The sequence below is a fragment of the Dermochelys coriacea genome, chromosome 1 (assembly GCF_009764565.3).
Source record: "Dermochelys coriacea isolate rDerCor1 chromosome 1, rDerCor1.pri.v4, whole genome shotgun sequence".
NCBI lineage: Eukaryota > Metazoa > Chordata > Testudines > Dermochelyidae > Dermochelys > Dermochelys coriacea.
Window position 1 is genome coordinate 124,978,144 of NC_050068.2, and position 144,179 is coordinate 125,122,322.

Below are 144,179 nucleotides of genomic sequence, written 5' to 3' on the forward strand. Positions count from 1 at the left end.
AAATAAATTAACAGAGTCAAGTTTCCTAGAACTCCAGGTAAAGGGGCAGTAAGTGCCTTTATATTGCTCTTAAGCAAGTTTCTCTGTTTGACTCAGCACCATGGTAAACATCTTTCACAGGGAGATATGACTAGATCTCCTTAACCTGGGGGATGAGAACAAGACAGACTCCCCCCAGCACACATACACACGTAGCCAGACAAAAGAGAATGAATAAGTGAAAAATTCACTTAATATATAATCATGTGACTTCACTATCCACATGAGTACAATAGCTAGAAACTCCCTGGGTTTCCCGGCCTTTCTGAAGTATACGTGAAACTAACAATTCTGAAGAAACAGATTCCTTTCTACTCCAAGCGTCATCTGCATACTGTTGATTAATAGCTAAAATCCTCCTTTCTAATTCAGTGGAGAAATGATCATAATGAAAGCAGTTTGAATATTCTAAAAATGCCAAATTAGCATAAGACCACCATTTAGCACAGCAATGGGACATGACAAGACAGGGAGAAAGTCAAATTCAAATGCCTTCAAGAGCAAACAAAATAAATAAAATAAAAAAGGACATTGAAAGAGGATATTCTCAGAGTATTAAAAACACTGGTTAGACTTAAATCTACCATTCTAAAGGAGAGAGATTAAACTGCTTCCATGCTGATGACGGGTTCTGCTCAATAATGATCTAAAGCAATGTGAACAGACATGTTCATTTTCATCATCTAAGTCAGATGCCACCAGCAGAAGGTTGATTTTCTTTTTTGGTGGTTCTGTACTTTCGGAAAGTTGTTTTTTTAAAACTTCTGATAGCATGTTCCACACCTCGTCTCTCTCGGATTTTGGAAGGCTCTTCAGATTATTAAACTTGGGTTGAGTCCTGTAGCTAGCTTTAGAAATCTCGCATTGGTACGTTCTTTGCATTTTGTCAAATCTGCAGTGAAAGTGTTCTTAAATCGAACAACATATGCTGGCTTGTCATCCGAGACTGCCATAACATGAAATATATGGCACAATGCAGGTAAAACTATGGAGCAGGAGACATACAATTCTTTTCCAAGGAGTTCTGTCACAAATTTAATTAACACATTTTTTAATGAGCATCATCAGCACTGAAGAATGTCCTCTGGAATGGTGGTCAAAGCATGAAGGGGCATACGAATGTTTAGCATATCTGGCACATAAATACCTTGCAACACTGGCTACCACAGTGCCATGTGAATACCTGCTCTCACTTTCAGGTGCCATTGTAAATAAGAGGTGGGCAGCATTATCTCCCATAAATGTAAACAAAGTTGTTTGTCTTAGCGAGTGGCTAAACAAGAAGTAGGACTGAGTGGCCTTGTAGGCTTTAAAGTTTTACATTGTTTTGCTTTTGAGTGCAGTAATGTAATCAAATGAAAATTCACATTTTGAACGTTGCGCTTTCACAATAAAGAGATTGCACTACAGAGGTGAATTGAAAAATATTTATTTTGTTTATCTTTTTTACAGTGCAGATATTTGTAATAAAAATCATATAAAGTGAGCACTATACCCTTTGCATTCTGTTGTAATTGAAATCAACATATCTGAAAATGTAGAAAACATCCAAAAATATTTAAATGAATGGTATTCTATTAACAGTGCTATTAAACACAATTAATTAATTAATCGCAATTATATTTTTTATCTTGCAATTAATCATAATTAATTTTTTAATCATTTGGCAACCCTAATTCTTATAATTCTAATATGTATTTTAACAATAGTAACACACAGGTGAGCCAGACTGAATCCAGCTATGTATTTGTCAGCATTCTGTTGAGGCTTGTGGATCTTGCCATGAGCTCGCACCTGGTCTGCCAGTGTCACATTTGCCTCCCCCAATTCTGGGACTGGCCAGGGACTGAACTGCTCCCCAGGGCTGCTCTAACTTGCATTGGCTGGAACTATCTCCCTAGTGGCCATGTCACCTGTCCAGAATTGCTAGAATATAGCATGTTATAGCTCTGACCCCTCCCATGCTGGCACGCCCTGCCCCTTGGCCCTCAACATCAAGCAGGGTAGAACAATAGTAATAAAACCAGCATAGCAGGATCAGGGAGAGAACCTTTAGCCCTGAGAAATTTGACAAAATAAGAATTATTGGGTGGCTGGCTAATTCATCTCTCCTTTTTCCCTCCAAATGTAAGTGTCATTCCCTTGTTGTAATAATAACAACAAATTAATACGGCACTCTCCCCATTTTATAGGTGGGGAAACTGAGGCACAGAGATGGGCACTGACTTGCCCAAGTTAACCCACCAGATTAGGGGCAGAGCCAGGCAGACAACCCAGGTCTCCTGAGTCCCACTCTAGTGCTCTTTTCACTAGATCACATTGCCTTCCATTGTCAATTTTCATGACAGCAGGAACTAGTCACGACTAGAGGCACGGGTATTGTATTTCCATGAAATTCTATTGCTGGAAGCAGTCCTTTCATTTCCATATCTTTTTATATGCCAAGTACAGGGACACATTATATGGGGCAGATCCTTAATTGGATTAAAGCAGCAGAGCTCGATTCAAGTCAATTGAGCTATGCTGATTTACTACAAGGGAGGTGCTGGCCTGATATCTTTCCTATATGGCTTATTTAGACTTTTCTCCTTTTGTGACTGCCCACTTATGATGTTCTTCTTACATCCTGGATGCTTTTCTAAAAAAGATATGCTCTACAAAATAGTTTGGGGAAATTCTATGGCTGGGCTTATATGGGAGGTTAGACTAGATGATCACAGTGGTCCCTACTGGCCTTGGAATCTATTAATCTGTGATCAAATTTGCCAAGTCTGCCACAGTTCCCACTCATTAACATTCTCAACTTCACCTGCACTTTGTCTGCATACGAGCTATAAAGCATTTGGGGCTGGAAGTTTAGGTCATTTGTTTTTGTCCTAATAGACAACTCTGAGTGGACCTACAAAAGGAGCATACAGAAGAGTGGAAAGGATTTACACTTACCTGTGAACCTTATGCTTCAGGAAAAATAATGTGCCAAATGAGAAAAAAATCAGTATTTCCCCATTACACTGTGTTGTGTGTATTACATGGTCATGATTTTCTCAGTTGCAGGAGAAAGTCCTCCACCTGGTGGGAAGCCTTGCTCACACCTCATTTCAATGAATGCCTGCCTGAAAGCACAGCCTCTAAAGAGCTAGGTGTTATTACTATTGTTTTGATTGTTATAGAACTATAAAGTGAGACAAAAACTGGGCTTTTCTTGCATTTAAAGTAAATTTCATTTTTTTCCCCTTTAACAAAAAACCAGACACTACTTCTTCAGTGTATAATATACATTCTCTTTTTTTTTTGCAGTCATTTCTTCTAAACAATTGGGAGATATTACATTGTATACGTGTTGAATTAAGCGTAATTTCTTTTCTTTAAAGTACATGCTGCTAGTTGTCCATTGCTTATAATGGCTTGGAGTGCATTATTTCTCCCCCTCCCCCTCCCAACACAAACACACTTGAAAATGACATTGAGAAACTTTCTTTGAAATGTCCACTAAGAACCCTCACAGCACTGAATTCTTTTATTTTTTTTTAAGTCTGTCCTTAGGAACACTACTCATCTGCTGTACTCCCCTTTGATCCAGCTCCGGTGGTTTCTAAAAGCAGATAGCAATGTAGTCCGGATAAGGCCCCTAAGAAATCTTCTCTAGGCTATGGATAGCTGTCCGGATGGCCAGACAGAGCTAAGACTCCCATGGACTCACATCGTCAGTCAACCTAGCTAATGGTAAGAGACGGAGGCTCTGGCTGGCTCCTCCCCCGCAGAGTAAGCAGTCCTCTAGGGGACTGAAGAGGTCTGTCCTACAAACTAATGAAGGTTTCCTTTGCAGGGCCACAGTCCTGGAACACTGAGTAATGCTGTTGCTATTAGTGGCTGAAACTAGCACATAACATCATGTTAGACAGGGAAGTTCACTAACAGACATAGGGTTACAGCCACAAAGATACAGAAAGAAAAGGAGTACTTGTGGCACCTTAGAGACCAACAAATTTATTTGAGCATAAGCTTTCGTGAGCTACAGCTCACTTCATCGGGTACAGAGGCATCTAACTGCCTCAGCTCAACATTTAGGCACACTGACATCTTCAAAACCATCCGCCTAACTTTAGTGGCTCAAAAGGTATCCCAGGTGGCTAAGTTTCTGCCAGTGGGCATGCACAAAGCTGCCAAAGTCCTGATGCTGCCCCACAGCTAAGGAGCTGCTTGGAGCTCTTGCTCGTGCTTAAGCCATGACAGGATTTTCAGACTAGGCATTCCCTAGTAAAGTAGCGGGGCCTGATCTGTTAGGTGTTTTCAGAGCAAACCTACAGGATCAGGCCTCACACACAAAACACAGCATGGGGTGAGCAAGATGGGAATTTGTCTGGCTGTGTGCATCTACCCAGAATGCCCTGTGGTTAGGGCACTCAGCTGAGATGTGGGAGACCCAGCTTCAAATCCCTGCTCCAGTTAATATTTAATTATTTATACAAAGCTCCAACAGGAGAAAATGGAGGGAGCCACACCCAGAATAGCCAATAGCCCAGTGGGAGGTAAGAGAACTGGGTGTAAGTTTCTCCTCCAAATCAGGCAGGGCAGGAATTTGAATTTGGGTCTCCTGCATTCCAGCTGAGTGCCATAACCATGGGGCTATTGGTAACAATAGGAGGATTGGGGGAAATCTCTCTTTTTATTACAAGGAAGGGCTGGCCTGCCTTTGGCATATAACTCCAGGAGAAAAGGAGTACTTGTGGCATCTTAGAGACTAACAAATTTATTAGAGCATAAGCTTTCGTGAGCTACAGCTCACTTCATCAGATGCATTTGGTAGAAAAAACAGAGGAGAGATTTATATACACACACACAGAGTCTCTAAGGTGCCACAAGTACTCCTTTTCTTTTTGCGAATACAGACTAACACGGCTGCTACTCTGAAACTCCAGGAGAGCATGTATAACACCGACAGACCCCGGTCATCGGTGGGTGGGATCGAACCTGGGACCTCTGGAGCTAAATCCATGAGCTCTACCACATGAGCTAAGCGCCAACTGGCTATTAGCTAAGGCTGTAGAGCAGACTCTTTTTTTAATATACATCTCCCTCACCCTCTCCTCGGTGCCACTAGATGGGACAGAACACCACACCCAGGGTGGGTTACACATGCACAGCTCAGAATCCTGAGCCAAGATAGGTGCCTCCCTCCAGCCCATCAGTCAGGTGCCTAAGGACTAGATCAACAGAGTTAGGTGCCTAAGGACCTTTGTGAATTTGGGCCATAAGCCCCACCCCTTTTCTCTGCTTTTCACTCCTAGCTAGCTTAGACAGCTGCCCACTCAACACACAGACTTCTGAGGGTCCCTTTCTTAGGTGACTAACCCTCCCCAGGTATTGTACTGGGAGCCCAGGCTGAGACTTCTACTAGATGGCAAAGTGCCAAGAAGTTGGGTGTTGCCACACATAAGTCTCTTTGTGGCCCTAGCCCAAGACGATTGCAGACTGTAAAACAAGAAGAGTTTTTAAGTAGCTCTATTAAGGCAGTTCCTGAGCTCAGAGTTTGAATAAATATCTCCTGGAGGCAAAGTCCTGAAATGGTGGAGTTGATCAACACCCAGAGGATTATAATTAAATGTAATCAAAGAAAATGTGATTTTTTCAAATGAAAAACATGTTGGCACTGTGTTTCCTTGCATGCTCCTTGGTGGACTAATGTTGTAAAGACTCCCCAGTCTCAACAGGCATGATATAAATTATCACTCCCCTACTATTATATTGGGTCAGCCCCGAGGGTGGAAACCTGGACAAGGAAAAGGGAAGTTAATTCTCCAGCAGCATCTGGAATGGTGCTGGACTGTACATATAGCTTAACAAAGTCTCATACAACAGTGACAGATAAGCTCCTGACCAAATCTTCTCTCTCATGAGTGTATGGTCACAGCATTCAGGCAACTGACGGGCATAAGGGAAACACGTTATCCTAAATTTTAGAGCATTTAAAATCCTAGGAATTTGGCCTTTTTTGGATTAATTTGACATTTCAAACACAGGTGGCTTTTCTGTGGTTTGGAACATTTTTGGAGGGAGTACTCTACACTTTCTGAAAAATCAGACTCTTAAAAGGTACCTCGGGTTGGGCGCCCAAAATCATTTTTGCTCATTTAGGCCACTGTAGACTGTCCAATACTGGAACCTTTACTGTTATTTGAACATACCCAACACACTAATCCTGTTTTACAATAAAACTCAGTCTTTAAAAAGAGATGTGAATGCAGCTTTCACTTAGCTGAGTTTGCATTGTTCAGAGAAAAACAACTTGCATTGTTTCAAAACATCTCTTCAACAATATATGTACTATCAAAAGTGCAATGTAAGTTTTTAAGAACTCTGGATGTTGCACAAGTGCTGTTTATTCTGTTACAAGATGATTCCGTGTAGTAAGAACTCCAGCTACCCTTTGAATGATATGAATATAAACTGTTTTACCTATTTCTTTTTTTCAGCTTTAGTTTAAAAAAAAAAATACTTCACATGTTGCTAAGATTTTCTGAAGATTTTACTTATGGGTAGTATTCTTCTTAGGTCTGCTCATAATCCAGGCTGCTCTCACTCTTGATGCTAAAATGACACACATATGACATACACAGTAGATTAGTTTAGAAAATCTGCATAATCATCCCTTTTTCGCTGCATAGTTTGATCAGCTCTGACATAGTTAACATTTCCATTTCAATCAACATCATTGGGCTTTAGAGTTAGGCTCCTTTGAAACAACTAAAAGTTATTCATCAGGAAGACATTGCTTCGCCTGTTTCTGGTTCACATTTTGAAAGTCATCTTCATAAATATAAGGACTAGAGACTTTTTAAAAATGAAAATATGGGGTGAGATTCTGTGCTGTGCCACTAAGAGTATGTCTACATAGCAGCTGGGAGGTGTAATTCCCAGCTCGGGTAGATGTACATGCATTAGCTCCTCTCAAGCTACAGCCTAAAAATAGCAGAGTGACCACCTAGCAGCACAGACAAGCTGCCTAAGTATATATCTAGGGGGTCAGCAGGCTCGTACTTGGGTGGCTAGCCCATGCAGCTAAGGCTATACTGCTAATTTTAGCATGCTAGCTTGAGCAGTGTTAGCACATGTGAATATCTGCCCAAGTTCGGTGTTAGGAACCTGGACATAGGCATTCTGGCCTTCCAGTCAGAGCAGGAGTCAGGGCTAGTGGGCAGAGCAGGAGTCCAGGTCAGGGAACTGAAGCGGGGATCAGAGCCAGAGAGTGAGGCATAGCCAGGACCAGAAATCTAAGCTGAGGATCAGAGACAGGGTCAGATACCAAATGCTAGAGCCCAGGGTTGAGCCAGAGTTGGAGTCAGAGGTCAGAGCCAGGATTGGTAGCCCATGGTCAGGAGCAAGGTGAAAGGGCAGGAATTGGAGAGAGACAAGGATCAGATACAGAGCAGGAGCAAGGTAGGAGTAAGGATTAGGAATAGGATTGGATACAGACTGCAGGAAGCAGGCATGAACAGAGTCCAATGTAGCAGCAGAAAGAAGTCTGTACAATTGCTTAGACAGCTCACCAACCCCACTTCCTAGCTTAAGCAGCAGGTGTGAACCAGTCAGGAGGCCACAGGCCTTGAGTGTGCCAGTAGCACAGCTTGTGGGGCCTGACCTTCCAGGTTTAGACACTTAATACTTTGCCTATCTCCTTGAGTGGCAATGTCAGAGGTCCAGGGTTCTCACAGTCCTGGGTTCTAGACCTACACTCTGAGACACATAAGTGCTGGATTTATGCCTCCCAGTAGCTGAACCCCCCTGGGCACAGCCTAGAATTCACATTCCAACAGACAGCTTTAAACCACTGAACAATAGTGCAATCCTGGGTTGTTCTAGGACCCCAGACATAATTTCAACAGCCCCACAAAGCACGTGTGAGTTACAGCAGCCTCCCTAGCCTAGAATCTCCACCGTGCTGCACATTGCAGCCCCACCTTGGTCACATACTGCTCCTGAAACAAGCACAACCGTGCTCTAGGACTTTCAGAAGAGAGCCTTATAGCTGCCATCTACAGTGCCTGTCCCAAGGGCATCTTCCCACAGCCAGATCTGTGGCATTTAGGGTATTTTTACAGCACACTAGCCCTTTCACCCACTGTAAAGAGACTACAGAGGGGGTGAGGCACTCACCCATAGTTTCTGGGTGGAACACAAAATACAGCCAATGGATAGGTGTGATGTCATGGAAGAAGGCAGGAAGATGTTTGTGAGAGCTGGAAATGAAAAAGGATATTGAAAATGGTGTCTTTGAATTTGGCAGAGTGGACAGAGCTGAGGGGAACATGAAAGAAGACCAGGTCAGAGATGATGATAATGATAATATTGTTGCCCCTTGATCCAAACAGCTAGCCTATATGTGAAGCCTTGCTAGGCTCTTTCTGTTAGAAAATGAAATCAGATATACTACTTAGGTGTTTCTTTGATGCAAGCCTGCTTATTTACAAAGAATGTACACAAAGTCCTGTTTCCCTGAACATGGTAGGAACAAACAACAGGAGGCAGTTTCCTTATTCAGAAATCCAAGCCTACTTTCCAGCCAGTCCTGTGCCCAAAAGAATCTCTCTCTCCTGGCTTTCTCTCAAGGCCACCCTCACAGTCACCAGTGCTCCTTTGATGGTCTGTTTACTTTCTGGTTTCTTGCACACAGAGACAGATACCTGCAACCAAATCAATGCCCCAGCCCCTGCATTTGCAATCAGTTCCCCCATGGACACATGGTGCAGCTTTGATTCAGGATTTACCTTGCTGCTCCATTTTGTGAGAGAGAATTTCTATTGTTTCAGCTCTTTTACTCCATAAGGAAGCTTAATTGCTCCTTCCATTTACCCTGAATGAAAGGTGGATAGCACACCCATCAGCTTCAGCGAGGTCTGTATTTGCCCATGGATCAAACACATCCTGGCAGACACCGAGACCAGGATAAAAATATTTAGCTTTCATACAGCACTTTCATCAATAACCTCAGAGTTGTACAAAGGAAAGCATGTGTTGTCACCCACATTTTAACAAGAAAAACAGATGAAGAGCGATAGTAGGTAGGGACTGAGCTATACGGGGCCTTAAAAGGAAAAATGTTTGGGCTTTGATGCACAGCACAATGAGGAACAGTAAAGTAACTCCAAGAGGAATGACATGGTCAAAGCAAACAAGAAAAATGATTCTGGCCACAGCATTTTGGTGTGGATGAGGGCTATGGATGGATCTATTTCTAATATGGATAGCTTCCCTTTTAAATAACTTACCTTCAACCCTAGAAGGCCCCAGAAACACTCCTATATGTAGGGATATCATTTACTCAGACTCCTCCCACTCCAAAGTTTTGAGGGGATGGTGGCTAGGTCACCTCCATCTTAAGGGCAAACAAAACCATAGGACGCCCCTGAGCAACATAAATTACACCACTCCCAGCGCCCGTGTAGACAGTGCTGTGTCGGCAGGAGAGCATCTCCCGCTGACATAGCTTCCACCTCTCGTGGAAGTGGAGTAATTAAGTCAATGTAAGAGCTCTCGCCTGCCAGCTTAGAGTGTCTTCACCAGACACACTACAGCGGCACAGCTGCATCAGTAGAGCTTCTAGTGTAGAAATTCATGAACCAAGAACTGATGTAATATTAGCTCTTGAAACAAACTATCAAAATCATAATGGCAGCATTTTACACCCACTCTGCCTTCACTTTGCACAGGTGTAAATGATTACACCAGGTGCAAGGCTGTTGAGAATAAGGCTTATTGTCACTTTTTTTTAGGGAAGGCCATTTGTGTGTGTGTGTTACAGTGTTAGAGATACAACCCTAAGTTTTGCAACTAGGGAGGGTCGAGCTCTTTTGCTTTAGCAGTCGTAGTGCCATGCAATAGCTTTTTTAATAAAGAAGCAAGACATGAAAAATAGGAAGTGAAATTGTAGAATCACCAGAATTGAGGTTTTCATGGTTCACTATGAATTTTTGGAACTGGCCTAGTTGCATGAATAATTCTGTGAAATGTCACAGCACGGGCTTGGAAAAGGGTTGAGTGTTCAGCCTTAACTTCTGGAACTGCCTGACTTTAGAATTCTTGATTTCTCAACCTGGCTACTGAATAAATGCTACCGTTTTTTTTGCTTGAGTTATACCATAACCAGAACAAACTAAAGGCACAGCCTTGAGCTGGAGATATGTCTGAACCAAAGGCCTGGACCTGAAATGCTCTCCCAGGCCTAACACTTGGAGGAGTTTCAGAATCAGAATCGAGTAGCCAGATCCCCTCTCTATAATGGGCCAAACCAAAATCTTGCCTGTGAATATCCCTGGAATTGTGGGGTAGGATGTTGACAATTAGGATCTGAATTTTGCAGCTCTGGCCCATCTCTGTTTATGTATCACCCACAAGAGGATGATCATCTGAAAAGTTGCAGTTGTAAAAAGTATGGTGCTTTGGTTGTTGTCACTATTTTTTTTAATTTCATGTGACCATTTGAGTCATTTAATTTGGGGCAATTTTGTATTCCTAGAATGTCAGTTTTCCACATCATTTTGTGAAATTATGAGCAAGTTCAGGGAATGCATTCTTCCTTCTTTTTTTAAAATAAAACCCACCTCATTCAATACATTTCATAATATTTGAGCCACATTTATAGGTATATTTCTCAGTCAGGTATTTTGATTCCTGCTCTTCTGTAAGGTGATCACCACTCAGGCCCAAATCCTCAAAGATATTTAGGCCACTAACTCCTGATCTGGGCATAAGGCCATATCCACACTACAAAATTGTCAGCCTAATTTACGTTGGCATACAGCCACAGCAGTTATTAAATCACTTGTGAATGGGCACACTTGTCTCCTTGTGTCCGCGGTGCACGTCCTCACCAGGAGCACTTGTATCTATTGTGTTGTCAGTGCGGGGCATTGTGGGAAGACTCCTGAAAGCCAGTAACAGTCGACATAAGCAACGCAGTGTCTACACTGACACTGCGTCAATCTGCTTACATTGACCGTGACTATGCTGCTGAGGGAGGTGGTATTACTAAATCACCATAGAGAGGCAGTTGTGTCAGTGGGGCTCAAATTTAAGTGAAGACATTTCCACCACTAGGTAAATACAAGGCGGTTTGCGTCAACCTAAATCCGTAGTGTAGACCAGACCTAAGTTACTTCTTCCTTTTTCATAAAGCAGCTTAGGCCCTTATTTGCACACAATCAGTTGCTCTGACACATAGTAGGGGTGGATCCACAGTTTTTTTTCTGGGTTTAAATGAGTCAGACTAAATTTTAGCCACTTCCTATTTTGTTTTACATGAAAAATATGGTGAAACAGATGTGGGTTCACAAAGAAGAAGAGATACTGATTGTTCCTCAATTAATATACATTTTTACTTCAGAAGAACAGCATACCTTTGTTAGTACATAGCAATACCTTACCAAGAGGCAGATGAATTAGGCACTGTGCCAACACATAGGAAGACCTGGTCCCTGCTCTAAAGCGCTTACAATTCTGTGTCAGACACATACAAAAAGGATACTTCTTGCTAACAATGATAGTAGTTCAACTAATCACAAAGAGGTTCTTCAAGTGAGAAGTGAATATGTAGTTAAACATATCAGTAGTTGTCAGGACTTCAGATTTATCAGTCTGAACAAACAAATTAATATATGGGAGAAAAGTAGTCATCCAGCCACAGTTTTTTGTGGTGTTAGGAAAGTATTTTTTATGAATGTCAATCTTTACAATGGTGGTTAAGCAATAACTTTCTATTCTATATAGGTTTTTACACTGTGCTCACCACCCTGCTATCTGAGTATCTTCCAGTAGTGCCTTGACCAACATGATTAAAATCTGTCATGCTTTGTTCTCTCATCCTCTCCCCATGGGGAGAAGCATATATAGTGAAGTGTCTCAATTTAGGTCTGTTGAAGGCGTTTTTGTTTTAAATCCACACATTGCTATTTATTTATGTTAGAGAAGGCAAGGTCAAAGAAATGCACCTTCCACTTGGGATGGAAGATGGTGAGATTGGTGATTATCCTTCTTTTTTAGGGGAGTTCATTCCAAAGTCTTGGACTGATCCTCAAGAAATTTCTGTGTCCTGCACAGACAAGCTTTACCTTGTGGTAGAAAGCCCCATTGTAATAGAGGTGCACAGTTGTCAGCCAGTCTTCAACCTGGAGCTTTAGATGACTGTAGCGATGCAAGATTCACCGGTGTGGTGCCTCCTGCTGGTCATCTCAGGAATTAGCTCCTTCCAGCCTTCAGAGCACCCTCTGCAGGCCAGTGTCTCACCTGCTGCTGGCATCCATGTCCCTCCTGGATCCCAGTGCCCTTTACCCTGAGATTCTGCCCCAGCAGTACCCCCACACTCTGGGTCTCCCCTCCCAGGGGAACCCCCAAACCCACCTTGCCTCAGTGGCTACTGACAGTCATCATCTAGCCCCCTTTCACTGGGGCAGACTGCAGTCTATAATGGCCACTCATCATCAGCAAGGGGTTAGGACCTGCTGCATTTGCCTAACCCTGGGCTGCCCCAGTACCTTTTGTAGGCCTTCAACAAGGCTTGCAGCCTGGGTGTTTACCAAGCTGGAGCTCCCCAGCTCCCTTTGCCCTTCCCCAACACTGCTCTACTTCAGGTACCTCCCACTCAGGCAGCTAGCCCTTCTCCCTCCAGGGTTGGAGAGAGACTCCAGCTCCTGGCCCTTGGCCCTCTTATAGGACCAGCTGTGGCCTGATTGGGGCATGGCTCCAGCTGTGGCTGCTTCCCCCAATCAGCCTAGTTTTTCCCAGCCACAGCCCTCTCCAGGGCTGCATTTACTATTAGCTCCCCCAGGCAGCCCTCTCCCAGGGCTGTTTTAACCCCTTCAGGGCTGGAGCAGGACGATTACCCCGCTACATGACCTTTTAGATACCCTGGCCCCAGATCATGGAGTGCCTTAAAGATAAGGATCAAGACCTTCAATTTAATTCAAAATTCTATGGGAAGCCAGTGTAGAGACTGGAGGACAGGTTTGATGTGCTTATGGTATCCTGTGTTGCTGAGAAGATGCACTGCAGCATTCTAGCTGAAGTTTCCTAAGCACTGGTGGCTTCATGCTCAACTATATTGCAGTGCTTTAATCTAGATGAATGATGACAAAGGAATGAATAATTGAAGCCAGGTCATCGTCCACCAGGAGAGCCTCCCAGCCCTTTGAAGATGGTAGAAAGCATTACTTGCAGATGCTGTTTAGTGCCAGCAAGGAACCCCAGAGTACTAGACTACAGACTGAATTGATCAAAGAGATTGCATGATAGTTTCAAACTCTTCAAAATTCTTTCCTATGTCCACCAACATAACCTCTGTTTTGCTCAGGTTCAGCTTCAGCCAGCTGTTCTTCACCCACGAGCTGATCTTGTCCAAGCGCTGAGCCATTGTGGGTGGTAGTGGTGGGGTCAGATATAGTGAAGGATGATAGGTAGAGCTGTGTGTCACCTGCATAGTGCTGGGAGTTGAGTCCATGTTGTCTGATCAGTTTAACTAGTGGCTGAATGTACACGCTGAAAATGACAAGGGGGAGAAACACCTTGTGGAATTCTGGAAATGAGAGGGCCTGTTGATGTTGTACAGTTTCCCATCACTACTCATTGGGTGCATCCCCCCAGGAAGGACTCAAACCATTTTAGCACATTAGCCTGGGCCCCTGCCATTTTTCTCAGCATTACTCAGTCAACACTGATGAATGCTGCGGAGAAGTTCAGGGAGATGAGAATAGATGTCTGTCCGCTATCCACCGACAACAGAAGATCACACATCAATGCCACTAAAGTGATTTCAGTTCCATATTCTTCCCTGAATCCAGATTGTACCAGTTCTAAAATGTTAGTTTCAATTAGATGAGTTTGTAGTTGGCCTTTGGCTAGTTTCTCCATGAGCTTCTCAGGAGCAGGAGGTTTGATACTGGGCATTATTTGGCTGATGCATCCAGCGTGCGGGGTTTCAGTGTTGGTTGGATTATTGTATGTTTTAAGGAGAAAGGGAAGATTCCTTCTGTAAATGATATATTTGCTATTTCCATCAGGAGTAGCATCAGTTTTTCATGACTTTCACAAGCCAGGAAGGGCATGGCTCAGATTCACAAGTCTTGGGTCAAGACTCCTCTAGGGTGTCCAGAACTTCTTGATGAGTGAATGTACTGAATTTCGGGAAGGCAGGTGGGCTGTGGTTGGCAGGTACAGGAAGAAGGCTTCCCAAATGTGTGTGATCTTTTCAGCAAAGAGGGATAATAGTTCTTCACAGCACTTGTGCTCAGTTTTAATGCAGGTTGTAGGTATACAGGATTGATGAAGAAGTTTACCACCCTGGGTACTTCCTTGGGGCAGGATTTGGCAGCTTCTGCAGAGGCTGATAGGAAAATTCTTTTGGCCTGTAATACAGCCTCAGCAAAGGCTTTGAAGAATTCATTATGTTTCATCCTGTTTGATTTAGTCTTTTTTTTCCTGCCATCAACACTCAAGTTTCCGCCCCCCCTTCATACAGTGCAGGGTGTCAGAAAACCCAGGAGATCTATTTGGGCAATGGAGAGGAAGGGACCTTTTGGGGACCAGTGCGTCAGTGGCCAAGGTCAGTGAAGAATGGTAATGATTCACCAGACTTTTGACTCCTTGTCCCGTGGAAGGAGTGCTGCTGTCTTTTGCCAGGCTTTGGAATTTGTCAGAGTCCATGAGCTTTTGAAATTGAATCAGGATCATTTGTCTTTCTTGTTCCCGGGGAACTGGACGATCTCTGACAACTGCCTTAATGAGGTAGTCATCTATCAAAGACAGATTGCGGATTGTGATGTCTATGATCTTGACATTTAGGCTGAAGATCAGGTCCAAAATGTGACTGGCTGTGTGTGTTGGACCAGGAGTGACCCATAAAAGTCCTAGGGAGGCAAGTGACAAGATTAATTTTGGGGGCTTTTGAATCTGTGGCCTTGTTGCTATGTATGTTGAAATCTCCCAGGATGACAAGTCTGGGTATTTAATCACCATCGCCAACAAGGTATCAGTGAGCTCCTTTATGAATTGTTTAGTCTGTGATGGTCTGTAAATGAGTATAAAATCAGTTTACTTTGGTTCTGGCTTCTACTGTCAGATGAATGAAAGAAGGCAGGAAGATGTTTGTGAGAGATGGAAATGAAAAAGGGTATTGAAAATGGTGTCTTTGAATTTGGCAGAGTGGACAGAGCATTTAAGGTGTGCAAACAAGATGAATGCAGGGCCATCTGCTTTCTTGTCCTCTCTGGGTCTGTGATGTACCGAGTATACGGGAGGGACAAGGTGGGCTAGCACAGGGCTTATGGTGTCATCCAGCCAGGTCTTGGTGATCTAGGTATATTGGGTGCTTAATTGCCAATGAAGTCATGTATTGTTTATTATTATTAGCAGCAGATCCTGCATTGTTCAGCCTCAGCTTTAGTTTGTGTTGCTTTGTGCTATCTGCTTCTGACCTGTGCCTAGACGGTGGTCCTGTGCAGCGTATAGGTGTAGGATGTCTGGAAACTGGTTTCTTATGTCTGCTTTTCTATTTCTTTGGTCAGTTCCTCCCACTTTGAACTGTTACAAGTGATGAAGTGGACGGTTCCATGGGATAATCTGAGTGGAAGAAAAGTTGTCTGGTTTGACAGATGCCATGGGAAAGGCAGGTCTGTTAGATACCTTTTGGGAGCTATAACCTGGTAAATCCTGGAAACAGGCAAAGTTAAGGCAGTGTGCTCCTGGGGTAGAGTTGTTGTGCTGGAAGCATGGTGGCATAACAGCAATGGAAATAGTAATAATAGTGACTGTTGGTAACTTTCCTCCATATCTCAACTCTGAGATTCTGGAAGATAGTCTCATTGCTTTGTATTTGAAACCAAGATCTCTTGTGGCTTTCTGCTGCAGCGTCATATGATAGCTGGTCTACACACAAACTTGCACTGAAATAACTGTCACTTTTAATTCACACCATTTGTTATTTCAGTGAAAGTCAGAATACAAGTGCTCTAGACTGACAAGCAAAATCAAAATAGGACACTTTTATTCCAAACTTTCACACAGACTTGCACCAAAATAATAAAAAGCTGTGAACTAAACCTGATTTTAGTTATTTAGGTGCAGATTTGTGTGTAGATAAGCCCCAAGGATATACTTGTAGTTCCTCTTGTTAGGCTGTAGCTCTAGTGGCAATAGCTTAGAATCATAGAATATCAGGGTTGGAAGGGACCTCAGGAGGTCATCTAGTCCAACCCCCTGCTCAAAGCAGGACCAATCCCCAACTAAATCATCCCAGCCAGGACTTTGTCAAGCCTGACCTTGAAAACCTCAAAGGAAGGAGATTCCACCACCTCCCTAGGTAACGAATTCCAGTGCTTCTCCACCTTGCTAGTGAAAAAGTTTTTCCTAACATCCAACCTAAACCTCCCCAACTGCAACTTGAGACCATTACTCCTTGTTCTGTCATCTGCTACCACTGAGAACAGCCTAGATCCATCCTCTTTGGAACCCCCTTTCAGGTAGCTGAAAGCAGCTATCAAATCACCCCTCATTCCTCTCTTCTGGAGACTAAACAATCCCAGTTCCCTTAGCCTCTCCTCATAAGTCATGTGCTCCAGCCCCCTAATCATTTTTGTTGCCCTCCACTGGACTCTTTCCAATTTTTCCACATATGTGCTGTAGTGTGGGGCCCAAAACTGAACACAGTAATCCAGATGAGGCCTCACCAATGTTGAATAGAGGGGAACAATCACGTTCCTCGATCTTCTGGCAATTCTCCTACTTATACAGCCCAAAATGTCGTTAGCCTTTTTGGCAATAAGGGCACACTGCTGACTCATATCCAGCTTCTTATGCACTGTAACCCCTAGGTCCTTTTCTGCAGAACTGCTGCCGAGCCATTCGGTCCCTAGTCTGTAGTGGTGCATGGGATTCTTCCGGTTTAAGTGCTCTTAAGGACTCTGCACTTGTCCTTGTTGAACCTCACCAGATTTCTTTTGGCCCAATCCTCTAATTTGTCTAGGTCCCTCTGTATCCTATCCCTACCCTCTAGCGTATATACCACTCCTCCCAGTTAGTGTCATCTGCAAACTTGCTGAGGGTGCAGTCCATACCATCCTCCAGATCATTAATGAAGATATTGAACAAAACCGGCCCCAGGACCGACTCTTCGGGCACTCCGCTTGGTACCAGCTGCCAACTAGACATGGAGCCATTGATCGCTACCCATTGAGCCTGACAATCTAGCCAGCTTTCTATCCACCTTATAGTCCATTCATCCAGCCCATACTTTAATTTGCTGTCAATTTGTGGGAGACTGTAGCAAAAGCTTTGCTAAAATCAAGGAGTAACACATCCACAGCTTTCCCCTCATCCACAGAGCCAGTTATCTCATCATGGAAGGCAATTAGTCAGGCATGACTTGCCCTTGGTGAATCCATGCTGACTGTTCCTGATCACTTTCCTCTCCTCTAAGTGCTTCAGAATTGATTCCTTGAGGACCTGCTCCATGATTTTTCCAGGGACTGAGGTGAGGTTCATTGGCCGGTCGTTCCCCAGATCCTCCTTCCCTTTTTTAAAGATGGGCACTACATTAGCCTTTTTCCAGTGATCCAGGACCTTCCCCGATCGCCATGAGTTTTCAAATGGCCAATGGCCAATGGCTCTGCAATCACATCCTTTAGCCAACTCCTTTAGCACCTGCAGTGCATCCGGTCCCATGGACTTGTGCTCGTCCAGCTTTTCTAAATAGTCCTGAACCACTTCTTTCTCCACAGAGGGCTGGTTACCTCCTCCCCATGCTGTGCTGCCCAGTGCAGTAGTCTGGGAGCTGACCTTGTTCGTGAAGACAGAGGCAAAAAAGGCATTGAGTACACTAGCTTTTTCCACATCCTCTTTCACTAGGTTGTCTCCCTCATTCAGTAAGGGGCCCACACTTTCTTTGGCTTTCTTCTTGTTGCTAACATACCTGAAGAAATCCTTCTTGTTACTCTTAACATCTCTTGCAAGCTGCAACTCCAAGTGTGATTTGGCCTTCCTGATTTCACTCCTGCATGCCTGAGCAATATTTTTATACTCCTCCCTGGTCATTTATACAATCTTCCACTTCTTGTAAGCTTCTTTTTTGTGTTTAAGATCAGCAAGGATTTCACTGTTAAGCCAAGCTGGTCGCCTGCCATATTTACTATTCTTTCTCCATATCGGGATGGTTTGTTCCTGCAACCTCAATCAGGATTCTTTAAAATACAGCCAGCTCTCCCTGGACTCCTTTCACCCATGTTATTCTCCCAGGGGATCCTGCCCATCAGTTCCCGAGGGAGTCAAAGTCTGCTTTTCTGAAGTCCAGGGTCCATATTCTGCTGCTCTCCTTTCTTCCCTGTGTCAGGATCCTGAACTCGACCATCTCATAGTCACTGCCTCCCAGGTTCCCATCCACTTTTGCTTCCCCTAATAATTCTTCTCGGTCTGTGAGCAGCAGGTCAAGAAGAGCTCTGCCCCTAGTTGGTTCCTCCAGCACTTGCACCAGGAAATTGTCCCCTACACTTTCCAAAAACTTCCTGGATTGTCTGTGCACCACTGTATTGCTCTCCCAGCAGATATCAGGGTGATTGAAGTCTCCCATGAGAACCAGGGCCTGCGATCTAGTAACTTCCATTAGTTGCCGGAAGAAAGCCTTGTCCACCTCATCCCCCTGGTCTAGTGGTCTATAGCAGACTCCCACCACGACATCACCCTTGTTGCTCACGCTTCTAAACTTAATCCAGAAACTCTCAGGTTTTTCTGCAGTTTCATACCGGAGCTCTGAGCAGTCATACTGTGCTTGTAGTATGGTACTGAAAAATTAGAGTTCAGCCCTCATGATAATTTATGAGGGGATGGTCGGTAAATAATTTAATTTGATATTCTCATTTCCTAGGAATACCTAGGAAATTACATTAAAATACATTAAAAATGTTATTTAGGTTGGACAGTCAACTACTTGAAAGTTAGGAAATGCAAGATTTATGGTTGCCTCTGCAACTTGTTTCTTCTCCTTTGTGTGTATGCATTATAATACGGTCTTTAATTACATAATCATATGCTACTTTTTTCCACAGAACCCCTGTCTTATTCAGGGCACAGCACTGACACACCGGGGGGCGGGGGTGTCAAGTGCTTGATTTTGGAACCAAAATAATCTTCTTTTAAGGTGTGGGGGGGGAAGGAGGAGGGTTATTCTACATATATATAGGAGCAGATTCTGATTTCAGTTATGCTGGTGTAAAGCCAGAATAAATCCATTCTGGAGTTACTCCAGATTTACTCCAATATAAGTGAGATCAGAATCTGGTTCATACAGTCTGTAAAGGTCTCAGGATGAGATGATGTGAGAATGAGAAGGAAAGAGGGGAAGAAAGAATATTACTTCTGCAGCTACCACGATGAAGGTTGCTCAGTGAATAATATCCGGCAGGCCCCTCACCACTGTTGTTGTGGCTGGAAGTGAGGAATTGAGACCCTGAAGAAGAGGAAACATCTGCTTGAATTTGTATAGAGGGAAAAGTTGCTGTTGAGAATCCAACTGTAGGAGATCCAAGCAGACAAGAGCACTGCAGGTTTGAGGAGATTCGTCTGTTTGTATTTTCTCCTGCCATTAGATATAATATGCAATGTAGATATGTGAGTTACCTGTAAATATATGTGTTTTTTTAGTACAGTCATAGCCCCCAGGAAATTAAAGACTAAAAAACCATATACAAACAAAATTAAGATTGAGGAGACTTAAAAGTGACAAAAGCAGAGAAATACAGAGATATGGTATAGATTGTAAGCTCTTTGGGGCAGTGATGGTATTATTGTTATTTTATGTGTGTACAGCACCTAGCATAATAGGGCCTTGACTCCTGACTGAGGCCTATATATGCTATAATAATAAAATAATAGTAATAATTAATAATAAATAGGTTGTCCTTGACTCATTAATTTTGCCTGTAGTAAGATTTGTAGGACAGAAGTATGAAATATTATTTACTGTTCTAAATTCTCTGAAATGAATGGGCACTGAATGGAGAAAAAAGATTGTATTTATGATCATACTTACGATAGTATGTTTCAAATCAATTTTTTTCTCTTATTAAATTGAGTTTTTATGATCATGAACAGATACAACACACATCCCGAACTGTGACGCAACTCCTAATAAACCAATGTTCATTTTTACTTCTAGATATATGTGCAAGTTAGTATCTTAAGTTGTTGGGCCAGGTTCTCCTCACATGTACACTGAAGAGTAATTCTATTCAGGAGTGACTCAAATGAAGGTAATGCAATTTCACATGTGTGAAATCTGTGTGAGAGGGGAAGCAGTCCCAGGGGTGCATATTTAAAGTTTAGCCATCTATACTATTGTTTACTTGTTATCCAAGCAGTATTTTTGATTTGATATGGTAATAGTAATAAATATTAATGTTTGTCTCAACGTTCAGTGTAGAGAAGGATGTTTGTTAAACAGATGCATGGAGGTGCCTTGATCTCGTTACACACAATTATACTGCTGTGTTTGCATTTGTCCTGTCTAATAAGATACTTATTGGAACAGAAAGCTCTTTTGGTGAGAAGAACTTACAGGCAAAGTATTGTTTGTGGTAGAGGGCTTATTTGTAGGAGATAAATATTCTATATGTACGTTTACATCCAATGGTAGACCCAAAGGCACAAATGGACCAGATGACATGGGAAGAGGGTGTCTTATTAATTAACTAGATGTCCATTTTGTGTGAAATTATTTATATTCTGCAAACAAGGAGATTAAAGAAGTTCCGGAAACTACAAAGGAAATGACCCAAAGAACTGTCTCAATATCAGTCTTGCAACACTTCCCATTAATTGGATACTATGCAATGATAAAGTATTGTTGCGGCAGTACGATAGCTTCAGTCTCAAGCATTTCAATCATCTCTGAGTCTCAGACCCAAGACCCTAAGTTAATTGAGATACCAGCCTTTTGCAAGAAGGAGGTAAGCTAGTTTTTGTCTTCGTTTTTTGTTGGTTTATTTCGGTTTTTTTATTTTTAGTTCTCAAGGCTCCTATGACATAATGTGTAATGACTCATCCATTCCCAGTCTCTATTCAAGCCTAAATTAATTGTATCCAGTTTGCAAATTAATTCCAATTCAGCAGTCTCTCGTTGGAGTCTGTTTTTGAAGCTTTTTTGTTGAAGGATAGCCACTCTTAGGTCTGTAATCGAGTGACCAGAGAGATTGAAGTGTTCTCCAACTGGTTTTTGAATGTTATAATTCTTGACGTCTGATTTGTGTCCATTCATACTTTTACGTAGAGACTGTCCAGTTTGACCAATGTACATGGCAGAGGGGCTTGAATAGAGACTGGGAATGGATGAGTCATTACACAAAGTAAAACTATTTCCCCATGTTATTTCTCCCCCACCCCCCACCCCACCCCCCACTCTTCCTCAGATATTCTTGTTAACTGCTGGAAATAGCCTACCTTGCTTGTCACCACAAAAGGTTTTCCTCCTCCCCCCCCCCCCCGCTGCTGGTGATGGCTTATCTTAAGTGATCACTCTCCTTACAGTGTGTATTATAAACCCATTGTTTCATGTTCTCTGTGTGTGTATATCAATCTCCCCTCTGTTTTTTCCACCAAATGCATCCGATGAAGTGAGCTGTAGCTCACGAAAGCTTATGCTCTAATAAATTTGTTAGTCTCTAAGGTGCCACAAGTACTCCTTTTCTTTTTATTTTGTCTGACATCTATTTTGTGTATCCAAGAGAAATGTTGCTGTCTCTTTCTTCTTTTAAAAAATAATCTAACTGGAAGTGTTTGTATATTGTCTCTTGTACATGAATTTGTGTTTGGTAAGTTGCAGATCGCTCCATAGAGTGAATCAGTTCTAGGAATAGCATGAATTAAATAAAAAGAAAGGGAGGACTTGTGGCACCTTAGAGACTAACAAATTTATTTGAGCATAAGCTTTTGTGAGCTACAGCTCACTTTATTGGATGCATTCAGCCATTGAAGTGAGCTGTAGCTCACGAAAGCTTATACTCAAATAAATTTGTTAGTCTCTAAGGTGCCACAAGTCCTCCTTTTCTTTTTGTGAATACAGACTAACGTGGCTGCTACTCTGTAACCATGAATTAAATGTATATTTTAATGACTGATATGTATCCTGGCTTTTAATTTTATTTCAATCCTTTAATAGTAAATGTTACACATATATGGTGCTCTTAGAATCTCAAAGCAATTTATAAGCATCCATTTATCCTCACAACACCTCTGTAAGGTAAGTATTATTATCCCTATTTTATAAATGGCATTTCTATTTGAGATAGAGAAGTATGAATGCCATTGGACAAGGCTATGCTCAACCCTCATTTGGAATTCTGTGTACAATTCTGGTTACCCATGTTCAAGAAAGAGTAATTCAGCTGGAACAGGTGCAGATCAGGGGAATGGCAAGCCTGTCTTAGAAGGAAAGACTCTGCTTGCCTTGTTCAGTCTATCAAAGCAAAGGCTGAGAGGGGATATGATTGCTTTTGTAACTACTAACCATCAGTAAATTCAGGCTGGAAATTAGAAGCATTATACTAGGGCTGTCAATTAATCGCAGTTAACTCATGCGATAAACTCAAAAAAATTAATTGCGATTAATATTTTAATCCCGATTAATTGCAGTTCTTATAGCACTGCTAGACAACAGAATATCAACTGAAATTTATTAAATATTTTGGAGGTTTTTCTACATTTTTATATATATTGATTCCATGTTGTAATTGAAACCAAAGTGTATATTTTATTATAAATGTTTGCACTGTAAAAATGATAAATAAAAGAAATAGTATTTTTCAATTCACCTCATACAAGTACTGTAGTGCAATCTCTTTGTCGTGAAAGTGCAATTTACAAATGTAGATTTGTTTTTGTTACTTAATTGCACTCAAAAACAAAACAATGTAAAACTTCAGTGCCTACAAGTCCACTCAGTCCTACTTCTTGCTCAGCCAATCACTAAGACAAACAAGTTTGTTTACATTTGCAGCAGATAATGCTGCCTACTTCTTGTTTACAATGTCACCAGAAAGTGAGAACATGCATTTGCATGGCACTTTTGTAGCCAGCATTGCAAGGTATTTATGTGCCAGATATGCTAAACCAGTGGTCTCCAACCTTTTTATGCCCAAAATCACTTTTGAATTTAAGGGCAATCCAGGATCTCCCCCCCCCCTTCCCCGAGGTCCTGCCCCTTCCCCAAAGCCCTGCCCCACTCACTCTATCCCCCCACTCGGTCACTTGCTCCCCCCCACACTCACTTTCACTGGGCTCAGGTAGTGGTCTGGGGTTTGGGAGGGGGTGTGGGCTCTGGGCTGGGGCCAAGGGGTTCACAGTGGGGTGCAGGCTCTGGGAGGGAGTTTGGGTGTAGGAGGGGGCTCTGGGCTGGGGCAGAGTGTTGGGGTGCAGGAGGGGCACTGGGTGCTGGCTCCAGAAGGGGGCTCAGGGCTGGGAGTTGGGGTGCAGCCTTCCGCTGGGCAGCACTTACCTCAGACAGCTCCCAGATGATGGTGTTGTGTGGTTGCTGCTAAGGCAGGCTCCCTGCCTATCCTGGCCCCATGCCACTCCCGGAAGGGGCCAATGTGCCCCTGCAGCCCCTGTGGGAGGGGGCACAAGAGGCACATGGCTCCGTGTGCTGCCCCTCTATGCAAGCACCACCACCGCAGATCCCATTGGCTACAGCTCCCCATTCCCAGCTAATGGGAGCTGTAGAGGCGGTGCTTGGAGACAGGAGCTGTGCATGGAGGGAGACCCCTGCCTCCGGGGCCGTTCTGGCTGCTTCCAAGAGTGGCATGGGGCCGGAGCAGGCAATTAATCATAATTAATTTTTTTAATTGTTTGACAGCACCTAATTATAACCATCAGAAGAGATAGATAGGTAGCCATCCTACAGCAAAAAAACTTCAGGACCAGACTTCAAAGAGAAACTGCTCAGCTTCAGTTCATTTGCAAATTTGACACCATCAGCTGAGGATTAAACAAAGACTGTGACTGGCTAGCCAACTACAAAAGCAGTTTCTCCTCCGTTGGTGTTCAAACCTCAACTGCTAGAAGAAGGCCTCATCCTCCCTGATTGAACTAACCTAGTTATCCCTAGCCTGATTCTTGCTTGCATATTTATACCTGCCTCTGGAAATTTCCAGTACATGCATCTGAAGAAGTGGGTATTCACCCACGAAAGCTTATGTTGCGTCTGTTAGTCTATAAGGTGCCACAAGACTCTTTGCCGCTTTCATCAGAAGAGAGAGGTTCTGGAACAGCCTCCCAATAGGAGTAGTGGGGACAAGAAACCTCAATGGTTTCAAAATGGAGTTAATTAAGGGGATTATAGGCCAGGGTTGCCTGTGATAGCAGTAGACTGGACTTGATGATGCAGAAGGTCCCTTCCAGTTCTATGTTTTTATATCCTTTTATATGCGTAAAACAGGCATGAGTGACTTGCCCCAGATTGCACAGCTAGTCAGTGGCAGAACTAGGAATTAGAATCTAAAAGTACAGTCTTCCATCCCTTTCTCTCTCCACAGATGGTACTCTCTCATTAAAGACCTAATAAAAATGAATTTGTTGATATTTGCTCCCATATAAAGCCAAGCTGATCCTACTTACCCAGTGATAGTGGTCACAGTAATGATAGTCCTCATTACTTGAAAGTTGCATATAGGGCTATTGGAATCAGTTAATCACTATTGTATAATCTCAGCAACAGAGAACCGGAATTAATCTAGGGAAAATGGACAAATCCATTCCAGCAGGATGTCACCTCATAAGAACTAACATTTCCAAGATCCTTTCCCATCTTAGCCTGGGTCTTGAGGGGAAGATGAGATAGATTTGGATTATTATTTCCATATCACTGTATCCACCCCGTCACTTTCATTCTCTGAATAATGCTTGTCTCGATGCCCTGTTTGGACACTTTTCCCACAAGCATCTCCACACTTTCCTCTATGCCTTTCCCTATGCATGTAACACCTTTTCTTAACTGATCCTTTTCATACTGAAGTCCCTCCTGAAGACCCACTTCTATTGTAGTGCCGACAAGAAACTAACCAGCTGATTGGGATTTACTTGGGAAAAGTCGATATATTTTATACTAGTTTAAAAAAACCCAAACCTTGTTTTAACAAGAGTTCCCAATCAGAACATGGCCAATTACCACCTCACCACACTGCTTGTGTGGCGTACATCCTTTCCCTACCCTCCATCTTGCTGTTTGGTCCTCTTTTTTTGTCTGCTTAAGAGTATAAGTTCTCCTTTTGCTTACCACATTGTTAGTGCTACTGAAAACATATAAATAATAATAGTAATAGGGCTCGTCGACACTAAAAATGCTGCAGCGGCGCAGCTCACCACTGCAGCTGGGCCGTTGTAGCACTTCAGTGAAGAGTCTACCTATGCCAACAGAAAGGGCTCTCCCATGGGCATATGTAATTCACCTCCCTGAGAGGCAGTAGCAAGGTCTACACCTCGGGGTTAGGTCGGTTTGACGGCATCGCTGCTGGGCATGGATTTTTCACACTGCTGAGCAACGTTGTTCTGCTGACCTAATTTCCTAATGTAGACCAGGCCATAGTTAATAAGATAGAAGATAATATATAAATGCATGGTTTCAAAGAGGGCAGTACGTACATTAGGAATGCAGTGCAAGTCCATGGCTTTTCCATTTATTCGTGCATTTTATTTATTTTCATTTAAATTTTTCAAAGGCCTCTCCCCAACTCTAGGTGACCTGGAGGTTATTTAAAACAACAGTCCACCAAAGAATAATCACACAAGCAGCAACCCATAGTCCACACACCACAAAATGAAATTATATACAAAGGTACATACCACCCACAACCCCCATCCCATTCAAACCTTATACCCTCCCTGAAAGCCCCAATAGATAGATGGCCTTTGCAGCATGTCCTAACAGTCTACAGACTCAGCACTAGAGCAAGGTGAAATTTTTCAGTCAAAACTTTTATTTGATGAAAAATGCAGATTTGGTCGAAATGAAATGTTTAGCTTTGGGTCAAGTGAAATATTTCATGTAACCTGAAATTATTATTTACTTTTTGATTCACCAAACATTTCAAAAACATGATTTTTGGCTTGACCCACGATGATTTTATTTTATTTTTTGAAATTGCCAGTGAACTGAAAAATTTCCTCAGCTCTACTCAGCCTAGTAGCAGAACAAGGGCAGTAATTGCCAGAGCCAAGAGGCTCTCACTGAAAATGCCCACCAGCAGCTCGCTCTAATTTACCCTGAGGGGGTTCCATCTTGTCATCCCTCTGCTGACAATATGGCCGAATTAACCGGGGTGGGGGAGGGCACTCTATTTCAGGCAGACTCTGGAGATGCCAGTGCTACACCAATAATGGCCAGTTAGCTATAAAGGAGCTCTATTTACACTAGTACTGTACCAACAGCTGACTCAAAGTGATGCAAGGCCTTGGTCCTCACCTTGAGCAGGCTGTAAAAGGGGTCATGATACTTGTAAGGTTGTTAAGGTGAAACAGGGACTCTTTGTGGCCCTGTATTCACCCCATAATGCATTATTTAAAAAAAGAAGAGTGAACTTTTAAAGGCCCCAGGATTTCCCCAGTGAATTTCCCAACATGTCCTGATTCTGAGAGTAGAGTTTACAGCACTGTTCCTTGTTCAGTGGTGTGGCAAAGTCCATTCTGCAGTGGTGCCTGTGAATGTTTCCAACAGCAGCATCATAAAAACATGCACTGTGCTTGCAAAATCATGGCTAGCATCATGGTGGATGAGCTAAGTGGGGGGAGAGTGAGATTTTGAAGGTAGGATAGGAATGACAAGGGAGAACAATGGGGAATGAAAACAGAGTAAAGGGAAACAAGAAATTAGGGAGGGAAGGAAAGAGGGATCAAGTGGGATGCAGATGAGCAAGAGAGGGATGGTTAGGAAGAGGGACCAACAGAATCTAAGATTCCTGAGTACATCATTGGAGACAGATAGAAAACATCTTTTGTGTCGAATTTTCACAACTTTCTGTTCAGCTCTAGCACTATGTGTGATTTGTACTGAAGCTTCGGCAAACTCTCATCCCAGCAGCTGTGCCCATATTGTTGCCACATAATGACGTCATGAGAATGATTCTGAAGTGTTTAAAAGAGAAGGTCTCGGCAACGGTCTGTCTGCACTGCAATAACAGTATATCTTGACTGTCCCAACCTGGGTTTAATGTGGCTTTGAAGAACAGTGGGTACAAAACTATGCTCCCTGAAATGTGGAGTGCTCTGTGGAAATGTTTAAGGTTCTAATATAGCTTGAGGATATGGCTATGGTTCTGTCTGCACTACAAAATTGTAATGAGTTATAACCAGTTGTCATGGATCTACAGGGTCCGTGCTATGCCCCAGACTTGAAGTAGTCTCCTGGGAGTACCTCTTCTGTGCCCCATACCTCCAAGGAGACCCACTTTTCCTCCAGGATAGGCCACACAGCCTCAACACCTCTGAGACGGGGCCTTCAGGCTCCACCCCTCCCATTTCTCACTGTGAGCTCTGAACAGAGAGTCTGACTCTGTTGAGAGACATTTTACCCTCTTCAGGGATCAATGTCCTTCATTAAGTATTTGCAGCAACACGAGGCAGCCTTTTCAAAATGGAATGGGTTTTAATAGTCAACTGGAAAACAGTGTTGGGAAGTCCTTAGGCTAGCACAGAGAGGCAACAGGTAAGACAGAGTTCATACTGGCCGAATCCAGGGTTCCACCAAGCTAGTCTGCCCTAGAATCCATCTTCTCTCTCTCTCTCTCTCTCTCTCTCTCTCTCTGTCCCTTTGACTCTGAGTCCTGAATGGCTCCTGTGTTCTCTGTGAGCCCTGTTCTAACACAATCTCCTATCATCTCTTGTCTTTGATCTCTGGACACAGACATGCTTGTTCATATGTTCAGCTTGCCAGAACCTTCTGTGGGTTAGTGGTAATGTTCAGACACTGGAGGTTCCTATTGTCTTTTCTAGATCCTTCATTGGTATGTGTTGATTCCAACCAGCTCTTGATGGTGCATTCATACTATCCCAGACAGCTAGGTGACCCAAACACCTCAGAGCTCCTGCTCAGTTCCAGGAGACATATTTTAACCCCTCTGACCCAGTGGGTAACAATCCCAAGCCCAATGGGGAGAGGCATGTTGCTCATAAACATATTCCAGAGTATTCTCACTTTCATCGCATTTCTCCTGAAATGGCTGTAAATTAGGCTGTAGAAAGGCCTTAAGAAAAACAATTCACAGAATAAAAACATCATATTTCCGTTTGCTTGAGTTTGCGATGATTAATCCCCCTGAGAGCAATTAAAATTTTATGTGAGAGAAGAACTTTTCTCATCATGACCAGAAATTCCAGTCATTAGTGTTGTTTCTTTGTACTGTAATTGTTTTTCTAAGGAGAAAATCTCCTTTAACAGCAAAACAGGTACTGAAAGAAAGAAAAGATTTCTCCTCCTAGAACAGTAATACTAAGACTTCAGTGGATCAGGAGCGAAATTAGCGATCAGCATTTCCCAAAAGAGCCACAGTAGTGTGAATTCATTGTTTCATTTACTGTAGTACAATATATTCATATTTAAACAGTATGACAGGGGAAATATATATATAAATCACAACAAAATGACTGACCAAGTATTATTATTTTATCAAATACAATTGGTTAATAACATAGTAAAAGCGGCAAAGAGTCCTGTGGCACCTTATAGGCTAACAGACGTATTGGAGCATGTTGCATCCGGCAAAGTGGGTATTCACCCACGAAAGCTTATGCTCCAATACGTCTGTTAGTCCATAAGGTGCCACAGGATTCTTTGATGCTTTATCGGTCCAGACTAACACGGCTACCTTTCTGATACTTAACATAGTAAAAGCATCCTGATTGGTTAGTAACTTAGATTGGTTAATAATTAAATCACATGGTGTTTTAATATCATATGCTGTAGAGAGACGCAGGAGACACATTAAAGAGCCAGTAGTGGCTCACGAGCCTCAGTCTGGGTATCACGGTCTTGGAGGAAATTCAGTTTCTCTTGTTTAGTATTTCATAATTAGCTACTCTGAACTAAATTTAGATGTGAGTCTAACTGACTCTTAAGGAGTCTAAGCAGGTGTAACGTGGGTCTGCTCAGTGTTGTTACACCAACTTAGATGTGCACCTACTTGCCAACATGTTATTTACACTCTCTTATACATTACCTCTCGATCTGGCCCACTGAATCTAAGGCACTAAAGTCTTACTCATGAACTTAACTTCATTGGGACTACTCATGCAGGTGAAGTTAAGCAGATGTGTGAATCTTTGCAGGATCAAAGCCATAGCAAAAGTAAAAGAGGGGTCAGACAAGGGAGATGTATCAGAGTAATGAGCAGATGAAAGAAGGCTGTAAATTAAGTGGAGATCTACTTCTACCCTCCTATTAAAATGCAAAAATAACTCCTTCAAAATTAAACAGTCTGGAGAACACAGTGAAATTTTTGTCTCTCTCGCTCTCGCTCTTTAAGTTAAATCTGAAATCCAAATCCAGCTTGGACTCAGCAACCACATTAAAAAAATAAACCTCCAAACCTCAAAATGTATTAATTACTGGATATCAGGAAAAATAGCTACTTGTCATTTACCAGTAGTTACTTAGAATTGCTCAGAATTGTTTAATATTTGTTAAAAATTACTCTGTTTCGAATTACTAACTCCCAGCAAACTTATTACTTGGAATCTATTAATGATTGCCTAGAATCATTTAATCACTAATAAAACAAGAAAAATGTTTTACTGAGGATTAGTAATATAAACCTAAGTCATTTCTACCAGATACTGAGTACCTCCAGACAATTTTTGTTGGGAATTATCTAGTGATTTTTAAGTAGTGAATTCTGATTTGTACTAAAGCAATCACTTCTTGCAAATCCGCAAATATCAAGAATGATTAGGGAGGATCTGAGGGCAGTGAGGAAGCCACCAGGAGCAGAGCTGCCAAAAGCCATCAGAAAGATGGAGATAGAGAGGGCAGAATGGTGGAGGCAAGAGATCTCCCTGGGGATGGCCTCTGTCTCAGCAAACCTTCTGAGATTGGTGGGCCGCTGAGTCCCTTGCAGCTCCTGAGGAGAGATATTCTCCATTCATCCCGCATGGAAGGAGTCCAAGAAAATTTAATCCAACAATACATGGATTTTCCAGGTGTGAATACTTGGTATGATTAGAACTGAGAAACTGCTGAACTAAATTTCTTCAGATAGTTTGTTCCTTAGATTTCACAAAGATTTACAAAAATAGCCAATGTTTGAACAGTTATTCAAGAATTCTAGAGACTTCTGTATGTAAAGTTCCTGATTGGGACCATTGAGACAAATGTATTGTTTTCATTTTCATATGGTCCGAGCATAGAAAATTTCAGCTCTAGAGTATTTTGTAAGAGAAAGTGTTAAGGAACTGAAAAGGGGGATTTATAATGGAAGGGATAAATCAATGAAGTCAATGACAAATAGCAATGCATAGCAATATAATTAATTTCACCATCCATGGGTGGAGGAGCCATACCAAAAATTAAGCACTGTAGAAAGGGGATTTTTAATAAAAAAAAAAGAGGAAGCTAGTCAAAAAGTCCATAAAGTCAAAAGTGAAAAAGTGAAAATCCTTAGATCTAGTATGGAGGTTATTTATTTAACAAAGGCAAAGGCGACTCTGAATGGTCCTAAACACAAAAGGAAGCAGGTAGATAAGAAAAAAAAATATGGTAGGACGCAAGATTTTATTTCTCCACACAAATTTCTTTCAGAAAATAGAAATCCATCCAAATGAAGTCAGTTGAAAGCAGTATAAACTATGACAGGTAAAAAGTAAGATGGTTTTAAGTGGGCCAAGCCAGATTTTAAATAGGAGACAGGTAAAGACATTAAAAAAATAAGAAATAATTTAAATGTGTCAAAAACAGGGTGTGAATGAATTGGTGTGTCCACTCAACTACCAGGGACTAAAGGAAGAAATTAAGGAGGAAAAGGGCATTGCAAAGAAGCAAAATTATTTCTTTGCATCATTTTTAACCAGAAAGACTCATGGGGAGAAGGGATAGCTCAGTGGTTTGAGCATTGGCCTGCTAAACCCAGGATTGTGAGCTCAATCCTTGAGGGGGCCATTTAGGGATCTAGGCCAAAAATTGGGGATTAGTCCTGCTTTGAGCAGGGGGTTAGACTAAATGACCTCCTAAGTCCCATCTAACCCTGATATTCTATGTGGGGACATTTACTTTTTACAGGTAATAAAGATGAGGTACTGAAAGAGGCTGAGGTGTAAAAAAGAGACAGTGCTAGAACAGATTGAAACTCAAGGAGCAATAGGTCATCAGGATGAGAGGATATAAACTCAAGAGTAAGAATGAAGTGGCTAGGAGGCTAATGAGTATGCAATCTCTCATTCAAATTTCCTATTATAGTAGAGGGAACCACTCTTTCAAAAATAGTACTAAGGGACACATAAGGAATTATAAATTGGGAAATCTCACTTCAGTCCCAGGTAAATCGGTTAAAATTGCAATTAAAACAGAATTAAAATACATCTATATGAACATATTAGGTTCAAAGGACAAGCTTCTGAAAAAGGAAAATCATGCCTTTCTGATTCACTATAATGTTTTCAGCATGTCAACAGAAGTAAAAAAGAAGAAGCAGGTGGCATAATACATTTGGACCTTCAAAAAGCCTGTGACAAAGTCCCTCGCAAAAGACTCTTAAAGTAACTAAAGTATCCAAGGTGAGGATTGAGTATTCCTGGATCAGAAACCAAGGGGCAAGAAGCAAAATAGGAAAACATTTTCTGACAAGTTACAGTTACATACTAGGACTAGTATTCTTTAATATGTTCAATAACATTCTGGAAAAGAGGATGAATAGTGACGTGACCACATTTGAAAGTGGCACAAAATTATTTACGTTAGTCAGGACCGAGAGAAGGGCTAGGAACCTCCTGTCAGAGACAGGACTGTCAGGGACATTCAGGGCAGCATGGCTGCAGATGAAGCTCACTGCAGCAAATGCAAGATAATGCACATTGGAAGGAATAATAATAATCTCAGCTCCCCATTTCTGAGTTCAAAATTAACTATAACCACTATGGATAGTCCTTTGCTCAATATGCATCAATGGTCAAAAAAGCAAACCAAATGTAAGGACATAAAAGTAAAGGGAAAGAAAAAGATACTGAAAATATTATAATGCATTTATACAAACCAATAATATGCCATCACTTGGAAAACTGTCTTCAGTTCCAATCACCTTCTCTCAAAAGAAATTGACAGTCAAAGAACTGCTGCAAATATAATCAGAGCCATGCAAAGATTCTCATATAAGGAGAGATTGAAAAAACGAGGAATGTTTCAAGTAGACAGGAAATGAGTAAGAGGGGATATGAAATGATGGATGGCATCAAGAATAATAATACCAAACGTTAAAGGGCTTTTGCTTCATCCCATACCCTGGTTCTTGTCACGCAGACAGAAACAGAAGACCAGAAGTCCAAAGTTCAGGCAATGTGATGTTTATTGGGGTTATTTCCAAGCAAGCATATATACCACAACTCTGATGCCACAGAGTCTTGTTTCCCAGTGTCCCATTCCCAGCTCTGACACCGCAGAGCATTTATCCCATATCTCCCTTCCCAGCTCGGATGCTGCAGAGCCTTGCTAAGTCCCTGTTCCCTATTCCCACCCCCACTCCCTATTCCTTCTTCTTAGCAGGCCCAAATATACCTGCAATGCACGCCCACAGTCCCACCCCTTATAATTTATGCTCATGTTCCGTTTTGGAGGGTCGTGGGTCTTCGTCCCTCCTCTTTTGTACCCCATGGGAGGCGTAAGGACTAAAGTTGTGTTCTGGCGAAGGCCAGACCTTTCTTTGGCTTTTAGTGTGTCTTATGCCTGACCTCCCTTGCCCCTCCTCACTGGTTGCTTGACCTTGGCTTGAGAGAGGAGCCAGGCAGCCTTCCAGAGTATGCTCATATATTACACTCCCACCATACCCTGTAACACTTTAGTTCCATCTCTTATCTCTTTCATCCCATCTGCTTGAGGGCAGATGTAATACACAGTGTCTTTGTCTTTTGTTTACACATATTAGTATAAGATATAAGAGTATTAAAAAGTCAAACCCAAAATTCTATCTCAGGCTGACAATCAAGCTATAAGTTATAACCTAACTCTTATTTAAATGTTTTTAATCTATAGATCTCAGAAGAAGATTTACAAAGGAAATAAGTATATGGTCTCTGTTGCCATAGTATCTGAGCACCTCACAATCTTTAATGTACTTATCCTCACCACACCCCAGCAAGGTAGCAAAGTGCTGTTATCCGCATTGTACAGAAGGGAACTGAGGGAGAGAGGACCAGATTCCCAAAATAATTTAGGCATCTAACTCCCACTTTGGGCGACTAAATCCAAAATGTAGGCACCACAGAGATCCTCAAAACCATTACTCAGCTGTCACCTAACTTTGGAGGTGCCTAAAGTTGTTCAGAGCCAAAATTTCTGCTGTAAAAGTCCCCAAGGTGTCTACATTTTTGTCTCTGGGTGTGCACATTGCTGCCTCAATACTGATGGCCAGTGCCTGTCTCACGCCTGCGTCATCCTCAAACCAGGTGAAACTAGGCAGTATCCGACCTACCTCGCCTGTGGGGCCCAATCCAGTAGGCATGTTTTAAGCCATACAGAGAAGCTGCAAGAGGAAGGAGGCAGCAGTGGCCTTCCTTATAATTTTTATTATGGTTAGAACACTGGTTAGAACACTCACCTGGGATGTGGAAGACCCTGGTTCAGTTCCACCCTTAGAAAAGAACTGCTTTGAACTTGGGCTTTCCACCCCTCAGATGCATGCCCCAACCACTAGACTATGGGATAGTCTCTTGTGAGGCTTTTGAAATCTCTCTTGTTGAAGCTGTTCCTCTTTATATTACATAATTAAAAAATTAAATAGACCCTGGGTGAGAGAGTTTGTGACTGACTCTACCGTCCAGTGATTAGGGCAGTCACAGGAGAGGTGGGAAACCCAAAGTAAAATCCCTTCTCCACAGCAGGCAGGGGGAAGAACTGAACTGGGGCCTCCCACCTGAGTGTCTTAACTATAGGGCTAAAAGTTATAAGGCTACCACCACTTCTGTTTTGTGTAGAATTAGGAGGGTACTCCTGCCATTCTTGCAAACAACAGTTTAGGTTCCTGAATCCAGGAGAAGGGTATATGGCTGCACATTCCCAAGCAGAGATAAATGCTCCCCTCCAGCTTAGATTTAGGCACCTAACTCCCTGAAAGGGGCAGGGGTCAGGACACATCCCTCTCCTCTGCATCTGCTATTGGCTAGCTTTGACTGCTCAGTTCCTAGCATGCAGGATTTCATGGATCCCATTCTTAGGCAGCTTGTTTTCTCATACATTGTACAGAGAGCCTAAGTGCCTAACCCAGGGTTTGTGAATTCTACTGAGTGGTGAGACACCACAATGCCTGTGTCCCTTTGGGCCAGAGGGCTTAAGCAACCAGCCCAAAGTCACAGTGAGTCTGTGACAAAAAAGGGGCTTGAATCCGTCTCCCAAGTATCAGCACAATGCCTTAGCTACTGGACCTTGTTGCTGGTGCCTACGTGTGATGTATTTAGCTGATTCTAGTGACTAATAAAAACAATCTTTGATTCTGTCCTTAAAAGAAACCTAAGTTTGCTTTGGCATCTGTTTCTTCTCTTGTAGGTTTCATTCCTGTCTATTTCCAAGAAAAAAAAGATGTCTGCCACTCTAGGACTTATTTTTATGTTTCGGTGCGTCATGTTATTTCCTACATTGCATGCTGTCTTTTTGGATACAGAGTGTAAGTAAAATACTTTAATTGAGATAATCTAAAGGACTGGGTTTAATTCACCTCACTCTAGAGATATTTGCCCATCTAGTTATGCTATGTATTGTCATAGCAGACCTGGTAAATACTAGCCTCTGCACCTGAAAACTTTGAAAAATCTTATTGCATCCTCTCTAATATTAATTCATAAAACTTTCAGCGAAATCATCATCTTCACCCATTGCCAACTTGATGCTGAATCCCGGAAAACTAAAGCTGACCTGGGACAGCAATGTCACTGTTACTGAATACATCTGTTCTATGCATGTAGGCCAGCGTATCATAAAGAAAACTGTAAGTTTTCTATTTACTTATTAATGGAAATAATTAACTGTACTTTTTTCCTTTTATATACTTGATCTATAGACAAAACATATATGTATCACTTGTAGTATCATAAAAGCCTAGAAAATGACAATATGTTTCCAGAGTTCTTAGAGACTTTTATTACATACATTAGGGCAGGTTCAGTTCCCAGTGAGGTATATCAATTGAAGGAACCAACTAGAAACACCCCTTAGCCCAATGTCATTCAATATCTTTATCAATGATCTGAAAAAAAATGTACATTTAATGCTGGTAAAAACTGGTGGAATAGTAAATAATAAGTTACCCAGAGAGATGTAGATGACTGGGGGAAGTGGGATCATTTGAACAACATGCATTTTAATACAACATAATGCAAGGTTCTACACTTAGGAACACAGAATGTAGGTCACACTTACAGAATGAGGGATTCTATCCTGGAAAACAGTGACCCTGAACAGGACATAGGGTTCATGGTAAAAATCAGCTCAACGTGAGCTCCCGGTGCAACACTGTGCCACAGGTATGTCTACACAGCAACAGAGAGGTGTAATTCCCAGTGCAGGTGACATAGTCACACCCTGGCTCTGCTCAGGTTAATGCCTAAGAATAGCAGTCTGGCCTTGGCAGCATAGGTGTCAGGTTGGGCTAGCCACCCAAGTACAATCCTGCCCAGTCACCAGGTGTGTACACATGCAGCTAGCCCAACCCATTGTCCATACCACCACTGCCCCACTGCTATTCTTAGATGCTAGCTTAAGCAGAGATAGCATGAGTATCATTTCCAGCGTGGGCAGACCAACTTCCCAGCTGCTGTATAGACATACGCTGAGAGTGCTACTGTGATTATTGGAAATATAAGCAAGAGAATATTGAATAGGCAGAGGGTGCTCTGTGTACAGCATTGGTGAGATTGTTATTGGAATACTTCGTCCAGTTCTGGTGTCACCACTTCAAAAGGATGCTGAAAATTGAAGCGTGCAGGGTAGAGCTACATGAATGATCTGAGGTATGGGAAACCTGCTTTGCAGGAAAAGACTTTTGTGTATGTCTACACTACAAATGTACATCGACCTATATTAGGGTGACTTACAGCCACTGCAGTAGTTACATGTCCACACTAGCCTCCTTGGGTCCATGGTGCACGTCCTCATGAAGAGCACTTCCACCGACCTAACAGAGGCAGTATGAGGAGCTGAGCCATTAGTGAGCTCACTCTATTTAGCTTATCAAAGAGAAGGTTAAGAGATGACTTGATCAGTCTGTACATACCTACAGGGGGAGAAGACTTCTAATAATATAGAGCTCATTAATTTAGTGGGCACCTTTCTTTGAAGCATCAGCTGCTGGCCCCTCTCAGAGACAGTATACGGGACCAGATGGATAACTGGTCTGATCCAATACAGAAATTCCTAGCACACATTCTTGTGATCCACTGTATCTGGTAGATACAGCAAAAGCAGAAAAGTCCTCCTGATGACAGCATACCTTTTTATAAAGGACTGTTTGGAGACAGTGGCTGCAAGAGGGGAACTTTATTTGTTTCACATCTTGCTGTTTCTCTGACGGGCCAGGATCACTGTTGGCATTAGTCTTTTTTTGAGAATCAGAGAATGTACTGAAATGTTTGCCTGGAACAAAGAGAAAAAGGTTTTGTTTAGAACTGCCTGGATACCTTAGTGTGTGAAGCTTCCCTCTGCAGGAATAAGCCATGTAGGGGAGTAGAAAGTCTGGAGACATGCATTTGCAAAATTTCCTCCTTTCTGGTAGGCAGTGCGGTTTGCCCTCACATAGAAGTAACTGGTGATTTGGCCAGATCCTCAGATCCCTGAGAATCCACTGGAGGGAAGGGGTGTCCAAGCAGAAGGCCCTGGCTTCCACACTGTCACACAACCCTTTCCTGCACAGCCCCTGCAGGCTGTAATCCACACAAATTACCAAATTTCATTTGGCTTGCTTGTGTTTGGCCAAGAGGGGAAAGACTCTAATGGAGCACAGTTCCTACTCAAGCTGTGATCTCTCCTGCCCCTGCTGCGGTGGCTGGATTCCTGCAGGGCCCCACAGAGGAGCTTTGGGACTTAAGGGAAGGTGGCTGTATAAGAATATATCAGATTTAAATAGTAGTTTTAGAAATACTCATCACAGTTTCATACACTCTATAGCTGTGAATGTGCTTTCAGGGAAAGCTTTCAGAGTGGAAGGATGGTCCAGGGGCTAGGGCGCTAACCTTTCTCTGCTCTGCCACAGACTCTCTGTGTGACCTTGGTCAAGTAACTTAGTCTTTCTGTGCCTCAGTTCCCATCTACAAAATGGAACACTCACTAGCTTATGAGGTAATCAGATGCTACAGTGATGGGGGCCATATAGCTACCTATGATAGCTAGTTACTGGAGGACTGATTCTGCCCACGGCGAGGTCAAATATCATGATGGGGAGTAGGCCACAGGGAATATAGCTCTTCCTTTGAATGCATGATAAACACAAGAGACTTCTCTTTACATTTTAAAAAAGAACAAATAAAACCTTACCTTTATAACTCTGTCAGTCAGGCCGCCTTCCATTCTACATTCAAATGTGAGCTGCCTTCCCAATATACCAGGATGCTTTTCAACATTTCAGCTTCCTCGTTCACTGATTCTCATTTTTCAAGACTATGATCTCAAAAGGGATCATACCACTGTTTTCTTGGGGTTCGAGAATTTTTCATTTAAAAATAGTGGCCCTGAGTCCCATCTGTGTCACTCGAGTTTATTCTGATGTAACTCCGTTGGATGTAAAACTGCAGTAATATAGCAGTGAATTAAGGCCAACATTGCTAATCTTTCTGGCTGTGAAGATAAGTTCCAGACTATAAATTGTTTCAATAATTGGATGTATTGTATATTGTTGCACAAGTCAACAGACAGCAAACATTTTATAATAGGGGTAAAAATCATGTGCATACCATCTTTAATTAGTCCCTATGTAATTCTTTGGACAACAACAAACTTTTGGAAGACTTTTGATAATGCATGGGGGAATCCTCTGGATGCAGATCTACCCTTGCCTTTCCAGAAGAGAGGGGAGCTTGCTACTACCATAATTTGATCCCTGCAAAAGCTTCTACACTCTGTTGAAGGAATTCCATGGAGTCTGGTGGGAGGGCAGTAGAGGAGAGGTTACTGCTTGCATTCCAGGGCACCTCTCTTTGTAGATCCCCTAGACTTCCCTACAGAAATACAGGAGGCAATTCATGCAGCTGGAACTGTGCAAACAAAGACCCTACCGCTGAAAAGACTTACATCTGTGCTTAACTTTATACACTGTGAGAAGTCCTACAGGTTTCAATTGACTTATGCTTGGACTTTTCCCATAGTAAGAACCAGTTAAAACTGGGAAGGAAAAACAAAGGATTAATACAAATGCACGTTATTTTTCAGGTGAACAATAAAACCTGCACATTTAACACAGACTATGCTCTGCCTATTCATAAGGGGGCATTATTTCGAGTTCAAACAAAGTACAACCGCACTTCATATTCAGCAGAAGACAGATTCATTCCTCAAGGTAATGCATTAGTGTTTGTGAAAGGTTTTGTCTTTCTACAATATTTTGAGAAAAAATTCTCAGAATACATTTCATTCTAGAAGTGATCATTGATTTCATTTTTTATTACAAATGCTTTTGCAAGTCTGCTACAATGATGCCATTTTGTAACAAACTGTGGCCTCAATTGTGCAAGTGACATTGTGGCAGAGGAAGGGTCCACTTTTGCACTTGCAGGATAGAAACATCTGTGTGTGATATAATTGTTTTTCTTGTGTCAGTCTCTTAGAAAAAGTGGGGATTAAAATGGCGCGTAGCAAAATAAGACAGTGACCACATTAGGCGTCTCCACTGAAGTAATTTTTAGCTAACATGAACCTCATTCTGGCTGACTAATACAAACTGAGCTCGCTAGTCATATTTTTAATGGTTATGACAACTAGGTTTAATCACCATGTTTAAATGTAATGCAAAAGTTTTCAAACTTTGGTGCCTAAAATTAGGCACCTAAATACTTAGGTACCTAAAATCATCAATAGAAGTTGCAGATGCTCAAATTCTCTCTGGGTCTGACCCAGTGTGTGCAGAGTTGTACCTGCTTGTATCAGTAGTTCACCTTTTTTTTTCCTTCTTCTTCTTCACAAAGCCAGTTGGTAATATATAAATACACATGTAACTTTTCTTGGTTTCCAGGCATGAATGGAACATCCGTTGAAAATTTCTCTTGTGTGATTTACAACATTTCCTTCATGAATTGCACTTGGAAGGCCGGCAGGAATGCTCCAGAAGATACCAAATATTTTCTTTTCTTGAAATACCCAAAGTAAAGAGTTTTCATTGGCTCAAAGTGTTTTGAATTAAGATTTGATAGATGACATTTCTCGTGTTTACTGAAACATTTTGGTATATGCAGGGAAGAAGATGAACAAGAATGTCCACATTACATAAGAGATGCACTTGGAAGACATATTGCATGCAGTTTTCAAGATGTGAAAGACATTAAAAAGAGAGTTTACTTCCTGGTGAATGGGTCCAGCAATGAATCGGAGATTCAGTTTTATGATGAGTACATCGACTTATATAAAATTGGTAAGGAAAATGTTTCTCTGTTTAATTTCCATTTTTATTACAAGTAGAATGAACCATTCTTCAATGGGAGAAGGGCCTGCATTTGTTTCAGAGCTGTGCTCCAGAACATAAGCTTTTATCTTTCTTTTTTTTAAAGCTGTTTCTAGCCCTTATGGTTGCAAAGATGTAATTCCAGATGTGAACTGATTCTTTATCAAAAGCTGATTCTTTATCAAATGTAATACAGATTCTTTTATTCTAGAAAAACTCACTCCTCCATTAAATATCACTGTAAACTGTTCTGAAGACCGACTACAGTGTACAGTGCAATGGAAACAGCCCCACCTAAGCCATGTGGAAGGAAATAATGATAAATGCTTTGAATATCAAATTGAAATTCGAAATAAGAAAACTAATGTAAGTATAATTTTTTGAATAACTCTCATTACGAATATATATTTTCTGTTTATCAATCTATAATATATACACAAACATGAACCTCTCCTACACTACAAATTGCCTCTCCTTCCTCATCTGTCATGCAGTCCTTTTTAGATCCAACCCTTCCTGCATGCTACATAGTTTATTGCCTCATTTGCTAACCTTATCCCCATAACTGTCTTTCAGCACCTGCAACTGTCTGTGCCCACTCTCTTCTCTACTTTTGTTTCTCACCAGCATTATACTTGCTCTTACATCATTGCTAACCCTAACACAGCGATTACTTTTCTGAACTCAGATCCAACAGCATGCATCCACAGAGACAGTGAAGAGAAGTAGATACTGCAATTTGCTGTCACTGGAACAAGTGAAAACCCCAGCTTACAATGCCATTCATTAGCCTGGGATGTGAAGACACAGCTTTTTATAGCTTTTATCCCTAAGAGTGCAGGTTACTAGATGATTGATTCACTAATTTAACTCATCCCCACCTCCAAATATGTCTTTTTGCAATGACAACCTGTACAATATTATAAGCAAGGCTGATAGCACCACCTATTATTAAGGTTACCCGACACTTCCCAATCCAAGACCTTGGTTTTGGTTACTTATAACTTTGCCAAACTTTAACTGTTTGGTCTGAAATTTTCCATAGCAGGTATTAGCCAAAATGGTGCAGCCATTTCCAAGAATGAGACTAGAGAAAAATACAGTGTTTCAATATTAAAAGAATTCTAGCAATCTTTTTCTTTGGAAACTCAAGGCCCCATTATTTGGACCAGGGACCTGACATTTGGCAGGAGGTGTCAGGATGTGCCTTTTACCATCCATGTGAAAATTTGCCCAAATTTGAGCAGGTGAGAAGCCTTTGAAAAATCAGTTTGCACTTGCTCAGTAGAGACTTGCTAAATGCTGGACGCACTGAGCATACCTGAGCCTCTCACAGCTCCTAATTTTGACTAGACTGTGCATGCGTGCCATCCCCAGAGAGCTGCTGAGCATGCTCCATGAGGTTATGGCTGCTCCCTGCTGCTCCAGGCAGGGTGGGACTGAACATTGGAACTGAGAGCTGGGCATCTGCCTTTCCTGTGCTCTCAGTGCACCCCGGCTGGTGCCCTCCCAGTGTGGAGGAGGAAGACGCCAAACTCAGATTCAAATGCAGAAGCCACAAAAGCCCAACCTAAGGCATTGTAGGGGAGGCCTGGGCGAGTAGATTGGGACAAGGAGCCTGGTGGGGGCAAGAAAGAGAGTGCGGGGGGAACTGAGACTGGATGAAAGGAGACTGTGACTAGGAACCAATGGGGCAGAGAGAAGGAGGTTGTGGGGGGAGGAGAGACAGATCTGACAATGAGTTGGAGTGCCGGGTAAGAACTGGGATTGGCTGCACAAAGAGACTGGGACAAGGAGACTGGGACACAGAGGGTAAGGACACAGAGTGGATGAGAAGCACAGGAATGAAGACTGGAACTGGGAACCATCAGGGATGGGGAATGTGAGAGAGTGGGGGGTGACTAGAGGCTGCAGGGAGAGACAGACAGATCAGGGAGTCAAGACAAGGACCTGGGAATGGTTGGGCAAGGGGAAGACTGTGTCTGAGAGCAGGGCAGAAAACTAGGACTGGGTGTGGGGGAGACTCAGAGTGGGAGTCTGGATGGGTGAGATTAGGACCTACTAGGCAAGGAGCCTGGGATTGGGATCAGAAGCCTGAAGAGTGGAGGCTGGGACTGACTAGGTGAGGAGAATGGGACTGGGATAAGCAGCCAGGGTTGGGGTCTACTGGAGTCACATGGGTTAGAGGGGGAAGGGCAGAATGGTGGGGAATGGGCAGAAGAGTCTTTGTCCACTAAAGAACACTTGCCTCCAGAGCCTGCAAGGAAACCTAGGATCCCAGAGTCTCCACATTCTTCTACCATCAGCAACTGTTTGTGAAACTCACTGGTAAAGCATCCCATCCCCTTCTAGTGCTGAGCTAGTAGTGATAAATAATTAAAGACTGTATCATAATGCATACTTCAAAGAGGCCAAATTAAGTTTGCACAGGAACTTTAATTTTTGTGTTACCTACATTTTGAGTGCCTGACTTCGTAAACATAAAGTTCTTTTAAACACAGGTGTTTTGTGTGTAATTTTATATATGGCATTTGACAGGGGGTGTTCTTTGTGTCAGCGATGTTCCTATCTGTTTATGTGTTTCCATTATAAAGGCCATGGTATAGACAAGCTTTGACACTTTCAGCGCTTCACTTTGGACATGTAACATTCTTTTAAAGTAGTTTTTTGTATGGACTATACTTTTATTCCACTTGAGATAAATTGATTGTAAGAGTTTGTTCCAGGAGTCAGGGATTTGCACTAATTAACCAACCTTTTAATGCCTTCTGTATTCAACTGGTGTGATGCTAACTGTGCAATGGTTACTACAACTAGCTGGGACTTGGAGCAAGGAGAAATCAAGACTGTGATGTGACATTCATAAGCCCAAATTCAGCCCTGGGAAAAGAAGGTATAACTGATGGGGATTTTCTGTCACTGTAGTTATCACCCCTACGAGAGGTGATAGCTAGCTTGACAGAAGAATTCTTCCATCAGCCTATCTGGGTCTCCACCAGGAGTTAGGTCAAACTAACTACAGAACTTGGGTGTGTACGTTTTTCACACCCTGGGCAATATAGAAGATCAATCTAATTTTTCAGTGTAGACCAGCCATCAGTACTTACTGAGGCAAAACATCCATTGGTTTAAGGATTGGGCCCTTCAGATGTTATATAAAAGGAACTCAGTAACAGAGCATAACAGGAAAATATAACTAGAAGGGCAGAGTATCAGACGAAAGAATAATTATATAAAATTAAGGGAGGAATTTAATCCTGTTCAAAGTGAAATTTAGACCTTGAGCCTACAAGTCCAAGTAATTTTCACTCCATATGTCTGAAGAAATGGGTCATAGCCCACGAAAGCTTATGCTCTAATAAATTTGTTAGTCTTTCAGGTGCTACAAGACTCCTCGTTGTTTTTGCGGAAACAGACTAACATGGCTACCCCTCTGAAACTAGTCCTAGTACAGTGCACAGTAGAGAGTGCCAGTTGCTGTGCTCCAGCGCAAGGATGAGCAGATTTAAGTTACTTTATCTTTGAAATAATGAAATAAAATGACCACATGATGGCAACCTAGAATCCTAAATGAGAGAGCTTTTGTTATGCTACGCTTCAGCATGACTGATTCTAAGTACGGTCTGATTTTAACTGTTTCCTTGCAAACAGAGACCCAGACTAAAACCTTAGATCCAGTCATCCTCCAACTTAAGGGATGTTTGGAGCTGTCTCTGAACTTTGCAGCTTGGGCCCATCTCCATTTCTTGGGCTCTCCTTGAAGACTTCATTCTTTCTCTCAGGCAACATCTTGACAGTCTCTGGCAGCCTTCCTCTTTCCACAATGCAATGGCCTCTGGCACCATCCCTTGCTTTCCTAAGGGTTGGCTGCCCTGCCTGGACCTTGTTAGTCCAACATTCCCCCACTGATTCTCCCTCCTCCATCCCCCCACCCACCCAGAACATCTTTCAAAGACCCTTCCTTGAAGTCAGTGCTTAAGCAGCAGCATTAAATGAAGTTCTCCTTATCCCCCTATAAGAAAAAGCAAAAACTACAACCTAATCTTCAAAGACTTACTTCTAAGACTGCAATGGTGGACCATTGTACCCCAGTGTCCCTAAAATCAGAGGGCTTCCTCTATGCCAGCATGGACTTACATTAGCACCTTTCCAGTCTCTTTTATGACCTTCTACGCCAGTAGGTCAATGGATTCCACCAGCGCCGGAACTGGGAAGGGGCAGGGCCATGCCCCCCGCCCACTTTTTAACAAAAGAAACATAAACACAGAATTCATGTCCCCCACAGATTTCTTTTTCCCCGCAGAATAATAGATTCTGCTGGGGAGGTACTGCAATTACATCTTTTGCCCACCAGGAGTTGCTGTGGCACCAGAAGAGAGGGCAGCTGGCTCACCACCAGAGCAGCAAGTCGTGAAGAGGAAGGGGGCACTTTGGCCTTGGCCCCTTTACTTCTACAAAGGTTCCAGCACCCTTGGACTCCCCCCATTGGCTTTTCCTTCCACCCAGGTTAGAGCCTTTTTCTCTCTTGCTCTCTCTACCAGGTCAGAAAGCCAGTACCTTGTTCCCTCAATATTAGCAGTTAAATCTGAATTACATTTATAGGTTTGTGGGGGGGGAGGGACAGGCTCCCTGGACTCCCCGTGAGTTCCACTGTCCGTCATTTACCCCCTCTTCTCCCCATTTGGCAGCCTTTGGGGAATCTCTTTGCAGCCTTATGTTCTTATGCCTACCACCCACAAGCAGAAGTTTGGCTCCTGTTCTTCCCTTCCCTTTACAAGAGGGGAAGGTCTGGCTGGAACAAGGATCAGCCTCTCAGGCGGCCCCTAGAGAGTCTGCTCTAAGGGCTCAGTCTCTCCGAATCTATTGCCCCTTCATAGGGTTTACCTTCTACTCTTCTTCCTGGGGCGTATTGCTTTACTATCAGTCAGGGTGGCTTCAGGAGTGGTGCATCTTGTGGCTGTCTTCTCCTTGGCTGGACTCCCTCTGTTGCCAACAGTCCCTGGCTGGAGCAACCTTCTTCCTGTTTACTGCCCCCTCTTGTGGTAGGTTTCCCTTTCGTAAGCTCCTCCCACACCAGACTGAACAAGCCTTGCAGGTGTGTCTTGTTAGCATGGAACAGGCACAGAGGAGATAGTTAGCCTCTTCCATACCAGGGTAAGAGCATGTCCCTTCACATATCCTACCTCTCAAGGTGGGAAAACCATTCAGGGTTGAGTTGTCTCCATCCCCAGTCTGTGAGAAGAAATCTATGTTAGCATGGTCCTTTCCCACCCAATATTGTACTCGGAAACTATAAGGTTGTACGAGGGTTCGTAACCCTCATGGACTGGACCCAGCATAGGGGCGCATGATCTGTGATCAGGGAAAAGGGGCTATGCAACGGGTAATACCTAAGAGCTTCTACTGCCCATTTGATAGTGAATGCATCCTTTTCAATAATGGAGTACTACTTTTCCCTTGTGAATAGCTTCCTACTTAGGTAAAGGACCCGATGTTCTCCCCCTTCAAAGTCTTGTGAAAGGATGGCGCTGAGACTGATGTCCAAGGCATCAGTGAGTAGTATGAATTCCCAAGGAAGAAAGCAGGGCTGAAGAGCATGGTTGCCTGTCATAGTCATGTTTTCAGTTCTCTGAACACTTCCTCACACTTGCTATACCAATGGATTTTCTTAGGATTGTTGCCTTTTATGAGATCCATAAGTGGAGCTGCAATTGAGGCTAAGCCGGGGCTAAATGGCTGGTAATATCCTGCCAGAGCAAGGAAGTGTCTGACTTGCCTCTTTGTCTTGGGGACAGGACATGCCTACACCTTATCAACCACTAGTTTTACCAGGCAACCTCCTCTGCAGTACCCCAAATAGGTCACTTCGCTCACAGCCATCTTACATTTCGCCAGGTTGGCTGTAAGTCATACCTCCTATAGCGCTTTTAACACCTCCTATAAATGCTATAAGTAGTCTTCCCAGGTGGTACTGTAGACAATACTGATGATGTATGCTGCAGCATATTGATGGTGGGGATGAGGATCTTATTCATAAGCTGTTGGAAGGTAGCAACAGTTCTGTGGAGACCAAAAGGCATGGTCTTATATTTCAAGTGCCCCAAAAGAGGTGAACAAAGCCATTTTCTCTTGTGAGGAAGGGGATAAAGGGATCTGCCAGTAAGCCTTTGTCAGGTTGATAGTGCTGAGGTGCCTCACTGATTCCAGCCATTCTAATAACTCGTCCACCGTTGGCACTGGGTAAGCGTAGAATTTTGTGTTGGCACTTACCTTCCTGAAGTCGATGCAAAATCAAACCATATCATCTGGCTTGGGAAATAGAACTATGGGGATACTCCCTTCACTTTTGGATTCTATAATCATCCCCATCTTCAGCATCGCTGGTACTTCCTCTCGGACCATTTCCCACATCCTTCGTGAAAAGGGTCTAGGGTTTTCTTGGACTACCTGGCCTGCAGTAGTCTCTAGGTGATGTTGAACCAACCGGTTCTCCCCAGGCGGTTGGAGAACACCGCAAAAAAGTCCCCAATTAGTGGGAGGATTTGTTTCCTTTGTGCAGGGGCGAGCTCTTCACCCCCTAGTACTGTTGCTGGAGCTTTGCTGCTAGGCACCTGGGGTACCAATTCTGGTTTTGCTGGAAGAGGAGATATCAGCAGGGCCTCCCATGCCCTCCAAGGTTTGAGAAGGTTCATGTAGTAGACCTTGGTTTCTTTCCTCCTCCTGGGTAGTTTGATCTCATAGTCCATGTGCCCTGCCTGCCTGATCACTTCAAATGGACCCTGCCATCAGGCCATTAATTTAGACTTGGCTAAAGGCAGCAGAAGAAGAACATGGTCACCTGGCTGAAAAGTCCGTAACCGTGCCCCCTGATTGTAATTTTGTTCCTAGGTGTGCTGGGCATTCCTCAAATTCTCCCTGGCAAACACCCCTCTGTTTTTGAATTGTTCCCTTAAGTTAAAGATATATTGGATCATGTTTAAGGCCCCCACTTTTTCTTCTTCCCACCCTTCTCGCAACAGGTCCAAGATGCCCCACAGTTGGTGACCACAGAACAACTCAGTTGGAGAGACCCCCTTAAAGGCTTGTGAGACCTCCCTTGTGGCAAACAGAAGTGGTAGGAGTAGCCAGTCCCACTGCTTGGGGTTGTTGCTGACAAAGCACATGAACATCCCCTTCAGGGTCTTATGAAACCGTTCTGCTAGACCATCGGTTTGTGTATGGTACACCAAAGTCTTCAGGGACTTGACCTTCAGAAGGGAGCATAATTTCAGTAGCAGTTGGGAAGTGAAATTAGTCCCTTGGTCTGTTAATATTTCACAGGGAAACCCTACATGTGAGAAGAGCTTCAAGAGCTCTGGAGCTATAGCTGTCACTTTTGGGGAGCAGAGAGAAAGAGCCTCCAGATACATGGCTGTGTAGTCTATGATCACTAGTATATACTGATGCCCTGCAGCAGTTTTTTCCAGGGGTCCAACCATGTCCTATTCTTTTAAAGGGGGTCTCAATCAAGGTCAGAGGGACCAAGGGTGCCTTGCTGATCCCTCTGCTGCTAGCTAGTTGACACTATAGATAGGAGGAACAATATTCTCTCACTTCATAGTGTATGTCTGGCCAGTAGAATTGGGCTAATATCCGAGTCAATGCCTTTTCTCTCCCTAGATGTCATATGCAGGGGATGTCATGTGCCTACTGCAACATGGCCTGGCAGTACCTGCATGGTTCTAACAGCTGGTCCCTCACTACCCCCATTTGATTATTCATCTTGATTAGATACTAGCACTCCTTGAGTGCAAAGTCTGGGTATTGATTGCCTCTGACTCTATCTCTTCTCCATTTATGGGGGCCACTTGCTCATATGCACATTCAAATGGTGTCCAGAACACCACCCTTAGCCACATCGCACTTGGCCTCATTCACTCTTTTCATCACTGGGGATTTATTAAACCTACCCTCTGCTTAGCAAGTGAGTTTCTGTTTAGGATGACTCCCTCAATCAGGGCATGCTAAGCACAATTCTGTTGCCTTTACTCCTACAATATGGATAACAACATTTCATTACCCCTGCACTCAAATACTAGAATGATTTGTAACTCAAAACCAGACAGAATTGATAATTTGGGCAAAGCAGCTCCATCTGCTGTGCACTTCAGCAGAGTACATGTGTCTATGCAAACAGTTTGCTCCTAAAGTCTTTTTCCCCATGAATCACTACATGTCAGGGGAGAACTCACTCAGACCATGCTTACAGAAGAAAGAACAAAAGGCAAGCAAGAGTAGCCACATATGCACCCAAGGAACCAGACTTAGCCTCAGCCTCCTCTTCCTTTGTGATGTCACAGTTAAACAGGGCAATGGGGAGGGGAACTTTAATTAAGCACCAGCATCATGCAATCGCTTAGCTAAGGAAAGCAGAAAGGAAGAAAGAAAGAAGATTTAAGTTTCCTTTCTTTTTTACCTGAATGCAAGAAAGCCCAAACTTTGAATAGAAACCAAACTCAGGAAGTTATTGGAGCAACTCTCCAGGTTTGCCAATCATTAATTACAACCAAGATCTGTATGTAGGAGGACACTTATTGGAAAAGAAAGGAAAGAAAGAAAGAAAGAAAGAAAGAAAGAAAGAAAGAAAGAAAGAAAGAAAGAAAGAAAGAAAGAAAGAAAGAAAGAAAGAAAGAAAGAAAGAAAAAGAAAGAAAGAAAGAAATGGATTATTAAGGGTAACAAAACAAATAATAAAATAATAAAGATCTTTCTTTGTTTTACAGGCCAATCCCGAGGAAAGCAGCAATGAGTCTCATACGGTAACAATTCTCTTCCCATACTAATATATGGTCTTGTCCCGGCTTAGCATTTAGTCTAGTGCAGTGTAAAATATTGTTACTAGTGCCTAAATAGCTTTGGTGTCAGTATAACACTCAAGTAGCTGTGACCATGATCACTGGAAGGGCCCTGGCTGAGATTGCTCAATCAGGGTCAACTGCAAAGAATGGGGCAGACGATCCTCAAAACCAACGGTTTATTCTTCTAATTAGGTTCACCAAATTAGCTTCTGTAATACCTTACTGGTTACCAAGAAGCTAAAATAGAGTTCCCCTTAAGCAATCCAAACTTTGGCTCCCACCAAGATAGCCAAGTCTGTCAAATATGGTGAGGATTATTAAAATCTTATTCACCATATATAAAATATTACCAATCCCAAGAGATTGGACACATTAACCACCAGGTCAATGAATATTTCAGATTTTACCCAAGTACATGCTTACAGCCAATTCTTATTAGCTAATTTAAGAATTATTTAAAAGAAAAAAAAAGATATTTTGGTTAAAAGATCATTATACATATAGATATGAATAAAGTTCTTAGGTCAGTTTCATAGCAGAAATGGTGAGCTAAGGATTTGCAAAAAGTCCTTCCAGAATCAGTTTAATAGGTTATAGTCCAATAGCCAGCCCATGTATAGAGTTTGTTCAAATTCTTCCATAAGAATTTGCAGGGACAGTTCAGGGTAGCTGGAGATCTCAGTCTTGCGGCTTGAACTTCCTCTGACAAAGTTTAAGCATATCTGAGATGAAAAGGATCAGGCCCTAGAGTCCTTTTATAGTTTGCTAGCAGTCTATGACACAGCAGGCATTCCTTGGATGAAGAATAGGTAATATACATTGTTGCTTTGAAGTAAATTTCTATTTCCTAGGCACACACTGGTTACTAGCTGCATTCATTAGTATAAGGTAATTAACCATTCAAGTAGTTGATAGGTAGTTTACTACAAATTTCAAAGAGAAATAAAGGTAATGGTATTATTACACCCCAAGTTTCATCTAAATGTTTTCATATAAATGTTAATATTTCTTTTTCATTCTCATTTCTGAATCAATAGAATATAATAACAGACAGGAACAGACATTTAGTATCCACTAAAGCTAATCTGGTCACATTTTTAACATCTAACAAGATCTAGGTAAACAAAGACAAATACACTCAGTATCTTCTTCTAATTCCCTAACAATACAGGTTTACATTTCAAAGAATTTAGTCTACTTTAACATGGCTTTGATAACTACCTAGAAGGAATGGCCCTGTTTACCATTTCAATACTTGTCTAATATGTCTTTAAGGTTGATTTTGGATCACTTAGCCTTCTCATTGCTTAACCCTCACTGGTCAGTGTCACAGTAGCATACTATAAGGTATCTTTATGTATCCGTTTTCTTAAATATATCATATTCCAAACTGTTAGGCCAGAACCAAGGATTTATGTAATTTGGATGGACCCCCTAAAAATTTTTACATGGAGCTGCAGACCCTTTGGAAATCTTAGTCATAGTTTGCAGACCCACAGGTTGAAAACAACTGTTCTATGGTAATGACAACCTTTCACAAATCCCTTAGATATAATCTTCAGACCCCACGGGATCCGCGGACCACAGATTGAAAACCACTGCTGTAGCACATCAGATACTTCCTTCAAAGATAGACCATTATCTAACTTTCCACACACCTTTCAAAACCTTCCATTTTCTATTGGTTTCACACACACACACACACACACTGATACAAATAAAATACATTCTGTCTCTTTATCATAATTTGATGTCGTTTTGCAAAAGGTGGGAAACAAATTGTGTTCCCTTCTTTGCAATACTTTCCCATGTATGGTGGCAAACAACAACAAAACAACATCAAAAGCTTAGGACAGTTTAAATTAGACAAAGAAAACTTCAAGCTCTCTAGGAGCCTCAGTATCTTATTGAGTGGGGTTCCAATATATGCCAAAAGAAAAGGAGTACTTGTGGCACCTTAGAGACTAACAAATTTATTAGAGCATAAGCTTTCGTGAGCTACAGCTCACTTCATCGGATGCCTCATGAAGTTGACAGATTTCCACTCTATACGGCTAAATTCAGTGCCTTGCATAATCACAGGTGAGCTGTAGCTCACGAAAGCTTATGCTCTAATAAATTTGTTAGTCTCTAAGGTGCCACAAGTACTCCTTTTCTTTTTGCGAATACAGACTAACACGGCTGCTACTCTGAAACCTGTAATATATGCCAAGACATTTACTTTAACAGAAATCTGACCTGTGTACTTCACCTCAATCCAGAAAGCCATCCAAGAGTTAGCAGAACCATATCTTAAAGGAACTAAATCCTAGTAACATAAAGTAGTGTAAATCTTTACGATATAATATATATGAGCTATTGGATGGACTCAAAACACAGTAGTGTCTAGCAGAGACAGTGAATAGCATTGGGAGGACATCTTTTCAGCGTTCTTGTTTCTCCCAGCATAGGTAGGGGAGGAGAAAGGCAAAGGCATGCTGCCACTGTTCCCTATTTTATATCCTCACTCCATGTGCCTAGAAGACACTTGTTCAGACACATCCTGGTGGGCTTTGCTGAGTAACTGGGTTGAGCAATCTCCCTGGTGTGGCCTTGTGCAACTGAGTCATAGAGTTGAGCTGTCCCCATTGTGTGGTGCTTGGCCAACTGTAATTGAATTGTAAATCCCTTGATTATAAGTCCCCAGCTGATTAATGGTCATTGAACACCCTCCTGGGTTGGAGTCCTTTGTATGTCACTAGCAAATTTACAGTATATTTCAGTAACCATACAACAAAATCTCATAACTTCATACACACAGATGATATACATATTTGGACAGAACAAGGGGTTTCAGAAGATCATGTGTTATACCAATAAAATAAAAAACAGCAGGTTCTTATTAAAGGGGAAAAGGCAAAATACCACATTTATTGTGAATACAGAAAGAATCATAGTAAGCAGTTAGTTACAGCTATAACATTACATTCAATCTCATATTTATTCATACACACACACACACTGGTTCTGCAAGGTTGTTATCATAGTTACGAGCCTTAGAGTTGCTCTTGCCAAGCTACTGGCCAGGTGGCCTGGACATGAGGAGGGAGCAGGGCCTTGTCAGAATCACATCTGATGCTCCTGGAAGTTGGTTTGCAAAATCAGACCCCAAAGTTCTCACTTTCTAGAGTCCATTTTTATAGGAATTTATTCCTATGCCAGTCTATGGGAATTGCTTCATCATGCTGTTGCTGAATCAATCAGCAGATGGCACATTCCTGATGGCTCCGTGCTGCCAGATGTTATCTTGTTCTTTGGTTCTCCCATCCTTGAGGCTGTTGGATGGATTCCAGTCTGCCCTCCGGGGGTCCTCTGGTTATTTCCGCTTGACGCCTTCTTCAGCAGATGGACACTGGATTCTTAGGCTGGCACCTCCATGATCATTCAGTTATTATCCACACCAATCATCCATCCACATACATCCTCTATCTCTATTTTAATCACAATTGTTAACAAAGCAAGATGAATACAACAAAAGGGCGGGGAGTCTCTGGATGTTTTTTCTGTTGTTACAGAGTATTGCTTTGAGTCTCTCTCTCTGTGAGTAGTTGTTGTTACAAAGAATTGCTTTGAGAACAGACTCTGTCTTAGAATGTACTAACACAATCAGCAGCTTGCAAGTTTCTCACATAGAGGGAGAGAAACAGTACCAAAAACCAAGAGACCTCTTAACCAGTAATACCCTGGAATTCAAACCATGGAGAATCAAACTCATTTGTGACTTTAATACAGAACTTCTTTAATATGATCCAACACATGACCTTTCATATAATATCTTATATGGCATGCTTTATATGAAATATCACAACCACATATGAATGATGAATATGGGAGTTTCAGGGTCCCATTTTGAGGTACAGTGTGTCACAACCATATTCTGTTTACATAAGCAGGCACAAATATACTCTTTGTAAAGCTTGGATCAACAAATGAAAACTTGCATGTTATTAACGTCTACCTATACAATGAAGAGAAAGTACTTAGTCTAACTATTCTGTGTTTGTACAGTGTCTAGCACAATGGGGTTGCTTTCTTGGCTGGCCCTTAGGTACTACCATAGTACATGTAATTATTATTAATATTACTAATAATTGCATTGTTTTTAGGTAACAGGAAGACGCTTCATATTTCAGAATTACATTGGAGAAAAAAAATACACCTTGCAAATCAGAGCAAAAGGAGATTCTTGTTTGATAAGCGAGAATTGGGGGGAATGGAGTGAGCCCATTGAGTTTGGTAAGGATGTTGAGTATTTTATTAAATTTTCCCTCGGTAATTACCTATCTGTTTCACTTACTGTCTCACCTTCACAGACACAAACAAATCTTAATTTGATTCAAATATTTTATTCCTACCTGCTCAGAAGAAAGTGAGGGAGATTACTACGTACCTTTTAATATTTGGAAAGCACTCAGATACTGTGGTAATGAATGCCAGAAAGAGTTAAGACTGAAACAGCAATAAGTGCTCAGCTACCATGAGTGTGGCATATCAAAAACATATGTTTCTTTGCCACCAGCTCGTTGTTGTCATCTCTTCTTCCACTTCCATGTCCTCTCCTACTCATCCTCTTTCTCTGTATCCTCATCCCTGTCCTCCTCCTCTTTGTCTTCTGATGGAGTCCTCAGAAACTCCTGGGCTCCATGTGTTGGATCATATTAAAGAAGTTCTGTATTAAAATCACAAATGAGTTTGATTCCCCATAGTAATAACTGAATGATCAGGGAGGTGCCAGTCTAAGAATCCAGTGTTCATCGACTGAAGAAGGCGTCAAGTGGAAATAACCAGAGGACCCTCGGAGGGTAGACTGGAATCCACCCAACAGCCTCCAGAATGGGAGAACCAAAGAACAAGATAACATCTGGCAGCACAGAGCCGTCAGAAATGTGCCATCTGCTGATTGATTCAGCAACAGCATGATGAAGCAATTCCCATAGACTGGCATAGGAATAAATTCCTATAAAAAATGTATTCTAGAAAGTGAGAACTTTGTAGTCTGATTTTGCAAATCAACTTCCAGGAGCATCAGATGAGCATCTGACAAGGCTCTGCTCCCTCCTTATGTCCAGGCCACCTGGCCAGTGGCTTGGCATGAGCAACTCTAAGGCTGGTAACTATGATAACACACCTTGCCGTACCTGTGTGGGTATGAATTGATGTGTGAGATAAAATAGTGAAACTGGAATGGAATGTTATAGCTATAACTAACTGCTTACTATGATTCTTTCTGTATTGACAATAAATGTGGCATTTTGCCTTTTCCCCTTTAATAAGGTCCTGCTGGTTTTTATTTTATTGGTATAACACATGGCCCTGGTTGATCTATACTTCTGTTGGATTTATAAATTCTATCTGTTCCTCAGTCCTTTACTCAGTAAAGTATCAGACTGAAAGGTATTTCAGATTACATAAGTAGGCTTGTCATGCTGGCATTCATTGCTATCAGTTATCTAAGCAGCTATTTGACATACCATGTATGCTCATCTTTACTATGCAAAATATGTATAACCTTTGTAACTGTCTTTCTTTAAGGTAACCCAGATGATACAGTTCTTATGGCTACAATTGTTTTACTCATCATAGCACTTGGAACAATCCTAGTGGCATTGGTCATATTTTTTCTCTGCAAAAGGTAAAACTTTTTGTGAAACATGGATATACCCCCCCCCCCAAAACAACTTTAAGTGTCTAAATTTTGCCTGATTTTTTTTTGCGGGGTGATATTTATAAAGGGATTGCTATATATTAGGGGGAACTGGTACCACCACTATTTATTAAGGTTGCCCAACACTTCCCATTCTAAGACCCCGTTTTCAATTGTTTATAACTTTGCCAAGCCATTTGGACAGAAATTTTCCATGCTGTATCAGGGTGAATTAACTTTCTTTCTTTCTTTCATGTCAGCCAAAACAGTTCAGTCATCTCAGAGAATTAGGCTAGGAAAAATATGCTGATTTGCGATTTGTAAATACACAAAAACAAAAACAGCGATCTTTTCTTTGGATAGCTCTAATGCTGATGCAGCCATGCTTTGGGGCAGGGACTTGAAATTTGGCAGACTGGTACCCTTTGTGGCTGTGTCTTTTGCTGTTGCTGTGAAAATTGCAAATATTTGGCCTAGTTATAAGCCTTTGAATAATTGAGGTTTGCACATGCTCAGTAGGGCCTTGCCAAAGCTTAACAGCTGAAATCTCTAAAGATTTCACCCTCACCTGCATGCTTGAGCCTCTCACAGCTCCTGATGCCAACCCAATTGCCTATGCACCATCCCCACAGAGTGACTGGAGCATGCTCCAGACCAAGACTACAGGGGGTCATTCCCTATAATGGCTGCTCCCAGCTGCTCTGAGCCAAGGTGGGGCTGAACACCAGAACTGAGATCAGGGAGCCTGTCTCCCCTGTCCACTAAGTGAAACCCTGCTAGCACTCAGGCAACATGGAGGAGGGAGTAGTCTGATTCAAACACAGAGGGATCAAGAACCCAATATAAGGCATTTCATGAGAAGTCTAGGGGAATAGATCGGGACAAGGAGTGTTGGGGCAAAAACTGGGCCTAGCTGGGCAAGACTAGGTCTGGGAGCCAAAGAGAGAAATGGGGGAAAGATTAAGAGAATGGGTGGGAAGGAAACTGTGATTGGATGAGAAGCTGGGTGAGATTGGGACTGGAAACCAGTGGGATGAGGAGAAGGTGTGGGGAAGGGAGAGAGATCTGACAATGAGCTTGTCTGCAGTAGGAGAACTGGAGCTAATAGGACAATGAAGCTGGGACAATCAGCCAGGGGAGGTGAGAACACTGAGATTGGATGAGAAGCCCCAGGAGAGAGACTGGGAGCAGGGAAGGGAACTGGGACTGGCTGAACAAGACAACTGGGCACAAGGAACTGAGGCATAAGGGGAGGGAGGACTGGTAATGGCTGGTCAAGGAGGCTGGGAGTTGGAGAGGATGGTGACTAGGTCTTACTGGACAAAGAGGCTGGGATTGGGATCAGATGCCTAAGGAGTGGAGACTGGGACAGGCTAGTGAGGAGAATGGGACTGGTAGCCAGTGGTGGGATAGAGATAGGACTGGGAGAGGGACAGGTTGGGGGGAATGGGGAAGAAGAGGTAAAGCCTGTGGGGGATGGACAGAAGAGTCTGTGCCCACTAGAGCAGTGTTTCCCAAACTTGGGACATCGCTTGTTCAGGGAAAGCCCCCTGGCGGGCCGGGCTGGTTTGTTTACCTGCCGCATCCACAGGTTCAGCCAATCACTGCTCCCACTGGCTGCAGTTCGCTGAGCCCGGCCAATGGGGGCTGCGGGAAGCAGCGGCCAGTATGTCTCTCGGCCTGCGCCAGTGGGAGCCACAATCGGCCAAACCTGTGAACGCAGCCGTAAATAAACCGGCCCGGCCTGGCAGGGGCTTTCCCTGGACAAGCAGTGTCCCAAGTTTGGGAAACACTGCACTAGAGCATTCCCTTCCAGAGCCTGAAATGGAACCCAAGATCCCCGAATCTCACATTCCCTTGCTGTCAGCAAAATCTGTGAATGACACTGGCAAAGTATCCCACTCTCCCTCTAATGTTGGTCGACAGAGGGATAACAACCTACTATTGGTACCAGTTATCTATTAGCTGAAATGGCAGAGGTCTATGTGGTGGATGTTGAAAGGTTCCAACCCTGCTGATGACCCATGAAGATGTCAATCTGATGCCATACGATGGAATTTCTGGGGTTTTTTTCAATTGTTTTTTTTAAAATCTTAGGCAATTACACACCAAAAATCCATTAAATCACATTCATGTGGCAAAGTCAAGCACTCGAAGTTAGGAAATGGCAACTTGTACAACCCTGATTTATTGCCCTTGTGCATGTGCATTATGATACAGTCTTTAATATGACCACATACATACTATTTTTTCCACAGGACCTCTGCCTCATTCAGTGCACAAAACGGTGCGCATTTATTGAACTGCTAGTCAGTATTTTGTTTTATTCTCATTATTCAGTTTGTGGGCTCCAGGTCTTTTTTACTGCACAATATTCTAATCCTGACATTATAAGACAGAATTACTGATTTTTTAATAGGCTTTTACATGGTGCTCATTACTATAGTACCTTCACTAGGGTGCTTCATAAACATTAATGAATTATTTCCCCAATACCCCTGTGAGATGAAAGGGGCTATTTTATTCCCTTTTACAGATGGGAAGAAGAGGCACAGAGAGATTAAGGTCATAACTATCCACTAATTTTGGATGCTCAATCTGAGACAGCTAGGACCTTATTTTTCTGAGTACTCAGTATTATGTAGAACTTCATGTGTTCAAAGTGAAACTTCCATTGACTTCAGTTGCAGTTGTCAGCGCTCAGCACTTTTGCACCTCAGACCAAGGATTTCAAGTAAGGTACTCTTAAAAAGTGGAACACACAATTTGTGACCACCTGTGGAAAGTTTGATTTAAGTGAGCACAGAATCTCATAGGAACTCTGGCAGAGGCAGGGATAGAATTCAGTTCTTGAGGGCATAATTCAACTGCCTCAACCAGGAGACCAGCTTTTCTCTTCCTGTGAGCCCTACCTCATTCACTGCACACTTTCCACATTCTGCAACAAATGAGCCAGGGAACCTACACACAATAGACTCATTCACTACACAACCCTGAGCAGATCCATCCTGTGAATTGAATGAGGCAGGAGTTCTGCAAAATAATATGAGATTATGTAATTAAAGACTATATTGTAATGAATGCACACAAGAGGGCAGAACTAAGATTGCCCAGGCAACCTTAATTCTGGCATTTCCTAACTTTGCTGTGCTTGACTTTGCAATCTTAATAATGTTCTTTTAACATAGTTTTTGGTGCAGTTACATACAAAGATTGTCTTTTCTAAAGTTTTGTGTCCCAAAAAGCTTGCAATCTAATTTATATAAGTAAATACCTGGAGTAGTGAAATCAGTGACAACTCTGTAACTATGCTTTCCTATATATTAAATCCTGTCAAGTAATATTTGTACTGTTTCTTTAACACTGCAGTAGGAAGTCAGGTCAGTGGGATGGCAGTGGAGCAAGTTTTGGGCAGAAGGTTACAAGTGAAACATAAGAGCTTTAATAAGGAGCATAATTCTCCACCTGTGTGGTTATTTACACTAATGCAAAATAAATGTAAATTGCTATCATTCCTATTCAGTAGCATTTTACATTTATTTTGCAATTATGTAAATGGCATCATAAAGTTCAGGGCAATGGAGAATCAGGCCTAAAATGGTTTCCTTATTCTAATCAAGTTCCTTGTTTAGTATTAGAAGAGAGTGACTTTCTGTGATTTTTTTTAAACCAGTCACAAGGCAAGTAGTAGTAGTAATCAAAATTCTAAACAATTAATTAATGTTACTCCACTCTACGCTAACCAAGCATAAATTTACAGTTCCTCCACTGATTCATTGTACCTTGAAAAAGGAAAATAAGAAATGTCTCAAACTTGTAATAGAACAGAAAATATTTGTTTATGTCCTATACCTATTTCTTTTTGTTCCCAAAGATACTGCAGTTTGAAAAAATTGTTTTCTCCAGTTCCACAACCAAAAAACAAATTTGATGAACTTTTCCAGCAATCTGATAAAAATATACAGGTACATTTTTCTTATGTAAAATTTGTTGATTGTAAGGATCTATCTCAGACTGGAAGGTCTGACACAAAAAGTCGAGGTTTGCATTTCAGTTTACAAATATTAAGACAGTTTGATGTGAATTCTTCTTTGCCGTTGTTCAGTGTTATGTGCTGTTAAACAGTTGGTCCAGCCCACTGGTTCTCCCATTCTAATGCTGAGTGACTATTGATACCGGTCAATTACAGGTATATAGATGTTTGTAATTCTGACCAGTGTCACGTGACTAGGGCCAAAACATAAAGATAATTCTTTTGCCAGCCCTGCTGTGTTGCTTCTTCATACGGTCTTAATATTCTTGAGTAAGGGCTGCAGAACTCCCATTCACATTAACTGGAGTTTCGCCTGAGTAAAAACTGTACGAACCAAAGTGTTTCACCTTTATCTACAATCTATTTGGGTTAATAGAAAACTAGACAACAGAGAGACGTTCACAGACTGAGAATAACTTTATTTTTCTTTACCATGTCTGGGAGAACTGAAAGAGAAGTTCAGTATTCAAATCACCTCCTTCCCTTTTATTCAGTTTGACATGGCTAGTTGACATTTAGCTCTTGACTAACACATCAGTAGTGTTGAAATAAACAAGATTGGCTCTTAGCTGCAAGATATTAATTTATTGTTTTCTGGAAACATCTTTTACATTGCAAAACAATGTAATGTTGATTTTGCCTTTGAGGTATCATAATACTGGTATACCCAATGTTGTTTTCCTCTTAATGACAACTCTCTGATGACCAAGAGGTGTGATTATAAAGAAAAATTAAAGGAAAAAAATGAAATAATTCCATTAAATACCTTTAACCATTAAATGAATAAACTGAAGTCTCAAGTGGTAAATTTCTAGTTAATCTAATGTATGAAACTAAAGGAAGATTTTTTTTTCTTCCCTTCAATAGAGGGAATATATGGATCTAACACCAACAAAATCTGAAACTGAAGAAATAACTTTTGTTGAAGAAATTAAATAACTTCTAAAAGCAAAACGAAGCACTTGGATTCCCCAACTCAAACAACTACAAATCCTCATGGCAATTTTGTATGTTTTGCACACTCACTCCCTTTCTCTCCCCTACAAATACTGTGACTCACTCATATTAAAGGTTTCAGAATAGCAGCCGTGTTAGTCTGTATTCGCAAAAAGAAAAGCAGTACTTCTGGCACCTTAGAGACTAACAAATTTATTAGAGCATAAGCTTTCGTGAGCTACAGCTCACTAATAAATTTGTTAGTCTCTAAGGTACCACAAGTACTGCTTTTCTTTTTACTTATATTAAAGACCCTGTATTCAGTTTCTTATAACTTTGTCAAATTTGAATAATTTGGACAGAAGTTTTTCCATGCTGCATGTCTATTTGAGGGTGAATATTCTTGGAGTGTTTAAAAAAAACCCATTTCAGTAATTTGTTAAAACAAATTTAGGGAAAAAAAATAAATTATTTTGCCTATATTAAAAAACCTCTTACAACCTTTTCATTGACAATCTCTAGTGCTTCCCTGCTTTGAAACTGGTGGAAATTCAGCAGGGGTGTTGCTGTGATGACAGGAATGTGCTTTATTCATCCTTATGAATATCAGCCCAAATTTGGCCAAGTTATTAACCTTTGTGACAAAGCTCTGTCCTTGCCTCTGTGGGTCCCGCATTTCCTGGCAGATTTCGCTAGCCTCAGAGGCTCACTGTGACCCTCCACGTAACCCTTCTTTCTCTAGAGACAAGGGTCACAGTCTACTGAGCCATTTTCATCATAAGCCAGCGAGGGAGGTGAGGAAAAGTTATCTTTCCTTGCACAGTCTCTGTTGTCTCCCAGTCTCAGTGATTAAACAGGGGGTAAAGAGGGGGGGAGCCCGGGCCCACCATCTATCCCAGGCTCCAGCCCAGGGACCCTAATAGTATCAGCTATGGTAGCTGACCTTTTAGAAACATGACATGTACAATTCCCTGAGCTACTTCCCCCACAGCAGCCCTCACTTCCTCAAGCTCCACTTCACCCTTACCTCAGGGCCTCCTTCCTTGTGCCCGATATGGTGTGCACTACTCAGCCTCTCCAACAGCCCAACTTCCTCCCACAGCTCCTGACATGCACATCCACCTGACTAATTGGGAGGCTTTGAACTAGTTTCAGCCAGCCCCTGATTGGCTTCAGGTGTCCCAATCAGCATAGCCTTCTCCCTGCCTTCTGGAAAATTCTAAATTGGCCCAAGGTGTCTTAATTGACGTGGAGCAGCTTCCATTTCACTGATCCTGGTACCAGGGATTGGTGTAGCCTGGAGCGAATCTCTCTCTCCCATAGCCTTCTAGCTTGGAGGGAGGTGGGAAGCCGCTACTCCTGCTGCTGCTAGGCCCTAAGCTCTCCCTGCTGCTCCAGCTGCTCCCCTGGCTGGGCCAGACACCCCCCCTTCTCTGCTACCTGGCTGCTAGACCCCCCACTCTCAGGTGCTGCTACTGCTCCAACTGCAGCCCCGGGGGGGGGCTGCTAGCCCACTCCCCAGAGAGGTAGAGTGGGAACCCCAGCCACTGCTTTTGTGGATACCACCACCTGAGAGGGGTCCATTCTGCCTGCCTGGACTACAACCTGGAGTTCCTGGAGCTGCTGCTGCTGCAGAGGCCACTGCCTGGAGCTGCTGAAGCCAGAGGAGGAGAAGAAGAGGATCATCTGCCAGTGGGGCAGCACCTAGAGACTTTGCAGACCACTGTGGAGGGGGCCCTAAGACTGAGTAATTTTCAAACTGTGCTCTTGTGGTGGGGGTTTTGACTGTGTTTACAGGGACACAGGGTGTGGTGTGGAGCTGCTCCCCGATCCATCTGTGTGTCCCCCTCAACCCCCACCACTATTACCACCATCGCTGCCCCCTCCACCACCCCCACTGGCTGTATACCATCTGCCTCAGCTCCTGCCTGTGGACTCAGCTGCTTGCTTGGCTTGCCACGCCCTATTTCCACCCTTTGGGCCAGAAGCAGCAGCAAGCTAAAAAAGACTTGTGCAAGTGCACATGGGCACATGTGCCCCCCCGGACTGCCTACCCCCCAGCTTTGCCCTTTATTACCTGCCCCATTTGCCACTTGCTTTGCCTCCTCTTTTGCTCCAGCCCCCCTTACTAGCTTCAGTTTGTTTGCCTGCCCCGCCCATTTCCTTCTGCAGCCTTTGTTTGTTTGCCCCGCCCCAGCCTCTGAAGCTAGCCCCTTGGTTTCCCTGTTCTACCCCCAGACCGCTTAGCCCCTCGCTCCGTGTGCCCATGCCCCCTCCCATGCGCTTGTGCAATTCCCCATTTTAGTTGCAACCCTCTTCACTGCACCCTCAATGTTGTTGAATCCCCCCCCCCCCGTAGTGCACCAAGAGGAGCCGGAATTTCCACCTTTTGTCGGTGACTGACCCCTAACCCCTGATTGCCCCCCGTCTAACCCACCCCTTTTGGCGCCCTCCTCCCCTGCCTGCAGCCTAGCGGGGAGGAGTGGTCGACCTGCTTCCCCTCTCCCCTCCTCCTTTTGGTGTCCCCCCTTTCCTCCTTGTTCATGATGGCGAGGGATGAGACGGGTGAGACCTCTCCAGTAGCCCGAGCTCCCCCACCCCCGCCTGCCCCTCTGTCACCCCCCCAAGCTTCTACCTCCGCTGCCAAACCATCTGCCATCGCCCCCGCTGGGGCACCAGCAGCGACGGGCACCGGGGTGACCTCCACTGCTGCCACGTCTATCACCCCCTCAGATTTGGGGGGAGTCCCCCCAGCCGGCGGGAAGGGCCAGGGGAAGTAGAAGGGGAAGGGCCCCGCTAAAAAGACCAGGCCCTCCATGGCAGGGGCTGCCCCCAATTTCCTGGCCCCATCTCCAGCTGGGGCGCCCCTCCCCGCTGTTCCCTCCACCAGCTCTGCAGGTGACCCTCCCCCGGCCCCCAGAGCATACGCCCAGGTGGCGGCAGCCCCCCCGCCTGCCGCTACATCATTTCTCCAGCCCACCGCCTCCGCTACCATCTATAGCGGCCAGGGCCCCTTTCCCACCATGACCAGGAAGCACGGTGTCCGTTGCCTCCTGGTGCCCGCCTCACCCCACGTGGAGACCTATGTGCGGGCATTGGCGAGGGTGGTGGGGCCCACGGCCATTGTGGCGGCCTCCAAAATGTATGGCAAGGTCGTCTTCTTCTTAGCATCGGAGGCCGCCGCCCAGGAGGCGGTGGAGAAGGGCCTGGCGGTGGGGGGCGTGTTCGTCCCCTTAGAGCCGCTAGAGGACCTGGGCGTCCGCCTGGTCCTGACCTCCGTCCCTCCCTTTCTCCCCAATGTCGCCCTGTTACCCGCCCTTTCTGCCTTGGGAAAGCCCATCTCTGTCATCAGCCCTCTCCCGTTGGGCTGCAAAGACCCCGCCCTCCGTCACGTCCTCTCCTTCCGCCGGCAAGTGCAGCTTCAACTGCTGCTGGCGGCGCGCGACGGAGAGGCACTGGAGGGCTCCTTCCTAGTCCCCTACCAGGGGGCCCGTTACAGGGTGCATTATTCCACGGGGGAGGCCCGGTGTTACCTCTGCCGGGAGATGGGGCACGTCCGGAGGGACTGCCCCCTGGCCCGGGAAGAAGGGGCATCCAGGACCCCCGAGTCCCGGCGGGGCACCAGCCCCGTCATCGCCAACGCCCCTGGCTGCCCGGCGCCCGAAACCGCCCCTCCTCCTTCACAATCCACCATTGCTCCCGCTCGGGCCCAAGGGGCACCTCCCCCACTATGCCCAGACGAGCGGGAGAACCCCGCCCCCACTGTTTGCAATCTGGCGAGGCCTGTGGAGGAGGGTGCGGCAGGGACACCACCAAGCATGGGAGAGGGCCCACCCCAAGGGGAATCTTCCCTCCCTTGTGCTGCCCCACCGTTACCCCCTCGAGTCCCTGAGCCATCGCCTCTGCCCCCTGACACAACCCCTGCTAGCCAGCCCCCGGATGATGCCATGGAGGGCTGGGCCCTAGTCCAGGGGAAGCGGGGCAAGCGGAAGGCTCGAGCTCCGCTCCTCCCATCTGACGCAGAGGCCCCCCGGAAGACCAGGAAGGGGGGCACCGATGCCGAGCCTTCCGCTCTACCCACGGGTGTGTTCCACCCACCAGAGCCGGCTGGGGAAGACGTGGCAGGACTGGAAGGCGGTATCTCCCCTCCACGGGAGTCCCTCCCCTCCAAGACCCCCGAGGCACCATCTGAAACCCCAGTGTGCCCCGAAGTAACTGTCGTGTCAGGTGCCGGCGGGGAGAATCCCGGGGTAGCGGAAAACAATTTCCCATCTATATTTGAGGAGATCGAGGCCCTGGGTCTGACCCCGGTCACCCAGGGGGAGGACGATCCTATGCCAGCGGGCCTCGATCTGGGCGACTTCATTCCAGCCCCCCTTTCCCCATACTCCCTCCCCGTAACCGTTGCTTCTGCTCTCACCTCCGAGGAGCCCCTGGACTCCTCCATCAACCCGGCTGCAGAGGGCACCCCGCTGAGAGCCGCCGAGCCAGTTGAGGCGACGGCCAGTGCCACGCGGCTGGAACCTGAGCCACCAGGGGCATCCCTCGCTGGTGAGGAGCATTCAACCTCCTTTCCGGGAGAGGACCCTACAGAAGGAAGTCCACCTCCTGATGCCGTGGCTGCCAAATCCACCAGAGAGCTTGCGCCCGGCATCAGTGAGAGCCCTCTCCCGACCCAGACTCTCACCTCTACCCCTGCCCCTGCCCTTATCCCGCCCAGCTCCCGAGATATCATTGCCACCCCTGGGACTGTCTCCCTCCCCTTTCCAACAGATGACTCCCAGGGAATGGCCTTTGTGTTTGCCCGTCCCGACCCACCAGGGGCTGCTATCCTCCCTCCGCCGCCCTATCGCCCCAGCATTCAGGTCAACCCATCAGGAGCCCCGTCGGGGGTCCGCACCCTGTCTGCCCGTCTCGCTGGGCCAGGGGGCTGTACCAAGGGCCCCATCGGGGAGCAACCAGACCATAACCCCAGCCCCCCATGTGCTGCGAGAGGAGTTGCGGGAGTTCCTAGAAGACGTCCGTGGCTCCCGCAACAAAGTCCAGCTTGCCCTCCAGCGATGGGGGGACTTTAATCAAATCCTCCGGGCCGCAAGGGCCCTCATGTGGGAGGGGAAAAGGACCGGGAGACAGGGCGCCGCGGCCTACCAGCGGGTCCGCCACTTCCGTGACTCCTTACTCACCTACGGGGTGGGTCACGGACTGCTGCGCGGCCCGCCGGGAGCCACGAGCATCCCTGCCGGCGAGGATCCCCCCCAGCCCTCCTCATGGCACCCTTTACCATCGCAACATTGAACACCCGTGGCAGTAGGATGGGTCTCCGCAGGTCCCAGGTGCTCTCCTTCCTGGAGAGGGGAGGTACTCTGTGGTTTTCCTGCAGGAGACCCATACGGATCCGACCGCCGAAGACAGCTGGCGGCTGGATTGGGGGGACAGGGTCTACTTTAGCCATCTCACAGTTCATACGGGTGGAGTGGCGACCCTGTTCTCCCCCGACCTACGCCCTGAGGTGCTGGGGGTCGCCGAGGCTGTGCCGGGTCGCCTGCTGCACCTCCGGGTCCGCATGGAGGGGCTCGTAGTCAACCTCGTCAACATCTATGCCCCAGCAGCGAGCCCGGAGCGGCTGCAATTCTATCAGCAGGCGTCCGCCTTCCTCGGCACCTTAGATCCTCAGGAGTGCCTGGTCCTGGGAGGGGACTTTAACATCACCCTTGAGGAGCGGGACCACTCGGGGACCGAGCAGAGCCCGGCCGCCGTCGCCGTCCTCCAGGAAATAGTCGAACACCACTCCCTGGTGGACGTCTGGCGCGACCACCACCCGGATGACACTTCCACGTTCACCTTTGTCCGGGTGCAGGCCCATCGGTCGCGCCACTCCCGGTTGGACCGCATTTATTTATCTCGCTTTCATCTTTCACGAGCCCACTCCTCCAGCATCCGGCCGGCCCCATTTTCTGACCATCATATAGCCACTGTGACAGCCTCCCTTTGCGCGGAGAGGCTGGGGCCGGCCTATTGGCATTTTAACAACAGCTTGCTGGAGGATGCGGGCTTCGTGGCATCCTTCCGGGAGTTCTGGCTGGCCTGGCGAGGGCAGCGGCGTGCCTTTCCCTCGGCGCGGCGGTGGTGGGACTTAGGGAAGGTGCGCGCCCGGCTCTTCTGCCGTGACTACACCCGGGGCGCCAGCCGACGGAGGGATGCGGCGATAGAGCAGTTGGAACGGGAGGTCTTAGAGCTGGAGAGGCGTCTGGCCGCCAGCCCCGGGGATCCACCCCTATGCGGAGCGTGCTGGGAGAAGCGGGAGGAGCTCCGGACCATCGAGGACCATCGGGCCCGGGGTGCCTTTGTTCGATCCCGCATCCGTCTCCTTCGGGAGATGGATTGCGGCTCCCGCTTCTTCTACGCCCTGGAGAAAAAGAGGGGGGCTAAGAAACATGTCATCTGCCTACTGGCAGAAGATGGCACCCCCCTCACGGATCTGGTGGAGATGTGTGACAGGGCGAGAACCTTCTACGCAAGCCTTTTCTCCCCGGATCTTACCGATCCTAACGCTTGCAGAGTGCTTTGGGGGAGCTCCCGACGGTCAGTGTGGGCGACCGAGACCGGCTAGAGCTGCCTCTCACTCTGGCCGAGTTGTCGGAAGCCCTCCGTCGCATGCCCACCAATAAATCTCCGGGCACGGACGGGCTGACCGTGGAGTTCTACCGCGTGTTCTGGGACGTCCTGGGCCCAGACCTAGTCACCGTCTGGGCTGAGTCTCTGCAGAGAGGGGTCCTCCCTCTTTCGTGCAGGCGAGCCATGCTCGCCTTATTGCCGAAGAAGGGGGACCTCCGCGATTTACGAAATTGGCGTCCCGTCTCGCTCCTCAGCACGGACTACAAAATCGTAGCAAAAGCCATCTCCCTGCGGCTAGGGTCCGTGCTGGCGGACGTGGTCCACCCAGACCAGACCTACACCGTCCCGGGCCGCAGCATCTTCGACAACCTATATTTGGTCCGGGACCTATTGGAACTTGGGTGTAGGGATGGTCTGTCGTTCGCCCTCCTGTCCTTAGATCAGGAGAAGGCGTTCGACAGGATGGATCACGGGTATCTCCTGGGCACTCTGCAGGCGTTTGGATTCGGACCCAGGTTTGTGAACTTTCTCCGGGTGCTGTACGCTTCCGCAGAGTGTCTGGTAAGGCTCAACTGGACCCTGACCGAACCGGTCCACTTCGGGCGAGGAGTACGGCAGGGGTGCCCCCTCTCAGGCCAGCTGTACGCTCTGGCGATCGAGCCCTTCCTCTGTCTCCTCCGAAGAAGGTTGACAGGGTTGGTGCTGAGGGAGCCGGAGCTGCGGCTGGTCCTGTCGGCGTACGCTGATGACGTGCTCCTCGTGGTCCAGGACCCGGGCGACTTGGTGCGGGTGGAGGCTTGCCAGGCCATCTATTCAGCAGCCTCCTCTGCGCGGGTCAACTGGGTCAAGAGCTCTGGCTTGGTGGTAGGGGACTGGCGGCAGGCGAGCTCCCTCCCACCCGCACTTCAAGCCATCCGGTGGAGCACGGGTCCGCTGCTCTATCTGGGCGTTTACCTTTCTGCCACGCATCCCTCTCCGCCGGAGAACTGGCAGAATTTAGAGGGAGGGGTGATAGAGCGGCTCCGGAAATGGACAGGACTACTCCGGTGCCTCTCCCTTCGAGGGAGAGCGTTAGTGCTTAATCAACTAGTCCTGTCCATGCTCTGGTACCGGCTCAACACCCTGGTCCCGGCCCCGGCTTTCCTGACCAACCTGCGGACATCGATTCTGGAGTTCTTTTGGTCAGGACTGCACTGGGTCCCTGCAGGGGTTCTCCATCTACCTGTGGAGGAGGGAGGGCAGGGCCTAAAATGTCTGCTTACTCAGGTCCATGTCTTCCACCTCCAGACCCTGCAGAGGCTCCTTTATGGTGCAGGTAGTCCGGCGTGGAGCATACTGGCGCACGTCTTCCTGCGCCACTTCCGAGGGCTCCGATACGACCGGCAGCTCCTTTATCTCCATCCGAGAGGTCTTCCGCGAGACCTCTCCGGGCTGCCGGTCTTCTATCAGGACCTCCTCCGGACCTGGAAACTCTTTTCAACGACCAGGTCCGTGGCGGCCACCGAGGGGGCAGATCTCTTCACGGACCCCTGCTACATAACCCCCAGCTCCGTCTGCAGGTGGCGAAGTCCCGCTCAGTGCGCCAGAGGTTGGTCCTGGCAGAGGTCACAAGAGTCGGAGACCTCCTGGACTATGACCGGGGAGACTGGCTGATTCCCCTGACTTTCGCTCAGCGCATGGGGCTTTCCAGACCTTGTACTCCCCGGCGCATACTTCAGGAGGTGAAGGCCGCTTTGCCGCCCGCTGCTCGGGTTTATCTCGACCGGGTCCTGCACAAGGGTACGCCCCGCCCACCCGCTACCCCAGGCCCGCCGAACCTTTTAATTGGACCCCTACCCCGTGGATCCAACCGACCTCTTCACACCTTCACTAGAAGCCGGCTGCACGAGATGCAGCCGGTCTGCTTTCAAACCGCACCAAGAAAACATCTCTACATGCTCGTGCTCCACACCCTTCACGCCCTCACCCTCGTGTCCCACCCCGATACAAAATGGCGGGACCTCCTGCCACCTTTGGAGGATGAGGAGCCCCAGTGGGCCAGCCTATATTCCACCTTAGTCCCAAGGCCCACCGGGGATATCAGTTGGCGGCTCCTTCACGGAGCCGTGAGCACGGGCGTGTACTTGGCGCGGTTCACTTCAATCCCAGACAGCTGCCCCTTTTGCGGCGTGAGGGATACCCTGGCACATATATACTTGGAGTGTGCCAGGCTTCAGCCCCTATTCCGGCTCCTCACCAATATTTTATTACGTCTTTGGTTGCACTTCTCTCCTCACCTTCTCATTTATGCACTCCCTATCCATGGCCCCACAAAGTCAAGGGATCTCCTGGTCAACCTCCTCCTGGCCCTAGCTAAAATGGCTATCTATAAAACCAGAGCGAGGAGGTTGGCCGATGGAGTCTCCTGTGACTGTGGGGCCTATTTCCGATCCTCGGTCCATTCATGTATCCGGGCAGAGTTCCTCTTGGCGGCGTCCTCTGACTCCCTTGATGCCTTTGAGGAGCAGTGGGCGCTGTCCGGGGTTCTCTGCTCGGTGTCCCCATCCGGTTCCCTTCGTTTAACCCTTTGACCGCACTCCTGTCCCTGTTATTTCATTAGTTGTCCCCCGGAATCTTTTGGGTATCTAGGTCCTGTGGATCCCCCTTTTAGGCTGTGGCGGATCCTTTAGCGGTGGACCATTGCTTCTTGTTCTGTCATCTGCCACCACTGAGAACAGCCTAGCTCCATCCTCTTTGGAACTTCCCTTCAGGTTGAAGGCTGCTATTAAATCCCCCCTCACTCTTCTCTTCTACAGATTAAATAACCCCAGTTCCCTCAACCTCTCCTCATAAGTCATGTCCCAGCCCCCTAATTATTTTCTTTGCCCTCTGCTGGTCTCTCTCCAATTTGTCCACATCCTTTCTGTAGTGGGGGGACCAAAACTGGACATAATACTCCAGGTGTGGCCTCACCAGTGCCGAATAGAGGGGAATAATCACTTCCCTTGATCTGCTGGCAATGCTTCTACTAATAAAGCCCAATATGCCATTGACCTTCTTGGCAACAAGGGCACACTGCTGACTCATATCCAGCTTCTCGTCCACTGTAATCCCCAAGTCCTTTTCTGCAGAACTGCTGCTTAGCCAGGCGGTCCCCAGCCTGTAGCAGTGCATGGGATTCTTCCTTCCTAAGTGCAGGACTCTGCCCTTGTCCTTGTTGAACCTCATCAGATTTCCTTTGGCCCAATCCTCCAATTTCGCTAGGTCACTGTGGACCCTATCCCTACCCTCCAGCATTATTTACCTCTCCTCACAGCTTAGTGTCATCCACAAACTTGCTGAGGGTGCAATCCATCCCATCATCCAGATCATTAATAAAAATGTTGAACAAAACCAGCCCCAGGACCGATCCCTGTCCTTGGTCTTTCTCTTGCTTCTAACTTATTTGTAAAATATTTTCTTGTTACACTTTATGTCCCTAGTTAGGCCAAGGAACAAAATGAGATTAAACTTTCTAATTTTGTCCCTATATGCTTGTGTTGTTTTTTTTAAATTGTAACCTTTCTGACAGGTGGAGCTGGCAGCAGCCAGGGCCGGGTTCAATATCTAGGGGTTCCTTTCAACAATACAACAGAGAACCAGCTCGAGCCTCCACCCAATAACATGGGAAAATTACACATCACCCCGGGGCGCCTGAAAGGCAATACTTCCCCACTCACAAGCATGGAGTCTGAACATAGAAAAGAAACTTTTAATGAAAGGAGAGAAGTCACTCAACATTAAGTAGGGAAAATGCCGCAAGCAGGATTCATAAACCTAAAACTGTGAGCAGGACACCCACCCCAGAGTGGGTGGGGCAGTGCCTTCTGCCTCATGTTCTACAACCAAAAGTTCCTTTACTGTGCCCCCCTTTGCTCCCTCACCATATTCCACTCACAGTAGTTGTCCTTGGTCAGTGAGGACCCAGGGTTCAGAAGTACCTTTGTGTGAGTCCACCTCCCACCCAGTGAAAAAGACATCTGGCTTGCTCTGCCATCTGAGCACTTGCTCTGGTTGGCCACACTGCCAACTGCTGCTTCTCGTTGCCTGCAGCTGGCCGACTGCTCACCACTTTTGCCAGCTGATTCCTTGCCACTTTCACTGATTGCTCCCACCAGCCACCCATCAGTCACCTTCCACTGCCACTTGTCTCTCTACTGTAACCTTTGTAGGTCAGTCTCTTAGTGATTTTTTTAAACTCTAGGTAGGTTGGGCAGAAACACTGCTCTACCACAAGTGATTTCAGCTGTCATTGAGTAATTAACATAACAAAAGGCTCCTAATGATGCCTATTTAGCTTCATCTTTAAACATTGGGGAGGAACAGGGTAAACCAGACCAGGGACCTTTAAGAAAAGTCCACACTTACCGGCTGGGATACCTATCCCCATCCCTCTTACTTTCACAAGGCTCTGGCATTCGAGCACCTGGCTTAACGAGGTCCTTTCAGCTGAGGGTGACCCTCTCATTTGGGACAGGTGAAGCACAGTTCTGCTCCCCTTTATTCATACAGCAAAGACAACAACATTGATAACAGCATTTCATTCTTCTGCATTCAGTACTAAAGTGATTTGTAACCCAACACCAGCCAAAGCTGATCACTTTGAGCAACACCACACTATCCGCTTGATATCTAAGCAGAGTAGGTGTGTTCATGCAAATACAGTTTGTTCCTGAAGTCTCTCTCTCTCCAGCTAGCTGTCAGGGGAGAGTTCATTCAGACCTTGCTTACATCATATTCATCCTTTGTAATTAGACCTAGTTTCCACTCTTTGTATGACTCTTTTTCCAGTTTCAGGTCATTGAAGATCTCTTGGTTAAGCCTAATAACTAGGTCAACATACAGTATTTATAAATTATTAGAGTGGCTCTACTTCCATCAGCCTTTTCCTATAAGTTTCCTCCTGGCGGCCAGGAGACACTGCGGTGCATGACACAGGAACTGAGAGCAGGGAGACTTTCCCGTGCTCTGTGACAAATAGGAGGAATCAGCCTGATTGGAATGGAGGGGACAGAGACAGGCTCCACGAAGGGCTAGGCCAGGGCAGAGATAGCTTGTCCTGGAGCAGGTTTGAAATGGGGCAGGCTTTGGAGGGATGGGGATAAGGGCTGAGACCATTCTAAGGGCAGATAGAGTGAAAAGGGAAAGTATCTGTAGCCAGTAGAGGACACTCTTTACTTACACACACACACACACACACACACACACACACACACACACACACACACACACACACACACACACACACACACACACACACCCCCCTCCCTGAGCCTGGACTAGAATCAAGGATTCTTGAGTCTGATCATTCTTCTCCTGTCTAGCAAATATTTATGAAACCCTCTGGCAAAATGTCTTATCTCACTTTTGTGGCTGGTCCACATAGCAGTAGCTGGTGGTTATTTTCTATCAGATACTCCGTTGTATTTTAAGTGGTAGAAATCAGTGTTCTGGACCTAAAGGTTACAGTCTTTGCTGATAACCCATGTAAAGGGTCTATATGGTTCCACATAATTCAGTTTATTTTCAGTTTGGTTTTTTCTTTTTGTTTTTTGAAACCTAGGAAATTCATACAAAACGGTTAAAATTAACATACATTACAAAGCAGTGCACTCATACATACAGAAATGCCTGAAGAAAGGCTGCCTGTGAAACCTAAATTTGACCCCTTGTGCATAAGTATTGTTATAGTCTTTAATGACATGATCATATTCTATTTTTTTCCCACAAGACCACAGCATCATTTGGTGTACAAGACAGATATTGCTCACTGAGCTGATATGTATTCAACATTTTTTTTTAAACTCAGTACTAAACATGTGCTTACATCTGTTTCACAAACATTAACACATTTATCTTCACAACACGCCAGTGAAGAAAGGAGGTATTACTAGCCCCTTTACATAAGTGCAACTGAAGAGCAGAAAAAAATAAGGCTAAAATGGTCACATGTCCACTAATTTTGGATGCCCAACTTGAGATGTTTAGGGCCTGATTTTTCAGGGTACATGTCCTATTGCTATCAAACTGAGTTGGCACATAGTAAATGATTCATAATGTCCAGTGAAATACCTCTGTGAAAATTAAGAGGGAGGAAAGTATTCAATATGCAAATAATTGATATATTTAAGGCCAGCTTTGTGAAAACTGGCTAGTTTTTATACTGTTTGAAATTTTCTATTATTCAGCATGTACAGCTGGTACCTACTACTGCCATTAGTCAGTCTTTTGGGCTTTCCAATTATAAACTCTTTTTGGGTGTAAATTTCTGAACATCTCAATGTTGCCTATTTTCCTAAGGCTTTTTTTTTTTAAAAAAAAGTTTAAACTGTGATTGGATATGTTTGAATAGAAATTGGTTGTTGCAATACAGAAAACAAAAATTGTTAAATGTCTCATTTATTGAGTTCTATGTTCCCACACTGTATAATCACACAAAGCTGCTGTTGCTAAATATGATAAAGAACCATAGAAAGCATGAAAAGTGACACAAGCTGTAATTTACTGCAGAGATGAAGGGGATGCAAGTTCCATCAACACTCCCTTAAAAAAAATTGGGTTCCCTTGCCCAGTTTGAGTGTGTATATATAAACATTTCAATACCACACCAATCACAGTGGCTGCTCCAGTGCTAGCAGCAGATTTTGATCTTTTCTTACTGTGGAGTGCTGACAATTACTTAAGTGTACCTATTGTATTCTCTCCACCTTCATGTACCAATGGCTCCTAAAGGAGGAAACTAGGATGGATCCTGTTTATTTGTAACTGCTTTAATAAGTAGTCTTGACATCTGAAACAGCAGCTTGAACTGAAAAACCAACACCACAGGAGCTGCCAGCTCTGCACAAACTACATAGTATGAGAAATAACACCATTAAGTATGTTGAAGATAAGAACCAACATACTTGCTAGCAGTAATACCTACAAGAGTTAACCATGTGTGTTACTGGAAGATGCACCATGTATCTAAGGAAAGTGATTACATTACATAAAAACCTTAAAATCAATGGCTAACTGCTACTGGAAGAAATCCAGCTTCAGTTCTGACAAATGTCTGTGAACCTCAAGCCTCCAGAGGAAATATCATTAGCCAAATCATAGACTAAGTGGCCTGAGCATCTAGTGCCCAGGATTATACTATAGGTTATACCAGAGGTGATCAAAATATAGCCCACGGGACAAATCTGGCCCATCTAATATTTCTGTCAGGCCCACCAGGCCCTTTGGCTGCCCGTCACAATCTCCAGACTGCTAAAAGTCCCCTGGTGCAGAGGTGTGCTCAGGCAGGCTGCCTGACTGCTGTGGCCCCATGCTGCTCCTGGAAGTGATCAGCTGCTGCAGGCATGTCTCTGCATGCCTCTATGTACTGCCCCCACCCCCATCCTCACAGCTCCCATTGGCTGGAAACTGGCCAATGGGAGCTGTGGGAGCACTGCTTGCAGGCACCAGCAATGCACAGAGACCCACTGTCCCCTCCCCCCCAAGGGGACGCGCAGAGTCGTGCCATAGTGCCAGCAGCTGCTTGGGGCCATGGCTGCACCAACAGTATAAGCGCCTCCCAGCCAGAGCCTTCATCTCACACCCCTCCCGAACCCTAACCCCAGGTCAGAACCCCCTCCTGCACCCAATCTCCCTCCCAGACCCTGCACCCGTTCCTACAACCCAATCTCCTGCCCAGAGCCCCCTCCTGCACCAAACTCCCTCCTAGAGCCCACACCCGAACACTGCACAAGCCCAGAGCTCCCCCCTGCACCCAAACTCCCTCCCGGACTCCGAACCCCCTCCATTAACATAACAGAAATGTGCTGCCCATGATGACACATCAAAATTTGTGGAGTGACCCCCCTGCAAAAATTATTGCTGGGTTATACTAATGGTTCCCAACCTTTTCCCATTGGAGGAGTGCTCCTGTGTCCTAAAAGACCTCACACCATGCCCCAACATAGTTTTTCATTTGTGAAGGGGGGAGGTGGTTGAGGCTTTTGGAGGTGGGGGATGTTATTTTCTTTTTCCTGTTTCCCTCCTATGTTCTCTACTTCACAAAGCAGTTTTGGGGAAAAAATATATCAGGCCTCTATACATCATAAAAATGTAAAAGGTCAACCTATTTTAGAGCTGATAGCAAAAAGAAAAAGTATGACTGTTCTCAGTAAGAAGAACAAAAAGTTTTCCATGTTTATCCTTATATCGATGCTGCCAGTTTTGAAAAAGTGTATTTGCCTTCCACAACTGCCAAATCAACATGGGATTGACAGCCCTGTAGGTTCTTTATTATTGGGGGAATATAGTGTGTGAGGAGTAAAGACCACGCAGGCTCTATTTTGTTGGATCATATTAAAGTTCTGTATTAAAATCAGAAATGAGTTTGATTCCCCATAGTTCAAATTGCAGTGTACTACTAATTAAGAGGTCTCTTGGTTTTTGGTCTCTTGTTTTTACTGTTTCTCTCCCTCTCTGTGTGAAACTTGCAAGCTGCTAATTGTGTTAGTACAGCCTAAAACAGAGTCTGGTCTCAAAGTAATACCTTGTAACAACAACTACTCACCCGCCCTTTTGTTGTATTTATCTCGCTTTGTTAACAATGGTGATTAAAATAGAGATAGAGGATGTATGTGGATGGATGCTTGGCATGGATAATAAATGAATGATCAGGGAGGTGCCAGCCTAAGAATCCAGTGTCCATCTCCCAAAGAAGGCATCAAGTGGAAACAACCAGAGGACCCTCGCAGGGCAGACTGGAATCCACCCAACAGCCTCAAGGATGGGAGAACCGAAGAACAAGGAGGTGTCAGGAATATGCCATCTGCTGATTGATTCAGCAACAGCATGATGAAGCAATTCCCATAGACTGGCATAGGAATAAATTCCTATAAAAAATGTATTCTAGAAAGTGAGAACTTCGGGGTCTGATTCTGCAAACAAACTTCCAGGAGCATCAGATGTGCATCTGACAAGGCCCTGCTCCCTCCTCATGTCCAGGCCACCTGGCCAGTGGCTTGGCATGAGCAACTCTAAGGCTGGTAACTATGATGATAACCTTGCAGAACCTGTGTGTGTATGAATGTGCGAATAAATATGAAATTGAATGGAATGTTATAGCTATAACTAACTGCTTACTATGATTCTTTCTGTATTGACAATAAATGTGGCATTTTGCCTTTTCCCCTTTAATAAGATCCTTTTATTTTATTGGTATAACAATTTTGCTTGTCACACATGTAAGTTACATCATTAGTAATAATGCACAACACAAATTGCCTTTGGTGTATTTGGACAAGTATAATTTACTAGTAAACCATTCTGTTGATACCAGCTTCCCCCCCCCCCGCCCCCCATAAATAAAACTATTTATACTGTACTGAGAAAAACAAAAACTTGTGGTATGAATGACAAGACTACAGAGATCTGTGGGCAGATTCTTTGCTGCACCTAGCACAGGGCTCAGCAAAGAAGGCACAGCTTGCATGGCAAGGGGAACGAAGGATCTAAATTACTTCTGTGCTGTAGAGTGTTCTACAGGGGCTGAACCATTACAGCAATAGGGGGCAATTAAAGTACAGATGGCTTATGCTGGCCATACACAGCTCATCCACCAAAGAAATTAAGTCTGTCTGTTATAGCTCCTTTATAGCCTCTCCACTTCAAGTATTCTAAACTACGTAGTCCTTTAGATTACTATAGAAATCAAGCCTCTCTCTCCCCTACAAATGTTATCCCAAAACAAAATTTAAGTTCAATTTAAGTTTCACTTTCCTCTGAAGCATTCATTGACCAAAACTAATCCAAAGGCAATACTAGATACTATAAACATACGTAAGTATTTTCAAGCAGTCATTGCTTACAGGGAGCAGTAATGCCTTTACAGTGAAATGTGGACAGGTCACCCAGCTTAAAAATATATTTAAGTCTTGGTGAAAAGCTTGGTTATTTAAAAACAAATGTACACAAAAAAACTAATACTCCCTTGCCTTTTATTTTTTAGGGCTTGATTCTTAGCTGCCTTGCACCTTTTGCCATCATTTACAACATGCAAAGTGAAATGTGAAAGTCAGAATTACAGCATAGTTTGAGATCACTCTGGATCAGCAATTTACTAGTAGAATGGAGTTTAAATCCCTGTTTGGAACCTTTAAGTTGCTACCCCAGAAATGACTTTACACTAGGGACCAGGTAGCTGAGAACCAAGCGAACACAAACTCATCCAAAAAGCCACCTCCTGTAGCACAGTATACTCTTTATATCAAGCACGGAGAATTGAATGAGTGATGGATGGATGGATGGATGGATATTTGCCACCTCATGACACCATTGTGTACAGCACCTATATCTTCCATGGAAATGTCCCATTTACCAGACTTAAACCTGTTTATAGCGATAATACGAATGTACCATGTTGTAATGTGCTGGTTCAAGCAGTGAAGGTATAAGGTGAAACTGAAATTTTCTTATGAAAAAATGGTTGCAAAAGTTCCCCAGGAGAGCCAACACTTCGATATAATTAGTTTCAGAGTAAATATGTTTATTGTTTTACAGCAGAATGCCCCAATTTAAAAGAACATACTTGCTAAAGGTTCAGCTGTGCAAAATGGTACAGAGTGCTTAAGTACAAGTGGAATAGACATGATTTGTTAAACAAATATGCAAACAATTTTATGGTCCTATAAGACAGGAAACTAGAGACTGATCAGAGGGCAAATATAGGAAAAAAAAAAACAAAAAACGACTTTCTTTGCCCAAACTGCTTCTGTGGACCCAGAACTACTGCCACTGATATCCCAACACTGATACAGAAAATTCAGCATGCTAAACTGTCAGTTTCAGTGTCTGCAAAAAAAAGGCAATTTTGAAATGGATCAGTTCCCTTGATAAGTTTCTAGCCCCATCTACCAATGTGATCTGGCCCTGATAAATAAGACAACACAGGAATTTCTTGAAGGTCAATGGTCCATAATGGTAAAGTTATTCTACATAATCTGCTCAACTTGGTTTCCAATTCTAGTTAGTCAGGCTGTTTTTAAATTACTTTCTTTAATTCATCATACAGCACGAGCACAAAAGCACCACCCATGCCTCGGAGAACATTGGACCATGCACCCTTGAAAAAAGCTTTTCCTCCTTCATCCCTTGCAATCTTCTTCCAACAGTCAACTGTTCCGGAGTACATGATGTCAGCTGTGGAGAAATGACATTTCCCCCCCCAAATTTAGATAATTTGCTTCAGTATTTTTCTAACTGCAACTTAATATTATAATAGGAAAACTTCATGATCATTTACTGTCTCAATTAGGATTTAATAAAATTGAACATGTAATTGTCCATGTGGCGTTACCTATTTGCCATTACCCATGCCACAAAGATCAAGCACTGCCCTACATAAAAACAGCATCCTCAATACAAGTATCAAACTAATTTGTAAATATTACAAAAAGTACTAGTTCCTTAAAGCTAGTCTCGTGATTTGAAATGCTTATGACAATCATTGCTTAAGACAATTGGTTTCACACTATATAAAATGCGTTGATGGATTTGCTCTAAGAAAATTAAAAGCTGCTCAAAAAATAAACTGAACTGGAGTTACCAGCTTTTGCACCAAGTCAAAAGCTCTGGCAAGTATCGGTAGCACCGCTAAAGAGCAGAACAAAAGTTTTAGACTAATAAATATCAAAACCATACCTCCTTTACGTCCTGACTGCATCATCATTCGACGCCGCACTGTATCAAAAGGATAGGAGACAACACCAGCCACAGAAGTCACTGTTTGTGCAATCATCCAGCTTATCACAATGTGAGTGTTTCTGGGATCTGGGAGCATGCCTGCAATAAAGACACTATAACATAACTTTTAGTTTTATATCCATTCCCTCCTCAAACTCACACATTTTAGAAAAGCAGCTGTCATTCAAAGTTTTACAAAAGAAACCAACTCAGTCTACTTCAAGGGTGGCAATGCATGAAATGTTGCACCATGACCACACTTGCATCTCTCTTCCAAAGATAGTTAATATACTGTTTCAGAAATTTAGATTAACGATAAAGTGCTTTTGTTTTTATAACTTTGATTAGAAAAAAAAGTATTTTTAACAGTGAATCGCCCAAGGATTTGAAATATGTCATTTTTAGAATATCCTGGAAACTTTTGCAGACTGAGAAATAGAAGGAGGGGCAGTCAAATATACATAGCCTTTAGAGTAAAATTTGCTGAAACAGCCCATAAAAACACTAACTTGTTTAAGTGAAACTATAACCTGTATTACTGTGATAGCAGTGATATGCCTCAGTAATCCATCAAATCAAAAAAACTGAAGCTACTCTATCCCATTATTAGAACTTGTTTCTGCTAAAAGTGGGGTAAGCTGCTCTATCACCATATGTAGTCCACAAATACCTTGTCAATCCACAAACAGCATTCTACATTTTTAAAAGATGTAAATAGTATTTTCTCCAGTATTGTACTAAACACTGACAGGATAAAAAGATTCTACACTTAGCTTTTTAATGCTGGAAGGTAGTTTGACTAACAGTAAAACAAGCAGTGGCATCAGTAACTAGTAGGGTGATAGTAATGGCTCCAATTTTAAAAAAAAAAAAAAAATCACACTTGTATTCATCTCCAAAGCAATAGCATAGAATGAAATTATATACAAAAAGCTACATTAAAGCTTTCATATTGCAGTCAAGCACTCTAAAGTTATGAAATGCCAAAATTAAGGTTGCCTGTGCAACTTTCCAGATTCCCCCTATCAGTTACCTTTTGCTGTATCATAGATTCCAAAGTAGGCAGCTCTATAGATGATGATACCCTGCACAGACACATTGAACCCTTGATATAAGCCACGCAGACCATCAGACTTGGTAATTTTGACTAGACAGTCCCCCAGACCTCTGAATTCTCTGTCAGCACCAGCTTTTCCGACGTCAGCAGCCAAACGGGTTCTTGCAAAATCCAAGGGATAGACGAAGCAGAGAGAAGTGGCACCAGCTGCACCACCAGAGGCCAGATTACCAGCAAAATACCTCCAAAATTGAGTGTGCTTGTCCACTCCTCCTAAGAACACCTGCTTATACTTATCCTTGAAAGCAAAATTGAGAGCCTGAGTGGGGAAATATCTGATGACATTTGCCAAATTTCCACGCCAAAAGGACAGCATTCCTTGCTCCTTTGGGATACGAACTACGCAATCAATGATACCCTTGTACTGTTTGTCAGCAGCAATTTGTTTACTTGCATGTTGTACCTGTAAAAAAAATGTATTTAATACATTTACTATTTTGATCACATATCCAATAAACCACTACATGTGGAAATCAATATTAGTAGTTCAGACTGTTTATCTATACTCATGCTAGAACAGAAGTAAGGGTCATCACTAAGTCTGAATGACTGGTCCAAATGATCATTTATTGAACTTCACCCACCACTTTACTCTACATTTTCAGAAGTGGTTGTAAATATCTACAAATCAGAAATTCTTTCATAACTGGAGACTATGAATAGAGTTTTCCATTCATTAGTACAATTTAATAGATGCTTTCTGCTTGTACATAATACTGGAAGTTCCTCCCGGCCAATACAACTCAGTAATACAAGAGGATGTGACATTTACATTCATAAAGAAAATTTAAAAGGGGAACGCCATAAGAAAAATAGTTGGACCTAGGTCCAATGCCTGCACTGTTTAGAATTTTCTACTTATTTATTTACCGTTACAAATTCACCGCCTGCCTGGGCTGGAAGACAGATGAGTGGGGAAACGCACAGCAGAGTGATGATATCTCACACACTGAATGTTGAAAATCAAGTGTTGGAGATGTGATTTTGAGTCTTTTTTTTAAGTTAAAACATTTAATGTAGGTGACTGACTTCAAATAAGGGGAGCCCCCTCCCCCCCCCATTAGTCAGTCTCCCTGGTAGCTGCTCTATGGCCCCATCGCCCATTTCCCGGTGCCTCAGGCCAGCGCTGTTGACCCGACCTACGGATGGGGGCGGAGGAACCGGGGCGAAGTGATCGGCCCCAGACCGCTTCCTCCCGACACCTACAGGCCGTTCCCCGGCGAACACCGCAGCGCGTGCGCGCGGCGAGCATCGGTCTGCCGGCAGGGGCGCGCCAAGGTCACCGCCCCCCCCCCCACGGCCATGGGACCGCCCCCCCCCCTCGGCAGCGCGGGGGGGTCTCGGGGCGCGCGCCCACAGCGGCCATGGCGACGGGGGCCGCGCCGCGACCGCGCTGTCCAGGGCAATAACGTGACCCCCGCGGGCGTGGGGACGGGGCGCGGCCAGGCCACGCGCCGCCAGGGCTCCGACGAAAGACGAAGCAGGGGGAGGAATCCGCCGCGGGCTGCCGAACCCTCCCCGCCGCCGCCGCCGCCGCGAAGAAGAAACGTCCGGCCAGGACCGCGGCCTGCGCCACCCGCCCTCACGTGACTGTGGCGCTGCAACAGGAGCGGCCGCCAGCGGCGAGAGGGAGGAGGCCCCAGCGAGCTGCCGCCCCGCCCCCATGACGCCCCGCCCCGCCCCGCGCGCGCCGGGCCCCGCCTCCAATCGCGTCGCACAGCGGAAGACCGGCCTGCCGCTCCTCCGCGCGCCCTCCCCTCCACGTGACCGCCACCCGCTCTCGTAACCGGCTACTAGTACTGTGCTGCCTGGGGCCAACGAGATCCACGCCCGCGGTCGCTGCGGCGGCGGCAACGGCGCGAGGCGTCGACAGCGGGCCCAGAGCCTTGCGCCTCTTCGGGCACGCGCGCTGTGGGGCGAGAGGTCACGCGCCGCCGCCGCCCCGCTCTCTCCCGCCTCAGCCCCGGGCAGACCCCCTCCCTCCGGCTCCCGCGCGCCGCTGACCTGGAGCAACAGCTTGACCCGCTCGATGGGCGCCACCGCGGTTTTGCTGATGGCCGCGGCCACGCCGCCCGCCAGGAAGTCCTTGGCGAAGGAGAGGGCCTGGTCCGCCATGTTCGTGCCGAGCCGGGAGCCGCTGAGGGGGAAAAACGCCGCAGTAGCCACGCACAGACAAAAAAAAAAAGGGCAGGCTTGTCGCCGCGCATGAGCTAAACGCCCGGGCCCGCCGGGCCCGCCCCCGCCGCGCCATTGGCCGCCCGGCAGCAGAGAGGCGGGGCCGCCCGAGAGTTCTGCGCGGGGCCCCCGCTTCCGCTCGCGCCCGGCCTGACATGCCTGTTTCAACCTGCCAGCGCGAGCCCTGCCCAGTTCCCCGCCCCCCCCTCCCATCCCGCGCGCGCGCGCGCGCGCGCGCTCCCCGGCCTGGGGCTGCCGCTGGTGAGAGGCGAGTCTCGGCAGACAGCGGCCCCGCTCGCTCCCGCCCTAATGCGGCCCCGCCCTGGCGCCTAGAGCCCGGCTTCCCGCCAGTCAGCTCCGCGCCTGCGGCTCCTCCTCGTTAGGTGCCGGTACCAGCGCCGCGTTTCGCAAGCCGCTGGGCGCCCTGTGCCGTGGTGTGACACACGGGGAAGGCGGCTTACGTGGCCCCTTTGCAGCCGCTCCCCCCGCCCGCCAGCTGTGCAGCTTCCCCTTCTCTCCGTTTGCAACGCTGCTGTCTCAACAGGGTGACTGCGGAGCTAGCAAAGCGCTACACCGTGCTGGCCGCTTCTAACCTCGCCTTGAACGGGGGCTGGGAAGCCTTCCTCCGTTATTCCCAGGTTTCAGAGTAGCAGCCCTGTTAGTCTGTATTCGCAAAAAGAAAAGGAGGACTGGTGGCACCTTAGAGACTCACAACTTTATTAGCGCATAAGCTTTCGTGAGCTACAGCTCACTTCAAATGCATCCGATGAACTGAGCTGTAGCTCACGAAAGCTGATGCGCTAATAAATGTGTTAGTCTCTAAGGTGCCACAAGTCCTCCTTTTCTTTTTCCGTTATTTATGTAGCTCCCGTTTCTGCCAGCTTTAATTCTGGAGTTGTGGTGGGTGGATGTGGAGTATAGGAATTGGGAGCCCTTTCTACTGGGCCTCTCTGTCTTCTATTGCAGAAGCCATAACAGTGAACAGTAGGGAAAAAGAAGACCTGGAAGTGGAAAGAGGGGAGGCTTAGGAAGGAGGAATTAGTACAAGCACTGTTCCAAACATTTTCTCCACATTGCACCAATGGCTTACCTTGAGACAGAGAAAGGGAAGAGCAGAAGATACCGTGAAAAAAAAATGAAAACAAAGAAAACAGGACATGGAAAAATGTGAGGACAAATGATAAAGATAGAAGAAAAGGAATCAGGTAGAACTTGAAGCCCAGAGGCAAAGTGGGCAGTAGAGGAAGAGTAATAGTCTTCAAAGAAATGGAGCCTATGGAGGAATAGAGTACAAATTTCACTAAAGAATGGTGATGAGAGAAAACAAAAACAGTAAAAAACATTTACCTATCTTTCATAACTACTGTTCTTCAAGATTTGTTGCTAATGACCATTCCATTTCTAGGTGTGTGCACACTCATGTGCACAGTCATCGGAGATTTTTGCCTTAGTGGTATCCGTAGGGTTGTCCCCCCCTCTGGAAGATGACATTGACCACGTCTGGATGGAGCAACCATTCCTGGCGAGATGAGAATGTCCTGCTAAGGCGATCTGCCAAAGCGTTTCTGGCCCCGGGGATGTGTGTGGCTACAAGATGAATGGCTTGCTGAATACAGAAGTTCCACAGTCTGAGAGCTTTTTGGCAAAGGGCTGATGGTCGGGCTCTGCCTTGCTTGTTGATCTAGAATATTGCGGAGGTATGTCTATCAGGACCTGAACCATCTTGCCCTTTATATGAGGTGGGAAAGTTTGGCAGGCCAAGCGTATCTCTCTGACGTTTATGTGTAGGGAGCGATCGTGACTCAACCAACGACCTTGCAGGCTGAGATCGTCCGGGTGGGCTCCCCACCCCAGATCCGACGCATCGGAGACTAGGGTAACTGACAGGGACGGGATTGCAAAGGGGACTCCCTCCAACACCAATAAGGGATTCAGTCATCATGTGATTGACGACAGTATGTGGTCCGGTACCTTGACCACGTTATATGTTGTATCTGTTGGGGACGTAGACCGATGCCAGCCATGCCTGTAGGAGACTGAGATGGAGCTGCGCATACCAGACCATGTAAGTGCAAGCTGCTATGTGGCTTGACAACCTCAGGCCCGTGTGCGTGGTGGTGAGAGAGTGGGCTTGCATACATGAGATCAGATCTATCGTGGCTCGGAATCAGGCTTTGGGGAGGAAGGCTCTGGCCTGGGTGAGTTGAGGACCACTCCAATGAACTATATGTGTTGCATCAGCACTAGAGTTGATTTCTTCTCTTTTATTAAGAGACCCAGATCATGACACATGGAGAGAACCAGATCGAGGTGCCACCACACCTGATCCAAGGACCGGCCCTTCATTAACCTGTCATTGAGGTACTGGTAAATCTGAACACCCCTCTGGCTCAGGTAAGCAACCACTGGTGCTATGCACTTTGTAAACACTCTTGGTGCTAATGAGAGGCTGTGACAAAGTGTGTGTGTGGGGGGGTTCTTGGTTTCTCCTTGTTTTTCCAATGGTTTGTATGTAGAGGGGAAGGGACTCAGTTTCCCTGGGTGTTACTGGTTTAACAAAGTGATGGGAGAGGGAGTTTGTTGTTACAGGGGTCCAGCGACAGAAGTTGGGACCCCAGCCAATGGTCTGGAGAATGGATACCCCAGCGACTGGTGACTTGGCAAACCGGAGGCCCAGCTCAGGAGTTGCAGCTGGTTCCGGCCAGTGGGAGGACAATAGGCTGCGGAGGGAGGACATCTGGTGACCTGACCAGCCGATTCCAGTCACGGGGGCTAGAGGACAGAAGAGAGGAAAGGAGGGCCAGGCGACCCTCTTTACCTGGAGAGAAGACAATGGACTGAGCTGGGGCTTGGGGGAGGTGATATCAGATGCCCAGCTGGAAAGCGCAGGGGCTCTGGGCTGGGGAGATAGAGCAGGCAGAGCCCACCTGAATGCAAGGGAGACTTGGATATGCTGTACTGACAGAGTCCAGGCCTGGGGGCCTGAGAGTTTCCTGTGCTGGGTTCAGACACTCACTAAACCCTCCTGTTTTATGCTGTCTGAGAGTCACTTGGGTCTAAAGATCAGGGTTGCATTATTCCCTGTGGGAATGGAGGCCCTGGGGGTCCAGAGCGAGTGGACTCCCTGAGGGGGCCCATGGCGAGAAAAAGGTGTGCTAAGGCTCAGAGAGGTGCAGTTCCAGGAGGTGGAGGGGTTTAACCCCCAAGAGTGGACTACCGAGAAGGGCTGTCTCATTGAAGGGGGTTCCCCCCAGGGACCACACGGGGCCAAGAGTGGGTATGACCTGTGAGTCCATGACAGAGGCCAAAGGGTAGTGCCATGAATTGGAAATGGCGCTGGCCCAACACAAAATGGAGGAACCGTGAGTGTCCTTGGAAGAGGGAGATATGGAAATATGCATCATTCAAGTCGAGGGTGGTGTACCAGTTTCCCAGATTCAAGGAGGGAATGATGGAGGCCAGGGAAATCATGTGGATCATCAACTTTTTGATATACTTGCTGAGGTGTCACAGATCCAGGATACGCCTCAGGCAAGGTTCCTTCTAATTTTTTCCATCCATGTGCAGAATTAATTTTGTTATGTGCAGCACCAATATCAAGATAATGTGCAGATGTGCACAACAAGCACAAATGAAAAACCTAGCTATAACACACCAAAATGTGGCATAGTGAAAACAGATATATAAATAAAACAAAATCATGGCCATTAATTGAAAACATACAAAATATGCTCCTGAGTCCCAATTTAATAACCTACTCCTATCATAGACCACTAAATCTTCAGGGAAAGCTGCTCTCGAAAAATGAAGCATCTGCCAAAACACTAACATGCTACAGACTTTTGCAGGTCACAAAACTGTCCCTCTTGCATGCATATTATCTGCACATGTAGCTCAGCTTTAAGATGCTAAACAAATCTCTGAGTCAACTAGAAATAGTCATGCTCTCATCACAAATATTAATACAGTATTTTCTGATACTGAAAAGGAGAGTAAAAGGTATTCACTCAGGTTATACAATTTCTCTAGGATGTCAACTCTTAATTTGATTAATACTTCACACACACAGAACAGTAAAAATAAGTAATACAGCGACACAAACAGCAAACAAACAAACGAGAACACTGAAAATATGAAGGGAAGTAAAACATCAAGTGATTGATTATGGTATGATATGATTATTTTAAATGAGTGTTTAGAACCCACGCTGTGCAAGTGCAACAGAGCCCTGTAGAAACAGGCAAAGTTCTCCTGGTTTCAGATTATGTGTATCACCAACTCAAAAACTCAGAGTAGACTCATTAAGTTTTTACACATTAACACATGGCTTCAGAGTTTGCAGATACTTCCCCACTTCAAAGAGCTTGCAAATAAGGTCTTTATCCTACAAAAAACCTAGTGCTACTTGCTACTTATGAATCAATGGGAGTACCTGAAGAGCCAGAACTATACCAGATTGCAAGGATCTGGCCTTAATCGTTTCCAATACCTTTCCCCAAACAAATTCTAAAACTTAATGGAAATCATTTGTTTGGACAAGTGATTTCCATTGTTTTAGAATTTTTTTGGGGGAGAGGCACCTCTCCCCCGCTGTCCCAGCCCTGGAGCTGGGGGAGAGGCATCTCTGGACAAATCATAGAGGATGGGAGGAACAGACTGAGAAGTGCAAGGGGTTGGTAAACAGCTCAGAAGCTGCTGCATGCCTTCCCTATCAGAGCCCTAAAGCCCATTTTCAAGAGAAGACCCCGGCTGCCTGTAATTGCTCTTGTCCCATTCCCTACTGCTTTCCTTATTTTAAGGGAGATCCTGATTGTTGTCACAACAGCCTGAGAAGAAGTACAGGGAATCCACTGAACTCTGTTTTGTGAGGAAAACAAAGACATGGACAAAGAAGGCAGGAACAGGAAGGCAAATACATGGCTGGATGTTAGGAGCAGAAGGGCTGAGAAGAAGGGGCGTCTCTCTCCGGCCACCACAATCCCAGAGTTAGGGCTAAGAAAATGGGGGGAGGGGGTTTCTTTCCCCCACTACGGCAGCCACCAAGCTGGGGCTGGGAAGGATGGGAGAAGGTTCTGCCCTCATACCCTTTCCTTTCTTTTGGTTTGCTATTTTGTTTTTCAGCCTCAATTGATAATTACTCCAACCTCCCCCTGTATAAATAAAACCTAGAACGTCTGCATGTATAATACACCATACATGTGTTTTATGGAATTTGTTTCTGCATATAGAGAAACTTTGGAAGTTTGACAAAGTTTTCAAGTTTCCATGATTGAAATTTAAGCAGTGTCTTTTATTGTGCATTAACTATTAACCCCAGTCATACATTGCAGCTTTAAAGTCTACCAAATTATTATCTGATTTACATTCCTTAGGGTATGTCTATACTATCCATCGGATCGGCGGGCAGCGATTGATCCAGCGGGGGTCGATTTATCTAGTCCAGACACAATAAACCGACCCCTGAGCGCTCTCCTGTCGACTCCTGTACTCCAGTGCCGTGAGAGGCGCAGGCAGAGTCGACGGGAGCGGCAGCAGTTGACTCACCGTGGTGAGTAGGTCTCAGTACGTTGACTTCAGCTACGTTATTCACATAGCTGAAGTTGTGTAACTTGTGATCCCCTGCCCACAGTGTAGACCAGGCCTTAGAGTTATTTGAAAGCCAGAACCTCCTAGGTGCTGTATTTGGCTTGTCCTGGGATACGTCTTTCCTCCACCGTGGCAGCCCCTGAGCTGGGGCTGTGAAGGGGCGGGGTGTCTCTACCCCGCAGCTGCAGCCCTGTATGCCCCAAACTCCCCCCACCTCATCCCACCTACCTCACCTCACCACCCCCCATCTGTCCCCTATATCCCTCAGGGGCATCACCTCACCTTACATGTGCGTCCTCTCCAGGGTCCAGGCACCTAATTAGTGGAGCCCTGCCTGCGCGGCTCCCCTAATGAGGTGGGTGGCCCTTCATTCTCTCATGTGCGGCCGCCCAGGCATGCACCTTAGATGGAACATAGGTTGCAGGCCCCCTTTTGCTTTTAGGATGAGGAAATAACTAACACTTAACTTAATGGCTAACTAAACTCCCCAAGAACTATACACAAAGAAGATAGTTATTGGGCTGTTAAGAAACACGTGATGCAAGAGAAGACGCTTCGACCAACTGTCACGGGTGGTAAGAAGGAACTGATATACAGACGTATGTGCGCGGCCCTCCAGAGGGCACCACTGCCGGCCCTATGGATACTGCTAAGGCAAAAATCTCCGACGACTGTGCACATGGGTGTGCACACACCTAGAATGGACTCTACCTTAGCAAGCACTTGAAGAACATGGAGAGCCGTACTAACATCTAAGGGATAGAGTTGGAGGTGAGAGGGGGAAACGGCAGCATGTTTTGGTCTAGAAATAAGGCCAGCCTACGTGCACCCAACACAAAGAAACAAAGTAGTTCATTAGCAATGCCAAAATTATTGTATGACTGTTGATATGTCTTCTGATTATGAGGTAACTATAAAAAGTACTAGCAAGTCAATGCAGCCAGAGCATTACTGCTGCCAAGTGAAGCGGGTAGCTTCTGGCATTTTACTCACATTTCGGAATGGACATAATCTCTCTCAATTATTGAGGTAAGCTTCCAAAGTCAGATATCTCTTGCATAAGCTGCTGATGGGAAACGAATCCTATAATAAAAATCATCAGATGCGATTGCTGATGTGTTCTGGTTTTTATTGCCAAATACAATTTCTTATTTCTGAGTGTAGAAGACAATATCTTAAACACATTTCCTGTCAGTTTAATTTCTACATTTGTGAAGCCATGATGTTCCAGTAAACATCTATATTCGGAGACACTCCTCTCCTTTCCCTGTGTCTGACAAGCATGTTCAAGGACTGCAGCAAAGCTGTGCTCCTTCTTTTCTTCTCACCATTTCAGCCAGCAAAACGCCACAGCCTAATGTAAAACAAACAAATAAAAAACCATACTAATCTGCAATCAATCAGATTAAGAAAAATTACAGCTGCCATATAAAAATGCATAAAATAGAATACTAGTGGTCTAATTTTGCATTTCAGATGTACTCTCAGGTTACTAGACCAAAATGATGATATACATACTGTACACATTAGTTCCTTGTAGAAAATACAATGCAACTTCCTTTCACGATATCCAGAGGACACAGACCATGGGCTAGATCACCTTTTTTTCCTCTGTGAGAGGTGGACTCAGATCTGGTGGACCTGCGGTGGCATGTGTGCGCGTGGAAGAAATAGAGGTAATCCCATCTCAGTGTCACTCATTGTCCCTATCTTCTCTTAAACCTATCATTTACATTTATATTGCAGTAATCTTCAGAGGACAACCAGAGGATTAAGGATGGGGAAGCACTGTGCTAGACACTGTCCAAACATAGAAAATGACACTCCTACAGAAGCCCCTCCACAATTCTTCCGTGGGGATAGGTTTCTTTGTGGTGAGGAAGGCCCAGGTGTGAGAATAGAGGGGAGAGACTATGGCGCTATTTGCCACTGCATCTTCCTACCTCTTCCACCCAGTACGGAATATCAGAGTAAGATAATGCTGATCAAATGAACATTATTTTACTCGCTCTTCTCCATTGCTGTGTGCAGTCATTGACATCAGTGCAAAGTGGGTGTAAAATGCTAACAAATCAGACCAACGGGTAACATTTTACTCATTTTGTACTGATATAAATGCCTTCACAAGGTGCAGAACAACAGTGAATTGAATCTCAGCTATGTTCTGTCCCTTGAGACAATTACTTCAGAGGCACTCATGACAGTATGGCTCCTACTGGCAGGTGAGAAGCTTTGAGAGGCATATAGCTTCTTCGTGGATGGCCCAGGGCTCTGGTGTATAGGTTTAAGGGACCTAATCCCCTTTCTGTGAGCATGCTGCTAGAGTTCAATACATAATACAATAAATCAACAGGAGACGTGCAATTCCTTCTGGCTGGGAATGGATAAAGTCCTCTGTCCCAAACCCTGCCTTACAGGGTGTACATACCGCGTGCTACATTCTCACCAGCAGAGAATTTAGTTGTAGAACACAGAGGCAAATGTACACCTTCTGAAATACGTGTGCATTTGGTTACACAGCCTGAATACATACAGATTCTGTATTAGAATGTTTTCCCCCTCACATCCCAACAACTTTCCTCCACCTGCACAGGCAGAACTACTGCTCCTGATCACACTGCAAGTGTTGCTATGTGGAGCAAAGCAAGGTGAGCACTTCTAGGCCACTGAGCCAGCCTTGTATTACAATGGTCCTCCTGGACACTTTGAAGGGAAAAACATGAACAGCCAGGCAACTAATACGCTACAGCAAATCACTCAAACATTGGGGACATCTGAATGACATGAACACAACGTGGACAAAACATATGCATAGGAATCAAACACTGCCAGTCTGGGAAGGATGCCCATGTACCTTACAGAGAGCAAGTTATGATTAGCATAGAAAAGAAAAAAAAAACACAACAGATAATGAGTATTTTACTGTAGGAACAAAAATCCTTCTTGAGAAAGGCTTAGACAGAATTTAACTTGGGTTCAAGGCTTTTCAGCCTTATCCTTATAGAAGTGGCAAATACTAGGGGAGATTCTTTGATCTCTTTGCAGAAGGTCAGGAGGAAACAATTTTAATGGTCCTTGCTTTAGCCCAATTCTACACTGGTGTAACTCAAATTAAATTAATTAAGTTACATTGCTATAAAACAGGAGCAATGCAGCAGTGGATCATGCACTGTATGTTTTGAAAGCTGCAGAGAGAAATCAGAGGTAGAAACGTGTATAGGACAGCCCTATAAAAATTAATTGTAAAGGTTCTTGCAGCAAGGCAGCAATAATACGGGCTTCCATTTAGAATAGTTTAAGAACATGGGAAAATAGCAATGGGCCCATATATTACACAGTGACTGCAATGTGACCGATATATTACCCAACTAGCAATGAGCCCATATATTACACAGTGACTGCAAGGGCAGGGGGTGGGGGAAAAGAGAAAAAGGTATGTCTAGTGTTGCACAGTTTACATGCTTTTAGTAAAAGTAGATGTTGACCTGTGTGTCAGGGCCACTGCAGATTAGTTGCCATTCTTAGAAATGAGAATATAATCTTGTTACAGATTACCCCTAATCCTCATTTATTTTAATAGGTTTTGTGCAAGTGCAATGTTGTACTCATTCTCTCTCTCTCTTCATCAAATAGGATAAATTGGAACCATGAACCTTGTCTTTGGCTCCTGGTGGTTGGAGTACTCCAAAAGCGAGGGAAGTTATTGCTGCTACCTGGTGTCCCCCCGCTCCCTCCATCAACCAGTTTAATCCTCACTTCAAGTATAACATGCCAAAACTCCCATTGACTTCCATGGTAGTAGGTTTAGGCCCATTGATAAATTGTTGTAGGCCAGGGATGCTGCTATTGCTAGAGTGCGTCTCAGCAGGCAGGGCTTGAAAGTAGATGGGGAGACTTGCCTGGGCTGCAGCCACAAACCTGCTCTGTAGTGGACCAACGCCAACACCTAGCCTCAGAAATGGAGTCCTCAACTCCATCCCCAATCAGGCAGCTGGAGACATAGGAAATGTCAAGGAGGAGGTTGTGCCTCTCCTAACAACCCATCATGGTGGAAAGACAGCAGGGGATGCTATGAGGGAGCCTGAAAGCCCCCCTGCTCCAACCCAGCACAACGACAAACCGATCCAAGACTGAACTGGCAGCCAAGAAGGGGATGAGGGGCACAGCCTTTTAGACAACACTGCCTAAACTCCTGCACTTGGGGCTCATATTGAGCCACATGACAGCCCCTTTGCCCCAGGCACAGAAAAGTGGTTAATATATCTGTAGTGAGTGTGCTACGGTTGTCATTTTTCTATTGGGCTAGGGGAAAAAATCCAAACAAACCTCTGCTTTGTCTTACCAGACATCTCCCTCCGCCCAGCCCTCAAGGATTCTTATTCAGCTCATCATTCAGCAAGTGAGCATATGAGCTCTCTTTTCTCTTATTTCCCGCCCTGTGTCTACGGATCTTTTAATCCCCAATATTTTACACCTTTTCTCCATTCATTTGGAGATCTACTCAAGTCTCTCAGGCACAAGAGTTCCATTACCTGATTTGTCAACATTGGACTTCCTCTATGCCATTTATAGAGACATTTGTAAATGATCCCACATTCAAATAAATGTGTTGGGTGAAATTCTGATCAGTGAACTGAATTCATATGCACACCTCTCCTGCATACAAAATCAGATATGCAGGCGCAAACACAGTTCCATTTATTTCAGTGGGTGGAGTTCCTCATATCAACATGGGCATTCCTACTATTGTGAACGAGCTTACCACCAAACAGCAAGTAGCGAACAAGCAGGCTTTAGTACTGGTGACAGTTCAAACGTCTGGATGATACAAAATAATCCCTCATTAAAGATTATGCAGATTTGGATAATTAATTTTAATGGCTCAAAATTATCCTGGACTTAAAACATTGTTCAGTTTTGTCAATAAGGAAACTAAGACCCAGTCATTATAACAATAGTGACTAGAAACAAATTTTGTCCAGGGAAGTGGCATATTAATGTTTGTACCTATATAAAAATCAGATTATTGGTCTATCACTCTCCCAGTAATTCTGTAGTATTTAAAGTGATCATAAACTCCTCTCCCTGCCCTACCCAGCCCTGAATTCCTTGCACACGCTATACTGTCACTGAACTCAGCGGGAGTCTTGGCAGTGGAAGGAATAGGCCTGTGAACAGCAAGTGAAAATGTTGCAAATGTCTTTCCCCTCTGCCCCTCTGAAAGACATACAGCATTGATCTTTTCTGCATGTCAGCAAATCTCTCTGAAATAGTTTGGAGACAAGCTAACAGCACATAGACACCCACTGTTGAGCAAAACACATTCTCCTGCAGCTCATTAGCCACCCTTTGTGAGACATTCAAAACCAGTTAGCAAAAATGATTTTAGCTGTCCCCGTTCACAAAGAATGTTATTTGTTTCAACAGCTGTTTCAGATGCATGTCTTATATGGAGTTTTCAAAAGGTAAGCTTCCCCCTCCACACACACTTAATTTTGCAAAGCTAAAGTTAATGCAGACACCCAGCCTCCAGGGACTAAGGTAGAGTAAATATATAATGTTGTGCTTTTCTAGTTTAAGACACAGAGCTTATGTTTTAGCCAATTGTGTTCTATAAGATTTACAAACAATAAGTGAGTACACAATCAGAGGGCATAACATTAATTTGACAGTACGGTAGAATATGACAGTTCTACAGCTTATGTAAATCAGTCACATGCTTGGTGGGAAAGAATCAAACAGCAAAACTTTTTTAATGAAGACCAGTTAGAAGTAGAAAGAGACCTTTTTTGTACCAAAATAGAGAGAAACTTATTTTTGGTTTATTTAGTTTTCAGTAGTTGGATATACAATCTTACCAAATTCTACTCATCCAGGGCAAGAAACTGCTAAAGGTAAATAAAAATTGTCATTATTACAGAAAACGTGGGTAAGTAGAGGGTGACAAATTTTCATGATGAATTTGAATGGTTGAAACATAGTGTAATAAATATGTCCCTCATTGATAATTTAAGTCATCAGGGCCCCTTTACCCTACCCAGTGCTCAAAGAGAAAAGTAATTATGCTAATGACAAAATGAAAAGGAGTACTTATGGCACCTTAGAGACTAAAACATTTATTTGATGAAGTGAGCTGTAGCTCACGAAAGCTTATTCGCAAATAAATTTGTTAGTCTTTAAGGTGCCACAAGTACTCCTTTTCTTTCTGAGGATACAGACTAACACGGCTGCTACTCTGAAACCTATGCTAATGACAGACATTTATGGTGCACTTGAGAAGACAAACTCTGCCAGACAAAACTATACAACTCTTGCCCTTGCTAAAAGAATCTTTGAAAGTTGCTGATGTCAGCAGTTGAGAGTAAGTACAGCCTCTCCTCTTTTGTCCTGTCTGAGTGGAGGGATATTGCTATGGAAATCTGCTGCAGCCAGTAAACTCAACTTCCCAGAGATGAAAAACAGTATCTTTATTTACAGGCAGAAGGGGTTCCACTACAGCTTTACAAAATATATGTTTTATACGAAAAAAGTCACTACTGAAGAGTTATCAGAAAAAAAAATAACGCATGAAATAGTGGGAAAACCAGATTGACAAATTAGTTGATAATCTGGACATACAATAGATATATCCCTCAAATTAAAAATCACAGCATGAAAAACTGGCATTTCTATATTCTTCTTCTATCAGCATTGAGTTGGAAAGAAGGGAAGAGCACTAGTATTTATATAAGGAAATACAGTAACTCCTCGCTTAACATTGTAGTTATGTTCCTGAAAAATGCTGCTTTAAGCGAAACGATGTTAAGTGAAGTGAATCCAATTTCCCTATAAGAATTAATGTAAATGGGGGGGGGGGGGGGTTAGGTTCCAGGGAAATTTTTTCGTCAGACAAAAGACTATATTTTATATATATGTGTGTGTGTGTGTGTGTGTGTGTGTGTGTGTGTGTGTGTGTGTGTGCACCCACACACACAGTATAAGTTTTAAACAATTTAATACTGTACACGGCAATGATGATTGTGAAGCTTGGGTGAGGTGGTGAAGTCAGAGGGTGGGATATTTCCCAGGGAATGCCTTTCTGTTAAATGATGAACTGGCACTTGGCTGAGCCCTCAAGGGTTAACACATTGTTGTTAATGTAGCCTCACACTCTACAAGGCAGCATGCATGAAGGGAGGGGAGACAGCATGGCAGAGAGAGAGAGAGAGAGAGAGAGAGAGTGTGATGCATTGCCCCTTTAAGTACGCTGACCCCACTCTAAGTACACTGCCTTTTTAAGTAGATCAGCAAGTTGAGACAGCAGCTGCTGCCAGCAAGCTCCCTGTCCCGCTCTATGGAGATGGGGTACAGGAGCGGGGGGCAGGGAACACCCTGACATTAGCATCCCTCTTCCCCCCTCCCTCTGCACAGCAAGCAGGAGGCTCCTGGGAGCAGCTCCAAGGCAGAGGACAGGAGCAGTACAGGGCACTAGGGGAAAGGAACTGCCCGGCAATTGGTAGCCTGCTGGGTGGCTGCCGCACAGGGAACTTAGGGGAATGGGAAGCTGATAGGGGGGCTGCTGGTCCACCCTGGTTGGCTCCAACGGGCTGCTCTTTCTGCAAGCAGTGGACAAAGCAGGCAGCTGCCAAACAATGTTATAAGAGAGCATCGCACAACTTTAAACGAGCATGTTCCCTAATTGATCAGCAACATAACAACGAAACAATGTTAACCGGGATGACTTTAAGTAAGGAGTCACTGTACAGACAGAAAGAGGATGTCACCATCTAACCCTTTACCACATGGACTCTTCTCTCGAGAACAGCTGTATTTGAGCAGTATAATTCAGGCTCTCAGTCTGAGAGCATGTGGGTGGCCAATTCATTTGTAAGACAGCCTCTACAGAGGCTGCAGTGAAATTATGGTCACTGTAGGACCTGAGTCTACAGTAGTAAAGATCCTTGTGACAATACAGCTATGGGTGGGAGTTTCACAAACACCTAAGTGACGAAGGGGTAGTTGGCTATGATCCTAAAACACTTCTAAAAATCCCACCTTTTTCTTTTTTATTCCTGTTAGCAAAAACATGCATTTCAAGGTTGTTTCCCTCTTCTGCTTCTGAGCAAAGCACTAAGGACCAATGAGCAAAAGGAGAGAGCACCCCAAAATTGCCAAAGTTGTACAAAGTGCATTTTTGTAAAGACAAATGCAATGATTAGTAACTACTGAATAAGCTGCTTAAGTAGCAAGAAAATTCTTGCAGCTTTAGACCATTTTCCAGAGAATTTTATACACAGTTCACACTGTACCAAAGCAATTGACAAAACAATCCATACTATGGCTGGTTGATGGTTGTATGAAAGTAAAGTTACAAAAGCTCAGTGCCACACTTACTTGCAGTGCAAACTAATGCACAGAAGTTTTCTTAAAGCCCAAAATCGCATCTAACATGTTTCCTGTAATCTTAATTTGCACATTGGTGAATCCATATTTCTCCAGTAGGTGCTTATACTCTGAGCCACTTCTCTGCTTGCCTTCAGTCATACTGAGGGACTGTAATACTGCTCTAAGAGGATGTGTTTTCTCTTCATCAAGCACAATTTCTGCCAGTAGCAAGGCACTTCCTGTGTTTCCAAAACAACAACCAAAAATAGTTTAATAAAATATTCTTAGCTTCCAAACTGCAATGCTGTTGGTTCAAATGCTATTATAAATTGGGAAGATGTGTACCTAAGATTGATGTATTACTGAGTTTACTGTGTGAGCCTTTGGAGAACATTTCCCTTTCATTTCTCACTCCTGAAGTGGAGAGGTAGTTATTTCATGCTAGGAGGATAGGGGAGCTTTGAGAATTTTCTTACGTTTTCTGATTTCTAGGTGAAATAATCTATTGTTTTATCCGCTGTCAAAGCACATTCTCTCAAGCTAACAAGAGACTATTCTAAAGGTATAAAACAGGAAGGTGTTGGAGAATTGTCTTAAAGTATTTTATACAGCCCAGATGTAATTCTATTTCATAGAAAAGGGTTCAAGGCCAATATAGTGACCGTTTCCTGCAAAATTAGAGAGTTTGTAAAGTATATGAGAAGGCAGGCATTCCTTCCTTTGGTTTTCAGGGGTGATTCAGCAAACAGCATCGTTACTACTTGAAGTAAAAGTTATCAGCTAATGATATCATTAAGGCCTCTCACTATAAATGTCATCAGCCAATCACAGAGACTCCTTTGCGGCAACATTTAGCCACAAGGTATTCTGAACTGCCCTTTGAAGCAAGCAACCCTGGTCTTCCCTTACTGCTCTCTATGTCCACTGCTTTCAAGGATTTTTTTTGTCATGCCTCCTATTCTCCATCCTACATGAAGAGTTACTGATAAATGCGGTTATTTGGTTATCACCTTTCCCCACCTCAGTCCTTCTACTAGTTCCCTCCTCCCTTTGGTATTTTTATATTGTGTGTAGGGCATGGTACAGCATATTCAGGGCCATTCCTAGGGGAGTGCAGGGCCCAGGACATAGGTGCCGAGTTTCTACGGCCCTGCCCCCACGCCACCCCTTCCCCCAAGGCTCCACCCCACCCCACCTCTTCCCACCCCTGCTCCGCCCCACCTCTTCCTGCCTCCTCCCCGCCTGTTCCCCACAGTTCCACCCCCTCCCCCAAGCGTGTGGCACCCTCGCTCCTCTCCCCTCCCTCCCCAGCGCCTCCAGTCATGGCAAAACGGCTGATCGGTGGTAGGCGCTGGGAGGGAGAGGGAGGTGCTGATCGGCAGAGCCAGCCAGCGGGCAGGAGACACTGGGGGGAGGAGGAGGTTGGTGGGGGGCTCCTCCTCGCTCCTCCCGCATCATCTCCCCACCTGCCTCCTCATGAAGCACCCGGGCCTGGGACAATCACCCCGATTTGTTGTACCCTAGGGACAGCTCTGGGCACATGTGAGATTCATATATTTCTGGACAGGGCTGGCTCTAGGTTTTTTGCCGCCTCAAGCTCTGAAAGTGCAATTGCCCAAGGCTCCCCCCCCCAAAAAAAGGATGGCTAGAATGCCGCCCCTGTGCCTCCCCAAGCACGTGCTTGCTCTGCTGGTGCCTAGAGCCGGTCCTGTTTCTGGAACACTTCATTATTTTTATTCCAACATCATCCAGAATATGCCGAGCACTATTCACACACAGAGAAAACACAAAAACAGCCCGTCTCCTGAAGAGTTTACCATCAAAGTTTGCCCCGATCCTGAAAACATTTATACACATTTAACTTTACACACGAGTAATCCCATTGAGTTCAATGGCACTACTCATGAATTAATATAAGCATATGCGTAAGTGTTTACAGGCTCAGGTCGATGATGGAAAGCAACACTAATGTGGGGGCTGGGAGAGAGACACCATCAAAATAGGTATAATTTTTTATATAGATGATAGATTTAGAAGTTAAATATAAATAAGTGAATTGATGGTTCCTTTGTAAAATGACAGCCTTGATAACTTTATGCTTCTTAGTGCGTTGTGCCATAACACAATTTGTAAAGGCTTCTATTTTAAGATGGGGAAGAAAAAATTTATGACAGACATGTTCATCTTTAATTGGAGTCATTGTAACCCACTACCCATAAAATCCTTCTGCTATTAAGCACTATACTGTAAACATTAAGGCCTTGTCTACACTGGCAAGTTACTGCGCAGTAAAGCAGCTTTCTGCAGTGTAACTCCCGAGGTGTACACACTGCCAAGCCCCTTAGTGCACAGAAACTCCTCAGTTGCAGCGTTGCAAAAAAACCACCTCGACAGTCGAGAGTGGTACGCCTTAAAGTGCAGAGGTTCCAGCATTGTTATTGGCAGTGTAAACACATTACAGTGCAGAAAGCACTCAACTGGCCTCCAGAAGTGTCCCATAATCCCTCAAGTGGCTGCTCTACTCATTGTTTTGAAATGGAGACATGCACCTCTCCCATTTCAAAGCTCCCTTTCTGATCTGCTCTGGGACACAAAGCAAACCATTAATGTGGAATGCTCCTGCTGTTGAACACAGAGGCAGTTGCTGTGCAGAGAGCTGGGGAGGGAGGCGGGGGCTAATGTCCGGGGTTTCCCCCTTCCCCTGCCTCAGGACTGAACTTGCAAGACAGCATGCAGAGACACGCTCTGTCCCCCAAAACACACACTCTCTCTCTCTCTCTCCCCCTCCATACATACACACACTCCCTGTCACACACACTGCCCCCCTCCCCACTTCAGTTGAAAAGCAACTGGCAATGTAGTAGGATGCACATGCTGTGCCTGCCCCATGAGGCATTGCAAACCATTCCCAAAGCACCCTACGGCCAGTTGCACAGTGGGCTAGCTACCACAATGCACTGCTCTCTTTGCCATTGAAAAAGCTAATGTGGATGTGCTTTACCAGCACAAGGAGCACAGCGTGGATACAACAGCGGTTTAATTCCAGCGCTTTAATAAAAGTGGTATAACTTGTCGATCAGAAACTTGCCAGTGTAGACATACTCTAAGGAAAAAAAAACCCACAAGATGAAAAACCCTTACCTGGTTTGCAAATAGATGATATTTTGCTTAACAATATGTGAATCTTTTCATCATTCAAATCATGTAGAATTAGTGAAAGGATGTAAAGATCTGCTTCTGGAAGATTATCTTTGAAGAAGTCACCTGTTAGAAAATGTATATTTGTATGATACAATTCTATAAAGTAAAGTGAAAGTATTTAGGGAGAAATTTATGTTTATTTATAGCATGGATGTAGTTTAGGGATTCAGAACATATAAGGTAAGATCATTTCACTGTCAGTTTAGTTTTAATGTACATTTGATTTTGAACTTTTGCAGCAATTAGCAAGTCCATGAAACGTTTTAGAAACAAGGAGGGGAACCAAAGCTTGCATCCTAAAATAAATAGGGAGCCAGTAGAGGTCATGGGGACAGGTTTTTCTGTATGCAACTTCCTACATTTGCTGGAATTCAGAACTCAGAACTGATGAGCCAAAGTAAAGGGAGTTTCAATAGTTAAGAAGACATGAAGTCATGAATAAAGACTTCAGCACAGGTTATACACTGCGCTACACATATAATATTTTGATCTGCAGTTACAGAAGACATGGTGAGAGGAGGACAATTCATATCAAGAATACTGTAAAGTTTGTGAACCGTGTAGAAGCCCAAGTCAAGAAGTGAAATGGAATTATGATGGTAATGGAAGTATCCTCAAGCAAATTAATCCGGCATAGACAGGAGGAGTGTCCAGCCAGGCCCCTCACTGGTGTTGCTTAAGGCATGTCTCCTCAGTCACCACTATTCTCACCTCTCACCCTGTCTCTTTTTACCCTGCCGTCTTATGAGGCAATGAAGGAACATGCAAGGACCCAAGACTTTCATTCAATATGGAAGATTCTGCCTTGTGCTTAACCTTGCTTGCCCCCAGACATAGCTTCTGCTCACACTTTCGCTGGAGCAGACCAGTGTGCTCCTTCCATGCTGCACAGTGAACCAGAATTGGCAACCTAATGGTTAGTTACCTGCTGTGAACCTCACTGGAGTTATGTGCTGTCCTGAAGGCTCAAAGCAAGAGACATTTGCAATGACGTCTGGAAGATCAAATACAGTGACATTTAGGTTTGGGTATTTTTGTACTAGCTCATGGGCCAGAACTCCAGTGCAACCTGTAGTAAGTAAAAAATAACTAAGTGAACCTTTTCCTTTGTATCTGCAGACATTTTACAAGTTCATATTGTACCTTACCCGAACACAACAGCACTAAGTTAAGGATGGGGGCGGCCAAGAGACTCTATAACGGACTTGGGAGTTAGTGTGGCCTAGTGGACACAGGTCTGGAGTGGGACTAAGGATACCTAGGTTCTATTCTTGGCTTTGCCACTAGCCTGCTAGATGAATGTGGGCAAGTCACTTCCCCTCTATGTGCCTCAGTTTCCCCAAGGTTAATGACATTGACCTCCTTTGTAATCTATGGATGAAGAGTCCTATAAGAAGAGCTAGGCATTATTACTACTGCGAGGTAATTCTTGTATAGTTTGAATAGTGCTCCTGTTGGGGGGCAAAGGACGCAAGGAAAGGAGTAGGAGCTCCGAACTCTGTGGAAGTTCACTGGTAAAAGCAGTTCCAACCGTGCAGTGTGCTGGTCCCTATGTGCTGTCCACCCTCCCACCCCCTGGACAGCACAGTTCTCTCAGCAGCTCTGTTCTAGGCAATCTTTCGCCTGCATAATACACCCTCTCTGTGGAGGTAGAGGCACAGCTAAGAATAGCATTAACTCCATGCTGATTCCTACACACAGTGTGCCCAGGAGAATCACTGTTCTCCAATTGGATCCCCTTGAGGGCTGGAATTGGGACACTGCAGTGCTAAGCTACAAAACAATACCAAATACTTGTGGGGGCCATCTTGGATTTTTATCCAATTAGAGATTTTGTCACTCAAAGTTTTTAAATTTTCTGAATTCAATTACAATTTTCACTCTAATCAGTTTAATACTTAGCACTTCCATAGTGCTTTTCCAAGTTCTTTACACAGGTGGGTAAGCATTTTACAAGTGACCAAGGTCAAGATTTTCAAGAGTGATTTGTGATTTTGGGTGTCCAATATAAGACACCTGAAAGGGCCCCAGATTTTAGAAAATGCTCTGTAAATCCTCTGTAAAGCAGGCCCCTTTAAAATGACTCAAGTTTCGCACCAAAAATAGCAGCATCCAAATGTCAATAATCATTTCTGAAATCTTGACATAATTAATATGTGAAGATCATATGGCAGAGCTGGAAATGGAAGAGCTGGAAACGGAATTCCCAGTCCCAGCTACTAAACCACACTGCTTCTCCTGGGGGACACCCCTCCCCCATCTTAACAGCCATACTCAAAGTAAATCAACACTATTTTAAGCTAGTGTATTTCCATTTAACTTCATTTTAGCTTTCTATCAGAGCTAATAATAGCAGAAAATTTACCAGTTAGAGAGCAACAATTGTAATTTTTGATTAGATTTTCTTAAAACTATGATGTACATATATTTCATTAACTTGTATAAAAGTCAGTGTAGTAGCAATACCTCCCAAATCACAGACAGATCTAAACTGTGAAAGATCAAAAGCTGTTGCCACATCTCTTGCTGTCAATTTGGCAATGCTGTGCATGGCAGTCATGAAACGCTGCTTTGCCTCCACACTGTGATAACTGGAATCCTTAAAAACAGAATACCAAGATTTTACTTATGCACTTAATTTATTGCGATTTAAACAACGGAAAAGATGCCTATCCAAGGGTCTCGGTTCTCTACCACACCATTAATACCATAACTCAATCTATAATATTTGCCAGTATTGTTGTAGCTGCATTGGTCCCAGAATATGAGAGAGACAAGATGGGTGTCTTTTATTGGACCAAGTTTTGTTGGTGAAAGAGACAAGCCTTCGAGTTACACAGAGCTCTTCTTCAGGTCAGGGAAATGTATGCAGAGTGTCACAGCTAAATACAAGGTGGAACAGATTGTTTCGCAAAAGTAGTTAACACATTGCTGATCACAGATTTCCATCACAACTTCAGCAGCCACCACCCATCCATCAAACTCTCTCTAGAATACTCCTACACCAGCATCAACTTCCTGGACACCATGATCAGCTTCAGCAATGGAACCCTACAGACAGCTACACACAAGAAACCCATAGATCACCGCACCTACCTTCAGATATCTAGTAACCACCTCAAACACACCAAGAAATGGGTTATCTACAGCCAGGCACTCAGATACCACAGAATGTTCTCGGAGGAGAAAGTCCGGGATACACACCTTAGCACACTTAAAGCCACCTTCACCAAATAATGACATTTCACCAGGAAAGTAGGTTGCATCATCGAAGAGGCCACCCAAATACCCTAAGAGAACCTGCTTCAATACAAAAGTGAAAAAACCCTCTAACCACACACCCTTAGTTGTCACCTACCACCAAACACTGGAACCTGTATGGGGTATCAATTACAACCCACACTAAACATCAGAAACAAGCTCCCCATAGACCAGTACCCACCAACTTAAAGTGGCACCAGATCCTTCCAGAACAGGTGCAAAACCTGCAGCCATACTTCCATTGCTACGATGATCAATACCCCCACAACACACCTTTCAACATCCATGGATCCTATACATGCCTATCACAACATGTGGTTTACCTCATCCAGTGCACCAAATGCTCCAACAACTCCTCTGTGGGTGAAACCAGACAAATCACCACACTCTCAAATGAACTCACACAGAAAAAAGCCCAAAACACCTTAACACCAGTGGGCGAACACTTTTCGCAGAAGAAATCACTCCATATCTGACTTCTCAGTCCTCATCCTCAAAAGGGACCTGCATAACACCTTGAAAAACATGAGCCTGGGAGCTTAAGTTTGTAACTTTGCTAGACCCTAAAAATCATTGTCTTAATAAGACACTGGATATATGGCTTATTACAACAATTTGTAACCCCCTTTTTTGTCATATGACTGCAGAGGTATTAACTGTTCATTTCACTTTGAATGGTCTCTAATAATAATAATAATAATAATAAGATTGTTTAGCTTAAGTAGTTAACATCTGTTACATGTTGTATTTAGCTGTGACACACTGAGTGCCTTTCCCAGACCTGAAGAAGAGCTCTGTGTAGTTCAAAAGCTTCTCTTTCACTAACTGAAGTTGTCCAATAAAAGATATTACCTCACCCAGCCAGTCTCCCTAATAACTCAGTCTAAGCAAATTTTAAATGATCAATTCAATAGGAACTAGCTAGCCAGCCATCTATAAGTCCTTTCCACCCCTTCATCATTGCGAGAAGCATACCCTCGCCCACTCCAAAAACCTGATCAAACAAATGTCTTTTCCAGCATGATAGGAAGGTCACCAAATGCCAATTATTTTGGACCAAGCTCGAGAGTCCTGGAGACCTTCCAAAAAATGACTCACCAACGTTTCCCTCTTTTATAACTATGGGAATCCAGCTTGAGCACCCCTGCTGGCTGGAGCACTATGGCAGAGAAAGAGGAAATCCATCAGGGGATTACAAAATGCTTTCTTTAACCAGTTATACCTGTGGCATATGCATTTATGTAACAATTAAGCTGCATTCAAGAGAGAGTTAGGTGTCTTTATACTGTAAACTTATTTTGAGAGAAAGGAGTGAATCTTTGCTTCTAAATTGTTTTTGGGTTGTGTTTTTTCCTGCTACGTTTCCCAGTTGTTTTCACTGAATGCTGACATTTATTTACATCTATAATCCTTTGTCAGCAGGAACTTCTTAGCAGGCATTATGTTACTGGAAGTCATACAAAGAAAAGAAATGGCTTCTTAACAGATTGCTTTCCTGGGCTCCAGCAGTGATTTTCAGTGCAGAGCAGAGTAGAGTATATTTTTGTATTAATCTATTATTTCAGAGAGGCTAACTGGCTCTGAGTGAAAGGAGGGCGGGGAAAGAAGTCCCAGACAGACAGTTGAAGAAGCAAGTGCATCCCACCCTCTCAACTGAGAAGAGACACAGAGAAAAGATGGTAGTGTAGATGGAAGTAGACTACTGATCAGGCTAGAGAAAGGCAGCTAAAGTGTGTGGAGAAAGCCCAAAGAGTTTGGAAAACCAGGAAGATAGTTTGCAATTGAATTCTGGGCCATTTAAGAAGGAATACGATCTCCTTCCTGAGGCAGAGAGAAGGTTGGCTATAGCATTCCTGATTCCTTGAAGTTTAGAAAAGAGGAATTTGGGAAGACTATTATAGGGAAATGAAATAAAAATAAATAAATGCCTAGTAGATAGAGACCAGACAGAGATCTAAGTGCTAGTCTTGGCATTGCTACTGACTCATTGTGAGACCATAACTGAGTCACTTACCCTACGTATGCCACAGTTTGTGCAACTGTAAAATGGGAATACTTACCTAATTGATGCTGACAGCATTAATTAGCTAATGCCTATAAAACGCTAAGTTTCTTGGGTGAGAGGAGATTGGCACATTTTAAAAAATCATGAACTAAGCCTCTCACCATCCCTCTAAGCACACCTACATAAATGCTACACACAGAACAAGAGTAACTGACTGATGTGAAAGTAAACAGATTCAGTCTTACCCTCAAACATATGGGTGAAACCTGAACAAACAGTTGGGCTTTATCAGAGTCTGATCTTGGCACAGTGTACCAGGTGAAGTAGGAAGCACATTCCAGAGGTGAGGGCTTTTCAATGGAAATAGCTGCCCCTGGCTTCCCAATATTCAAATCTAGAGCCTGGAAATGAGAGTGCATCAACTGATCTCCACTGCTGTCACGGTGCACAGGGAAGAAGTGCATTCTGATCTCCCAAGTTCATGCAAGCACCCGATTGGGTTGCTCAGTGTCCTCAAGTCAATATTCTCCCAACCAGGGCAGTCCTTAGGGGGTTGGCTGAAGGCTTTGAATAGGAAGACCACAACATAGGACTGCCTGAGGAGACTGCACAATGTGCCTGCTTCCCACTTTTGTAGCTTTTGAGCCACTTAGAGCAAGCAGCTGTTTGTCTCCCACATTCATATGACCCTTGCTATAGTTATGCATGCCTCACTGTAACCTCTAGAACAGATTGCTTTAATACCTACTGTATAGGGCTATGCTGAAAACTGCTTGGACTATATAGCCAGCAAAGAATGTATGAGCCCATTTGCTTAGCAGTGTTAACGTGTTACACCCGTACGCGAAGACTCTGGCCACCTATTCATTTCTAGGTTCAAATCCAGGTGTTCATTGATCGCAAGGCCCTATACATTTTAGGCCCTTGCAACCTTAGGATCCTGAGGTCTGTGGGAATTGAGGGCATCCAAAACCTCTCAAGAGGAGCTCAGCACCTTGCAGAAAGAATCTTAGTCCCTACACTCCTCCAAGCTTCTTCTACACAGACAATCCATTAGGTCCTGGACCTCTGCCACCCATTCTGCTGCATGCCCTCTGCTTCCCTCCCCCATCAACTACAGCCCCCTTCTGTGACAGGCGCACAAAGTGCGAGAGAAAATATGCCTGGGGAGTGGCCTTTCAAGGATGTTTGTAATGCAAAGAGAATATTGGCAAAGGGGTAAATTGTGCAGTCCTTGCAAATCTACAAATGGCATGATACATATGACCCAAATTGTACATGAGATGGAAATAAATTAGATAAATACTGAAGAGGGAGAGTCAAGGGATGGAGAATTGTGAAAATCTTTGAATCAAAGCAAGGCAGATTTATAGACATGCTCAGATAAAGGAAGAATAAGTTTGGTGTCTAAGCAGATTCTGGTCAGGAGCAAAATTAAGATCAGATCTTATCTCAATTCAACTATAAAAATGCTGAAATATTTCTGGTCTTTTGCTGAAATCAGTTTTGGACGACAAGGTTTCAGGAGAGATGAAGTACATACATTGTAGATATTAATTCTGGTTTTTGGTAACTGTACTGTGACATTCCAATTGCCTCAGCACCCCACGGCCCAATCCTGCACGTTAAAGTCAATTTTCAGAGTAGCAACCGTGTTAGTCTGTATTCGCAAAAAGAAAAGGAGTACTTGTGGCACCTTACAGACTAACAAATTTATTTGAGCATAAGCTTTCGTGAGCTACAGCTCACTTCATGAGTTTTGCCATTGACTTCAATGGGAGCAGGAGCAGGGCCTTAAAGAGTTGAATATATTGGTATTTGAGACATTTGATAGTTTATTCACATTCCTAGATTACAATAATCTGTGTGATGACATTCTCAATCTACAATTCTCATTAGTCAATTTTTCTGGGCCCTACAGTTTTTCCAACTTGATAATTATTTCCTGTTCTTCAGTGCACAAGTAGCATAAAGACAAAATAAGGACCAGAGTCTGCATTACCTGAAACAAGTCCTCTGTTTCCTTTCCAAAAGCCTGATTGGTCTGCATGGTCCCCTCTTTGACAGCAATCTCCAGGTGTGTAAAGAGATGCCAAAGGCGGTCATTAGAGTGGATAATGTAGCCATGAAGTGAATATTCTCTGTCTGACACCAGATACGTGTTCGCTGAATCTGTATTACTGTAACCTTAAGGGGCGGAAAAAAAACCCTGTTAACTAGTTTTTTGCAGTGTTGTAGCAGCAGCCATGTAACTAGTGACTAGTTTTGCTATACAAATGAGTATGATTTTCAGTTAAATGTTTGCGGTAAGATTCTCCACTGGTATAGGATGGACAGCTCCACTGACTCTAGCAGATTTACACCAGCTGAAGACCTGCCTCTTGATCTGCAACATGTTTAATTTAAAAAAAAATCAAATTACATTTGCTTTGTTCAGTCTGTACACACATAGTCATAGGTTATCTAAATCACAGCAAGTTTGACACAAAACAGCAGTTTGCAGTTAAGATACCAAAGAATACATTTAGATGTTCTTGCTTTTCATGTTACAGATGTGACACAAACCAGAAGTTATTACTGAGAAAAGCCCACCTCCCTGCTCGTAGTGTCTCTCTGATTGTGAAATGAAAAGTGCTCCCTTTTTTAAATTGGATTTTAAAAGCCAATAAATAACGTGTATTAGTAGTAGTAGTGAATATTTATTTTATGTCTACACTCAAAGGCCCCAATTAGGCTTGGAGTGTCACTGTACTGGGGGCTGTACAAGCATACGGTATATCTACACTACAAACCTAAGCTGATCTATATTAGATCAATTTACAGCCACTGCAGTGATTTCTGCCCACACTATCCTCCTTGGGTCAGCGGTGTGTATCCTCGCTAGGAGCGCTTCCACTGACCTAAGACGTGTGTGTGTGTGTGTGTGTGTGTGTGTGTGTGTGTGTGTGTGTGTGTGTGTGTGTGTGTGTGTGTGTGTGTAGTCCTGTCTGTCAGCTCCACTAGCAGCTCCCTGCCCGGAGTGCAGCTGCCACACAGGCTCCCGGAAGCGGGAGAAGCCACCTAGGAGAGATTCTCCCTTCCCCATGATACACTTGCCTTTGAATCTTATTCTTCTCCTTTCCCCACTGTTCTTCATTCATATGCAGTTAAGCCTCTTTCGATCTGAATTCTTCCTTAAGGGCTTTGTTCTTAACAAAAACAGTTGAGTTGCTCAAGGGTTTCCTTTGCTAGGCACCTTTTCATCATCTTTAAAAGGTTTATTATTAAGTGATGTGTATCTGGGAGCTTAAAATTATGTAGTGCAGATTGAAAAGGGAAGGCTGAACTTCTTAATTGTTCCATCACCTGTTTGTATCTTAAAATATTGACAATTATAAGTTGCAATAGTTGACTGTTGTCCAGTTTCAGTGCCACATTCTGAAAGTCTTCTCTCCATCACATCCATGGCTACACTACTGAAATCAGTGGTTCTGCATGAGTGTAAACTCAGAGCAAAATCTGTCCCTTGTTGTTTGACCCACACTGAGACAGCAGCAGGCAGGAGCAGAGGCAGCCAAAGCAGGAACTGGGGCAAAGGGAGTGAGGGTGGCAAAATGCAACACAACCAGGGCCATCCCTCCTCCCAACATCCTCCTGGACCCATAACTGTGCAGCAGAAACCTCTCCTCCCCCATTCTGGGAGCAAACGGCTTTGGAGGAAAGCTGCAGAGAGAAGCCAGCCAGACATCCCAGCTGGCAGGGGCAAAAGCAGCAATAGCAGGGATCTCTGGACATCCAGAGGATGGTTCTACATTTTGACTTGACTGTCTCTGCCCTGTGCTGATTGGGCGTTTACTCTAACACAGCCTCTCCTCCTCCCCCTCCGTAACAGTCTATTCACCTCAACTTCACTCCACACTTGCCTCTCTTCTCCTCTGCTCCATCCCCTAAGCTCCCCTTCCCTTTTCCACTGAGCTGATCCCCTCAGCAAAACGAGTCATTGGCTTGGGGGAACTTAGATTTGACTTTGATCCCCTCCTAACTAAACCTACACACCCCTCCAAAAAAGTCATAGAACTAACATGCCATTTGCTGCCTTCACACTGCTTTTGTGTTAGACCCCTTCCCCTACACTGGTTTCAGAGTAGCAGCCGTGTTAGTCTGTATTCGCAAAAAGAAAAGGAGTACTTGTGGCACCTTAGAGACTAAAATTTATTTGAGCATAAGCTTTCGTGAGCTACAGCTCACTTCATCGGATTCATCACACCACACAATCCATTGTCTACAGCCAAGCTCTACAATACAACTGCATTTGCTCCAACCCCTCAGACAGAGACACACCTACAAGATCTCTATCAAGCATTCTTACAACTACAATACCCACCTGCTGAAGTGAAGAAATAGATTGACAAAGCCAGAAGAGTACCCAGAAGTCACCTACTACAGGACAGGCCCAACAAAGAAAATAAAAGAACGCCACTAGCCATCACATTCAGCCCCCAACTAAAACTTCTCCAGCGCATCATCAAGGATCTACCACCTATCCTGAAGGACGACCCAACACTCTCACAGTTGTTGGGAGACAGGCCAGTCCTTGCTTATAGACAGCCCCCCAACCTGAAGCAAATACTCACCAGCAACCACACACCACACAACAGAACCACTAACCCAGGAACCTATCCTTGCTACAAAGCCCGTTGCCAACTCTGTCCACGTATCTATTCAGGAGACACCATCATAGGGCCTAATCACATCAGCCACACTATCAGAGGCTCGTTCACCTGCGCATCTACCAATGTGATATATGCCATCATGTGCCAGCAATGCCCCTCTGCCATGTACATTGGCCAAACTGGACAGTCTCTACGTAAAAGAATGAATGGACACAAATCAGACGTCAAGAATTATAACATTCAAAAACCAGTTGGAGAACACTTCAATCTCTCCGGTCACTCGATTACAGACCTAAGAGTGGCTATTCTTCAACAAAAAAACCTTCAAAAATAGATTCCAATGAGAGACTGCTGAATTGGAATTAATTTGCAAACTGGATACAATTAACATAAGCTTGAATAGAGACTGGGAGTGGATGGTCATTACACAAAGTAAAACTATTTCCCCATGTTATTTCCCCCCCGCCCCCCCACACTGTTCCTCAGACGTTCTTGTCAACTGCTGGAAATGGCACACCTCGATTATCACTACAAAAGGTTTTCTTCCTCCCCCCCTTTGCTGGTAATAGCTCATCTTAAGCAATCACTCTCCTTACAGTGTGTATATAACACCCATTGTTTCATGTTCTCTGTGTATATAAATCCTCCTGCTGTATTTTCCACTGAATGCATCCGATGAAGTGAGCTGTAGCTCACGAAAGCTTATGCTCAAATAAATTTGTTAGTCTCTAAGGTGCCACAAGTACTCCTTTTCTTTTTCCCCTACACTGTGTCCGTCTTGTTTGTTTAGATTTCAAGCGCTTTGAAGTTACTTCTTTGTGTTTGCACAGTGCAATGGGGTCCCGATCCTCACTAGCTTGTAAGCACTATCATAACAAACAAATTTATTATTATTATTAATAATTAATAGTTTGATTTGCCAAAGACTAGTAATGGAAGTTTCCTGTACAGTCCCAGTGAACAGGTACGAACAGCTTAGTTTCACAATGAACAATAATACATTAGAAGTTCCTTCTTCCATCTCTCCCAGTCCCCCTACACTAGAATTGTTTTACAGTAAAAGGTTACCTTGATGGGTTTTCTCCAGCAATCCAAGAGAAGCACAAGCATCCAGCAGTCTCTCTGTTCCACACACAGAGGCTTTTATCTTATTGGCAACATCCACAGCCTTCAGTATACATTTATCTTTCAGAAGATCAAACACTTTCAGTTTAGAGGCCACAAACAAAGCCTGTGTATATGAAATATGCATTAGTGAGTTAAATTAAAAATAACTACAACTAAAAAAAATAACACACGTCTGTTTTAAAACAAAAGTACAAACATTCTGGAAAACTTTCCAGATGTATGAATTAAGTTCAGAGTATAGTAGTTGTGTGAAGACAAAACCATGCCATAAAGAACTGAATTGCTTGAGTCTGTTGAATTTTCTCCTGCAGAAAATTTCAGTTCAGCCATTATTTCTGAGACAGTTTGTTCCTGGCATCAAACGAGAGATGTCAGCATCTTTGCCATGGTAACAATGTTAGCTGAAAAAAAATAATTACTGGTTAAAGCTTGAAAGAACCTGAAATGCCTACTTCAGGTTTTGTGTCTTAGACTCTTATTCATCAGGATACTTAAGCAAATGAATAGCTTTAAGCATGTTTCATGAAGTCAGCATGTGCTCAAGTATGCTTCGGAATTGAGGCCATAGAGAAACATCAAATCTAATTTGAGTTGATCTACCTAAGAAAATAATTTGAAATTTCTTCAAAATGTACTTTGTTTTAATAGCTATAATTCATTCCACACTAATTTTCTAAAAACAAAAACAAAAAGCAAAAAACAAAAACAAAAAAAAACCACAAGCACAAGCACTGTACACAATCTGTGTACCTTGAACACCTTAACTAAACTTATACAGTACATGCTTGTATTGGAGAGGAATTTTCATATTATGCAACAACATGCACCTTCATTGCTGAGATTAGGTTGCAATACTGTTCCTTCAATTAGTAGTGTTTCTGAGGAACTATAAAAGAAAAAAAAAATCAACATAGAGTGGAGAAGGAAGAAAAGAGTTGAAATTCTGTTAAAAATCAGATGGAAAAATTGCAGCTGAAATTTAGGGACTTCCTAATCTTGATTTTTATATTTAAAATTTTTGTTATTTTGCGGGTGAAGGTGGTATATACAATTGAGATTGTCTCCAAGATACCACAAAAATTAACATGCCTGCCTAAATTTAACAATATGATTCTTGTTGTTAATGCATGTTCCAAATCATTGCGGCATTCAAAAATGTACACTGTTTTGTAAAAAATGTTATTAGGTTTAACCAGAGAGAGGGGAAGGTTCACAGCAGGTGTTTAAACAGTTTCTTTGTAGTAGTGGAAGATGATTAGTGGCCAGCTCAAGGCCTCTGAGTTGTAATTCAGCACTGAAAATTAGGTCATTGGCATAATGTTAGCAAATAGAGCCAGTATTTATATTATGATAGCATCCAACAGTCCCATTCAAGTTGTGTTGGATTCTGTACAGCTACAGAGGAACTAAACCAAACCAAATTTAACCCTGAACTTTCATTGACCTCACTGAGTGCAGGACCAAGCAAAAAGTTCCTAGACATCATTTTAATAAAGATGATTATTAGGTTTTTCTCACTTGTAGTTGATTTCAGCCTGCATTGTGAGGGCTCTGAACCCACGTAAAGGTCAAATTAAATTGAATTTAATTACAGTTTATCTTACACTTTCAGTCTTCGAAGCATTTTACAAACTAAATAGCTTCACAACATTATTGTCTCCATTTTACAGAAGGGGAAGTGCAGGCAGACATAGGATGAGATTTGCCCAAGGTCACAGAGTCAGTGTCAAAATTGGGGTTAGACTTTAACAATCCAATCCTGTGCCCAGTGAAGTCAACAGCAACCTCCCATTGTCTTCAGTGGGGCCAGGATTTCACCCCAAGAGTTTCTGGTTCAGCATTTTGTGAAGAGACCCCAGCTCTCTCTGTTTCTAGTTAGATTACTTGGCATTTATTTCATCTTCTCTTTCTTCACTGCTGTCACCTTTTCTTTAGCTGCATTAGTCTGGCACTGAGTAGGAAACCTGGCAGTGATTCAAAATTATCCATTTGTTTGTTTCCAGGCACAGCTGACTGCTAGAGTGCACATGAATATTAGCTTTTGTGCACGTCTTCATGAAGGCCCAACACAAGCTACATGCATCTGACGAAGTGGGTATTCACCCACGAAAGCTTATACTCTAATATGTCTGTTAGTCTAGGAGGTGCCACAGAACTCTTTGCTGCTTTTACAGATCGAGACTAACACGGCTACCTTCTGATATCAGCTAATGCATTGTGATAATAAGCTACAGCCCTGGTTCACGAACAAGAGATTCTTAGAGAAATATTTCTGTGAAAAGTAGAGATAAAACACAACATCTGAGCAATCAAGAGAAGGAAGTTCTTACAGGAACCTACAGTACAAATACATGGAAGGATAAAGGATTGAGGTAGAGCACAACAGACATTACATATACATATATATAAAAATATTTATTTTAAATGGGCGCATTTTGAAGTGTTTCCTCTGCAGAAGGTAACAGGGAGCATTCACTAAAAAAAAAAAAAAAAGTTACGTAGAAAGTTCAGTTTCCCTCTGAAGTGTTATTGTGCCGAACCTTGAGGTTAAATTCAAATAATTACAATGAAAGAATTTTAATATTACTTCAAGTGTAAATCTCAACACAGCCTTAGGAGATGAGTCACTATGGACATTTCCATAATATATATTTGTCTCACCATTTACATGTTGTTTTAGATGATATTTCTGATTACTATGAAATAAATGTTAGGATGTGAGACCATTCACAAAGTTTCTCAATAAATGATACAAGTACATATAATATTTTAACAGTTATGTAATCACCTCTTTCCTCTTATATACCAGTCCCTGTCCCATCCTGATCCTTGCCCCTCCTCTCTCCCACCTTTGTTCCCCCACTTTCTGAAATCAATAGGAGATACAGGTGCTCAGCACCTGTTAGGATCAGATCTGAAGTAAAACGCACTAGTGAATTTATTCAGTAGTATTCTAGGTTTATGTTTCAGTGGGGCATTGCCACTTGCCTTAAATCTAAGGGTGCTCGTTATTAAGGGCACTTCTGATGATGTCCCTCCATGCTGCTACCTACATTCCCTCTAAGCTGCGTGGCTGCGCAGTAACCTATTAAGTGCCACGCAGGTGCTCAGGGCCAGCCCTGGACCTTCTGTGACCAGAAGGAGAGGCGCCCCTCCCCAGCCCAGTGCCAGACCTGCTGTGGCCAGGGGTAGAGATGGCCCAGGGGATAGGTGACCCTCCCCCAGCCCCAACCCAGCCCTGGACCGGAGCTGCTAATGGAAGAGGCGCCTATTCCCCGCAGCCCAGGTGCTGCTGCGGGGAGAGAGAGCTGTGGGGAGTCACACATCACCTCCATATTGGTGCACATAACAAAATTCATTCCACACATGACTGGCAGCGGCTGCTTTGGAAGGTCATAACAAAACATGCACAGACAGTATTTGCATCACTAAAAGGTACTTTTCAAAATGCCGTAGGCATTCTGCTGCCCTTGCTAGCCCAGTGCAGTAAATCCCCAAGGCTACTGTTGTTTTGAAGCCTCTTACTGGAACGTGCACTGGTACTACAGCCAGGATCACTGGTGCAGCTGCTGGAAGATGCCATTCTCTTGCATAACACACATAGAATCAGAACGAATATTAGAGTAAAATAAATGCATTTGATCATTTGTTTGAATAGGGCTGTTCCCCATACACATGTATAGTGTTGTAGTACTGCCTTTATTGTTAGAACCTCCAAACTACACAGAAATGTTTAAAAATACAAATTTGAATAGTATTAGCTCACCAGTGCACAGAAAATTAGATCAAGGAGCAGTATTTTTGGTTTTTTTACCTTTGAAGCTCTGAAGCCATCCATAAGTTCTACAATTTTTGAAGGGAATTTAGCTGGATATTCCATCACTCCACTCTGATTTTCCACAGCCACTGTACAAACAGGCTGGATGCTACCACTGTTTACTGGAGTATGAACGGCTCCTGAGAGGGGCACTCCATTCCTCTCTAATTTGTTAGCACTTTTATGCTGCATGGGATTTGAAGAGTCACTCTCTCCGTCACTGAGGTTCTCAAAAGTCTCGACAGAGGGGATAGAGTCATGCTTGACATGCTGTATAGTATGCTTGAGGGGCGGATAATACAACTCCGCTAACTTTTTGCAGAAGTGATTCAGAGGAAAGCCCACCACGTTCAGGAAGTCTCCATGAACATATTCCACTAACATTCCACCAAGGGCCTGGATTCCATAACCACCCGCTTTGTCCCTGCAGGGGGAAAAATACAGACATTTAGTTAAGAGTGAATGTGGGGATGGAGGAAAGGAGTAACCACTTAGTACTGATTGTAAATCCGGGCATATGAACATGTTTTATAAGAATGGAAATGGCAGAACTTTGCCTTGATTGAACTAATGTGCGAAAGCTAGAGATGGATTAAACCTACTCGTGATGGTCCTGGTTCAACACTGCAGCTTTTGAATCACAACAGTAATGCTTGCTCTTTCACTACAGAACACTAGATAATGGAATTCCAAGGAGAAAGCCATCCTTACCCACTAGTCCATATTCAACCTTGGTGTAACTGTACAGAAATAAATGAGATCCTGGTCCAATACTAGTGCTCTTAGGTGCTACAGTCATATAAAAATAAATAATTAATAATTTGGTCCAATTACTTCATATATACTAAATAAACTGATTTTGGAGATACAGATTCAATAGCCACTGGGTACTGTTGCAAATTTCTTTGGATCATTATATCTTCAGACACGCATATTCAAATTCCACTGGGCCAAATGAAATTTTACCCACATGAACCAGGGTAAATTACAGCCAAAGATTTCAATGGGAATTGTGTACATGTCTAAGGGAAAAGTTTAACCCATTGCTTGGAACTACATTTTCTATATCACAGCCTCACAACATTCAGCTCCCAAAGCCCACAGAAGATTTAAAACCGTGGGGCCAGATTCTGCTAATCTTACATGGAGTACTACCCTGCCCTTTGGGATCAATGGGTAAGTCTACACCCTCCCAGCCCACGTCAACAAACTCAGGCTTGTGCTAGTGCTCTAAAAATAGCAGTGTAGCCAGTGCTTTGAAGTTGCAGCTCGGGCTCTGAAGCCTATGGAGGCAGGTGGGCTCCAAAGCCTGAGCTCCAGTCCGAGCCACAACTTCAGAGCATGGTCTACATAGCTACTTTTAGAGAGCTAGTGTAAGCCCCGTTAGCCAAGTCTGTTAATCCATGCTAGGAGGCTCACTCCAAAAAGCTGTGTAGACATGTCCCGGGGGTCTCCGGCAGAGTAAGTTACTACTCAACAAGAGTAAGCTTGGTAGAATCTGGCCCTTAAGTTTAATCAGAATAGACTCCTTCTCACAGCCCATAACATTTGATTTCTGAATTGCCCCCACTCCTACAATCACTAGTTTCTCATTGCACCAATACAATAGGGGAGAAATGAGATATGCCATTTTCAGTCATTACAAATTATAGCATTATGCTGGTTCCTAAATCTTGCATTTTATCTGGACTTTAACAGTATATAACTGGTTTTTGTTTTTTGTTTTTTTGTTTTTTTTTTAAAAAAAGAGACAATATTCAACAAAAGTATTCCTTTTTGAAAATGTGAATGTTTGTAAAGCACTTTGAAGTCATGAGGTGCTATATGAATACTAAGTATTATTTATATATGAATATATCTATTAATACAAACAGATTTTTTTAGTAAGCAGACTAACACTCCACTAGCGTAATGCCATTCTGACTTTCATTGAGGGGATATGCATGAGCTACCTTGTGGCTACCCACAGCAAACACATTATTTTGCTAGGGAAGATCTGATAAAAAGTCAGCACTGGAATTCAGGAAAGAACCCCTGTCAGGGTTCCTTCCCCATTATGAACTCTAGGGTACAGATGTGGGGACCCGCATGAAAGACCCCCTAAGCTTATTCTTACCAGCTTAGGTTAAAAACTTCCCAAGGTACACACTTTTCCTTGTCCTTGAACAGTATACTGCCACCACCAAGCGTTTTAAACAAAGAACAGGGAAAGAGACCACTTGGAGACGTCTTCCCCCCCAAAATATCCCCACAAGCACACACCCCCTTTCCTGGGGAGGCCTCAGAATAATATCCTAACCAATTTTTACAAAATCATCAAAGACCCAAACCCCTTGATCTTGGAGCAATGGAAAAAAAAAATCAGTCAGGTTCTTAAAAGAAGGATTTTATTTAAAAAAAAAAAAAAAAAAAAGTAAAAATCATCTCTGTAAAATCAGGATGGAAAATACTTTACAGGGTATTCAGATTCAAAACACAGAGGATCCCCCTCTGGGCAAAACCTTAAAGTTAAATAAAACAGGAATAAACCTCCTTCTTAACACAGGGAAAATTCACATAAAACAAAAGAAACTAATCCGCCTTGCCTGGCTTATCTATACTGGTTGCAATATTGGAGACTTGGATTAGGATGGGTTGGAGAAGTTGGGTTTCTGTCTCGCCTCTCTCAGTCCCAAGAGAGAACCACCACGTAAACAAAGAGCACAAACAAAAGCCTTCCCTCCCCCCCAAAGATTTGAAAGTATCTTGTCCCCTTATTAGTCCTTTGGGTCAGGTGCCAGCCAGGTTAGCTGAGCTTCTTAACCCTTCTTAACCCCAGGATGTTGCCTCTGGCCAGGAGGAATTTTATAGCACTGTATACAGAAAGGTGGTTACCCTTCCCTTTATATTTATGACAACCCTTTTCTAGCATTTTACTTCAGTCCTCTCCCACGGCAAGAGGTGCTGTCAGACTTTCAGCTACCAAGGTTTACCCTTGGCATAAATTCACTGATCAACACCACATGCAGCAATGCTTTTAGCCTAGTGCCTCACCATCTGCCTGTACGTAACTGCACACAATGCCACATATTATTAGCCACTGTTTCTATTTGTAGAGTGAAAGGTTATATGCACTGATGAGAGTTAAAATTCCCTCCCACTGGTCTCCTAATAATTCCTCCAGTGCTAAACTTCAAGGAATTGGTAAATATTTACACTTTACACACATTTTCACAATGGCTTTTTTTTTAAACTCTAACAGTGTTTACCAGTTTAACAGTTTCCACCTTGTTGACATTTCAGACTAGATGAATTTACTGATATGTGGCTATCACAGACCTTTTACTAAAGCTGTCTTTTAGGGTTATCAATTATGCAGGAGCAGTAGACTACATCAATTCACCTACACTGGTTCTTGCAACTAATCAGAATGCCCTTGAGGACCTTGACTTTTTAACCATTATTAAACATCCCTCCCCCCTCCCCCTTTTTTTTTTTTTAAATGCAACTCACTAACCTCAGTGTTGTACCAAAACATGCTTCACTAACTGCCCTTGGATGTGATTCCTCCTGAGGTCAAGGGGAGCCATGTATATATCTAATATGTTCTACAAGCAATGAAAAGGGATGAAGTATCTGTATTTCAGGAGAATACTTCGAAAGGTGTGGGCTGAAAAATTACAGCACAAGGGAATGTTCCCTTTTCATCTGTTAAACAACCTGGAAATCATGTCCCAAAAAGTTGTATTTATGAGTGATACTTCAACAGTGTAACAAAAGGTAAATGGGCAGGATAATGTCTACTAAGTTAGCTTCTGTGAAAGACCATACTGGACTGGAGCCACATGGCTAACAGAGCTTTGACACATACAGAGAGACAGCAGGTCAATGGTCTTTTCATACAGAGACTAGATCCAACTCCAGAAACTTGATGGGTTAAGCCAGGTTCCAAATTAACTCTGGATGCAAGGTAGGTGCAACTCCACTGACTTCCATAAAACTGTGCCTGCTTACGCAAACTGTAACTTTGGCCTTTATTCTTTGAGAGCCTGGGGCTGAAACCCACAGGCTGTCCATGCACCTATCTCTGCTATGGATTATAATTAAGCACAGAGTTTGAAAAATCCACTCTCCCACACTCTGGTGTGAAGGTAGGAAGCTTTTCTTGGCAAGTGCCATGGGTGCAGAAACTAAGCTTTCATTTCAGGAGTTAAATAGCTAGCCCTGGTGGCTGTGATAACTTTACAAATATGAACCAAGCAGTGCTGTCCTCCTAGATAGGCAGGTGGAGAGACTGACAGTTTGCAATGGCTTTTTCTGGCTTTAGCATTGCACTATTTCTTATAAAGTTTGCTGATGATACCAAGCTGGGAAGGACTGCAAGCGCTTTGGAGGACAGGATTAGAATTCAAAATGATCTTGACAAACTGGAGAAATGGTCTGAAATAAATAGGATGAAATTAAATAAGGACAAATGCAAAGCGTTACAATTAGGAAGGAACAATCAGCTGCACACATAGAAAATGGGAAATGACTGCCTAGGAAGGAGTACTGCAAAAAGGTTCTGGGGGTCATAGTGGATCACAAACTAAATATAAGTCAACATGTACCACTTTTGCCAAAAAAAACAAAACAAAACAAAACAAAAAAACACGCAAACATCATTCTGGGATGTAGTACCTGAAGTGTTGTAAGCAAGGCACGAAAAGTAATTTTTCTACTCTACTCAGCATTGATAAGGCCTCAACTGGAGTACTGTTCCAATTCTGGGCACCACACTTCAGGAAAGATATGAACAAATAGGAGCAAGTCCAGAGGAGAATAACAAAAATGATAAAAGGTCTAAAACATATGATCTATGAGGAAAGATTGGAGAAATTTAGTCTGGAGAAGAGAAGACTGAGGAGGTGGGGGGACATGATAACAGTCTTCAAGTACATAACAGGTTGTTATAAAAAGAGGAGGGTGATAAATTGATCTCTTTAACCTGTGAGGATATGACAAGAAGCAATGGGCTTAAATTGCAGCAAAGCAGATTAGGTTGGACATCAAGAAAAACTTCCTAACTGTAAGGATAGATAAGCACTGGAACAAATTACCTAGGCAAGTTGTGGAATCCCTGTCATTGGAGATTTTAAAGAACAGGTTAGACAAACACCTGTCGTGGATGGTCTAGATAATACATAGTTCCTGCAGGGAACTGGAATCATAGAATCATAGAATATCAGGGTTGGAAGGGACCCCAGAAGGTCATCTAGTCCAACCCCCTGCTCAAAGCAGGACCAAGTCCCAGTTAAATCATCCTAGCCAGGGCTTTGTCAAGCCTGACCTTAAAAACCTCTAAGGAAGGAGATTCTACCACCTCCCTAGGTAACGCATTCCAGTGTTTCACCACCCTCTTAGTGAAAAAGTTTTTCCTAATATCCAATCTAAACCTCCCCCATTGCAACTTGAGACCATTACTCCTCGTTCTGTCATCTGCTACCATTGAGAACAGTCTAGAGCCATCCTCTTTGAAACCCCCTTTCAGGTAGTTGAAAGCAGCTATCAAATCCCCCCTCATTCTTCTCTTCTGCAGACTAAACAATCCCAGCTCCCTCAGCCTCTCCTCGTAAGTCATGTGCTCTAGACCCCTAATCATTTTTGTTGCCCTTCGCTGTACTCTTTCCAATTTATCCACATCCTTCTTGTAGTGTGGGGCCCAAAACTGGACACAGTACTCCAGATGAGGCCTCACCAGTGTCGAATAGAGGGGAACGATCACGTCCCTCGATCTGCTCGCTATGCCCCTACTTATACATCCCAAAATGCCATTGGCCTTCTTGGCAACAAGGGCACACTGCTGACTCATATCCAGCTTCTCGTCAACTGTCACCCCTAGGTCCTTTTCCGCAGAACTGCTGCCGAGCCATTCGGTCCCTAGTCTGTAGCGGTGCATTGGATTCTTCCATCCTAAGTGCAGGACCCTGCACTTATCCTTATTGAACCTCATTAGATTTCTTTTGGCCCAATCTTCCAATTTGTCTAGGTCCTTCTGTATCCTATCCCTCCCCTCCAGCGTATCTACCACTCCTCCCAGTTTAGTATCATCCGCAAATTTGCTGAGAGTGCAATCCACACCATCCTCCAGATCATTTATGAAGATATTGAACAAAACGGGCCCCAGGACCAACCCCTGGGGCACTCCACTTGACACCGGCTGCCAACTAGACATGGAGCCATTGATCACTACCCGTTGAGCCCGACAATCTAGCCAGCTTTCTACCCACCTTATAGTGCATTCATCCAGCCCATACTTCCTTAACTTGCTGACAAGAATGCTGTGGGAGACCGTGTCAAAAGCTTTGCTAAAGTCAAGAAACAGGACATAGGGCTTGGACACATTTGCAAGTTAGAGCGCATTAAAGCAGCCCGGGCACCCTAGCTCGCTACCCGTCCACACTGGCAAGGCACGTAGAGTGCTCTTACTCCACAGCTAGAGCGCTCCTGGTACTACACCTCGGTGAGAAAATTAACGCTTGTTGCTGAAATGCAGGGGCATCGGTGTGAACGAGGTGTTGCATTACTGCGCTCTGATCAGCCTCTGGAAACGTCCCATAATCCCCTCAAGTCAAGTGGCCACTCTTGTCATTGTTTTGAACTCACGCAGGAATGCGGATATGCCCTTTGAAAGCTCCGTTTCTGACAGCTGGCTCCAAGACAAAGCAAGCCATTAGAGTGGAATACTGTGTGAGAGAGAAGCGGGGGTGGAAGGGGAAGGGAAGGTCTGCTGCTGTATGAACTTACAAGACAGCATGCTGACATGCTCTCAGCCCCCCAAAAACCCACTCTCTCTACCCCCACATACATACAACACACTCCCTGTCACACTCCAGCCCACCCCCAACAATTCAAAAAGCATGTTGCAGTCAATTGCATGCTGGGATAGCTGCCCATAATGCACCACTCCCAATGCTGCTGCAAGTGCTGCAAACGTGGCCACACCAGTGCGCTTGAAGCTGTCAGGGTGGACAGACTGCAGCGCTTTCCCTACTGCGCTCTCCGAAGGCGGGTTTAACTCAAAACGCTCTACATCTGCAAGTGTAGCCATACCCATAGTGACTTATCAAGGTCCCTTCCAGTCCTACATTTGTAGGATTCTTGTGCCTGTGTCATTGACACTTAGAGCCTTCCCACGTTGCAGTACTCTTGCTGGTTTAATTGCCGTTACTGAAAACACTGTGGAGGGCAACGAAATTGACAGAAATCACATTCCTAATTCCCAAGTAGCAGCAAATTAATAAGAGCAGAAGCAGAGAATGGCACTAGAACAGCGGTTCCCAAACTTTAACCACCTGTGAACTCGGTTCACTAAAACATCAAGTCTCGCAAACCCCCTCCTTAAAATGAATATTTCCAGGGATTTTCTCCTTTTCCTGAGTATGATAAAAGCAATGATCTTGGAAATATAAAATTTGTGTTTATGACATGCTTATTATACACTATTTATTATTATCGATCATTACAGTATTTTTATTACATTATGAAAATGGCACTCTTCCAAGATCTCACTTTTGTAGCTTGTATCACTTTGAATAAGCCTGGTATAAGACAAGGCTCCTAGGTTTCATCATGGAGTATCAGATGTGAAACAGCAGATGGTATTTAAGAAGCCAACTCAAAGACTTCCTCCTACAAAAGCATTCAGGTCTTGAGCAGTCCAGGCAAACTACGCACGTTACAACAAAGATTAAACTTGTTCTTCATAATAATTTAAAAAAATACTAGCTGCCTCTTTAATTTTATAGACAGCAAAAAATATCCACCTCCCTTTCCATTTCTTATAAGGAGTCTTGAAGTTTAAATCTCCTAATAGATATGCTTGCTTTGATCTGCTTAGCTCTTGGCTGCTGGCCTCATGCTGCCTGGGGTCCCTAGGGATAGCTCTGTCCACCATTAGGGATTTTTTCCCCCCCGAGAACCCCCTGTAACATTCTGCAAACCCCAGTTTGGGAACCACTGCACTAGAGCTATTCACTACCACTAGAGAAGAGATTCCAAAATAGAAGCTGGAGCAAGGGAGTAGCAGATAGGACCCCCTGAGTAATGTCACAGAAGCCAGGAGGTATAGAATAGCTAAGGCCCAGCCCTTCCCCCCAAAAAGCTGGGGGAGGGAGATAGTAAAGACACTCACAGCAGGTAGGAAGCTCCAAGGTGGGAAGAAGAGTAGGGGGGAAAACCAGAGAGGAAAAGAACAGAGTTTTATTTTCTCCCCACCAGCAGCCAAAAGATTGGGAGGCTTCCTATTTGTCCGACACCCACTATCTAGAGAGTGATATGAAAGAGTCCCTGTGCAGAATCCAGGGACAGCCCCAGAAGCCATTTCAGCACCCTTTCCAGAAGTTTGAGAGGGAAGCTGGGCTCATCACCAATATGCTGCCCCAGGACAGTGCTTTCCACATCATTTTTTTATCTGCTTCATGCTTGTAGATTTAGACCCTGGCTCAAAGGAGTCTAGTAAATATCAGAAGCACTGATTAAGCCAATCTTTGTATTATAGGGTTGTTGGGTTTTGTCCACCATGTCACCAGAAACTTGATGCAATCCTCAATAATACAGAAATGTATCATTTTGCTTTTTGGTATTCTGTGTAATGATTAAGTTGGCCATGACATCATGAAGCTGGACCCTCACAAGAACAAGCTTCTTACTTGGCGCAGAAGTGATGTCTGAACAAGTTCTTCAGTAGAGGACTGCTTTAGCCTATATAAATGGACACAGAAAAAGATGGATGAATGAAAGACTTCCTCTTCCCAGGGCACACATTGGTTTGCATGTAATTTGTAGGCTGGTATCCTCAATTACTCCCACATCAACCCAGAGCAGATGCTTCCCTCCTCTCAGGTATACAGTTTTCAGTCTGATCTGTCTCGGACGGGGGCAGAATAGATTATGTGAACTTTTGACTCCCACCTGGCTTTCTCGCTGTTAATTCGTCTGGTAGCAGAAAGAACAGCTAAGATGTGCTGTCTGATTCCTCCCAACTGTAATTCTGCTGCAGCTGTGCTTCAGCAATGCTCTCTTACTCTTCCAGAGGCCATAATCTCAACACCTGGATTTCTCATGCTAAACCTTAAATTCTATCTAAAAATCCCAATAGTTTGCCCCTCAAATCTCATCTTTTTCATCGGTTGCATATTCGAGGGAGATTAGTTCACTAAATCAGAGTTCTCAAAAGCATACTGGGAATTTCTCTGCTAATGTGTATTCTAAAAAAAAAAAAAATATATATATATATATTTTTTCCCCACAGCCCAAGTGTTCACCTTATTCTTTGTAACAAGGTGCTCCTGCCCCAAATTTAATTATTCTTGTTTGGGTAGAATTTACATTGGTTCCTCTTATCCTACTAAATGTGATTTTATTATTATTAGCCAAAAGCAAAGCCAACATGAAGGTTGAGGTTTTAAACATGACAGGAAATTAAGAGTTATGGAGCCAAATCTTCAAATCCAGCAGAGCTATGCTTATTGCAGCACCCCAGAGGACTGGGACAAAAATAGTTCAAAATCACCTTTGCACTCTCCTGATCTCAGAGTCAGCTGGAGGCCAGCTCAGCTCCTAACACAAGGTCTGAGGCTGTACTAACTTACTTATGCTAAAAGTAACAACCCCCTAGGGGCTGTTCCACCGGCTCAGGATTCCAGAGTGCAAGGTACTCTGGAGACTTACCCTTTCACCTTCAACACAGCTCCTATGCTAGAAGTCGGCTGGAATAGATTGTGTAGAGCTAGTTGTATAGAGCTGGCACTACACAGCTTCCTGGGCATTGTACTGCAGAGGTAGCTGAAGAAAGGTGGAGCAAGGGCCAATGATCTGGTCAATAGCTGGGTGTAGAGTACATGTAATATAATGGATTACAAAATCATGCAGTACTGGGCAATGTGACAGATCTGGCAATTCTTTTAAAGATACATAATGTGTAAGCGCCAAGCTTCCTTAGATTTCTCACTTCCCCAGCCTTGGACTGATTAGTACTAGTTAAATTTTATACAAACCCACCTGTCTCCATGAACACTCATGACATTCTAATAATGCTGGCTAATTAATTGAGGGCGGGATGGGTGGAGGGAGAAGAAGAGGGAACATGGCAAATCTAATAAATGCTTTATTAAAATTCAGTTGTAAGTGTCTCCTGAAATCTTCTTGAAAACCTCATTCAAGAGGCTTGGATAAAAAGGAGGACAGACAAGGCCTGATAGTGCTTGATAGGTTGAAAAGACTAAGGATTTGTGCTATGTTCAATTTTATTTAACATCTTCTCTCTCGAGGGAATGTTAATGGCATTCACAGATTAAAATGAATTTAAAAACATCAGCTGAAGAAGACAAAGTGACCTAGTTGATTTAGAAATATGAAGGGTTATTCTCCAAATCAAGAAGGTTCATCTCTTATTTCCCTCCCGCTTTTTACATCCTACAAGATCCCACATTGTGCGATATTCCATGTATCCAAAAATGGCTGGAAAAAGCTTTCTCCACAGCACAGCAATGCTGCTCTTTTCAGAGCTGTCAATAAGCCTATTACATGACTCAGAAGGGTCTCAGCACCAGAAAGACTTTTCAATCCCACACCACCAAAGGGTTCAGCCCATGCTGACTTGGAGATGAAAGACTCCATTAGTCTCAAACTCTGATCCACTGCATGATTATTACCATTTATTTTACTGAGAATACCAAGAAAGCACTACCTGAACAGTCTGACTTTCCCCGGAAGAATAAAAAACAAACAGATCACACTTTTGAGACAAAAAACTACCTCTAGTTAAGTGCAATTGTTTAGGATTTTACTCAACCCATGTCAAAGTTAACGAATTACAATTTTGGTTGATAAACACAATATAGTGTTGATGCAAGGTGTTTGACTTAGTACTGCATGACATTTTGATTAAATATTTAGAACAATATAAAATGAACATGGAGCACATTAAAAGAGATTAAAAGCTGGCTAACTGACAGGCATCAAAATGTAACTGTAAATGGGGAATCGTTATCAAGGTGTATTTGTAGTAGGGTTCCCCAGAGATCAGTTCTTGACCCTACGCTCTTTAACATTTATATCAATTAGAAGGAAACATAAAATCATCACTCAAAGTTTGAAGATGACACAGAAATTGGGGGAGTGGTAAATAACACAGAGGACAGTTCACCGATAGAGTGATCGGGATCATTTGGTAAGCTGAGCACAAACAAATAATATGCATTTTAATATGGTTAAATGTAAATGTATACATCTAGGAACAAAGAATGTAGGCAATGCTTACAGGGTGGGGGACTCTATCCTGAGAAGCCATGACTCTGGAAAAGATTTGGAGGTTGTGGTGAATAATCAGCTGCCAAAAGGACTAACGCAATCCTGAGATAGATGAACGGGAATCTCAAGTAGGAGCAGGAAGGTTATATTATTTGGCATTGGCATAACCATTACTGGAATACTGTTTTCAGAGCTGGTGTCCCCAATTCAAGAAGGATATTGATAAATTAGAGAGGGTTTAGAGAAGAGTCATGAGAAGTATTAAAAAGGAGTGGAAAACATGCCTTATAGCGATAGACTCAAGGAGCTCAATTTCTTCAGCTTAACAAAGAGAAGGTTAGGAGGTGACTTATTTACAGTCTTTAAGTACCTAGATGGGGAATAAATAAATATTTGATAATAGACTCTTCAGCCTAACAGAAAAAGGGAAAACATGAAACATGGGCTGGAAGTTGAAGCTAAACAAATTCAGACTGGAAATAAGATGCATGTTTTTAACAGTGAGGGTAATCAGCCATTGGAACAACTTACTAAGGGTCATGGTAGATTCTCTATCACTGGCAATTTAAAAAACAAAATTGGATGTTTTTCTAGAAGATCTGCTCTATTTTGGGGAAGTTCTATGTCCTGTGTTACACAGGAGATCAGACTGGATGATCACAGTGGTCCACTCAGGGTTTGGAATCTATGAATCATGGTAAGTACAAATCCATACAACAGAAAAACTTGCATCTTTCTCTGTAGCAATATAAACCTTCTCCTGTATTTTTTTTAAATTAGTTTACAGTCTAGTGGGGGTGTTTTATACCTATCCCTCCCCACTAGCAGTGGCTAGAGTCAAACTAATGGGGGAATAAAGTCTGTCTATTTCCCCATGTACTTTGCACACTGTAACCCTTACCGACAGTAACCCTGCTTATTCCAGGCCTATCTTCCACTGAATGCTGTGCAGTCCCTTCTGCATTGATTCTGTATGCGTTTGCATAGTTTTCTATAGAGATGAGAAGCTTTAACATTACAGTCCCTTCAGCAGCTGCTGCCCCATTTTTGGTTTACAGGTAGAAGCCGTAGCTGTTAAAGATTCATCTCATAGATAAATCTAAGCAAAGACTCCTTCCAGCTCTCTCTGTATCTTGATTGAGCTGTTAGTATCAACATGGACTTTTAATAGTGCTGATTAATACAAAACAAATGCAAGACAGGAAGTGTTTTCTCCACTTTGTAAGAGTTCTGCTGTAGATAGTGCACTCATAACTGGAACATGCAATGATAACTGGCTCTATATCCTCACTACTGTGAGCTGCTGCATGTCCTAAACACCAACTGACTTCAGTAGGAGTTGAAAGTGCCTCACAGAATACAGGATAGAGTTCATTGTAAGTGTAAGGATAAGCTAAGGCTCTTCCAACTTTTCATACTATATCCATTGAGGGCCTAATTCTTTTCTCACTAACAATCCATTTCATTGCTCACCGAATTCAGTAGATGGGTTCCAATTATCTTCATTGGGATCAGGCAATAAACAAACTAAAATCGGGCCTAAAACAGAATTCTGAACAATTCCATTGTGTCATCCATTGCCTGAACTTTCAAATTAAGGTGCTATTGAGAAAAAGACTGCTAGCACGCTTAAAAATATTGGGTTCAGAGTTTTCACCCTGGGAATTCAAATCCTAGTCAATGTTGTGAATGCAACATTAACTTCCTTTTTGTTTCACACAGCACGTCAACAATTGCATATACACACGGCCAATTTCCCCCCAAAACATGGCATACTGCTTTCTTTGTATTTGAGGCCAACAATGTCTTAAGGCCTAAACTCAAGTTAGATGTGCTGTGTTCAGCAGCCTACTTACATTGGTTCACCACTGTGAATATACTCCCATAAAAGCTCCTCAGATAGTTCAGCAAATTTAACTTTTGTCTCTTCATAGAAATCAGTGACTTCAGTCTCCAGACTGTTATCTACAACAAAAAAATCCCACTGTAAACAAAAAATTGTAACATTGTTACTCGTTCTTTCAACCCAAAGCTCTTGGTAACTTTTACTCTGTGGGAGGTGGTGTCAGGAAATAAATCAGGGGAGACATGGCCGTCCCACCGATAGATGGCTGGCACAAACAGGACAACACAAGAGTGCTTTCACTTAAATCTAAACTTTACTTAGTCTCAAGCACTTACTCACCTCCACAACAGGTTAGTAAAACACCCCCAACCCTCGATAATTACCGAAGCTGAGTGTGGCTCTCGAGTGGCACAGCAGCAGCCCATCTGCCAGTGGGGAAAACAAGATGAATCCAGAGGGAGAGTCCAGTCCCAAAGAGTCCCCCTACCTCAAACTTTTCCCCCTTATTTACACATTAGTAATAGAATTATATGTCCCGTAAAGAAAACTTGTTAAGCAAGCAGCTCCAATGAGCAAGCAAGAGGCTCCTTCTGATTATTGATTAACCAGGTGTGGGTTTTTCCAGAGTTTGCAGCCTTGAGGCCCCAATAGACATTCCTGGGGCACATCCTGCTCTTCTAAAAATGCATGCATCAGCAACTTCAACACAATTCTTATCAGGAAGGACATGGGGTCAAGCTGCCCTTTCTGTGACATCCAAAACTCCCTCCCCTCCTGCCTTGGTCAAACTGAGACTGCTGAATGGCCAATTTACAGCCTACTGACTTGGCTGCTTTTAGCAGTAAGTCATAGTGGTTTCAGGCACTTTACTTCCACGTTCTACAGGGAGACTTTGGTAAACCAGTAATGAGACTAAAGGATAAAAAAATCTTGATAAATGGTTTACCTTTTGAATACTCTGCAACTGACATTGTTCACCCGAGAAAACAGTTATACAGACAGACTTCTGATTCTATTTTAGGAAGAGATGTATTTAAGAGATGCTTTTAAGGTTAGTGGGCTCAAAAATTTGACCTACTTCCTTGCCTCCCTTATTAATGGCCTTTGTCAGTGAAAGGTCCAGATTCCTGTATATATATATATATATATATATATATATATATATATATATATATATATATATATATATATATATATATATATATATATATATATATTATATACACACGCTGCTCCTGGGGGAATTCTGCATCACTGCGCTTGCACAGAATTCATGGCCTCTGCAGATTTACTTTGCTTCCCTGCAGAAAAAGGGGAAGCAAAGGGAAGCTGCAAGAGAGGTCATGCGACCCATCCCCAGTAATGCAGGCAGGTTGGTTTGGGCTCCCAGAGCAGCTGGAAGAGACAAATCACCACCGGGGGTTAGGAGGCTGGGCAGTGGTGTGTGAAAGAGACACTCTGTCCCTCTTGCTCGCTACTGCAACATGCTCAGTGTGGAGGGGCAGGGCTCTGGGGTGTTTCTGAAGAGGTAGGTGTGGAGCAGGCTCTGTTCTTTCAGGCAGAGCAGAATGCAGAAGCCTGCCTGCTTAGTGAATTCCTCCAGGAGTATAAAACAGGTGTAAAAATGTTAAGGCTCCTTTACATTGCCAGAGTGGTCTAAAGGAGCTGTATTGTAAAGGACCATACGGTGTTTTAGTGATTAGAACTGGTCCCAACGTTTGGACTGAAAAAGCTCCCATCAAAATGTGCTCCATGAACTGTTTGCTAATGACCTTTCTGGAGATGGTCAGTAGCCAGTAAAAATTGTGAGTTTGCGTCCCCAGCCCTCACTTCCTCTTCAGTGGCCTATGTTGTAGAACTCGGCATATGGCTGCATATATTTGTTGACTAATAACTAGAAGGAAAGGGTTAATACTAGCTATATACTATTAGACAAAGAGGGTTTGGTGATTTCCTCTAATGCTCCTCGCTACCATTCTCCATTCTTTGTATTCTAGTTTAAATAAATTATAATCAAGCTGGTTTCTGTTATTTTGGTATCGTGTTATTTTTTAAAATATTGTGCTCAGAATTTTTAATGTATTGATGCAGAATTCCCCCAGAAGTAAGCAAGACAAAGGCTTACTCCCAAGTGCAGTTGAATATCTATTCATGAAAGCCAAAGTGAGTAAAACCCCACATTGTCTAATTCTGCAGAGTCACAGCATGTAACTATCTACCCAGGTAGAGAGGGGGGAGAGAGAGAGAGAGGTCATAGTAGGACGAAATTTGGATAGAAGAGCTTATTCCCCCTTTATGGAATGCTCCCAGAATTAATTCTGTCATTGCATGACTACTGGTTGATTGCCTGCCCTGGCAGGAAATCTGCCTAGCTCAAAATCAGATTCAGTGGACATGCAATCAAAAACAGAGTAAAAGAAATGCAGTAGCCACCCCCCTAACATTGTGAATGCCATTATATCTAGCAATGTGTCACAGCATAAAACTGCAGCAGTGCATATAAGCACATACAATAGCCGCAAGCAGCAGTCTGTGTCATCCAGCAATCCCTATTATCCTATCATTTCCTCTGCAGCAGTAGAGAGCAGTGCTGAGCTGTAACATCCCATTTAAGCCGACACAAGCACTTTTGGTTTCTGTAGCTCGAAGCTGGTTATGAGCAACCTGCAATGCAGAGTTGTGCAGATTTTGCTGCATGGAAAAAAGCCTTTGAATGCTGGAATTAGAGCCCATGTGGGTTGCTCCAAGGGATCTGAAGCATACTGCTCTATATAATTAGTGATCTGCAGTGCAGAAAAGAGGAGACTATTGAATCATAGAATCATAGAATATCAGGGTTGGAAGGGACCCCAGAAGGTCATCTAGTCCAACCCCCTGCTCAAAGCAGGACCAAGTCCCAGTTAAATCATCCCAGCCAGGGCTTTGTCAAGCCTGACCTTAAAAACCTCTAAGGAAGGAGATTCTACCACCTCCCTAGGTAACGCATTCCAGTGTTTCACCACCCTCTTAGTGAAAAAGTTTTTCCTAATATCCAATCTAAACCTCCCCCATTGCAACTTGAGACCATTACTCCTCGTTCTGTCATCTGCTACCATTGAGAACAGTCTAGAGCCATCCTCTTTGAAACCCCCTTTCAGGTAGTTGAAAGCAGCTATCAAATCCCCCCTCATTCTTCTCTTCTGCAGACTAAACAATCCCAGCTCCCTCAGCCTCTCCTCATAAGTCATGTGCTCTAGACCCCTAATCATTTTTGTTGCCCTTCGTTGTACTCTTTCCAATTTATCCACATCCTTCCTGTAGTGTGGGGCCCAAAACTGGACACAGTACTCCAGATGAGGCCTCACCAGTGTCGAATAGAGGGGAACGATCACGTCCCTCGATCTGCTCGCTATGCCCCTACTTATACATCCCAAAATGCCATTGGCCTTCTTGGCAACAAGGGCACACTGCTGACTCATATCCAGCTTCTCGTCCACTGTCACCCCAGGTCCTTTTCCGCAGAACTGCTGCCGAGCCATTCGGTCCCTAGTCTGTAGCGGTGCATTGGATTCTTCCATCCTAAGTGCAGGACCCTGCACTTATCCTTATTGAACCTCATTAGATTTCTTTTGGCCCAATCCTCCAATTTGTCTAGGTCCTTCTGTATCCTAACCCTCCCCTCCATCGTATCTACCACTCCTCCCAGTTTAGTATCATCCGCAAATTTGCTGAGAGTGCAATCCACACCATCCTCCAGATCATTTATGAAGATATTGAACAAAACGGGCCCCAGGACCGACCCCTGGGGCACTCCACTTGACACCGGCTGCCAACTAGACATGGAGCCATTGATCACTACCCCGTTGAGCCCGACAATCTAGCCAGCTTTCTACCCACCTTATAGTGCATTCATCCAGCCCATACTTCCTTAACTTGCTGACAAGAATGCTGTGGGAGACCGTGTCAAAAGCTTTGCTAAAGTCAAGAAACAATACATCCACTGCTTTCCCTTCATCCACAGAACCAGTAATCTCATCATAAAAGGCGATTAGGTTAGTCAGGCATGACCTTCCCTTGGTGAATCCATGCTGACTGTTCCTGATCACTTTCCTCTCCTCTAAGTGCTTCAGGATTGATTCTTTGAGGACCTGCTCCATGATTTTTCCAGGGACTGAGGTGAGGCTGACCGGCCTGTAGTTCCCAGGATCCTCCTTCTTCCCTTTTTTAAAGATGGGCACTACATTAGCCTTTTTCCAGTCATCCGGGACTTCCCCCGTTCGCCACGAGTTTTCAAAGATAATGGCCAAGGGCTCTGCAATCACAGCCGCCAATTCCCTCAGCACTCTCGGATGCAATTCGTCCGGCCCCATGGACTTGTGCACGTCCAGCTTTTCTAAATAGTCCCTAACCACCTCTATCTCTACAGAGGGCTGGCCATCTCTTCCCCATTTTGTGATGCCCAGCACAGCAGTCTGGGAGCTGACCTTGTTAGTGAAAACAGAGGCAAAAAAAGCATTGAGTACATTAGCTTTTTCCACATCCTCTGTCACTAGCTTGCCTCCCTCATTCAGTAAGGGGCCCACACTTTCCTTGGCTTTCTTCTTGTTGCCAACATACCTGAAGAAACCCTTCTTGTTACTCTTGACATCTCTTGCTAGCTGCAGCTCCAGGTGCGATTTGGCCCTCCTGATATCTTTCCTACATGCCCGAGCAATATTTTTATACTCTTCCCTGGTCATATGTCCAACCTTCCACTTCTTGTAAGCTTCTTTTTTATGTTTAAGATCCGCTAGGATTTCACCATTAAGCCAAGCTGGTCGCCTGCCATATTTACTATTCTTTCGACTCATCGGGATGGTTTGTCCCTGCAACCTCAACAGGGATTCCTTGAAATACAGCCAGCTCTCCTGGACTCCCTTCCCTTTCATGTTAGTCCCCCAGGGGATCCTGGCCATCTGTTCCCTGAGGGAGTCAAAGTCTGCTTTCCTGAAGTCCAGGGTCCGTATCCTGCTGCTTACCTTTCTTCCCTGCGTCAGGATCCTGAACTCAACCAACTCATGGTCACTGCCTCCCAGATTCCCATCCACTTTTGCTTCCCCCACTAATTCTACCCGGTTTGTGAGCAGCAGGTCAAGAAAAGCGCTCCCCCTAGAATCATAGAATCATAGAATATCAGGGTTGGAAGGGACCCCAGAAGGTCATCTAGTCCAACCCCCTGCTCAAAGCAGGACCAAGTCCCAGTTAAATCATCCCAGCTAGGGCTTTGTCAAGCCTGACCTTAAAAACCTCTAAGGAAGGAGATTCTACCACCTCCCTAGGTAACGCATTCCAGTGTTTCACCACCCTCTTAGTGAAAAAGTTTTTCCTAATATCCAATCTAAACCTCCCCCATTGCAACTTGAGACCATTACTCCTCGTTCTGTCATCTGCTACCATTGAGAACAGTCTAGAGCCATCCTCTTTGAAACCCCCTTTCAGGTAGTTGAAAGCAGCTATCAAATCCCCCCTCATTCTTCTCTTCTGCAGACTAAACAATCCCAGCTCCCTCAGCCTCTCCTCATAAGTCATGTGCTCTAGACCCCTAATCATTTTCGTTGCCCTTCGTTGTACTCTTTCCAATTTATCCACATCCTTCCTGTAGTGTGGGGCCCAAAACTGGACACAGTACTCCAGATGAGGCCTCACCAGTGTCGAATAGAGGGGAACGATCACGTCCCTCGATCTGCTCGCTATGCCCCTACTTATACAACCCAAAATGCCATTGGCCTTCTTGGCAACAAGGGCACACTGCTGACTCATATCCAGCTTCTCGTCCACTGTCACCCCTAGGTCCTTTTCCGCAGAACTGCTGCCGAGCCATTCGGTCCCTAGTCTGTAGCGGTGCATTGGATTCTTCCATCCTAAGTGCAGGACCCTGCATTTATCCTTATTGAACCTCATTAGATTTCTTTTGGCCCAATCCTCCAATTTGTCTAGGTCCTTCTGTATCCTATCCCTCCCCTCCAGCCCTAGTTGGCTCCCCTAGCACTTGCACCAGGAAATTGTCCCCTACGCTTTCCAAAAACTTCCTGGATTGTCTATGCACCGCTGTATTGCTCTCCCAGCAGATATCAGGAAAATTAAAGTCACCCATGAGAATCAGGGCATATAAGTAGGCCCAAATGAATGATAGAGCATTACGTTTCCCTCCCTCTTCCCTACCAAACCAAGAGCAATATTCTCCTCTTATTCTCCTCTTATCTGCACTGCAGATCACTAGTTAATATTCTGACAGCAGTGGAAGTTTCTTGGCAGAATACTCAGAGAACTGCAGTATGGATCAGAGATAAAAGTTTTATCCAAATACTACAGTGTGACTGATGGAAAACATTAACATTTCTCATAAAGCAACTTTCGGATTTCATCAAGGTTACAATCAGTGAGTAAAAACAATTATGCATAAGTGATTAAATATAAATTGACAATGTCCTTTCAAGATGACAATGTGGTCATTCTGTAACATGATGCTTGGTAACAGGCTTTTTAATGATCTGCTAACTGAAAAATGATTCACTCCAGAAGCTTTTCTGTTAATTGCAATATTCTGGGGAATACTTTTCATTCATCAAATGCTGCTTTGGCTTAAACTCAAAACTTAAACTCATGGTTTGCATGTACTCAAACAAAAATGGAATCTGCTGTCATACTCAATAGTACTGGATTGCTCCTCTTTACTGCTTGTAAAAGTCAAAAGAAGAGTCTATACATTTTAAATTACTGTTTACCCTTTGAAAACCACTTGACAACTTTTTTTTACAGTAGTTTCTCCCACCACTGCATATGCACATTTTTTATATGGGCACTGGTTTGATTTTTAAAGGTAAAAGCATTTATTCTGAAAAAAGCTTTTCAGAGAGTTGCATGGCATCTGCAAACAGAGAAAGAGGGGCAAGAGGTTTAGACAAATTTCAGACAACTGATACTTTTGGGAGTTCCCAGAGTGAAATCCTGACTTTACTGAACTCAATGGGAGCTTTGCCATCAAGTTCAAGGGTGCCAGGATTTTACCCCATGTGTAGAATGATGGTAGGAAACCATAATATTTATTATTGCTGTTATACTGCCTAGGAGCCCTAGTCATGAACGAGGATGCTATTGTGCTCATTGCTGTACAGACACAGAACAAAAACAGTTCCTGCCCTAAAGACCTTACAATCTAAAGTATAAGATATGAGACAACAGATGGATATAGACAGACCAATGGGGGAGTACAAGGAAACAATGAGATATATTGGTCAGCATAATTTGATGGAGAAATCCCTTACTGATCAGAAATCCACTCATTTTAATGAATTATTTAAGAAACAAAATATGATCCAGGTCAATCTCGAACCCACGACTGCACAGTTAAAAGTTAATGAACAAACCATTATTTCACCTACCACCCAACAGGATTTATTAGAACCGCTATTAATAATGGAAAAGTAATTTTCTAGAAATCCATTCTCTTTACAACCTAGATATTAAGAAACTAAGTAGGACCCATACATGTGATAATCTTCACCATACTTGAACAGCATAGCCCCTTCAGTCTCACCAGAATAAAGCCCAGAAAAAAAAATGACTATGGATCGGATTCTGCCACCTTTCTCATGTTCTCATTTTTACTCTGGGCCTGATCCAATGTCCGCTGAAGTGAGCAGGGAGATACTCCCATTGATTTCAGTGGGGACTGGATCAGGCTCCCTTTCAGTAGCCCTACTGATTTCAATGAAGTACCTATTCTATTCTTAATAGGCTCTTATACCACTCTTAACACTAATTTCTGAGCACCCTTCAGCAATGCATTAGGTGATGCAACTAACATTTGTCACACATGGTCCATTCTCTCATCATCCTTTATGTATAGCACAGTGTTTTGTTTGTAGGACTGTTTGCTTATTTTATTTAATTACAGATGTGGAAGACACTCTGCATTTGTGAGCAACAAGTCATTATTTATTACGAGCAATTGCAAGGGAAGACTGACCTTAGGCAGATCTTCCCCCTACAAGCAGTGCAAGACAAATATTTATACCTTCCCGTTACATACATCAACAGCTAATAGTTATCCTTTGTTCATGCAAATTCCCTCTAGATGCTACCTTATCTCAAGGTTTCTGCTTAAGTCAGCATTCCATCTTTAAAAACTAAAAACAAGGCGAAAACAGCATCTCTTACAACTCTCACGTTATTAGGGTAAGGGTTAGGGTTTCTTTTCACTCTAACCTTAAATCTGACTAAGATATCTACCCCCAGATCCTCCCTTTTCTCTTTTTCTGCTTCCACACAGATAATCTACTCCTTAGTATGGGAAAGGGTGGCAGAATCAGATGTTGTATGAGAGGGTTCCATCTTCACAATTGATGTAAAATTAGATAACACATGTCTATAAGAACATAAGACTTTACCACATAGGTATCTGTACAGTTCTCTGCAATTACCTTTACTTGTGCAGTGAACAATGGCCACTCCCGTAAAGACACTGTGCTCGTTCCCACTCAACCTATGAGGGAAAAATGAAGAGTTTTATAAAGTCTCTTTCTTCTTAATTAATGCATCATTGCATTACTATTTCACAGGTTTACAGAGCGTTCCACAAATAAGCCAATGGGCACCACAGAAAAAGACCCGCTCTGGTTCATATCCTTACACACAAGACATTGGGGTTTTGATTTTTCTTTCACAAAGGTGAAGAGCTAAAAACACAAAATGGTGCAGAAGGATTGGCACAGTCATTGGAATCTTTCAATGCTTAGTGTCCCCAAAACATTAACACCTGCTGGCTGTTCAGTGGCCTACAATATGTTCACTGATATTGAGGAAAAATTTTTTTTGTTTTGTTTTGTGTGTTCTTATTTTACTGTACTAGAGGAGAAGGGTCAGTCTCACGAGCAAAACAGGAACAGCACCATAATAAATGGCACTGCGATAGGAAGCTTCAGCAAAAAGATAATCCATGAAGGGCTAGGTTGTACCTTTCTTTTCCTCATGCTGAATGGGAATACTGGTACTTCACAACACCAGTATTCCCGTTCATTTCAACTGGGCTATTGATGGAGCAAAGTACCACATGACTCCATTGAGAGTGGCAGAATCAAGCTCCAACAGAGCGAGGAGAATGAACTATCCTTGCACCTACCTAGGGATGATGCTTTCAAAGAATGGCTCAGAAATATCAGCGGGGAAGTGGGGGAAGCTTGAATTGATATTACTTATTTTGTCATGAAAAGGATTTTACTTTCCTGAGTAGTTAACTACCCTCTTTGCATGGAACATTGAGCACAGAGAGAAAACTGTACAGTTAATAGATGTGTAAGTAAAACCAATGTAAATTGAGGCAAGACAGCTTAATTTATTAGACAGTCCGATTATGAAATAGGATACTAAGCCTGAATTGTGATATACTTACTTATATCAGATAATACCTCCCACCCTAGGTAGTCCCATTGAAGTAAACTACTTGTGAAGCATTACACTACTCAATATAAATCATCCATTCTGGCCCCTTGGAAGTTTGTGTAGCTGATTTTGATAATTAACACAGAGATAAGAGACAAGAGTTTACATTGCTAGCACTGGATGTAAAATGGGGGGGGGGGGATTTCAAATTCCCTCCCCTCCTTCCCAAATTCTCAAGTAATATATCCTAAGAATTGTAAGTCGCTTATAATTACTCTATTTGCTTTAATCGTTTAAGGACTGAAAAATATTGTATAACAAAATCTTGTTTTAAAAGTTTTGGGATGACTTTTTTTTGAGTAATGTAACTCACAAGACAGTTTATATTAATTCTGATCCACAAACATCTTTGTACGTTTAGTACAAAAGTGACTATTTTCTGGAAGTCACCAAACATTGTATAATTTCAAACAAAGTTATGTACTAATTGAGAAGACCTTTTCCAGTCAGTCTCCTTCATGAGTTTGGCAGGATATGTTTGGTCTCCTGAAAATATCACATTCTGCTCTTACTCATTCGCTCTGAACAACCATTACTTTTTATGGCTCCATCAAATGGAGAAACCTAATTTATCAGCACAAAATCTAAATTAGAGCCACAAAGCAAAAATTTCAGAAAGCCGTATGTTCTATCTAGTGAATTTTTCCCAAATTAGTTTGTCTCTTTCATCAGCTCATATTCAATAAGTCATATGTCACTGGCAGTTTGACACACAATAGAATAACGATCAGCAGACTTTTCACATATTCTTTAACAAAGACGCTATTTTATTTTAAAAGTGGTACAATGGCAGCCTTGAGGAAATGTGACGGTGTAACCTCCTACTTACTGGTCCCACCTGAATAACCCAGAGCTGCACTCCTCCTACACATGACTACCGTAGGCAAGTATTTCTTAGTTTATGAATTATTACTATGTACTTCTTATCTTGATATTTGTCTTGCACTAAAAGCTTACATCTCACAAAACTGGCACAAACACATTTGCTTTGATGACATTTTTCTACTGTGTTACTTAAATGTTTATTGCCATGATCTCAGAACTGCAAACCTTTAAGGGAAAAAAAGGTAGGTTAGTGAGTTGCCCCTAGAAGGCAAACGTGGTTTCTTCAGATTGAGATACAATCTGATTTCTCCTTCAGGCCTCAGGACAGGATAACAGCCTGGCAACATTAGAACTTTAGGAGATTTGAATTGATTGTCACTCAGTGTTCTAGCCTGGTAACAGGCTACAGTATTGTGTATTTGGCGCTTATTAAAAATGATGAGCTGCAGAAAGAAATAATTGCATTAATGAAATAGCTCACATATGGTAAGCAACAGAATGAGTCTGAAACAGGGGGAAGAGGGCATTATTAAGCTCAAATCATAGAATATCAGGGTTAGAAGGGACCTCAGGAGACCATCTAGTCCAATCCCCTGCTCAAAGCAGGACCAACCCCCAATTTTTGTCCCAGATCCCTAAATGGCCCCCTCAAGGATTGAACTCACAATCCTGGGTTTAGCAGGCCAATGCTCAAACCACTGAGCTATTCCTCCCCCTTGGTTGAACTACATTCAAAGAAGAGAAACAGAAGCCTGAGATGACTTAAGGACCCCAATGTATGACAGGAGAATAAGATAGGATAGTAAAAAAAAAAAAAAAAAAAAGGCAAAACTTTTGCTCTTGGTTACCAATGTAAATTCAATGTACTTCTATAAAAAAAAAAATTGATACTGTAAAGGAGAGCACAAATAAAGGCTCCAAATAAAGGAATTCCTGAATAGTTTTCTCCTAGTACACATATCATGCAAACCGCACCAGAGGAGAGGCAAAGGACCAATATCAAATACCTGTACTGTTAAAGAATATTATTAAGGAAGTCAATAATAAAACAATTGCAATGCAAATGTAAAAGAAATTATCCTAATGATACTAATGCAACATTGTGATTGAGACTCTGGAAGGACACAAGTCAGGAAATTCCAAGCAATGGATCCTAAACACACCATATTTCACATCCCTTCTACAGATTAATAATTTGTAAAAATATTTTATTTATAATCTTATATTATTGTACTGCCTAGGAGTCCCAGTTATGGACCAAGTCCCCACTGTGCTATACACTGTACAAAAAGACCCCTTGCCCCATGGAGCATATATGTTGTTATCTTTTATGCATCTCTGTGCATGAGTGTTATAGAATTTTGCAGTTCCAATTGCTGCAGAAAACATTGCCTGATTAACTCTTTTAACCTTATTTAAAACTACGAACCTTGACAGCATCTTATATGCGTCTTGTTTATCAACTGGTTTCTCCAGAATCTGTTTTCCCACAGTCTGAAATGGAAAGAGAGAAATACTCTGCTGTGTATCTCTAATATGCTGAAATTGAGATCAGGAACAGACTTTTCAAACTATGATTTCAGCCAGCACTGCCAGCAACATCAGTCTACTGAAAAGTATCGTGTTAAGTATCATATAATGATACTGACCTCCTTTGTAAAGCTTTTTGAGACCTATGGATAAAAAGCACTAAATAAGAACCTTGGAGACATGAGCCGTCTATTTATTAAGAGAGCACATACTATCAGTGCAAGCTTCCCCTCCACCTGGTGGCTGTTAGAAGGATCTGCAGAGGTGAGTGGCTAATTCAGTGTCTATCATAATTCATTCTTTGCCCTCTTTGTGAGGCTACCAGTAAGAGTGCCATTTGTGTTGGCTGTTAAAAATGTCTTAAATGGCATTGCTCAGGCGATGCATGTTTCCTGATTCTCACAGCTGTCAAATAACAGTGTCTCTTCCAACATATTAAGAGATCCTGATACAGATTATGGAATATGGAGTATGTATACAAAAAATAAAATAAAGGTAGTGGTGGAAACCCTGTCACTTGAGACGTTTCAAATCAGACTAAGTACTAGAAAATATACCATAGGGACAATTCTGCATTGACAGGACTAGATGGACTAGTAGGGCCTTTTCCATCTTTAAATTTCTAGGAAGTTAGACCCCAACAAGAGAGTTTTAGGCACTGGTCAGACATGATTCAAACTACTGCTAAAATACACGAAAATTCTTACCACAATAGTGTCTGCTCCTATAACAATATCTGGAGTTCTAAGGTGTTTCTGGAAAGATAAGGAGACAAAAAAAAAAAAAAGTAAAAAACAAACCATCAAACAAAAAACCCCGGAATATCCAACTCAAGACACTGTAGCTTTACCGCTTGGAAGGTATTGATCCAAATATATCTAGGAAGGAGCTGAAGTCTATGCATCCTTAACAGAATTGTAATCAGTTACATCTGTGAAAAACCAAGGACTGTGGGCAGAAATAACTGAGGGCATGATTTTGCCTGCAGAACTTCTATTGATGATGAAGTGCACCCAAGAAAGAACCTAACTCAACTCTCCAAGCACAGGTTGAGTTTCAAGGCTGCCAGTTACAAAAAAAACCAACCCTTTTTTGTAATAAGCCAAGTGTATTGGATACGGAAATCACAAACACATTAACAATGAGTCCCAAAATGCCATTTTTATGGAGTTACTATTCAGATGTCCTTAAGTGTACTTGCATACCCCTCAACCACCTGAATTTAAACATATCCAGACATTAATAGGGGTTCTAAGGTTTCGTTTTTATAGAATTCTCTCAGCCCTTTCCTTCTTCCCTCTCCCTGCTCTCAAACTGCAAAGTGTTCTTGTTGTCCAGGATTTTTTGCTTGCCTACATTTCATTTGGATGATTTCTGACCCTAACCCTACAGTTTAACATTTAATGATGTAACATGGCTAAGACTTACATTTATTCATTGGAGACACAACTGTTGATATAAATTTACTTCTTACGGCAGCTTGTTTTCATGAATAGAGAAGGCTCTATTCTTAAAATATTAGGTAAGAGTTAATACAGCAAATGAGAGGAGGAAATAGTGTAAGATTTGATATCATAATAGAAAGTGACAGAGCTAACATACTGATTAGTTTTAAATGGTACAGCTACATCAGGGGTTCTCAAACTGGGGGTCAGGACCCCGCAGTGGGTCGCAAGGTTATTACCTTGGGGGTAACGAGCTGTCAGCCTCCACCCCAAACCCTGCTTTGCCTCCAGCATTTATAATGGTGTTAAATATACAAAAAAAAAAAAAAAGTGTTTTTAATTTATAAGGGGGGGTCACACTCAGAGGCTTGCTATGTAAAAGGGGTCACTAGTACAAAAGTTTGAGAACCACTGAGCTACATCCATATGCTACTTAACAAAATCCTGTATATAGGAAGCACTCAAAATCCTTCTGGATGGACTTAAGAAAACTATGAAGTAGCAGGAAAATTTTTAATAGTATTCCACAATTAAAGTCCACTATATTCTTGTAAAGGTTTGAAATCCACTGCCCTAATATCACACCATAGTCTGAAAAAGAAAGTGACAGAAACAGATATGAATCTGTGTAATCATTTACAAAGGAGATAATTCAATATTTGCTCTGGCAGACAGTATCATTTGGCAATGGTGTTGGTATGGCGCATTCAGTATATGTGAATTGATCTCAGAAAAGGATTAGTCTCTAATCCTCCCTTCCAGAGGAAGGTCATTAAGGAAATATTTGCAGATCCACACCAGTAGCAAATGACATCCTATAAGAAATTTTTTAAAAACCTAATCAGTTGGGCTTCGGGCTTGGTTGTGGCACAGAACCAGCCTTAATCACTGTGGTGGAGCACATTAGGGCAGTAGGCAGAAGTCTAATATCTATGCTGATGCTGATAAATCTAATACTGGATTTCGACAACATTGATCACAAGGCTCTATTGGCTTGACTAGGGGACTAGTGGACTAGTGGAGAGGCAGACCAAGTCGTCTTAGTTCAGGGATCGGCAACCTTCGGCATGCGGCCCATCAGGGAAATCCATTGTCGGGTCAGGATGGTTTGTTTACCTGCCACGTCCTCAGGTTCAGCCAATCGCAGCTCCCGCTGGCCACGGTTCGCCGCTCCAGGCCAATGCAGGCTGTGGGAAGTGGCGGTCAGCACATCCCTCAGCCTGCGCCGCTTCCTGCGGACCCCGTTGGCCTGGAACGGCGAACCGTGGCCACTAGGAGCTGCGATCAGCTGAACCTGCGGATGCTGCAGGTAAACAAACCATCCTGGCCCCCTAGCAAATTTTTCTGATTGGCCGCGTGCCAAAGGTTGCTGATCCCTGCCTTAGTTCATTGTTTTCAGAAAGAGGTCAGAGGGCTGTGTGCTGGACAGCTGGTTTTTTGCTTCATTTATGAAGGCTCACACTGCTCAATCCAGTCACACTTCTTGTTCAAGCAATATTTGAAGCCATTCAGAGATTGCAAGGCATTATGGGTTACAGTATCATCGGCATGCTGATGACAGTCAGTTCTGTATCTCCTCATAGGACCTAAATAGAATTGCATCCCTGCTCACCAAGTGCTTGGAAATCCTGGACAAAATTAACTATCTCAGACTCAATTTGGATAGTTAGGTGTTGGCAGGACTTGGCAATTATACCTCAATTTAGAGCTTCTGCCTGCTGTCAGAGCTGTCCGTAATCGCTGTTTTGGCCTTTCACAAACTGGAGGCACTGGAGTTCTTTTTAGCAAGTCTAGCCCGTTTCAACAGGTAGTTGCCACAACAGTGACACAGGGGAAAACGTGTCTGTTTGCTTAAAGGATGCAAATGAACCGGTATACTTACTACCTTACAAGTGCACGTAACAGTAATAAATAGTGAGAACAACACAAGATTTGACTATTGAAATAGCTGACAGACTCACTAGATGCATTCTATTTGCCACTTCAAGTGCCTTCTGCTTTGCTGTTTCTATGGCATACTCATAAGGGGCTGCAAAAGATGACTTCTCAAGTGTCTCTTTAAACCAGGATGGAACTACCTCAAATCGGAGACCCTAAAATATACAAAGGAAAGGCAATGTAGCGAGCCTCATCAAATGTTTTGGAAAGAACCTGTAAAAGCAAAAGATTAAGTGGATTTTGCTCTTTTTTTATGTCTCATTTTCTCTACAGTGCAAATTACATTTAATTATGCAAATAATAAATTAGAATAGAGTGGAAGCTAATCCGAGACATATCGGTGTAAACTATCTAGTTATTTATTTTTAAAAATTAACCTACTATAAAATGCCAAGTGTCTTCAAGAGTCGAAGAAAAAGATAGATATTGGTAAAACCATATAAACAAACTGTAGAATTACAAAACTATTGCAAACATTACAATCTAGTCCAAACATTGCAAACTTCACTCATTCCATCAGCAGTATGCAATCAAAATTAAAACAGAAACAAATAACAAACCTAACTTCCCATTGTGTGCATTTCATCTGAGAAAAAACCCTGTTGCACTGAATTGTTTTGAATTTACTCTTAACATGCAAACATCTCAAAATAAAGGCAAGAAAATCTTTTACGAAAAACAAGTTTTACACTTGGAGTACTTATAATCATTTTACTCTTGCATGTAACCACCTAACCACAAATGCATGACATCTCTCTCCTTTAGGGTTTTCTATTACACTCATCAATGTAGTATCTGTGGGCTTCTCATGTAAATTAGATCTGTGTGGTGAAATCTTCAGTGAATATAATCTTGGCATTTACTTGTGCTGCACTGTGGATAAATTGGTATGAGTTTTGCTACACAACATTTAACTGAAACATAACTATCAAATGTATGCTTAGATGTAAATATTCACATGTAGCCAGAAATACACATATTAGGTTTGTCACAGCAACCTATTTAGTTTTCTGGATTTTTTCCCTAATTCCTGCCTCCAAACTACAGGTTCAATCTTGTTTCACCAGTGACTTAAATGAAATCAGGATTTCATCCTTGGACACATAATCTATGGTATGTTTGGATAGAGGGGAAGAAAGTGTGACTGAGAAAAAGCATAAGTGAAAAATTTTTTTGGATTATGTGATGTGATTTAGTGCAAACATACCCTCCTCCCCCACAAATAAAACACTAGCATTGTTTGTGTTTTTACTTCTATCAATCACCATTAATGTAAAGCATTGATCAAAATGTGTGCAACACAATTCTTTATATGAAGTGTAAAAATAAAAAAATATAAGTCCCATGGATACTATGACACTGTATGACTAACATTAACACTTAATGGGGTTTTTCCAAAAGTCCTGAAGGGCAGCAATGCAAAACCAATACACAGGGCCACAACTGTAAATTCAACAGTTAACACCAGCTGAGACTCTGGCACCGTGTATTCCATTCCACTATTATTCAAAGTGGTGGTCCGCAGACTGGTGCCAGCCTGTGAGCCACCAGCCGCCGTTCTACGCACACATTAGAAAAAAAAAATTGCCGGTCCCCAACACCAGATAGCTTGAGAAGCATCCTTTTCACTGACAGCTGACAACAGTAACAAGATAAAACATGTTTCAGAGTAGCAGCCCTGTTAGTCTGTATTCATAAAAAAAAAAAAAAAAAAAAAAAAAAAAAAAAAAAAAAAAAGGAGTACTTGTGGCACCTTAGAGACTAACAAATTTATTTGAGCATAAGCTTTCGTGAGCTACAGCTCACTTCATCAGATGCTGTAGCTCACGAAAGCTTATGCTCAAATAAATTTGTTAGTCTCTAAGGTGCCACAAGTACTCCTTTTCTTTTTAAGATAAAACATGTTATCGGGGTGAAAGTAACTTAAAGGACTTACTGGTACTCTAGAGTCCGGGGGGGGGGGGGCACCTGGACCGGAAGAGGCGGGGCCGGGCCCTTTAAATCAAGATTTAAAGGCCCCAGGTTTGCGGCTGGGAGCCCCGGCGCCTTTAAATCACCCCCCAGAGCTACAAGCTGCAGAGGCGGCTGGGAGCCCTGAGACTCTGGGGCAATTTAAAGGCCCCGGGCTCCAGCCGCCACTACCGCAGTGGAGCTCCGGGCCCTTTAAATCATTGCTGGAGCCCTGCTGCCGCTACCCCGTGGGATCGCGCAGTGGGGCTCGGACAGCGCTTTAAAGGGCCCGGGGCTCCCCGCAGCGGCCCTTTAAAGCACCAGCCTGGGGAGGACGATCCGGTGTGGCATAGCATACTAGCTCTTGCCGCTACACCGAACTGGACCGCACCAGCTTACTTTTACCTCTGCATGTTACTATTTTAGCTGGTTTCAGAGTAGCAGCCCTGTTAGTCTGTATTCGCAAAAAGAAAAGGAGGACTTGTGGCACCTTAGAGACTAACAAATTTATTAGAGCATAAGCTTTCGTGAGCTACAGCTCACTTCATTACCGCAAACATCCCTCCCTCTCTGCCCTTTGTTGCATGTATTGAGACCACCCCATAGCTTGACCTAACAAGTTTCACATCCTATACCTGGGAATTGGCATCACCCAATGGCATGTTCCTAAGAACTTCATTTTGTTCAGCTGCCTTGCCCCAGCCACACCAGCAGGCTACTTCCCAGCTGCATAACCTGCCTCCCGCCCCAAGACCCAGCTCAAATGCAATTTATTTAAAAGTATTGTTCTTCTGGTCACATAAGCCCACAAACACTGTCTTTCAACTTTAAAAATGTCAAGACGTCAACAACAGGGAAGGGGGGGGGGGGGACTAGCAGA

At 43.7% G+C, this 144,179-nt stretch overlaps 3 protein-coding genes and 1 long non-coding RNA gene across 8 annotated transcripts in view; 2 read left to right on the forward strand and 2 right to left on the reverse strand.

Moving 5' to 3' along the window:
- Positions 1-20,303: 20,303 nt before the first annotated feature.
- LOC119849948 (granulocyte-macrophage colony-stimulating factor receptor subunit alpha-like) lies at positions 20,304-60,020 on the forward strand. 4 transcript variants are annotated; one of them, XM_043496856.1, is made up of 14 exons: positions 20,304-20,324; positions 20,808-21,020; positions 34,799-34,916; positions 35,104-35,237; positions 38,669-38,795; positions 39,468-39,597; positions 39,688-39,863; positions 40,105-40,259; positions 48,655-48,690; positions 52,875-53,004; positions 54,301-54,400; positions 58,287-58,377; positions 59,313-59,501; positions 59,680-60,020. In XM_043496856.1, the coding sequence occupies exons 1-13, from the start codon at positions 20,319-20,321 to the stop codon at positions 59,382-59,384; spliced, it is 1,488 nt and encodes a 495-aa protein (XP_043352791.1). In that variant the 5' UTR covers positions 20,304-20,318; the 3' UTR covers positions 59,385-59,501; positions 59,680-60,020. The 4 variants fall into 4 exon arrangements, with proteins under 4 accessions (XP_043352791.1, XP_043352660.1, XP_043352733.1 ...); XM_043496725.1 differs by lacking the exon at positions 20,304-20,324 and having other exon boundaries at positions 20,835-21,020; positions 39,468-39,598; positions 39,692-39,863; XM_043496798.1 differs by lacking the exon at positions 20,304-20,324 and having other exon boundaries at positions 20,838-21,020; positions 40,105-40,248; positions 48,653-48,690.
- A 16,492-nt stretch (positions 60,021-76,512) lies between these two features.
- Positions 76,513-81,159, reverse strand: SLC25A6 (solute carrier family 25 member 6). Its single transcript, XM_038379907.2, has 4 exons — positions 80,851-81,159; positions 78,763-79,249; positions 77,688-77,828; positions 76,513-77,186 (listed from the first exon to the last, which is right to left on the reverse strand). The coding sequence occupies exons 1-4, from the start codon at positions 80,959-80,961 to the stop codon at positions 77,029-77,031; spliced, it is 897 nt and encodes a 298-aa protein (XP_038235835.1). The 5' UTR covers positions 80,962-81,159; the 3' UTR covers positions 76,513-77,028.
- Positions 81,160-82,824: 1,665 nt separating this feature from the next.
- On the forward strand, positions 82,825-85,138 carry LOC122456630. Its single transcript, XR_006275649.1, has 2 exons — positions 82,825-83,086; positions 83,294-85,138. It is a non-coding gene; the product is annotated as an uncharacterized LOC122456630 (long non-coding RNA).
- Positions 85,139-87,715: 2,577 nt separating this feature from the next.
- ASMTL (acetylserotonin O-methyltransferase like) overlaps positions 87,716-144,179 on the reverse strand; it is a 57,213-nt gene continuing 749 nt past the window's right edge. Inside the window, exons 2-15 of one of the 2 annotated variants that reach the window (XM_043497010.1) lie at positions 141,373-141,504; positions 138,674-138,721; positions 138,086-138,109; positions 137,866-137,930; positions 134,594-134,655; positions 126,163-126,271; positions 113,033-113,459; positions 109,159-109,321; positions 105,441-105,625; positions 100,639-100,771; positions 99,098-99,241; positions 98,113-98,235; positions 94,981-95,210; positions 87,716-87,961 (exon numbers count right to left, since the gene is read on the reverse strand). In XM_043497010.1, coding sequence (XP_043352945.1) covers positions 94,993-95,210; positions 98,113-98,235; positions 99,098-99,241; positions 100,639-100,771; positions 105,441-105,625; positions 109,159-109,321; positions 113,033-113,459; positions 126,163-126,271; positions 134,594-134,655; positions 137,866-137,930; positions 138,086-138,109; positions 138,674-138,721; positions 141,373-141,504 — 1,833 coding nt within the window. In that variant the 3' untranslated portion in view covers positions 87,716-87,961; positions 94,981-94,992. The remainder of the gene's footprint in view (positions 87,962-94,980; positions 95,211-98,112; positions 98,236-99,097; positions 99,242-100,638; positions 100,772-105,440; positions 105,626-109,158; positions 109,322-113,032; positions 113,460-126,162; positions 126,272-134,593; positions 134,656-137,865; positions 137,931-138,085; positions 138,110-138,673; positions 138,722-141,372; positions 141,505-144,179) is intronic. The other variant, XM_038402077.2, reaches the window with a different exon arrangement.

Excerpts from the sequence above, each read along its gene's own strand:
- SLC25A6 (XM_038379907.2), bottom strand. The coding sequence starts at position 80,961 with ATGGCGGACCAGGCCCTCTCCTTCGCCAAGGACTTCCTGGCGGGCGGC. Across the intron at positions 79,250-80,850 it reads GGGTCAAGCTGTTGCTCCAG|GTACAACATGCAAGTAAACA; the intron begins GTCAGCGGCGCG and ends TTTTTTTTACAG. Across the intron at positions 77,829-78,762 it reads AATCTATGATACAGCAAAAG|GCATGCTCCCAGATCCCAGA; the intron begins GTAACTGATAGG and ends TCTTTATTGCAG.
- LOC119849948 (XM_043496856.1), top strand. Across the intron at positions 21,021-34,798 it reads CAGCCTTTTGCAAGAAGGAG|GTTTCATTCCTGTCTATTTC; the intron begins GTAAGCTAGTTT and ends CTTCTCTTGTAG. Across the intron at positions 53,005-54,300 it reads GAGTGAGCCCATTGAGTTTG|GTAACCCAGATGATACAGTT; the intron begins GTAAGGATGTTG and ends TCTTTCTTTAAG.